General features: G+C 41.0%; 12 protein-coding genes across 13 annotated transcripts; 8 read left to right on the forward strand and 4 right to left on the reverse strand.

The window, feature by feature from the left end:
* Positions 1–5996: 5996 nt before the first annotated feature.
* On the forward strand, positions 5997–24029 carry ampd2b (adenosine monophosphate deaminase 2b). The gene is made up of 18 exons (XM_085345641.1): positions 5997–6105; positions 16849–16973; positions 17061–17191; positions 17273–17341; positions 17430–17532; positions 17628–17817; positions 19176–19317; positions 19457–19546; positions 19688–19817; positions 19933–20127; positions 20223–20354; positions 20490–20653; positions 21283–21409; positions 21502–21665; positions 22280–22400; positions 22610–22783; positions 23614–23724; positions 23814–24029. The coding sequence occupies exons 1-18, from the start codon at positions 5997–5999 to the stop codon at positions 24027–24029; spliced, it is 2493 nt and encodes an 830-aa protein (XP_085201767.1).
* Positions 24030–33093: 9064 nt separating this feature from the next.
* On the forward strand, positions 33094–37905 carry LOC146610374 (low-density lipoprotein receptor-related protein 1-like). Its single transcript, XM_085344970.1, has 6 exons — positions 33094–33266; positions 33516–33617; positions 33722–33792; positions 33883–33976; positions 34814–34958; positions 36054–37905. The coding sequence occupies exons 1-6, from the start codon at positions 33094–33096 to the stop codon at positions 36189–36191; spliced, it is 723 nt and encodes a 240-aa protein (XP_085201096.1). The 3' UTR covers positions 36192–37905.
* Positions 37906–44741: 6836 nt separating this feature from the next.
* Positions 44742–50136, forward strand: LOC146610375 (glutathione S-transferase Mu 3-like). Its single transcript, XM_085343937.1, has 8 exons — positions 44742–44852; positions 48249–48324; positions 48405–48469; positions 48561–48642; positions 48771–48868; positions 48963–49058; positions 49520–49630; positions 49779–50136. Exons 1-8 carry the CDS (start codon positions 44817–44819, stop codon positions 49866–49868), a joined length of 654 nt encoding a protein of 217 aa, XP_085200063.1. The 5' UTR covers positions 44742–44816; the 3' UTR covers positions 49869–50136.
* Positions 50137–57246: 7110 nt separating this feature from the next.
* Positions 57247–60150, forward strand: LOC146610376 (glutathione S-transferase Mu 3-like). Its single transcript, XM_085344023.1, has 8 exons — positions 57247–57282; positions 58255–58330; positions 58418–58482; positions 58580–58661; positions 58806–58903; positions 58995–59087; positions 59759–59869; positions 60064–60150. The coding sequence occupies exons 1-8, from the start codon at positions 57247–57249 to the stop codon at positions 60148–60150; spliced, it is 648 nt and encodes a 215-aa protein (XP_085200149.1).
* A 1379-nt stretch (positions 60151–61529) lies between these two features.
* eps8l3b (EPS8 signaling adaptor L3b) lies at positions 61530–70678 on the reverse strand. The gene is made up of 19 exons (XM_085345243.1): positions 70641–70678; positions 70273–70385; positions 70123–70187; positions 69863–70021; positions 67859–68008; positions 67689–67774; positions 67452–67576; positions 67134–67255; positions 66901–67033; positions 66711–66796; positions 66505–66579; positions 65523–65668; positions 64284–64455; positions 63817–63860; positions 63599–63692; positions 62876–62992; positions 61880–61980; positions 61652–61784; positions 61530–61571 (listed from the first exon to the last, which is right to left on the reverse strand). Exons 1-19 carry the CDS (start codon positions 70676–70678, stop codon positions 61530–61532), a joined length of 2001 nt encoding a protein of 666 aa, XP_085201369.1.
* Positions 70679–71874: 1196 nt separating this feature from the next.
* Positions 71875–76969, reverse strand: atp5pb (ATP synthase peripheral stalk-membrane subunit b). The gene is made up of 7 exons (XM_085344488.1): positions 76846–76969; positions 76235–76271; positions 75992–76137; positions 75297–75460; positions 74992–75117; positions 72512–72691; positions 71875–72115 (listed from the first exon to the last, which is right to left on the reverse strand). The coding sequence occupies exons 1-7, from the start codon at positions 76871–76873 to the stop codon at positions 72038–72040; spliced, it is 759 nt and encodes a 252-aa protein (XP_085200614.1). The 5' UTR covers positions 76874–76969; the 3' UTR covers positions 71875–72037.
* A 574-nt stretch (positions 76970–77543) lies between these two features.
* On the forward strand, positions 77544–82851 carry traf3ip3 (TRAF3 interacting protein 3). Its single transcript, XM_085344204.1, has 14 exons — positions 77544–77667; positions 78244–78654; positions 78762–78906; positions 78991–79108; positions 79210–79237; positions 79472–79501; positions 79996–80091; positions 80725–80796; positions 81044–81184; positions 81366–81503; positions 81594–81729; positions 81813–81958; positions 82269–82385; positions 82651–82851. The coding sequence occupies exons 2-14, from the start codon at positions 78277–78279 to the stop codon at positions 82849–82851; spliced, it is 1746 nt and encodes a 581-aa protein (XP_085200330.1). The 5' UTR covers positions 77544–77667; positions 78244–78276.
* dnase1l1l (deoxyribonuclease I-like 1-like) lies at positions 80117–87388 on the forward strand. Of its 2 annotated transcripts, XM_085344203.1 has the most exons (9): positions 80117–80136; positions 85503–85647; positions 85730–85818; positions 85899–85985; positions 86077–86198; positions 86653–86765; positions 86888–87045; positions 87125–87221; positions 87308–87388. In XM_085344203.1, the coding sequence occupies exons 2-9, from the start codon at positions 85507–85509 to the stop codon at positions 87386–87388; spliced, it is 888 nt and encodes a 295-aa protein (XP_085200329.1). In that variant the 5' UTR covers positions 80117–80136; positions 85503–85506. The 2 variants fall into 2 exon arrangements, with proteins under 2 accessions (XP_085200329.1, XP_085200328.1); XM_085344202.1 differs by lacking the exon at positions 80117–80136 and having other exon boundaries at positions 85507–85647.
* Positions 87389–87718: 330 nt separating this feature from the next.
* Positions 87719–90592, forward strand: LOC146610381 (uncharacterized). Its single transcript, XM_085345328.1, has 7 exons — positions 87719–87743; positions 87974–88013; positions 88131–89864; positions 89967–90033; positions 90110–90179; positions 90271–90390; positions 90476–90592. The coding sequence occupies exons 1-7, from the start codon at positions 87741–87743 to the stop codon at positions 90590–90592; spliced, it is 2151 nt and encodes a 716-aa protein (XP_085201454.1). The 5' UTR covers positions 87719–87740.
* Positions 90593–91729: 1137 nt separating this feature from the next.
* On the forward strand, positions 91730–98536 carry LOC146610382 (uncharacterized). Its single transcript, XM_085345026.1, has 7 exons — positions 91730–92006; positions 92142–92240; positions 92779–92810; positions 93178–93203; positions 93333–93386; positions 93478–93540; positions 97413–98536. The coding sequence occupies exons 1-7, from the start codon at positions 91925–91927 to the stop codon at positions 97621–97623; spliced, it is 567 nt and encodes a 188-aa protein (XP_085201152.1). The 5' UTR covers positions 91730–91924; the 3' UTR covers positions 97624–98536.
* A 2334-nt stretch (positions 98537–100870) lies between these two features.
* LOC146610383 (uncharacterized) lies at positions 100871–108493 on the reverse strand. The gene is made up of 8 exons (XM_085344851.1): positions 108097–108493; positions 107483–107521; positions 107093–107401; positions 106645–106953; positions 104270–104584; positions 104000–104149; positions 103826–103898; positions 100871–101731 (listed from the first exon to the last, which is right to left on the reverse strand). The coding sequence occupies exons 1-7, from the start codon at positions 108128–108130 to the stop codon at positions 103855–103857; spliced, it is 1200 nt and encodes a 399-aa protein (XP_085200977.1). The 5' UTR covers positions 108131–108493; the 3' UTR covers positions 100871–101731; positions 103826–103854.
* Positions 108494–112499: 4006 nt separating this feature from the next.
* Positions 112500–121629, reverse strand: slc25a33 (solute carrier family 25 member 33). The gene is made up of 7 exons (XM_085344455.1): positions 121447–121629; positions 119533–119706; positions 118331–118408; positions 117120–117220; positions 116857–116923; positions 114405–114685; positions 112500–114292 (listed from the first exon to the last, which is right to left on the reverse strand). The coding sequence occupies exons 1-7, from the start codon at positions 121485–121487 to the stop codon at positions 114093–114095; spliced, it is 942 nt and encodes a 313-aa protein (XP_085200581.1). The 5' UTR covers positions 121488–121629; the 3' UTR covers positions 112500–114092.
* Positions 121630–124742: the final 3113 nt, after the last annotated feature.

Genomic DNA, 124742 nt, shown 5'->3' on the forward strand with positions numbered 1-124742 from the left:
AATAGATTTGTAAGGTCTGCGTAATTTTACCTTTGAGCTGTAAAAGTTGCCAGTGCTGCCAGTATTTTTTAAATGTATATTTGCAGCTTTTTTGAGTTTCTTCTAAGTTGGGCGGGTTTAATGGAACTTGAATATGTTCTACCATCAGCGCAAGGTCCAGTTCAGTGACGTCAGGGTCAAATAGGCTCAGCAGGCAACCAAAGGATTGACAGAGAGTATTTGGAAAAGTGTGACCTGTGAGTGATGATCCTGCAGAACAGGCAGATTTCTTTGTAGAATCCTGAAAACAAACGCATCACACACAATTCCTCCTATACTTATAAAATGCTCGTGTCTTGTTTTGAGTAAGTATTTTCTAACAAGAGTCAAATTTAAGCATTAAATCCCATCTAAGAAACAAGAGACTCTATGTTGTTGTTTTGCTAATTATGCACTCTGTATCCTCAATCAGTGCATCAAAAAACAGCACATACTGCTACTCATGTCTGCACCATGTCAGCATCCAGTTTTGTCCTGCAAAATTATACTATTATTGTTCTCCTTACTGCTTGCAGTTCTGTGTTTGAGATTCAAATGGATGACTGCTTCCAAGCAGGCTAATCGCAGTGGCACATCTATCGATGGGGGCCAATCCCATTAAGCTGTAGAAGGTGTAGCCCTGCTTTGTGCTCAGTACCTTCATCTCTGATCTGTTGACGAGATTACTCGCAGAGCCTCAGATCAACCTGAGAGTAGGAGTGTGCTATGTTACATCACAGTCCAGAAAGGGTGAAATATAATGCAGCTTTGCCTCTCTTTAATTTGCCTGACTGAAACTTTGCCAACATAACAGTTGCAGATCATTTTATTATTATTTTATGGCATAGATTCTGAAGTTCTGATTCTTCTTGGTAAATCTGCAGCTTTGGATTGCAGAGCTCCAAACACAATCAAACTTGCTAAATAAGCAGGCAACTAACAGGATCAGAGACCTCTGTGAAATTGGCCATGTGCTCTTAAAACCCTGGAAAAATCCGATCGCTCTTCTGATAGGAACACACTAGCATTTCATTTGTAATGAATCGTCTTTACTCTCCTGAGTGTGAAATCCTCAGCAGGATCCATTACAGGAGGTTCCACCCACTGATGAGCTCATGAGGTTGAGTCCACAAGCTTTCTCACAAGCCTGCAAGAAAAATAAGTGAACTCCCACTCATGACACTGGGAACCGTGTCATGATGCACAAGATGGTATAGTAATCCTCACTGATGAGCAATCATGCAGCAAGCTTGATCTCTATAGAAATTGTATTAATTTATCTTTTAAGTGTGCTCTATGATATTTTACATAGAGAGATTTTTTTGCAAACTTGCATGTATAAATAAGGAATGTCATCTCCTAACTATCCCACACACACACACACACACACACACACACACACACACACACACACACACACACACACACACACACACAGCTGATCCTATGCAGTTTTTATGGCTCAGAGCTCATGTGTTTACATTTATTGTCTGAATATGTAGATAGTCTATAGTTTTGCCTTGCCTATATAGATTTTGTTTACATTTGTTTTGTATTTTTGAGATCAAATTTATTGTAAATATCTAGTGTGTCTGTGTTTATGTCATGTGATGCATTAGCAGCACACGCAGGGCGCATGCTGGGATACTGAGCCTCGCTGTGACATTAAAAACACCCTGATCCAGTTTTCTCTGCTTAAAAGCATCGATGGAGGCCAGATCAGTGCATAACAGACAGATTAGCAAATGATACAAAAAGACAGCAAAGGCTTTCTCTCTGAGTACTCTTCACAGCATTAGTAAGACACATGGTGTGACCAATAACTTCCCCTAAACTGGACAACTATAACAAATTTGGCTTGTAAGGTGGCACCTCCAACAGCTTTGTTTGGCTATAAAACATCATCGTGAACGGTCTGCTGTGGGCTGTTTTTTCAACATTACAAAAATAATGAAAGAAGAGCTGATACTAACAAGAACAAGTAAATGTTTCAGGAAAGCTTCTTGGGCTCTCATTAGAAAGCTGAATGGGAGCAGGACGTTTCTAAATACGCCAGCAAAAAGGACAAAGTGGCTTAGGGATGTGAAGCTAAATGTCCTAAGTGGCTTGTTAGAGCCCTGACTTTAAGCCAAATAAAAGACTGTCTATGTGTGCAAAGCCAGTAGACAGGGATGCCTGCAGTTAAATTTGACTGTACAAAATAATATGAAATTGGGCAACTAATTATGTCTCAATGCAGTTTTTCATTGTTTATTTCTACCCCCTTCCCACCGTGAGCAAAGTGGACAAATATAGCTGGAAGAAATATATTCTGTGGGTGTTGAGTTTGATTGATTGATTGATTGATTGAATCTTTATTTTGAACATGTTGAAAAAGTATAAAAAAAAAATAGAATTAAAAGAGACAAATGAACAAAGCAAACAAAAGGAAAACGAGCAACCACAACTCCAAATAACGTCCATGTTCAAAAAGGAGCAGGAAGAAGCATAAGCTTATTTAATCCCACCCCTTTTCCACTATAGTATCAATAGACTACAGAAATACCTCCTTGTAATTACATTATATGTTATGTGTAATTTTTTTTTTTTTTTTTTTTTAATATATACACATATATGTTTCTATCTATCCATACCTACGTATATACACACATACGCACATATACACATTTTCAATAACCCCATTAACACCTGAAGGATACACAACCTACAATTTTATATATATTTTATATATATATATATATATATATATATATATATATATATATATATATATATATATATATATATATATATACATGGAATACATGGAACGCCATAACCAAGTGGCCGGCATAGTGTACAGGAACATCTGTGCCGAGTATAACCTGGAAGTCCCGAGGTCAAAATGGGAGATGCCCCCAAGGGTGGTGGAGAATGACCGAGCTAAGATCCTGTGGGACTTCCAGATACAGACGGACAAAATGGTGGTGGCTAACCAACCGGACATAGTGGTGGTAGACAAACAGAAGAAGACGGCCGTAGTGATCGATGTAGCGGTTCCGAATGACAGCAATATCAGGAAGAAGGAACACGAGAAGCTGGAGAAATACCAAGGGCTCAGAGAAGAGCTCGAGAGGATGTGGAGGGTGAAGGTAACGGTGGTCCCCGTGGTAATCGGAGCACTAGGTGCGGTGACTCCCAAGATAGGCGAGTGGCTCCAGCAGATCCCGGGAAAAACATCGGAGATCTCTGTCCAGAAGAGCGCAGTCCTGGGAACAGCTAAGATACTGCGCAGGACCCTCAAGCTCCCAGGCCTCTGGTAGAGGACCCGAGCTTGAAGGATAAACCGCCCGCAGGGGCGTGCTGGGTGTTTTTTTTTATATATATATATATATATATATATATATATATATATATATATATATATATATATATATATATATATATATATATATACACACACATACATACACACACATACACATATATATATATACACACACATACATACACACACATACACATATATATATATACACATATATATATATATATATATATATATATATATATATATATATATATATATATATATATATATATATATATACACACATACACATACACATACACATACATACATACATATACACATATATATATATACATACATACATACATACATACATACATATATACCCATACCAACAAACCCGTGCATGCGCACACACATGAAAATATTAGACAAGAACACCCTATCAAATCTCTACCTTTTCCCTGTACCCTGTAAAAACCATATCCTTAAACCGCTTTTTAAACTGCGCCATGCTTGGACATTGCTTCATATCTTTACTTAGTCTGTTCCACAGCTTCACTCCACACACAGAGATGCAGTCTGTGTGTGGGAAAATTTTACTTTCAATTTTCGAGTTTCTGTATTAAAAACAGTCTGCTGTTTTTTTCTTGCCCTTCGAGCAGTTTCACAGTTTCACCACGGGAGGGCGCTGACTCCAAAGTGCACCTTCCTCCTCTTGCAGGCATCAATTATTGTGCGTCCAGATCAATTCAGGTCTAATTTTATACACTTACAAGTCAAGAAATGTGCATCAAATATCGGCTTGCCACAGAAAGATAAAACTAAGCTGTCTTCCGGCAACATAAAAAGAGGAAATCTTATGACACCGCTGTTTCAACCAAGGTCTTGATTATTGTCAGCAGTAGTTACACGCTCGGGGATGAAGGAGAAACAGAAAAGACTTCCAGCTGTCAGAGTTTTCCAGCTGTGTTTATAGACAGACCTCATATCCGACTGTGCTTTATAATCAGAAAACGTTCAATCCTATTATTCCAGTACCAATATGAACATTACACATTTTCTGTTTCTGTGTAATGATGTGAATTAAAATATAGTACACTGACGTCATGTAAATCCCTCTTTAATCGTACACAACGATTTTCCTCCCATGTGTTTTTTAGTATAATGCATCAAACGCGTTCACTAAATGTGGTCTTTTTAAAGCTTCCCTTGAGCAACCCAGCAAGTTGTTTTCCAAGAAAATAATTCACCCCACCTCAGGGTGCTTTGTTACTGCTGTCTCTAATCGCACCTCGCTGGCTTATAAGAGATGAAAGTTACAATAATCAAGTGATAAAAATAAATGGGGTGATAAATTTTCATACACCAAATGTTTTCCTGGCTCCAGCTTCAGTTAATGAGGATTTGCTGCTTATGTTACAGTAAATCGAATTTTTTTTGGCGAAAACGAGTCATTGCGAGCCTTACACTGGGATTCAAGCTGTTTGGTGACGTCACCATCATCAGGACATTAAGTTTTGAAGTTTTTATTCTCCTGAATGAAAGTAGGCACTTAAAATTGTTTCACAGCAAAGATATGAACTCTCATTTATTGCTTAACTTAAAACAGTCGTCCTGTGGCGAATCAACAATGGCGCAATTAATCTTTCTCATAATACCCATGTCATTGTGCTGATTGTGCTTCAGTGGCACCTGAAAAAATAGTCTGGGTTAAACTGAAATAAGAGTAAATGAAAAATGGCCGTTCTCTTTCAGAAATTACATGACAATTCACCTAAAATGAGAGATACCAACATCCTAATAATGTACTCTCACAAGTTAAATTTGGAGTGTTTTACCTAATCCGAGGATCTTTTTGACCTACGTCGAAGAGTCCATTTCCTCAAACAATTGAAGGACTGCGCGGAATCCGCGCGTCTCTCTCTCTCCCTGCAGTTTGCAAATAAGGACATAAATCCGAGCAGAGTTTTTACGGTTATGGTTACAGATGCTCTCCACGTACCTACACTAAGTGTAATAAGCATTTGTATTTTTTGTGAAAAGAAAAGAAAAATCCCAGTATTCATCATAATAATGAGTGTTTAATTCATTACTTGGTAACTGTTCAGTCTCTGTCCTAAATTGCAAAGACTGCGAAGATAACAGGTGGTTTGCAAAAACAGAGTGAGTAGAATTGACTTTTACTACTTCAGTTTCGCTATAACCACAACTTTTCTCCTCGCTTGCTTGCCCACATTTAGATTTGTGGTTGCTATGGCAACAGCAGGACTGCGCAATAGTGCTGAGCGTTGTTGTACTCAGTGTGCATGTAAATGGCGCATGGCGTGCTGGGGGTGGGCCTCTCCATCACAACCCCACCCTCCATCAGTGCTGCAGCTCAGGCACGGGAGTCTTTCTGAGGGGGCGGGGACTGTTCCGATGCAGAGGGATGCTCCGCAGCCCCACGCTGCACCAACCACTCTGGAAATCCCTGCTCACATCCACACACACTCACACACGAACACCCTGACTGGCACCTACTCCCTCAAACTCCCAGCATCTGTGCTCCATCCTTCCTCTCCTGTCTGTCCCCGGTCTCCTCTCTTGTCCTCTCTCACTGTGTCTCTTATCGCCGCTCCGTCAGCCGCAGCTCTGACTCACTCAGCTCTTCTTTTCCCAATTTGAGCCAGCGAGACCCGGGAACATGTCCTCCAACCTGACCTCCGGGAACTCAGCCGGGGGCACAGGGGCCAAAAACAAGCCCTTGTCTCCCTTCAGGAAGAGGGGAAGCCTGCAGTACACAGCCAGCACAGGTGAGTGGTGGCAGACTGGAACTGCAGAGGGAGGACGGTTTGAGCATCCTGATCTTGTAACAGAAGGAGGAACAATATGATCTGAAGCCAGGGGGATTAGCCCTGTACTATGCATATTTAGGTGAAATTAGATTATTCTATTTTAGAAAACAAGAAAAAACTCATTAAAGAAGAATCTTTGGTAATTACTTTTTCTTCGTAAGTAGTTGGGAAATGCAAACCTGTTGATTAGAGCAGTGCAGCAGAGGATGCTTTGGATGCTCTGCGGGGGATTTTGCCTTCATACCTTGCAGTTTAATGTCAGCATTCTGGCTTCTAGTTTTGCCCTTCAACTCTTATTTTCCAGCTTCATTTTAGAACACACACAACATGCATCAGCTGGATCATCCAAAGTAGATTTACAGTATGATCGGCTGCTGCTGTATGGAGCAAATTTGATGTTGCATAACTTGTTGTTGTTAGGTGAAAACTGATGTTTTGCCTGTTTTAGCCTAAAGGGTTACAGGCTGTTTGACAGGTTGGAAGTGCTTTATATTGTTGCATGCTTTCGAAACATATTGCATGCAGTGAAAAAACAATTTTAGTCCCTGTGCAGCATGTAGAATTAGTCTTCTCCTTTAAGAAACGGGATTGGATGCTTAGATAAACAGCAACAGCAGTGTTTTTCACTCAGCCCCATGGTGGTATGTAGCCTGCAGAGAATATGTAAGTTGGTACCTCAGGACTTGATCCCCCACTGAATGAGAGGATTAGCCTCCCTTCTGATGTATGCACACGCTGGTCAGGCTTTCACTGAAACTACAAAGAGTATACAATGACCAAAAGATCAAATAGCAGCTATTTCTGTTCATTAGTCTTCTTTGAAATGCAAAATGCTTTCATTCAGTTACATTTACGTCATGCAAATGGTGATATAATGAAAGATCACACTTAGACCTTATGAGTTGTTTATAAGGAATCAAACACCTCAGTGTCATTCAGAACTATTGTCAGTCTTTGTTGGTCATCTGTTTTTCAGAGAGAAAGTAAAATACGCAAATATTAAATCATTTCACCCCACCGCAGGTTTTTGATTCAAGAAAATGAACTGAGCCATAGATAACTGTATTTAAATGGAAGAAGACGCCCGAGTCTCGATGTTATTTCATTTGGAGGAAGTAATATAGTCTTTCCTCACTGGAATACATTTGAGAGTTTGGTATGACATAATGCACGCACAACATGTTCTTAAAAAATATACTGCGTCTTTAAAAAAAGCTCCTTCAGATAGGTCATGTCACCACTGGGGATAGACAGCAGCACGCTATGACGTTACGATGATTGGCGAGGTAGTTAGGGATTGATTTTCAACCCTGACAATAAATGCAACAGCAGGATGTCTGAGGGATTTGTCAGCCCCCTTCCCTTCCAGTCGAAATGTTCCCTGTAATTATCCTCATTTGCTGCTCCAAAATTGCGTTCTTGTTGGAAGAAATCATTGAAGAGAAGCAGCACTGGCAGAAACAGGAAGCGCAGGCTGTCTCTGCCCAATACAGATTCAGTACTGAAGCCTCCGGGGTTTGATTTAGAAAGTCTCCACAGAGGCGCATTAGGACAACATCACATTTTATGTTGTTAAAGCATCCAGGGAACCTTCTGAGTAAGCAAATATGACATTTAAGTGACTCATTTTTTTTGTTTTTTCAAAAGGACGCCCTCTAGTTCACACCACTACAGTACACTGCAGTCTGTATAAGATGGAGTAAAAATAAAAAGGTTGCAGGTTAGCGAGAGTGTGACTATATTAGATGTTCTATTTGAAGAATTACTAAGGTTTTTAATAATGCTCCAGCTGCTTATTAGAGATCATAAATTCAAGATTGTGTGCTCGCTGCTGTGCTGAATGATTGTTTAAGTTGATATTCCCCATGCTGGAAGAGCTTTTATCTTATTAAATCCAGCAGAGCGGAATAAACAGAACTAAATGAATCTCTCACAGCTTAAATTTCTTCAAGGGTTGTAAAACCTCTGTACACATAATACCCTGTACCATGTCCATCAGGCAGAAAGGCTGTGGTGTAGCATATGCTGTGCAGTGAAACTCTTCAAAAATGTGCAGGATTTGTGGAGCAAACCTCGGCAGAGAGAGAAGCAGTAGGTGAATCACTTCTGTGGCTGTGAAAGAGCCAGTGCCGATATTAGACCGACACCCACTCACCAGTTTGGCTAGTCCGTGCTGTGCGCTGTGTTCCACTTGTTGAACCACTTAAAACAGTGCAAATAACATGTAGCAGTGGATGTTTATTCACAGATTTGCAATAATTGATTAGCTATCGTTATCTTCAATACAGCAGCTGTCATATAAACGCAGTGAAGGGTCAGAGTTAGGGCTGGAAAAGGCATTCTAGTACTTTGGAAAGGCAGAGCAGCATAAAAAAAATAAATATCAAACACAATTTCAAGTATTACAAAATTCTAATTGGTCGTTCATACAGTAATGGATCTTTGACACACTGCACTTCGCCCACATCTCGATCACACCTCCTTCGGATGTGCCACGCCTTGTCATCATTGCATGTCACATAAGTCAGAGTCTGTGTCATAAACTGCTACAGTAATGACCCGACAGAGATCCTGTAACGATGGTGCTCAACCCAACACACCTTCAGCTGATAACCTTCAGTCAGTCACTCCTTATGTCCATCCTCAGTCTGTGCTGCTGGTTAGCTGTTGGTATATCTCTTACTTACATGAACCAACTTATCTGGCCCTATACGGGTCTCATGGACTTGTGCCCTAAGGGTGGGACCATCGTTTCAAAGGATATTTGCACGTACTTAATAATGTGGTGCTACAAGGGGTATACTGCAGAGTCCTCTGATGTCATCTGCTGTTTGCAGCACATTGATCTGTGGAGAGTTGTCTTGTTTGAAAGGTACGGTGCCGGCTACTACAGATATATTCTTCAATAGAAAGACTAGAAAGCATCTAGTTGCTAAAATATAGATAATATTTTCAGTGGTTTGTGTGACACATTTAGAGGAATCTTTGTGTATTTTAAGTATTTCCTTTTAATACAGCTTTCTACTAGAGCAGCAGTGATAAGTGAGTAATTAGAAGTAATTACGGTGCTTAATAATCTTTTCTGTAAGGAAATAGTCCTAATGTAAAAGCTTCAACATGGAAAGCAAAAATATTTTCTTGATTCTGAAAATATCCAGATCAGCTGAGTATATTTGGATTTGAACTGTTGGGATTTTCATGCCAATCATGTCAAAATAACCCCTGCAAATCATCGGTTTAATTCATGATTGAAGAATGAATGACAACACATCTTTATATAAAAATATGAGGCATTGCTATGATTGAAAATGGTGAATAGATAATTGTTACAATGTCTCATTTAATCTAGATGAATCTGTAATGAAATGTATAATTATCAAAGCATATTAACAATCAGAGAGGTACTCTTCAACATACTGATGTTTTTTTCCATATTGATCCTCGGTGCTGGTTTTTGTAGAATGACACGTTTCAGGGCTTTGATTAATCAGTGTGTGACTCTGTGTTCGACCATCAGAGGGAGCCTGGTCTGAAGAAAGTGTTGTTTCTGCGAGGCCTCAACAATTTGATTAGACCTCTTGAAAGCAATTTGGAATCTGAGTGCCTTGAAAAAAGAAACGCATCCCTTTAGCTTGAGAGGCAGAGTGATAATTTGCTGGTAGTTATATGGACTTTTCAGTGCTCTAATTTGTTTGACGGCATCATGTTTGAGTCTGGAGCTTGAAAAGAGGATACTTTTTTTGCAGTGTGGTATAATGATGGCCAGAGTGCTTTTAATCAGTAATTTGTTGTAGTCCAGTAAAGCTGCACAGTCAAACTCTATGCAAATTACCTGCATCAGCAGCATCACCTGTAATTTGTTATGAAGAAATTCTGACTGGCCCTGCGACCGGCTGGCGACCTGTCCATGGTGTACCCCGCTTCTCACCTTATGGTACCTGGGACTGTTCCAATGAATGTCTTATTTTTTCCACAGGTAGCTACAGTTTATTCCTCACATATGTTTCTGCTGCTAAAGTAAAGAAACGCACAATTTACTTCATTTCAGTCACATTTTCTGAACTCTGAAATGTGAGCTATTATTTCATTTGTTCTTTTTTAGATGTTAAATCTGTTCCAAGCGAGAATAATGGCTCCTGTATCATTTGTAATAAAAAGACAGCATAGAAAAAGAGTCTAAGATAGGGACTGAAAAGGTAGGAATTTCTTTTACTCAGCTCTGAGTTTAGACAAACTGAGCTGAATAATATTGAGCAAGAGAAGATAAGATGTTTGACGCAAGCACTCACTTTTTAACATGATACAGATTCAAGTTTCAAGCCACATAGTGTTTTGTTTATGAGCCTTAATTGTGTTTCAGACACAAAACAAAAGCATAATGCACTATATATGTATATATATATATACGTGTATATATATATATGTATAAATAAACTGGGACATTCACCACCTTCACTGCATTTTCACCACATTTTTGAGATCCACATTGTTGCTTCTGTTATCCAGCGCAAATTTACATTTATTACAAAAGTATATCAAAAAAAGTAAAGAGCTTATTCAGTGGAGGGTTTTGCAAATGTTTAATATTTTGAAATCAGGCTGTAGAAATGCGGGTCATTGTGTTACTGAAGAATAATTTCAAATAGCATATGCATAGTTCTGTGATTGGGAATGCAGTCGCAGACCTGCAGCATATTATGTTGCTGCAGCAACCGTAATGGGGACAACATTGCTGGCCCTTTAATTTCATTCATGTGAGAAGAGAAGGAGGCAGGTTGCATCTATCGGACAGGCATCTCTCTCACACTGCTACTATTCAGCGGCAAAAAAAAAAAGAGAGAGACAATGACGTCTCAAACCTTGTTGCTGAGACAGCACCGCTTTACTCACACACACTGAGGATACAAACATCCTGAACACATGGTCCCCTCAGCAAAATACAGCATGGACTATAAGGTAGACAGGAGCGGGGGGGTTCTTGTTGCAGTAACTCATAGCAGTAGTAGTGCACATCCTCTGGTAATGTGCGCCATCTCCCCCTGCCTCCTTACCCTCCCGTGGTACGTTCCAGATAGATGTCAGAGGCATTCAAATGAGGAGGATCAGCTCCAGAGGCAGCTAGTGCAACGACAGCTGGCCTGAACCAGGAGGCAGACAGAGCAGAGGGTGGGGGGTCACATACTGGGATGTGAAGGGGAGTTCATGGATCTGCTGGACCAGCTCTTTGTATGTATGACAGGGACAGATTAAGCGAGCAGAGGGTATGACTGTGTGAGTCTGTGAGTGCATTGATGTGAAAGCATATGTACGCGTGTGGGGGGTTTTCATTTATTTTGCCAGTTTTGACATTTGACTGTTTGAAGTGTTTCTTTCTTGTTTCTTGCCATCCCTCTGTCCTTGCCATCACATTTAACCCATCTTAAAAGGACAGCAGACGCCATCCTGGGCCATTTGCTGTTTGGCATGCTCCATCGCCCTGCCAGGACAGCTTCTCTCTCCCTCTCTCTGTCTCTCTTTCCTCCCTCGGCCCTGCTAGCTGCTGGTTAAGACAGGTTCTGAGGAGGCAGGTACGCTCCACTACCCTCATCCCTTGCAACAAAAAAAAAGCCCAAATAACCCTTTCGCTCTCCTCCTTTTTTCCTTTCTCTTTTTCCCAATCACTGCCACTCTCCTCTGCCTGTCCCTTGGTGGCTTTGTGTAACAGCCCTGAGCAGTGCTGTCTTTAGTGCGCTGAGAAGAAAGTGTGTCGATTGATTGTCCCAAAAACTGCTTTTCTCGCGTCTTTTGAGAGTGCTCTAAAGGTGCAACCGTGCAAAGAGAAGCAGCCAGGATCGATAAATTGAGCTACGCCTCCAACCGCAAGACCCTGCAGAAATTTTTTTTTTCAAGTCTAGTGGGCATTGAGCTTTTTATAGTTTTGGTATTGCTTTTCTTTATGGTTCAACTGAGAAGTCTGACAACAGTAAAATAAATACAGAGAGGAGATTTGTGAACATGCAGTTTGTGCAGCTGCAGAGACTAAACCATCACTTGGCATAGAAGAACTTTCAGTAATGAGAGATGGCGGCTGATTGATGCATAGCTGAACAGGATCCTTTTTTTTTTTTTTATGACCAGGAGACTGCCCATACAAGTGGTGAGTCGCCAAATTTGGTAATTTAGTTACGCTGAAGTGGTAATCTGCGCCCATCGATGAAAAACAACTGAAACAGTGGTTCCGAGACTATCCACATTTACTCCCCTGACTTATTAATCATACTTGTCCATCACCAGTAATCCTGCCATCTCAGCAGTGCTGACACATGTGCGCTGTGAGAACATACGGCTTCCACTGAGAGAGATTTGCTACAGAGGCTGTGAGTCACTGACGTTTTTTGTGAGCAGAAAGCTGCACAGTCAGTGGAAGAAGGTAGAAAGCATTTGGTGAACCATGGCCTGTGTGGTTGTAGCCAGAAAGAGGGGAGGGTGTAGAGGTAAAAGACAGTCAATATACAAATATAACCATCCTGTAATCTTAACTCTGATCGGTCAGGGAATATTAACGCTCTTTGGAAAGTTTTATTCCTGTACAAGGTTGAGAAAAAAGCAGCTCCAGGAGTAGGTTGACTTCCCAGTTATCGTTGCGTCTGTGGTGACTTTTTACACCATGCTGTAAGACTTGAGCTGGGACCTCTCCATGCTCTGTATTGCTACTGAAATATTCATGTGGTGGAAGTCTCTCTGCAAGCTGATACTATCTGACCTTGTTTTGAGGCAATATGTAGTGACGAGCTGTGAGAGAGCATGTGAGCTGCGTTGTCTCATGTTCAAAGTGTTTTTTGCTCCTACACATGTGGTAGAGCCGGGAAACACTTTAAATTGTGTTTTAATTGGACCCTCATGCACCTGCCTCATAGTGCATTAAAAGCTTCAGCCTGCCAGATTATATATAGTTTAAAGGCAAATGAATTATGGCTGACTTTAATTTTTGAGTGGTTTGCTCTTCTGTTGGGGGATGAGTTGTTATGCAACCATTGATGCTACTGATCCAAATATAGCAGCCATTAGGGGATTAGCTTGGGGTCTGGTAGGCTTGGCTAGGCTCTGCTCTATTGTGGCCCAGCATGCATGTCTTTGCCACTGGTTACCTCCCGCCCTCCGCACAAGTGTCCGCTGTAATCATGATGATTTTGATGTCTCCCAGAATAACAGCGGAGACATATCTTAGGCAACCGCTACGTTTGACAGACTTGCCCTTTCTTAATAGCAGAGAAGCGTCTATGTGTGACTTCAGTTTTCAGCTGAGATTGGAGCATCGCAGCATTTTTTTACTGACTCAACCCTGCTTTTGGAAAGAGGAAGCTGACTTATACGAGCATCAGTATAATTTCTTATTTATATAAATGATTTATTATATATTTATATTTCCATTATGACTAGAGCTGCTATTAACAGCTATTTGTATCAGCAGTTAGTGTGCACTAAAAACTGTCAAAATAGTGGGAAATGATAATTATGGCTTCCAAACTTAACCTGAAGTGAGTATAAAGTACTTAAAATATTAGCTTTCCAATATTGAAGTATAAATATTTTATGAATATTAAAATATCCAGTTCTGTGTGGCATTTTTATGTTTTCTCTGTGTCTGTGTGCGGCCTCTCTGGATATTATTCCCATAGTCCAAAGTTAAGCATGGGGTTATGTCTCTGTGTTAGCCTTGTACCAAACTGGTGACCAGTCCAGGGCGTACCCTGCCTCTTGCCCTATGGTAGTTGGGATGTGCTCCAGGCCCCCCTGACCCAATTCTTTGTGCTTAATGCAAAAAGGTGCTGGAAATACTCTTCAGAGATGAGCTTGAAGCTTCCTGCCATTCACCTCTGATTTCTGCCATCAACAAGGCATCTCACTCAGAGAACTGCAGCTCACTGGATGTTTTATCTTTTTTGAATAATTCTCTTTAAACACTTGAGATGGTTGTGTGGGAAAATTTCAATAGATCAGCAGTTTCTGTAATACCCAGGCAGTCTGGCACCATCAGCTGTGCTACCTTCATAGTCATTCCAGTCAATTAATGAAAAGAAACATTATGGTCATCACTTTCTTTCTGCTTGCATGTCTAAACGCTTTGAGTTGGCCGATTAGATATTTGCATTAACAAGCAGTTAAATCGGTGTTCCTAATAAAGTGTCTGGTGAGTTTATAGTTATGCATAGTGACTCTAACCAAACAATTGTAAATAAATATGCAAAAAAAACCAGCTTTCCAACTTTCACTTGAGGCTAATTTTGCCATGTTTGTCGACAGCACTATGATGAACACTTAAACTGGACTGATCCTGCTGAGTGTGTAAGCAGAAAAAAAATCTTCAAAATGACATAAAAAAAGAAGATTTTACAACCATTTATCTTTAGACTTTCCCAGCACTGATGTGTATTTCAGAGAGGAAGCTATACAAGATGATTCTGTGCATCTCCTAAATCAAATGAATCCGCTTTTTAGTAAATATATATCAAATATCAAAGATCATTTTTCAACACAGTTCAGTAAAAAATGATATTTTTTATAAAGGGAAATTGAGTTAAACTCATTCAACTATTACAGGGCAAAACATTATCATACTCAAATAATTAAGAAAAAAGTTTGCGTTTCTCATAATGATCTGAAAAACCTTTTAGCCAGAAATACTGTGCTTGTTTTGACTTTACTCCCTTGTAGTCCATGTGAGTGGGAGTGGGAAGTGCTGATTGGACGGTGTTAAGCAGAAGGTGATAAACTGGTGGTGAGTTGTGGTCCAGCCAATTATTTTACCACCGTCTCTCTTTATAGCAGCCATTTTGCCTACTTCACTGAGTGTTTTTTTTTTATTAAATAAATTTTAATGAAGCTTTTTGTGAAGTGCTAATCGGCCCAGTTAATTGGCCTCTCTGGTCTCCTTTGCTTTCTCCAAGGAGCAGGCATGCTCAGACATGCTGCGTTAAATAAGTCAAACTTGAGTGCAGACTTTAAGTATCAAACAGTGTGCCCTCTTTGACCTTCTTGTGTGTATGGTCTATAAATGCTGACGGACAACAGTCTCAGTGACAGCCTAGCATGCACAGGATGAAATATTTAGCAGGATGATGAATATTTCAGTGGCAGGTGCATCGTTTCAAGGGGAAGATTAATATCTGTCTAAATATACGCCGAAAGGGGAAAGTGTGATCTCTGTTTTCTTTTGTGCTATAAAAAACAGTTTCCACTCATACCTCTCATGTCCTGAGTCTTTGAATGTCAAGAACCAGCCTCCTTTATTTTCCCCTCTTCAGCTTCCCATGACAACAGGGTTTGTATAAAACTCAAGCCTTGCAGTGGCAACAATGGCTTGCATCAGTCGGTGTATGTGCTGATGGGCTCTCCACCTGAATGGCTCATTGTGTCTGAAGGCACAAACAGCCACTGAGCTCAGACCTCCACTGCTGTGTGAAGAGGAACAACAAGCTTCTGCAGATTGTTTTAGTGACTTTGAAAAAGTTTTACAAGCAATCTTATCGGTCCTAACATGTAACATTAAGAGTAAATTACACTGAATCGATACTTTTGCTGAGTGAATAAAAAGCTTTTAGCAGTGGAGCTTCCCTGACTGAGATGTGCATTTTTCAATTTGTAACAATGCATTACCTCATGCTCAAAAGCTTTTTAACGAACCACGAAAGCCACCGAAACCATTATAATTTGATAATTCTGAGGAGCCTAGAAAAAAGTAAACGTCTTAGACTCTGACAGTAAATCTTTAAATCAAAGCGAGCAACACTTTATAACAGCCCGCAACTAAGGCTAAAATTCCCCTGTAATTAAATGGACATTCAGTGTGTTTCATTTGAAGTCAAAATGTAGTTTTACAGTTTTACTGTAAAGAAAGAAATAATTATACTGTAAATAAATTTAAGTAGTGCACATGTCATTTTTAGTACTTCGTAATTTCTGGGTAATTTAGTGGAAAACCAAACATTGTTGTGCCATCTTTTTGGGGTGCAGGCTGTATTATGGAGTAGCATAACCTTGCCTAACTTTCAGGTATTTTACAGAATGGGAGACAAGAAAATGTTATGTTTCTTAGTAATTTTGAAGGAAAACAATATTTCCAATCCTACATTTACAATGCATAATGAAGTTTCTATTGCTCATTTGTTCTTTTTTACTTATGATGTACTTAAAATTACTTACATTATAATATGTGCCTCCTTTCCTGCAAAATATCCAGAAGTTGGTTAAGGTTAAGCTACTCCATAATACAGCCCGTGTGCCCAAGAGTACAGTGTACTTATGATGTAAGATGGGGAAATATTTGTTGTGTTTTCCAATAAGTTACCAGGATATTAATTATTTGTAAGTAAATATAATCACATTGCAATTTCGAATTAAATACAGTTAAATTTAATTACGCCATTAGTCACGGGCTGTATTATAAAATATTACCCTAAATGGAAGCAAGTTGCTATTATCATGCACACCAATGACAAATTATTTCCTACAGGTTATTAAAAATGCAGCACAGGCAAAGACATGATATAAAGATAAACAGCAAACATTAGCCCCCATGTGCTCCACTCAGTGGGTTGTTTCTTCTCTTCATACTGTAATTAGACCATTATTTACTGAAGTCTCGAAATAAGGCTCCTGAGAATATGTTATCACAGAAGAGAAACTGCTCAGCGCCTACTTTCTTTCCCTATTTATCTGCAGTTGATCTCCGTGGTACCCGCCACCTCCTCACTTCCCAGCATTCCTTGCCTGGGATCCCTGTGGCCTTGAAACAATCCATTGACCTACGTACTTCCATGGATGGAAAATACAAGGAGATTGCCGAAGTCAGTGTTCAGCCACTGTGCAAATAATTAACCAGTGATGTTCAAAGTTACGCCGTGGCTTTCATTTTTCTTTGTCTCTGTCTGAAGGAGCTGTTCTCACGCAGCCTGGCAGAGAGCGAGATGCGGAGCGCCCCCTATGAATTTCCAGAGGACAGCCCCATTGAACAGCTGGAGGAGAAACGTCATCGCCTTGAGCGACAGATCAGCCAGGATGTCAAGTAAGCGTGAGCGGCAAAAGAGGTACTTGACTTTGCAGTCAGACTATGAACTCAACTCGGCCTTTGTGTTTGTGATCTCAGGTTTGAACCTGACATACTCCTACGAGCCAAGCAAGAGTTCATGAAGACTGACAGTGCCACAGATCTTGAGTGAGTCAACCGTAGTCACATGAACCCCTCAATGCTCATCTTAAACTGCCAGAATGGTGATCTCATATGTTTATTTATCTATCTTAAGATACATGAAGGAGCAGAGCCAAATTCCTGACCTGCAGGAGAGAGAACCGGTCCCTGAGAGGGAGTACCAGCGAGTCACTATTTCTGGAGAAGAGAAATGTGGGGTAAGTCAGAGTGGTCACTGCAGGAAGACTGTGTGTGTGTGTTTTTTTCTCTTACAGTCAAATCTTTCATGAAGACATCTGTTTTTCTGTCCTAGGTTCCATTTACAGATCTGCTGGATGCTGCCAAATGTGTAGTGAAGGCTCTGTTCATCAGGCAAAAGTACATGGGCCTGTCGCTGCAGAGCTTCTGCAGAACCACTGCTCGTTACCTGCAGGAGCTGAGTGAGAGACCCCTAGACTTAGATATCTATGAGGAAGAGATCCCAGAAACCACAGTCACTGCAAGTATGAATGTCCTCATCTGCACCATTGCTCTTGCATCATTTTATACTGTAATCTAAATTAGTCAAAACAATATTTATTTAGTATACCCCACAGGTTCTGAGTCTGTTGTTACGGGCCATCAGGTCCTTTTACAACCGGGGTGAGAGTGTTGTCTGTGTCCTCGCCACAAAGTCAGGCACGTTTTCAGTCTGTGTTGGACTCTGCCTGGTTTTCCCCTTGTCTCAGATTCTGTAGCTGGGGTAAGGAGGGTGTCTGCTTTGGAAACCTGAGAAAAGCATCCTGCTTTTTGCGGTTGATGTGGTTTTGTTGGCTTCATTGGAGCATGACCTTCAGCGTGCACTGGAGTGGTTTTCAGCCAAGTGTGAAAGGGACAGGATGAGAGTCAGAACCTCCAAAATGCAGGGCACGGTTCTTTAGTGGAAAATAGTGCAGAGCTCAGAGTTGAGGAAGGGACTGGCCTGAAAAGGAAAAATGATTTACCAGACACCCCCCCCCCCCACCCACCCCCAAAAAAGAAAAAAAAAACATATGGTCGTGCATCCTGGGTAATTACTGGAAGAGTAAGGTCATATAGATATATAAAGATAGGGAGAGGTACTTGGACATCCAGAGGGAGTTTGGTGTTGAATTACTATTTCACAATGTTAAAATGAGCCAGTTGGGGTCATTTGGATATCTTGTTAGGGTGCCCCCCTAGATGTGGGTTTTAAGACCCAGAACCTTACCTGAAGATCATATATATCTCTGGCCTGGGACCAAATTGTGACCTAACTTCTGATAAGGAGAAGGAAGGAAGGAAGGAAGGAAGGAGGGATGGATGAACAGATCTTTTTTAAACCCATGATTAAACTAGATTTTATCAAGTAAATAAGGAACATGTTACGGTTCAAAATGTTAGGAGTCTTTGTATGTCAGTGTGTTATTTAATGTAAATGTCTGTCTTTGTAAATTTAGGTTATCTGGTTTATTAGACTAAAAAAAAGAAATGTATGTGTTTTTTTCATTTTTTTTAAATATTTCAATACAAATCAAAGCTGTTATTTATTTCATAACAAATTTGACCCAGGAGATTTAACTGCAGGATAATTTCAGCTCAGTCTTGAAGACAATAATAATTACCAACAGTTTTTTGCACCTGTGTTCTTGAGTGCTCTACTTAGGCTATTCTTGCTCAGAAATATTTGGTAATCTGTGCAATTCTCTCATATTAAAACATAACCAGGGACACCCACAGATCTCACGATCCATCAGTTGCAGGCTGTCACAGCATGTAGGCAGTTAAAGTCAGACCATAGCTGCACTTGCTTGCCCACCTTGATCAAAGTCGTGACACACTGGATCATTCTGTCTCCTCTTAGATGCCACAGTGCACCCACCTGTTTCTGAAACACACCCCTATGAGAACGTGGACCCCACCAGCATGCCCCCTGATATGGGTTACGGCTGTAAGATGGTGGATGGTGTTATGCACTTGTACACGACGAGGAACACTATGGATAAGTGAGATATCTGTCGGGAATCTTTTACTTTCTGCACACATGCTTCGTCCTCACCGTGACTAGATTTATGTCTGTTTTTAGACTTGAGTTCACACATTTTGCTTGAGGAAAGAGTGTTTTAGTTGTTATGTTGCCTACAGGACCACAGAGCTGGATCTGCCGTATCCAGACCTGCAGGAGTACATCGCTGATATGAACGTCATGATGGCTCTCATTATAAATGGGCCAGTGTAGGTTTCCCACATTTTTAATAAATTATTAATTTAACCTTATAGTTAAAAAATAGATTCTCAAAAAGGATCAACAGAAGTTTATTTTCAGACTGTCACAGAAAGAGTCCATCATTTGTCTTTCTTTTGGCTTTGCCACAGAAAGTCCTTCTGCTATAGACGTCTGCAATACCTCAGCTCCAAATTCCAAATGCACATCCTGCTCAATGAGATGAAAGAGCTGGCAGCACAGAAGAAAGTCCCACATCGAGACTTTTATAATATCCGTAAGGTGAACTTGAGAGCTTTTCTGTTTCACCCAGTCATGGTTAGTGTTGTTAAATCCAGAAGCAGACTGCAGTATCTTAGAGGGTTTATGTTCCCTGTTTGTCTGACTTGTTCCACAGGTTGACACGCACATTCATGCTTCCTCTTGTATGAACCAGAAGCACCTTCTACGTTTTATCAAAAGAGCCATGAAGAAGTATCCCAAAGAGATTGTACACGTGGAAAGAGGCAGGGGTCAGACACTGATGGAGGTGTTTGAGAGCATGCACCTTACAGCCTTTGACCTGAGTGTTGACACACTGGACATGCATGCAGTGAGTAGTGCCCATAAAGGAGATTTTAAAAAAAGGTCTTCATAGGTGCTGCCTGGTCAGAGATTGTGACTCCGTATTTCACCTTTTTATTGCAGGATCGTAACACTTTCCACCGATTTGACAAATTCAATGCCAAATATAATCCCATTGGCGAGTCCATCCTGAGAGAGATCTTCATCAAAACGGACAACTACATTGAGGGGAAATACTTTGGTCACATTATTAAGGTGCTCACTGTATGCACAAACACTTGAAGTTGCAAACACTTGTTTCTTACACAGACCAGTCGTTTCTGGTACCTGGAGGCGGACTCTCTGGGCTTTGGCGCCCTCTGGCTGACTTGGTGTGTCTCTTCTTCTCAGGAGGTGATGGCCGACTTGGAGGAGAGCAAGTACCAGAACGTGGAGCTCAGGCTGTCAATCTACGGCCGCTCCAGAAACGAGTGGGACAAACTGGCCAGATGGGCAGTCAAACATCAGGTCTACTCCGACAACGTGCGCTGGCTTGTCCAAGTGCCACGACTCTTGTGAGCTTAAAAAGAGTAGCAAACTGAATTAAATAAACAACAATGAAAAAGCAGTCCCCTCTCTCTTTAGAGCAGATTTTAAGTAAGCTAATAAAAGCTGATGATACTTGCACTCCCTTATTGCTAAGCTACTCGACGTTACGTGAGATTTGTAAATATAAATGTGGTGTTGTGATATATCATGTGACAAAAATTGAGTGATAAAAAGAAGAGTAGCAACGTAACTAAGTTGTCATGCATCTTCTCCATTAACAAAATGTTTTGTATTTTACCGCAGAACTACTGCAGAAGTAGACAGTAAAAAGAAAATAGTCCCTATATTAAACGGTTTTGGCTTCTTTTTTTTTATAACTGGAAAATGCCTGAAAAGAGACACTGTTTCGATTTTTACTGTGTTTAGTTTTTGTTGTTTGTTTTTGTGTCATTTATACAACTTATACTGAAAACTAAGCATTTCCATGTATCTAGCAACTCTGACACAAATCCAAGTCAACATTATGAATGATCCTTCTGTAAATATCTATTGAATACATGAGTAAAATAAAGATTTGATATCTATTATTTCCTCAACCCATTCGTTAGTTATCTCCCCTGTGGGCTTCTTGAATTGTTTTCTTGTTTCTTCAAAGTGACGTCTACCACACGAAGAAGCAGCTGTGCAACTTCCAAGAAATGCTGGAGAATATCTTCATGCCTCTGTTTGAGGTTACGGTCGACCCCAGCAGCCACCCAGAGCTGCACCTCTTCCTTCAGCACGTACGACATCTAAGCTTTTTTGGTCATTTGCTTTTACTGCAGTCACTTTTTGGGTAGTCGTTTTATTGATCTGCTCTTCATCCCTCAAACAGGTTGTGGGTTTCGACAGCGTGGATGATGAATCAAAACCAGAGCAACATATCTTCAACCTGGACAGTCCGCTCCCAGTCAACTGGACAGAAGAGGACAACCCGCCCTATTCCTACTACCTCTACTACATGTATGCAAACATGACTGTGCTGAATCACCTGCGCAGGTACATAAATCAGACTTTACTTGATCTGACTGCCTGAGATTTTTGATCCATGATTGTATATTTTTTGTGTTTTTAACATCAGTTAGACAAATAAATCAATCCTTAATGTGTCATTTGAGCTATTAGCGTTTTTTTTTTTTTTTTGTTATAGTTATTAGTATCTTGGTCTTTGATAGGAATAGGTGAAGATTTTTAATGCATTTGTAAAAGGAAGTGTTAAAATTTTCTTTCCTTGCAAAAAATGCCCGCTTGCAAAATTTTGTTAACCTTTTGTCAAGGTTTGTCAACCTTTGTTTTAACCACAAAAAGACAGTTTTTGTAAAGCACATGCAGCACATCAATAATAAAGATTAATAACATTATTGGATAAAAAGGCGAAAAGCCTGGATTTATCTCATGTGAATTAAGCTCGAAAAACTTTGATAACAAATGCAAATTCTGTTTCGACAGTGCTTAAGGTTACAGAGCAAATAATACACACTGGAGATTCGCACTTTGCTTTTATCTGTCATCTTCTTTGTATATGAGTCACTGGGAAGCAGCAAAGAGTGTTTGCGCTGAGCCCTAACACAGCTGAACTCAGTACTCACTATTGTGTGGCTTTATTGTTTTAGGCTGCGGGGGTTCCACACACTCGTCCTGCGTCCTCACTGTGGCGAGGCAGGGCCGATCCATCACCTGGTTTCTGGTTTCATGCTGACCGAGAATATCTCCCATGGGCTGCTGCTCAGGAAGGTGTGACCTTCAACAGCTGTTGAGCAGCTGTTTACCTCACAAACAGGGGAGCTTATTTTTCCAAGAGTTTATGAAGGCCTCAGATTATAGATTATTATTATTAGATTTTATTTATTATGTATTATGTTTCTTCCTTATAAGATTTTGGAAATTTAGACCTGATGTATTTCTGATGCGTTGGTCATCATTGTGCCATGTTTTCTTTCCAGGCTCCTGTGCTGCAGTATCTATACTACCTAGCCCAGGTAGGCATCGCCATGTCTCCTCTCAGCAATAACAGCCTGTTTCTCAGCTACCATCGTAACCCACTACCAGAGTACCTGTCCAGAGGCCTCATGGTCTCTCTGTCTACAGATGACCCTCTGCAATTTCACTTTACCAAGGTAAGTCAAACATTTAATAACATGCTTTAAACCTCCACCTTCACTAAGTCATAAATCCACTGTAAAATCCTAAGTAAGTAAAGTAACTAAGTCAAAATGTATCTCTATAGCACATTTTGAGATAAACCTCACAAGAAAATAATTTTTAAAAAAAGAGCAAGCACAAGTCTAAAAAGAAAGAGACCACTGAGTCCACAGATCTCCAGCTCGGAGGGAGAGAATCACCGAGCCTGGGAGCCACTGTTGGAAAAGCTCTGTGCTTTGCAGACACAGGAACCAATCAGAAACAAGCTGCTCATGATTGGTAGATTCATATTCAACAAATCCAGACTTGTTATTTCAGTTTGGCATAAAAAACACACCCGCTATATCACTATATCTCCCGTGTGTGTGTGTGTGTGTGTGTGTGTGTGTGTGTGTGTGTGTGTGTGTGTGTGTGTGTGTGTGTGTGTGTGTGTGTGTGTGTGTTCTTCATTCTGATGCACTTCAGCTCCAGGTTTTGCTTTTTTAAACTACTTTTAAAAAAAAGGCAATTTCAACAAGTGATGTTTATTTTAGGTACTTTTTGGGGTTTATTTATTACAATATTCAGTTTTTGGTAATTCTACCCTCCCTCAGTGTTCACTCCTTTTCTACTTCTACGTTTAACCTCGTTTACATTTTTGTGTTCTAATGTAATTGAGCTGGTTCAGCAAATTCAGCTTTGGCTATTTCAAATAAATTTTAAGCTATTCAGACAAAATCTTTCAACTAAATTAAATTTTCAAATTTAACTTTGCATTTTCACTACAAAATGCTTTTATATAATTGTCTGCGTGTATTTTTTTTAGGAGCCATTGATGGAAGAGTACAGCATTGCTGCTCAAGTGTGGAAACTGAGCTCCTGTGACATGTGTGAGCTTGCCAGAAACAGTGTACTGATGAGTGGATTTTCTCATAAGGTATACATTTTTTGTTGCATATCACAAATTCTGGTGTTCGCAGAGTGTTTAATATGACATTTGTGGGTTGTTGTTTTTTTTTAAATCAGGCAAAGCGTTACTGGCTGGGCCCAAACTACATTAAAGAGGGACAGGAAGGCAATGACATCAGGCGAACCAACGTTCCTGACATCCGTGTGGCGTACCGGTACGAGACCATGTGTGAGGAGTTAAATTTAATCACACAGGCCATTCACACAGATGAGCTGGAGACCATCAGAGAGGAGGGAAGTCTTTGTATGGGAGCTGTGCAGGCGGAGAAGTGACCGTGCTGCACAACACAAACAAAATTCTCACCACATTCCCTGTTTTTACATCAGGACATTGCACAGATTTACATGTAAACATATCACATCATGTAAAAAGAGAAAAGCTACGCTACAGGAAGATAATGAGAGCTGCTGGTAGCCAATATCAGGGAGAGAATTTATAGTCTGTGCACCCAAGGTGTTTGCTTCTTTTAGTTTTTTGAGTCCCTCTTTCTTTATTTTATCACAGTAATTAGAATTTCATAACATCTTTTGTTCTTTATTTTGTTTTGTTTTTTTAATGGTTTGTGACCATATCGTGTCATATTTACATGTTTGTACAATGTAATTCTTCCTGTATCAGATTTGAGTAGCATTCACATTCAAAACTCATAAAAAATACACTGGATCCAACAAAGAATTAAGACTCCAGCCCATGGAGAGTAAACTAAAGTTGACTATATAGACGTGGAAGGCTGCCAGAGAAATGGAGCAGATGAACTCCCAGGATTTTATAACCTGAAATAACCTGAACCTTAAACTTAAGCAAAGCAGGATACAGCAAGAATTCATATTACTTTTAGACCAACAAAATAAACTACGCCTTGCAGTCGCAGTGAAACCTGAGGAAAGAGTTAAACACTAGCGTGGACTCAAGGACAAACTGATTAGAATTCAGTGGTCAAAGATTAAAGTCATCGTGACTTCACAAATTCACTGGTCCTTGGTTCTCACTTTAAATTACTTCAAAATCCACACATCCACAGTATTAGTAAAAGCAAATTTGCATCTACAGATTGTGGTTTGTGTAACAAGTTGAGCGGCAGCAGTCATGCCCTTTTTATGAACAGCTGATTGATTTTGACTGAATGGGGTCACATGCGTTTCCAGTCACACTAACTTAATTATTATTGGGTTATTTGAGACTTAGATGTTCAAATATAATTTTAACTTGAGTGTTTCTTGGCAAATGATTATGTAGCTGCTAGTCTAGTCAGGGGGGTTTGATCTGTTTATAGCGAGTCTGTCAGACTTTATTAAAAGTTTAACCTGCTTCAGTAACATTTTTGTTTCCTTGTAGAAAAGGAATTCCCCCCGAGCAGACAGAAACTTAAAATGCTAACAGACCCATTCCTAAATTAACAGCCAAATAAATTACAAATATTACTTATTGTTTAATAGTTTCTGAAATCGTTACATTTACTAAATGGTAAATGGTAAATGGCCTGCATTTGTATAGCGCTTTTCTAGTCCATAGGACCCCAAAGCGCTTTACACTACATTCAGTCATTCACCCATTCACACACACATTCACACACTGGCGATGGCAAGCTACATTGTAGCCACAGCTGCCCTGGGGCGCACTGACAGAGGCGAGGCTGCCGGACACAGGCGCCACCGGGCCCTCTGACCACCACCAGTCATGACATTTGTAGTGAATCGGTTCAGCATCCGGTACAACAGCCTTTTAATAATGTCCGTAGTAAAAATGACGAACTTGGTTGAATTGTTGTGGGTATATGGTTGACATTTCTGCTATAATTACCCACAGGACCTTATGCAGGGTAACTAGCTTAAAAAGTCTCAGTCTTCAGATAGTTTTACTGTTATTTTAGCAGTCGTTTCAATGACTCAGTGCAGTGAAGGCACATAAGCATTTGTGTGCAGTGACGCTTCTCATTTGTATTATACTCCTAGTTTGTGACATTGTTTCTGGCAGTCTAAACTTAATTATGGTACCATCTGTCCTTTACATTAAGTTATTTCTGAGTAATAGTACAGTGAGTGGTGCATGCTGATCCCCTCCCTCGGTGTTCCCTCCTTGCACAAGTTCAACCATTGCCAAATCAACAAAAAGTCATTTTTATACAGAACTGAGAATCTGCTAACTTGACAAACTCCTGCCTTCAGTTTAGGTCCTGGTGTCATCAAACGGCTGCTTGTTGCTATTTCAAAAGCACTGTGTGTCCTCCCACAGAAACGTGTGTGTGGTTTGTGTTCAGTAAAGCTGTTTGTGTCTGTAAAAAATAAATCTTATTTGCATTGGAGTGATTTCCTCTTTTCAACAGGCAGAGCAAATGCATTTGGAAAGGTTCTCAAAAGTAACAAACATGCAGCACGTCACTTGATTAAGAACATGGGAGTAAGAAGTGCTTGCGTCAGTAGCTGATAATCATGAGTAAAAGACATGAAACAAAGAGCACTTTGTTTTCATGTCCAGCTCGTCCCCCCTCCCTGTGAGTCAGAGTGAGCACCAAGTTCAGCACAAAACTCTCTGTATCGCTATATTTTGCTTTCGGACATTTTGCATGTGAAAATCCACATGATTTGAAGATATGCAAATAGCTTGTTTGTCATACAATCAAAATATGTCTGATAATAAGGTATTTTGGTTTAACAAAGGAGTGATGTTCTGATGAAGACAACAACAGAAAGCTCTTGAAAATGTAGTTATTAGACCATAACCTTTTGAAAATGACATTTACATAAAGAAAGCTACTTTGAACTGCTTCCTTATTCATAAGGGGTGCCCACAGCAGATACAGTGCATCCTGAAAGTATTCACACCGTATCTCTTGTTCCACATTTTGTCATGTTACAGCCTTATTTTAAAATGGATTCAATTTTATTTTTCACTTTAAAATTCTGGACACAACACCCTATGATGACAAAGTGAACAAAGGCATCCAAGAAAGAGTCTCCAGTGTGACAAGTTGGACAGCATCCTTCTTTTTCCAAGTTCCATCCATGCATTCGCTTATCCTTTTCAGGGTCGTGGGGGGCGCTGGAGCCAATCCCAGCTGTCATAGGGCGAGAGGCGGGGTACACCCTGGACAGGTCGCCAGTCTGTCACAGGGCCAACACACAGGGACAGACAACCATTCGCACTCACATTCACTCGCACATTCACACCTAGTGGCAATTTGGATTATCCAATTAACCTATCCCCACAAGCTGCATGTCTTTGGACTGTGGGAGGAAGCTGGAGTACCTGGAGGGAACCCACACAAACACGGGGAGAACATGCGAACTCCACACAGAAAGACCCCGCCTGATGATGGAATTGAACTCAGGACCTTCTTGCTGTGCGGCAACAGTGCTAACCACTGTGCCACCGTCTTTTTCAAGTTGTATCATAAATTTACACTGAACTTTTCTAAAAGCAGAACATCACTGTTGCTTTATGTCCACGGTAAATTAAACGCCCACTCACATCCTGGGCCATCTGATCTCAGGAATTTGCATGATAAGGTGGGGCCAGGTTTCACAATGAACTCACCCGAAACTCTGGCTGATTGGGACCCACACCCAGTTTCACACCTCTGCTCAGGCGATTAGAGGATCATCAGGGGGTCCTTTTGTCCCTCTGTGGGGGGATACTCCCACTAGGTTTATATCTGGGACTCTCCACCATTTGACCTTAGAACTGAAGAAGCTTCTCGGATGAGAGGTGAAACGTCTTCAAGTAACTTAAAGAAGTCCAGACGCTTTTCTTTGCAAGCTCCTTTGACTACGATGACCTGGATGACTGAGAACCTTCACAGACACACGGTAAATTATGCATGAATTAGCTTTCTGATCTTCAGACTTCTCTGTATCAGAGCCGGCAAGAGGCATAAGCAGACTAAGCAGACTACAGACTAAGCCTGTATTAAAATATCTCAGGGATTAAAGTTTACACTGAGAGAAAGGGCAGTTTCACTGGTCCACAAAAGGTCAAAGTGGGCTGTTGTGTGGCCCACAACATGAAACAAAAAGTCGGTTTGACATCCCTGTGCTAGATTTATAATACAGAAATAAACAATCATGGGCAATATAATATATATATAATATAATATGGGCTTTAGCTGAGGTTGGGGGTGCTAGTTCAAATTCTGCTTAAGGCTGTAAAACCATAAAACCTTGGACTCTGCTCTGCTCTGTGCCGTTTACATCTGCGCTGTTTACATTCCACCAGATGCTAATGCTAAGCTAGCGTTAGCACAACTGAGCAGCAGCATCAATAACAGCCTGGTAGCACACCCGGACAGTGTCTTTATTGCGGCTGGGGATTTTAATCACGCGGACCTGAAATCTGTACTTCACAATTTCCACCGAAATGTGAAGTGTGCTACCAGAGGAGATAGAACTTTGGACCAGGTGTACACCAACATGGCGAACGCATACAGAGCCCAGGCCTATCCCCACCTGGGTCTGTCAGACCATCTCTCCCTTCTGCTACACCCAATATACACACAAAAGATCAAGAGCACTGGGATTACAACCAAAACCGTGAGAACATGGCCGCAGGATGCTATTCCGATGCTTCAGGACTGTTTCCACTGCACAGACTGGGAGGTATTCAAGGTGCAGGACACTGACAATCGTGTCGCATTGGACAGTTACACCTCCACTGTCTTGGACTACATCTGTTTCTGTGTGGACAATGTAACAACTTGGAAACGACTCCGTGTGTTCCCTAATAATCCACCCTGGATGACACACAGAGTTCAACAACTTACAGGAGGCATACAGTGCTGCCAGGGCTAACCTGAGAAGAGGCATCAAGACTGCCAAGCAGCAGCACAGGAGGCGTATCGAGGCCAGGTTTGAGAACATCACAAACCCAAAGCAGGTCTGGGAAGGCATCAGGGCTATCACGGACTACAAAAGGAGAACACCATCACCCTCAGCCGATAGTCCTACTCTGGCTGAGGACCTAAACCTCTTTTATGCCCGCTTTGATAGGGAGAACACCGACCCTGTCCTGTCCCCTCTCCCCTCAACCGACCCTGCTCCGGTCCTGAGCACTCATGAGCTGAGGCGTGTGTTCCGGAGCATTAACACCAGGAAGGCGGCCGGGCCGGATGGAGTGCTGGGCCGGGTGCTAAAAGACTGTGCTGCGGACCTGGCGGACGTCTTCACCTCTATATATAACACCTCGCTGTCCTGTTCACTGGTACCATCCTGTTTCAAAGCAGCAACCATCGTTCCCATCCCAAAACAGTCAAATGTCACATGTCTGAACGATTTCAGACCTGTGGCACTCACCCCCATTCCCGCCAAATGCCTGGAGAGACTGGTCATTAAAGGCAGGCGTCCCAGCAGCAGCAGAAGAGTCGGCAATTTATCTTGGCTGCCTCCCAGTTTAAATCCTGCTATGACTGCGTAACCTTCGGATATTAATGGGTTTTAGGAATGTCCACATTAAGATCCACATGCTAGCAGGCACTTGTTAGTGAAAGCACAATTCCTCCTCCAGTCCTCAGATGGCCTCACCTGTGCTCTGGTCATCCTCCCAAAGGTCAGTGCCGACAGAGCAGGGAAAGCCTTCTGCTCGCGGTGACGAAGGAGTAGTAGCGCGTTGTGCTTCTGTAATCATGCCTGCTCATTTAAAGTGGTTGTAAAAGGGCATCCATAAATAAATAAATTACCGGGCTAAAACAAGGGCTTTGTCCTGTCCTCGCTTTTCAGTCTTTGTGATCTGCAGCCTCAGGGTTGAGATGCGCCACTGGGACAAAGGGAAGGGTTACAATAGGGAGGGGACTATAAGTGACGAATAAGTGGTTTAGGGTCTCTTCCAACCGCTCCGGATCAACGCGTCCGCTCGCAGGAAAGGCTGGTTTCGGAGATCTGTGAGTAGGCATGGAGAGGGGGGGTGAGAGACAGGGGGACACACATGTTAGACGACCAAGAGGTCAATCTGGACATTTGCTTCTGTTTACATCTCAATTTCTTAAGAGTGTTTTTAAGCAAGAAGAGCAGAGGATGTACACTCAGTTCTCACTTTATTAGGTACACCTAATTTATATCAGTTGTTCCCTCATTTCTGTAAATGAGGTTAAGCTAAAAAAAGAAAAGCAAATAGGAACACCTTACTGTATAATGCAGTACATGAAAACAGCACCACAAACCATATTTCCTCTTTTTTTACAATGAAGATGAAACTATGAAAAGTTGCCTTTATTGCAGGATTGTTGTTAGTCTGCATTAGTTTGAGCTCCCTAATAAACTGACAACTGAGTGTTTATTGTTATAATTTTCAAATCCAGAAAATCTGGAAACACTTGTGCAGTTAAAACTTTGGGTTAAAGCTGAAATTGTCCATAAGAGCTACAAAATTAGCAAATGTGGCAGGAATGCCACATTCCCATAGCCTTGTATTTCAACTGCTAGAAGTTGTGCTTCAAAACGGAGAAATTCAAGGCTTTGAGACGGTGATTTTGGCAAATCAGTAACACTAAACAATGAGGACGTTACAAAGTAACCACTCTGGTTACGATACAGTGGTCAACAAGCTCTTGAGTTTGCAGATTACCAAACAGGATGGCTGTCACAGAGGAAACAAAAGTGTGGATACAGACTGTGTTCACGTAAGTTTGATTCTGTTTTCTTCTAGAGCCTGTTGACCAAATAGCTGTTGAGCACACCGCAGATGACATTTAGCACAGACAAACATGGCGGACGCTGCCGACTGGTGAGAGGTAAATAAACAATGGACAACATGCAACACGTAACAGGAAGGGGTGAGGATGCCATGGGTTACCGGTCCGTTGCCATGGTAACCGGTCCGTTGCCATGGGTTACCTGTCCGTTGCCATGCGTTTACATGTGTTGTTATGGGTTAACTGTCCGTTGCCATGCGTTTACATGCGTTGTTATGGGTTAACTGTCCGTTGCCATGGGTTATCTGTCCGTTGCCATGCGTTAACATGCGTTGTTATGGGTTAACTGTCCGTTGCCATGGGTTATCTGTCCGTTGCCATGCGTTTACATGCGTTGTTATGGGTTAACTGTCCGTTGCCATGCGTTTACATGCGTTGTTATGGGTTAACTGTCCGTTGCCATGGGTTACCGGTCCGTTGCCATGGGTTACCGATCCGTTGCCATGGTAACCGGTCCGTTGCCATGGTAACCGGTCCGTTGCCATGGGTTACCTGACCGTTGCCATGGGTTAACTGTCCGTTGCCATGGGTTATCTGTCCGTTGCCATGCGTTTACATGCGTTGTTATGGGTTAACTGTCCGTTGCCATGCGTTTACATGCGTTGTTATGGGTTAACTGTCCGTTGCCATGGGTTACCGGTCCGTTGCCATGGTAACCGGTCCGTTGCCATGGGTTACCGGTCCGTTGCCATGGTAACCGGTCCGTTGCCATGGTAACCGGTCCGTTGCCATGGGTTACCTGACCGTTGCCATGGGTTAACTGTCCGTTGCCATGCGTTAACTGTCCGTTGCCATGCGTTTACATGCGTTGTTATGGGTTAACTGTCCGTTGCCATGCGTTTACATGCGTTGTTATGGGTTAACTGTCCGTTGCCATGGGTTACCGGTCCGTTGCCATGGTAACCGGTCCGTTGCCATGGGTTACCGGTCCGTTGCCATGGTAACCGGTCCGTTGCCATGGGTTACCGGTCCGTTGCCATGGTAACTGGTCCGTTGCCATGGGTTACCGGTCCGTTGCCATGGGTTACCGGTCCGTTGCCATGGTAACCGGTCCGTTGCCATGGTAACCGGTCCGTTGCCATGGGTTACCTGACCGTTGCCATGGGTTAACTGTCCGTTGCCATGCGTTTACATGCGTTGTTATGGGTTAACTGTCCGTTGCCATGGGTTATATGACCGTTGCCATGGGTTAACTGTCCGTTGCCATGCGTTAACTGTCCGTTGCCATGGATTTACATGCGTTGTTATGGGTTATCTGTCCGTTGCCATGCGTTAACATGCGTTGTTATGGGTTAACTGTCCGTTGCCATGGGTTGTCTGTCCGTTGCCATGCGTTTACATGCGTTGTTATGGGTTACCGGTCCGTTGCCATGGGTTACCGGTCCGTTGCCATGGTAACCGGTCCGTTGCCATGGTAACCGGTCCGTTGCCATGGGTTACCTGACCGTTGCCATGGGTTAACTGTCCGTTGCCATGGGTTATCTGTCCGTTGCCATGCGTTTACATGCGTTGTTATGGGTTAACTGTCCGTTGCCATGCGTTTACATGCGTTGTTATGGGTTAACTGTCCGTTGCCATGGGTTACCGGTCCGTTGCCATGGTAACCGGTCCGTTGCCATGGGTTACCGGTCCGTTGCCATGGTAACCGGTCCGTTGCCATGGGTTACCTGACCGTTGCCATGGGTTAACTGTCCGTTGCCATGGGTTATATGACCGTTGCCATGCGTTAACATGCGTTGTTATGGGTTAACTGTCCGTTGCCATGGGTTAACATGCGTTGTTATGGGTTAACTGTCCGTTGCCATGCGTTAACTGTCCGTTGCCATGCGTTTACATGTGTTGTTATGGGTTAACTGTCCGTTGCCATGGGTTACCGGTCCGTTGCCATGGTAACCGGTCCGTTGCCATGGGTTACCGGTCCGTTGCCATGGGTTACCGGTCCGTTGCCATGGTAACCGGTCCGTTGCCATGGTAACCGGTCCGTTGCCATGCGTTAACTGTCCGTTGCCATGCATTTACATGCGTTGTTATGGGTTAACTGTCCGTTGCCATGCGTTAACTGTCCGTTGCCATGCGTTAACATGTGTTGTTATGGGTTAACTGTCCGTTGCCATGCGTTTACATGCGTTGTTATGGGTTAACTGTCCGTTGCCATGGGTTATATGACCGTTGCCATGCGTTAACATGCGTTGTTATGGGTTAACTGTCCGTTGCCATGCATTTACATGCGTTGTTATGGGTTAACTGTCCGTTGCCATGGGTTATCTGTCCGTTGCCATGCGTTAACATGCGTTGTTATGGGTTAACTGTCCGTTGCCATGGGTTATCTGTCCGTTGCCATGCGTTTACATGCGTTGTTATGGGTTAACTGTCCGTTGCCATGCGTTTACATGCGTTGTTATGGGTTAACTGTCCGTTGCCATGGGTTACCGTTCCGTTGCCATGGTAACCGGTCCGTTGCCATGGGTTACCGGTCCGTTGCCATGGTAACGGTCCGTTGCCATGGGTTACCTGACCGTTGCCATGGGTTAACTGTCCGTTGCCATGGGTTAACATGCGTTGTTATGGGTTAACTGTCCGTTGCCATGGGTTATCTGTCCGTTGCCATGCGTTTACATGCGTTGTTATGGGTTAACTGTCCGTTGCCATGCGTTTACATGCGTTGTTATGGGTTAACTGAGAATGGTGGAACCTGCTTACAGACCTCCAACGGCACCAAACTTTGTCTGTGCCCCACCAAGTACGTCGGGCACCAGTGTGAGCTGGACAAATGTCAGTTCTGCGGAACGGGCAAATGTTTGACGTCAGCCTCAGGGGAGGTTTCCTGCAGGTGAGTATCGTGTGGGACGTGGTTACTGTGCTACATCGATTAGACTTGGATTTGTAAATATTTGCTGGCTTTTATTTTGAACTGCCAGAATATTCTTCACCCAAGGTCACCCAGCAATCTCTGGATTTTGTGCTTCCTAACAGTGCACAGCATGGAATATATCATTCTGAAATCGTGGGAATCATTATTATTATTGTTATTCTGCTGCATTAGGATCTTCTTTAATATTTTTTTCCTGTATGTTTGAAGCTGTCCAAATGGTCAGATCCAACCCAGCTGCTATACCTGTTCAAACTACTGCGCACATGGACAGTGTTCAGTAGACAATCGCACACTGCTGCCACAGTGCACGTAAGATCCCAGTAGACATTAACAGGCATATATATAATATTTTATTGTTTTAATGTCCGCTTAGCACACTTACCCACATATCCACTGTGTACCTCTATAACCAGGTGTGCTGTTGGATGGAGGGGATACAGATGTGATATCACAGCTCCTATAGAGTCTCATACTTCTAGTGGTAGTAAGTCAGCCACTCCCTGACCAAATCAAAGTTTGTTCATAGAACATGCACTTTGGTCCTATTTGCTTATCATTATTTGTTCACTCATAGGTACTGCGTCAATCATCGTCCCAGTGCTGCTGCTGCTGTTGCTGGCATTGCTGGTGGTTGGTGCCATCTTGTGGTACAAGCAGAGAATGCGTGGGTGAGTACTAGTTCGGGACGCTTTTTCATCTTTAAAAAATTCAAACTCCATTTGTCATCTGGTCCTCACCGTTCTGGTCTTTCTTTCTCTCTTACCTTTTGATAACCATCTATTTCCCTGTCTCCCAGGTCTCTATGCCCGGGCAAATCTCGTTCTCAGTGCTCGCGGTAACTTGATAGGGTTACATAATTCACCTGTTGACCCCCAATTCCTCTCCTCTCCTTTCCCTAAAATACAGTCAGACTGCCTTTGCTATGCTTTTGTCTATCCTTTTGTCCATTCTGTCGTTCAGTGCCGAAATCTTTCCATTGTCCTCGCTTGCCATCTTCTGTTTGGCTTCCATGGGGTTTCCCACCCAACAACACAGGGGGCCTACTCACTCTGGAATAGCTCTGGTGATGCACGAGTAGTTGAACTTTTGACATCCTCCCATTGTCCTCCATGCCTTTCCCTGTTTACATTTGTAAATATTAGGCTCAGGCAATGTGCTTGCAGAGTAAAATGTATAACTGTGCATCTCTGAAAAATGTTTATATGCTTGCAAACAGCCGAATATTTGCAATCTAATCCAGCATTCTCCGCAATGGACATGCTGCAGTATATTCGATAGGTTTGATCAAATGGCCTTTTGACACAAAAGCTCATTTGAAAACCTTTGATATATGTTGTCTTGTTCTTGTCAATTGTACATAGCCAGTGCTGAGTGAATTTATGATATGGGTTTATGATAAGACACCTTTTAGTCACTCTAGCTTTCTTCTGAGGTTAGCACATCAATTCTTTTAAACAAGGGTCTGAATCTGCTTCTAAGATAATTGTTGATCTGTTTCTCTGCAGTGCCAAGGGCTTCCAGCACCACCGAATGACCAACGGGGCCATGAATGTTGAGATTGGAAACCCTGCCTATAAGATCTATGAAGGAGATCCTGATGATGATGCTGGGGAACTTCTGGACTCCGACTTTGCTTTAGACCCAGACAAGGTAACAAAGCTTAAAAAAGCAGTTTCATTACAAAATATCTGAAAATGCCTGGTAGTGGCTAACCATGCAGATATTTCCACATTTATGAGTCCTTTTGTGAGTTTTTTTTTTTTTTAATGAATTGGTTTTGGTTGTGGAGTCATTATAGACAGTAAATAGACCCTTCTTTGTGATCTAAAGAACACTGGATGAAAGTAGCTGGGTTTCTCAATATATTCCTGTCCTTTGGACGTCTAGTGAAAAACAGTTTTCTGTCTTGACTGATCTGTAATCACTTTTCTACATTTATATCCAGTTTTTTGCCATCGAGATCACCACAGTCCAAATGCAAAAGCTTTAAAGCAAGACTTAGGAAACCAGTGGGTGTCGTTATGGTATTTACTTCTGGCATCTGTAATGAATTTTGGAATGAATATTGTTAGAATTATGTGAATCATATACTTTAGTTCTGATGAGTGGCTCCATAGTCTCATGGTTTACACGTTGTGGCTCGAGTGGTTTGTATACAGATCAATGCTTGGGCAAGATACTGAACCCTGAGTTACCTCTGTGTGTGTGAATGCATTCAGCAGATAAAAGCACAAGGCACTATATAAATACCATTTCTTTTACATTCACCTAAGAAGTGAAAAAATCTCCAGTTTAATCCCAGCTGGAGACAAAAATCCCTTGGGGGTGTCAGGAACGGAAATCCACTGTGAATAAGGGGAGCAGCTGAATAAAGCTTTTATGCTGGAGCCCTCATGGTCACTATATTCAAACACTTTTCACCACAATCATAAAACATCAAATGAGGAATTGTCCATAAAGTCCTGAGTGCTTAAAAAGAAGTTGCAAGTTCTTCACTGGAAATACACCTACTGGTTTGTTGGGGGCAGATGATTAGTGCCCAGACTTTCAGAAACAAATAACCAAACACAGAAAACATAACAAACCACAAATGTCTGCCAGGGTTTCAGCACTGAGCTGGGAAACATCTTGTTATTTATGCGAGCTGAGCCTATTTGAATAAGAAAAATACTGCTTCTTTCACAATATACCAAATCTTTTCATTTCTTTTGCCTGAGTCACTGAGAAATTTTCTTCACTCCGCAGCCCACCAACTTCACGAACCCAGTGTATGCCACCCTGTACATGGGTGCCCACAACAGCCGCAATTCTCTGGCGAGCACTGATGAAAAGAAGGAGCTCCTCTCCCAGGTTGACGAGGACATGAGCGACCCCCTGGCATAGACCTCGGCATGGACTGAACTCTGCCAACATTGCCCTGCCTCGCCCAACCTAGAGCCAGCGAGCTCTCTCATTTTATGCCTTTACCAACTGAAAAGAAAAGCAACAAAAAAACATAAAAACGAGAACACTGTATAAAATGTATAAAATGAAGAACTACTTTTTTAAAGTGATTGCAGTATTATATTTTGTTCTTTGACAAAAAGGAAAACAAATCCTCTGGTGACGGAAAAGAAACCATTTTATAGACATTTTATCCAGTTCTTTTTCATTTTGCTCACTTCCTCACAACTTCTCTCTCTCACACACACACACACACACACACACACACACACACACACACACACACACACACACACCTTTCTCACGCATTCAGCCACTACCTCTGTGCAAATGTAAAAGATACAAATGGCAGTGGAACAATTTTAATTTTTTTATTTTTGTATAAATTGTGTAGGGGAAAAGAGAAAAAAAACATTTTTGTTCCATCCTAGAAAATGTTGCCAAGTCTTCGTTGTTCATGAAAGAGAGGAGATGCGTCAGTGCTCACCACGAATGCTTCCTGGATGCTGGTTCACATTTTGTGTATATGTATGTTTGCTACTGGAGGTCTTAGAGGGAAAGGCGAGGTGATGTTTAACTGCACGTGTATGCACAAGAGACTCGGCATCTGATCTGTTGTTGCAAAGAGCTACATTCAAGTGATTGTCTTTTACCTCCTTGCACAGACTAAAGTTACATATATATATATATTATAAATATATATATTTCCATATATATGAACCTATTAACAAAGTGTCTTGAAAATATACCCAGGAATACAAACATCAGTAACAAATAGCAGTCTGTACTTTTTAATGTTTTTCTTTTGTTTTTTTAAGTCATTGTATAATTGACATACTTTGTGTCACCGATGAATGAATCATGGCAGTGTGTTAGTGTGCGCTGGATGAAGATGATTGTAATTAAGTCCACATTCCAGGATGAAAAAGCCTGGGATGATATCCGTGGCCTTGGATTAGCCTACTGCAGGACACCCTGGACAGGAGCTGGGGCTTTGTTCTGAAACTCTTCTGGAGTAGAGACAAGCTTCTGTGAATTTCCGGTCATCCTCTAAAAAAAAAAAGAACCTGCGACCAGTAATTAGCCGAGAACGGTTGCTTTCAACTTTTGTTCCTCGTCTTTTGATTGTAAACATACTTTCAGGAAAGGCCAGGGAGACCGTCTGATGGTACGTACTTCTGTGGGAGGTTGGATTTTTTTTTTCTTTCCTTCACTGTATGTAATTACATGGACATGTAATTTAGGTTAATGCTCATTGTTAAGTGCATTCTCAGGAAGGAGACTGATCGGCTTCCTGATAAGCATTCCTTTCTCCATTCCTTTGCTTTGCTGCTAACCATCCGGATTTTTAGTCTGGGAAGTGTGGCTCTATGTCTCACTGCTCACCGTATTGCTTTTAATCACCTCAGCTTGTCAGCCATACCTACCATATCACTGCATGGTGCTCACACACACACAGACACACTTAACCAAGAGGAAACTCTGGCTTTAGTCCTCAAATGTTAACAGTATTCATCACATTTTTTCTTTAAATTCTGTTTTTTTTTTCTTGCTTATTTGCTTTTAACATCCTGCTCTGTTAAATCGCCATGTAAGTTGGAACAATCATATTTCATTTGGAGAATTTCTTTAACTGGCAAAAACCCACGTTTGTGGTTCTGATTGTTTTGTTATAATTCAATTTCTTTTTGATATAAGGAATTAAATGGATTTTTATAGTAGAAATGTACGATGGCCGTGTCTGTCATTTGGAAAGATGGAGAGGAGAAGCAGTCTACTTCATACTTCAGTACATTAGGAAATAGCCTCACTTATCATTAAAGAATGAAGAAATAAAACACAAACATGTAGAAAGCACTTGTTTGGATGTTGCTTAATCTGGAAAGGCTTCTGAATTGTAATGAAAGTCTTTGGTCTTGTTACATAAATCATCATATTTATTAAACAGGAAGTGTTGTCTTTCAGTCAACAGACAATCCCAAGAATAGCTTTTTCTTAAAAAAAAAAGTATGTTTCTTTTGATTTCAGTACACACAAGAATAGTGTTTTATACAATCTTGAGCCAAATTTAAGTAGTGTTAAGATGTATTGCTCCCTTTGTGCCAATGTCATGCAAGTCTCTAAAGCTGTTAGGAGGAATAATCTGTATTAAAACGGATAAGAAAAAGAAGCTTTAAATGCACTTCATCCTTCATCTGTTAATAATACATTTAGAGCAGGCTAACCAAACAGCAAGTGTGCCTTTGAAACAGTAGTCCACCTGGAGTCTCCTTCATGCGTCTGTCACCTCCTAACTGTCACGCACGGTGTGACAGGAAGTGTTGTCAAGGCACGTAATATTCTGTTTTTAACCACCACTTGGTCAAGGCACAAAACTCTGGGGACTCTCGTGTCAGCTGTTCTGATGTACTAGAGGTAAAAAGGAACTAACATACCGTTAAGCTTTTTTTGTGCCTTCAACTTGCATATTGTTGTCAGGATTATAAGGCTAATGTTATATTACAAGGCAGTAAAAAATACAATCTTTACCAAATGAAAGATGTAAAATAAACAAATTATGGCTGACTGACGAGAAATAACACAAAAAGGCACTTCTTAAGCGGAACATCAAACTTTGGAGTAATTTGGTTTGTCTAGCTTGACAAGAAGAACCAGTACAGTGATGGTCTTTGCTCCCAGATACAATCAAAATAAACAATATTAAGTCTGATTGAAGGCGTCTCGAAGACTTGGCGTAACGCTGCGAAACAGTCCACGAATGTCTGTTATAACATCGCACCTCCTCTGTTATTTGCAGGAGGCTTTTGCAGGTGTCTTAAACACATCAGAGCTGCTTTTCCACCATCTCTGGACTCGCACCAGTTTGCATACAGGGAGAACCGGTCAACTGAGGATGCGATCACCATAGTGCTGCACACATTATTGAAGCACTTGGAACACAGGAACACCTATGCACGGCTCCTCTTTGTAGACTACAGCTCGGCTTTTAATACCATCCGGCCATATAAACTCCGTCCCAAACTCCACCAACTGGGACTCAACTCCTCTCTGTGCAACTGGATTGTGGACTTCCTCACTAACCGCAGACAGAGTGTCAGAGTGGGTAAGAACACCTCTTCCACCCTTGTGGTCAACACCGGTGCCCCTCAGGGGTGTGTTCTGAGCCCTCTGCTATACACTCTCTTCACCCATGACTGTATTTCCTCCTGCGCGTCCAATCTCATTGTTAAGTTTGCCGATGACACCACAGTGCTCGGACTTATATCCAACAACGATGAGACAAACTACAGGACAGAGGTGCAACAACTAGAGTCATGGTGCCACGACAATAACTTGGTCTTAAACACCAAAAAGACCAAGGAGATCATTGTAGATTTCCGGAGGAAGGGTCATAACAACCATCTGCCTCTCTTCATTGGCAGTGAGGCGGTGGAGAGGGTGAGCAGTTTTAAATTCTTGGGGGTAACTGTGACCGAGGACCTGTCCTGGGGCAACCATATCACCTTAGTTGCACGGAAGGCCCAACAGCGCCTCTACTACCTGAGGAGACTACGGAGCGCACACATTCCCAGACCTCTGATGTTGAACTTCTATAACTGTGCCATCAGCAGCGTCCTGACGCATGGATTTCTAGTGTGGTTCCCCAGCTGCACCAAGGCCGACCAGCAAGCACTCCAGCGGGTGGTGAAAGAAGCTGGCAGAATTATTGGAACAATTCTGCCAGAGATTAGTAATATCTTCCCCACTCGCTGTCTGAGGAGGGTGCACAGTATCCTGCGGGACCAACATCACCCTGCGCGCCACCTTTTCCACCTGCTGCCCTCAGGGAGAAGGTACAGGTCTATACAGGCCAGAACATCCAGACTGGCCAACAGCCTGTATCCACAGGCTGTGAGGCTCCTGAATTCTGCCCCCCTCCCCTCTCTGCCCCCCTCTCACGGACAATAACCATATCCAACTTCTTAATAGCACTGAACTGGTTTGCATTGGTGCATTATATCTTTATTCTCTCTTCCCCCCCCCCCCCCCCCCCCTTTCTTAAATAGACAACCATCATATCTCACAGTACAATAATATTGAACGGGTTGCATTGTTGCATTTTGTCATGTTTCTCAGGTCTTTGTCTGAATGTCCTACGAACATTACCTGTCTTGTTCTCATGTTGTTGCTAAGGATTGTCTCATTGCACTGAAGTCACACTGGGTTAAATATTTACACTTGGGTTTTAAGGGGTATTTGTTTTGTTTTATTGTTTTTTTTGTTTGTTTGTTTTTTGTTTGTTTTTTACGGGTTGTACGGAAGCCCCAAACGCAATTTCATTGTTCTTTGACAATGACAATAAATAAATACTTGACTTGACTACTTGACTTGAGTCTGTGTAGGAGTCCAAATATGTTGTCATGGTCCAGAGTCTGTGGACTCAGTGGTTTTGGTTTTGATTATTATCTTATGTTTTAGGTTCATTCTTGTTGGGAATTTCTTAGTCTCAGGTTTTGTTTCTGTTTTGTATTTCGAGCTCCTTTTGTTCTGTGTCTCTGTGCCTGCCCTGGTCCCACGTCTTTGTGTTCCCTCCCTGTTGCCATGTCTTGTGTTAAGCTCGTGTCTGTGCATACCTGTTGTATTTCCTGTTTTACTTTGAAGGTCCTTGTTATATGTCAGTCTGTTCAGTTTACGTTTCCCCTGTCTCGTCAGCTCTGATTTCTCACAGCTGTTGCCCTCCTGTATCCCATTCCCTGATTGCCCCTGTGAGTATATAAGCCCTGTGTTTTCTGCTGCTTGTTGCTGGTCCATCTGTAGGTTTCAGGTCAGTTTTGTTAGTTTTCTCAGTTTAGGGTTTTCCTAGTTTCTCTGTATGCCATTCTCTGTTCCTCCTGTATCCTCTTTACCTCACTAGGTAAAGCTCACTCACTGCATCTGCGTCAGTGCCTGCGTTTGGGTCCTTACCACAACCCCACACGTCTGCCATCGCAGCCGTGACATATGTCGACTCACCATGACTCAGCTGTGTCTGAATAAAACGAAAAGTCTCACATACAAGATTCAAAGTTGGCTTACATGAAGTGGATTTATAAATCATAATTTAGCCCATCCATATCCATGGATGCACTGTGCCAGGCATGTGCAGAGGCGGGGGCGGAGGGGGCTTGAGCACCTATCCCTTTCCTCTTATGGTTCCAAGTGCTGTCACCGATCTTTGCAATACAGAGGAGAACTTCACCCCTGAAGTCAGTCACACTACGGTTGAAGACAGCAACACAGCTGTCACAGCTGCAGAGCTTAGTGTGAAGGTTTCGACACAAACCACAGAGGCTCCACACACACTCTTCAGACTTGAAAACCACTAGATTCAATTCAATTCAATTTCATTTATATAGCGCTAAATCACAATAAAAGTCGCCTCAAGGCGCTTCATAGATACAGAGAAAAACCCAACAATCATATGACCCCCTATGAGCAAGCACTTTGGCGACGTGGGAAGGAAAAACTCCCTTTTAACAGGAAGAAACCTCCGGCAGAACCAGGCTCAGGGAGGGGCGGGGCCATCTGCTGCGACCAGTTGGGGTGAGAGAAGGAAGACAGGATAAAGACATGCTGTGGAAGAGAGACAGAGGTTAATAACAGATATGATTCAATGCAGAGAGGTCTATTAACACATAGTGAGTGAGAAAGGTGACTGGAAAGGAAAAACTCAATGCATCATGGGAATCCCCCGGCAGCCTACGTCTATTGCAGCATAACTAAGGGAGGATTCAGGGTCACCTGGTCCAGCCCTAACTATATGCTTTAGCAAAAAGGAAAGTTTTAAGCCTAATCTTAAAAGTAGAGATAGTGTCAGTCTCCCGAATCCAAACTGGAAGCCTGGTTCCACAGAAGAGGAATATGATACCATATTTCTAAGGAACTAGAGAAGCTGATTTGGAGGTCCAATGTAAAAAACAGCAGGAGGAGATCGAACAACACCACGAGCAGCTCCTCAAAACTCAAATCTAGAAGAAGTAGTTGGAAAACACAAAAATAAGAACAAAGAGCCCACTGTGAGTTTGCAGAGCTCAAAGCAAAACTCTGCGCCAGTGAGGCTCTTTCCAAGAAAAAGGATTTGAAGGTCCAAAACCGAAAATATGAGTTGGAAAAAACCAAAGCTTCACATCGAAGCAAAACCAGGAGAACACAAACATCAAAAACCAACTCCAGAAAACAGAAAAAGAAAATATCTTACTTCAGGAGTCTTTGCAGGCTCTGCAAGACACAAGAAAGAAACAAGAAAATTAGTCCAACGTTGCCAAACAAGACAATTCTCAAGCCCGGTATGAGACAGTACAGCAGTCAAGTTCAGAAAAAGAGGCCAGTGTTAACAAACCAGATCAAAACGAGACACTCCAGGAGAATCAGCAAGATTCTCTTACCCATAAAAAATCTCACCCATAAAAAATTACCATCGACCAATCAAGTAAAACAATTCGATTACCAAAACATCTGAAGTGTGAACATTTAATTTTGTTTTATTTAAAGAGTATTTAAAATGTTCATGTCCATTACAATAAATTAACAGCAGAAATAAATATGTTTACAGCCTGGCTAAAAACTTTGTTCTGTGAATAATAGCCACTGTATCTGTATCAAGTAATATGCTTTGCTCAATGGTTCATGGCATTATAATAATCATGGATTATTCTAATTATGATATTAAAAACACACACTGTATTTTAAAGAAAATACATTAAGAAACAGATTATATTAGATTCATATTTCAAAAGAGTCAAAAGGCTGATTTTACAGCAGCAACATTATTGTATCTCTACGATTTAAACATTTAATAAGCTTTCTGCCTTGCGCAGAATGGATAGCCAAACAAATTGAATCATCATAAATACATTATTTTATATGTATTACTTTTTGTTGTTGTTGTTCTTATTACTTTGTTATTTTAGCACTAGGAATTGTCACAGCTAGCGGGGCGAGCCGTGTGTAATTTATTAAAGGACCCAAGATGCAGGCACTAGTGATGTGAGTGGGCTTTTATTGAGGAGGATGACGTACAACAAAAGGCAAAGGATGGCGAGAACAGACAAAACCTAACTGGGAAAACTAAGAATAAAACAAATCTGAAACCTAGAGACACAAACGGAGATGCAGGGAGACGTAGACAGATGCAGGGGAACCACACAGGATGACGGAAGGAGATAACGCAGACGAACAAGGAGAGGCAGGAGAACACACAGGGCTTAAATACTCACAGCAGTAATCAAGGGATGGGAGACAGGAGGGGAACACACCGGGGAGAAATCAGAGCTGACAAGGCAGGGGAAATGTAACCTGAACACACTCACATGAGGCAGAGACTTTCAGAATAAAACAATGAATTTAACAGACAGATTCACGAGCAGACACAGGGACACCATGGACAGAGGGAACACAGAGAAGTGTGAGCAGGCAGGCACAGAACAGAAACCTAACAAATGGCAAACCCTAACAAAAGACATGACCAGAATAAACAAGAACATGGAGTAATATAAGGAAACACAAAACACTGAGTCGTCAGACTCAGGACCATGACAGGAATAAATAATAATGGATCAGCACAATGGTGCAAACTTGTGTCATAGTATATACATTATGGAGAAGATGTAAATGTCATTGTGCATGTGTGTGGGCATGTTTTATGGATATATAATTATTACTCAAGTATTTAAAGAGTAATAAACACAATTGTAATGGTTTGGTTCTTTAACGTTTTTCTATCATTACTCTATTATGGATTAGGTGCCAGAGTTGTTAAGTGTGGATAATTAAATAATACATTAATGCAACAGCAAATCGTGCCTTGTTCTCAAATGGACAGCAAGTTGAGAGTGACAAATCAGATGTGGAGATGGAAGTAGGGAGAGAGGCAAAGAGTGAGTAACAGACAGAGCCTAGTTTATTTCCCACCGTTTTTAAAATCTGTTGCATTAAGGTTCCAAGCACTGTTACCGATCTTTGCATTTTATTATTATCCCATAATACTTGTTTAATCAGCCACCATGTCTACAGTCTCAGATCAACACAGCCCTGCCCTCCAGCACTATCAGGAGCAGCAGCAACCCCTCAACACCAACATTGAACCCTATCATTAAAACACAGGCTACATTCCCCCACCTGATGACAGTGATATAGTATGATGCGATTCCATATTATATTCCTGATGAATGTGCTTTGTTGGTATTCAGCCTGGTTCTATGTGCCCTTTGTTAACATTGAGCACCTACCCCTTCAAACATCTGTGCACGGCCCTGCACTGTGCAGAACTGAAGATGTTGTTTGTAAAAGAGGAAGAACCTGTTAAAGACAACAAAGAAGCTTGAGATTAGCACGAGATTCACAGAATCACATAGCGTGCAGTAGTTGTTTATGCATAAACCGAAGAACCGGATCAGAGCAGCAATGTGTGACCGCCCGGTTCGCCCCGCCCACTTGCTCCGCCTGTCCCCCTCCACCGGCTCATCTCCCGCCTTCGTGCAGACCTGCGCTCCGCTGCAGAAGCTACTGTCTCTTTCGGCTCCATTTGGTCTCAGAAAGTGATTCAAAATGCCAATGACACTGGCTTACTGGGATATTCGTGGGGTAAGTGGAGCTAACAGGGAGCTGAAAAACTCCATGTGTGCAGCCCGCAGTTGTTCGCAACGGCTGAACCTCCATCTAATCGACAAAAATACCGATTTCCCGTCTTATCATGGCCATTTTTCTGTTTTTAAACCTCGGTGGCGTCTAACCTTTAGCGGATAGCGTTAGTGTGTTTAATTTTTAAGATGTGTAACTGTTTATAGAAACTGTTTGAAGCTCGCTAAGTTATTATGTAACTGCAAAACAGCCGAGCTCGGCGTGCCTTTGCACAAACTGTTATCTTTGTCAGTGTAGCCTGATAGCTGACGTGTTACGCTATTTAGAGCCGAGATGCTAGTAACATTTGAGGTTACATTATTCAACGAGTCAGACTTTAGTGTAGGGTTAGTTGTGTGGGACATATTCATTTCTAAACCTCTTACATTGTCAAAGCACAGGGACGTGTGCACACAGTGCCAGGGCTGCTCGTGTGAGCAGAGTTCAAGTCTCTAAATGGTTTCAGCTGTCTGCAAAATCTCATGAATTTCTGCTCCTCCCATTAATCTAGACTTGCTGGCATATGAAGCCATCTGAACAAGCCACGAGAGCTTAACCTTACAGCCTCTCGTTAAAAAATAAAAATATTTATTAGTTATGTTCACGTTTTTTCATAAGGCATGGGAATTTTGTGCAGTTTGCATTACAGAAGGCTCTGCAAACTGTCTCTTTGTGGCCGCTTTAAATATTTTTCGTAATTAATCTAGAGCTAAAGCTGATGATACAGCTATAGAGCTTCTTTATTCACAGGGGGGTTGTTTGAGCAGGTAGCTGAGCACGTGTTATTCTGCAGTTTTTGCACCTGGGGCACTCCTTGGCACAACCCCAGAAGGGATTTGTGTCTCCTCCTAGGGCCGAACCAGGTATCTTTTGTTTGTTAGTAGGGCTGCCACAAACGATTATTTTGATAGTCGACTAGTCACCGATTATTTTTGCGATTAGTCGACTAATCAGATCATCATCCATTGGACGTAAAACTACAGCTTATTGCACCAGCAGCATCTGCTCTTATATAACTATCATTAGCTTACAGCTTTAAGTGTTTAAGGTCTGTGCTAACTAAAAATAAAGACAAGATGATAGTTTATTAAATTTTAATGAAATTTGCAGATTGTTTCGGTGAAGTTTAATAAACTCCTTGCTATCTAAAATATAACAGGACACTGGAGTATATTCTGGAGCATCTCACACTTCTGATAATCAGTTGTCTGCTTGACGTTTATTCAGCTGTGTAAAAACTATAACTTTAATCTCAGACAAACTGATTTACTCAGGAACAAATAAAATACAAAAAAAAGCCAAACAATAACATTTTAAGTTATCTAAGTGACTCATATATATATTTAACCTGAGTAGCGAAAGACGGCGGTGGGTTTGAAAACGATTTGCGGGGAGTCCGGTGTTCTCACGGTGCTAGTGAGCCTAGCCCCCGGCTCGCTAACGAGCTAGTGGGTAACAGATGTCTCCGAAAACGTAGGAGCGCTTTTGAAAATATGTGGTGTCCTGATAAACTGAGCAGATATTTGAGGTTTACACAGCTACATTCTCGCCTGAAAATATGTTAAACGTTTATTTTGTGACCCAGAAAGAATAATAAGAGTAACATTAAAACTAACTGCCGCCATTGTTGGAAACTGCGCTGGGCCGCGCTATGAATTCTGGGACACAGCTGCTTCTTCTTCTTCTTCAGGGTTTAACGGTAGCTGACATCCTTGTACATGCAATGCTGCCATCTTCTGTTTCAGTCCGTTATTACACTCTTAAATCCTGCCACTTATTCCTGCGTCTTTTGTGATCTTACAAAGCTTCAAACGACGCGTCGACTATTAAATCAGTCGTCGACGATTTTGATTGTCGACGTAATCGTGACTAGTCGACAAATCGTGGCAGCCCTATTTGTTAGACAAACTTGTAGCTATAATGCTGTAATTTTAAAGAGTAGAGTAAAAGTCAATGTAGCTGATTTGAAGATTTACTTCAAATGTTTTACTTTGGGTTTTGATTATTGGAATCATTTTCATGTATCATGGTTTATATTTGCAGTAGTCTTTCCTGCACCACAAGTGGAGTTCAAGAAGTCTTTTACCTGTGCTTCAATTAGCTATAATCGTCTCAATCTTGGATCAATCCAATTCTACATGCTCCATTAAAAGTTACCTCAGGACAAGGTGGTGCAGTATAGTTTAACAGCCATATATTACCTATGTATATGTGTAAAACTATTTTTTTAAAAAACCTCTTTAAAAAAGAGGGTTAATTTTATTTTGGTTTAAGCTGGACAGAACTTCCACATTTGTGCTTTGCTCTACAATCCTTATTATATCAGGTTCAGTATTCACACTTAGGAGGGCTCTGTCAGTGTCTGTGTTCAATGTTCACTTCTAGTTCAACACCAAAAGAAGCAGTTGACTTGAAAGTTTGTTATTTACAAAGTTAAGCTGTTAAGGAGGCAGACAAAATAACATAACAGAAATAATACAAACAAAATCCCAAAATTAACCCAGAAAATACCCATCTGAACATGTGCTTTTCTAATAGCCTAAACTGTCTCGGCAAGTCTTTTTGTCTTTTCTGTGAGTAACTCTAGGTGGAATTAACTAATGGCTACTAGTGTAATCATAGAGAAGTGTTGAGCCATAATGATCTCTAATTTCATATTTTTATTTTATTTCTTTTCTTTAATGTGGCAAAGAATTGAGTGAATTAGGGATCCGATTGCAGCTTTAAACCTGGGTGATGTTTTGAAGCTGGCGTGACACGAGCCAAACTGTAGTGTCCTGGGCATGTACAAGCATGTGAAGAGTTTTCACAGCGCCAGGTGCAGTACTGTAAAAGCTAAACTTCTCAAGGGTGAATGTCCCAGTAAATTCACCCCAAGGTCACACCGTACCATTCCCAGAGAAACTGCAAAAAACCTTAGAGCTACATCTCCAAGATTCTGCAGGCCTCAGTGAACATGTTGAATATTAAAGTTCATGAGAGTATAAATGGGGAAAAAGACTGAACAAATGTGTCTTGTTTGGAAGCGCTGACAGGAGAAAGTCTTTTCTCTCCAAAAGCATCATCACAGCAGGGCTTAAATCTTCCAGGTTATAGCTAAACAAACCACAAGACTTCTGAAATTATGTCCTTCATTTACGAAAATGTGCATGGAAACATTCTTGCCCTCTGTAAATTTGGCATCAGATTCATGAAACGTGTACACTGGCCCATTTTGTTTGTACCACAGTAAATCTGTAAATTACGTAAGTGAAGTCCAATGCATGTCCTCTGCCCACATTCTTATGCAGACTTTACAGTTCAGAGGTGCTAATGTACATTAAAAAAAATCTCTCAACTCTGATTTTTGGCTTTTTGCAGCTTGCCCAGCCCATACGCCTCCTGCTGAAGTATACTGGGGAAGAGTATGAGGACAAATACTATGTCTGTGGGGAAGGTAACTTATCATTTCAGCCTATTGATTTAAAGGGGGGAAAAAACTCATAACTCTCTAATTAATTAATTCATGTCTCACAGCTCCAAACTATGACAAGACCTGCTGGACTGATGTAAAAAGCAAACTTGGACTGGACTTTCCCAATGTAAGAGTTTTTTAAAGTGCGACTAAAAATTCAATTGTGAAGAATGCAACAATCAGCTAACATTATTATTGGAATTTATATCTCACTATAGCTACCCTACTTGCTGGATGGAGACAGGAAGATAACACAAAGCAATGCTATCATGAGATACATTGCTCGTAAGCACAACATGTGTAAGTACAGTAGCGTGCATTTTGTTTGAGAAGATTTTTTTTCCAAGTTATATTGTAAATCAATGTTAAACTAATATTACTGTTAGTTTCTTTATTATTTATGTGAATCTTGTAAACTTTGACAACAGGTGGAGAGACTGAGGGTGAAAAGGTTCGAGTGGACATCATTGAGAACCAGTCCATGGACTTTAGAAATGGGTTTGTGAGGCTATGCTACACCAACTTTGTGAGTGTTTAATTAAAATAAAAAATATCCATAAATATTCTTTGAATTCCCTAAAACTCCACTAACGCTAGTGTCATCTCTCTGGTTTCTTCAGGATGAGATGAAGCCTGATTACCTAAAGATGCTTCCAAATACACTAAAGCAGTTCTCCGATTTCCTCGGAGATCGGAAGTGGTTTGCCGGTGACAAGGTATACCTGTCCATAAATATGAGAGGAGTCTTGTTTTAAAGCTGCTTTTACAGATTTAAATTTAATAGACAAACTGGGGGCAGAATTTGACAATTTGAGGCCCTTTTTCTCACTCTAAATTGTACATTGTTTTTAGATGTGAACATAAATTATTTTGTTAGTTGTGCAGAGAAAAACCTGTACTTTTTATGCTGTGCTAGCTCATCAGTATTAGGCAGGATGCAGCCTAAATTTAATACTGGTTCTTAAACTGATTTATAAATAATTGGAGGAGAAGGTGAACCTGGCAGTAAGTTTGTGGATAGAAAATCAAAGTGTTGAACTTTAGTGTTCTAGGGCTTCATAAAGCTGCAGAAGTGTCCGATTCTCTGCAGGTTTAACGTGGCTGGTGACTTATTGTTTGATTTACACCACAGATTCTGTTACTTCTAACATGCTTATGCAACTTTTCTTCACAACAGATCACTTTTGTGGACTTCATTATGTACGAGCTGTTGGACCAACACAGGCTCTTTGATTCCAAATGCCTGGATGACTGCAAGAACCTCACAGACTTTTTAAACCGTTTTGAGGTGAGAACAGTCAAAGTCTTTGCATTAATGATGTAATTTAACCTTTATTTTTTTACCTTTCTTTGTGTGGTGTTGGCTCTGGAGTTTCCTTTCGTTTCTTAAAATTCCAGTGTTTTTATTTTAATCAACGGCCATTATGTCATTGCAGGCTCTGGAGAAGATCGCTGCATACATGAAGTCACCAAGATTCATGAAGGCTCCGATAAACAACAAGATGGCCAAATTTGGAAACAAATAGTAAATAACAGTGCCTTTTATGCCCTGGAAAATTCCTGAAAAATGTTAATTAATGAAACTGTCAAATTAACACCAAAGTCATGACTGGAAAAAAAAAAAGTGCCATTTTGCTCTCTGACTGGTAGATTTGATGGTGTTTAATTACGTAACATGCCGTTTGTAAAACCATTAATGATTTCAGATTTGGGGCGGTCCGGACTAATTTGTACTGAAACATTTCTAATGAAAGCACTTATTGTTAGAATTTATAACCTTTTGTTTGTTTGTTTTTTGGCACATTAAAGTGAATTTTGTTCTGACTCTTTGTTGGTGTTTCAATCTTAGCGTAATGTCCTGCACAGCAAGTCGCATCAAAATGTATCTGATGTAGTTTAATGCAGCACGAGAGCAGAAAATGCATCCGGTTCTTGATTTGAGCCATCTACTGTCCACTGAAGCCTCTTCAGAAATGGTTTCTGTGGAATGGTGGCTGTCAGGGAGCCATTTTTTAATGAAGGGGGGATTTAGAAAAAAAAATGTATGGAGGCAGTTTGAGCGGTATAACAATGAGTGCCTATAGCCATCTGTAAAACACAGTGGAAGCTCTGTCATGGTTTGGGGCTGCATCTCAGCCAGTGGTGTTGGAGATCTTGTCAAAATTTATGAGGCATTGTTTTTAACAATGTCTCAATAGAGAAGAGGACAAAAGCCAGCCAATATTGAAATAAGTGCTCTGAATGTCCTTTAAGAAGCTTGGAGAACTGTTCCTGAAGACAAGCAAAATTACAAAAAAGCTCTAAAATATTTCCAAGAATTTGATCTTTCAACATGTTTGGTCTTTTTGTGTCAAAACGGTTACCATAATTCTGACATTTCTTTTGTCGTGTGACAAATGTTGAACTAAACATTCTCTACATTTTGCATAGTAAATCCTACATCTCTGCCCAGCTCTCATTAACACCGTCATTAACATCTGAAATGATCTGAAACATCCAACGACATGAATGCTTTAAAAGCATCAACATCAGCTCTTCTCTGACAGCATGGTGGGAGTTTCTAAAATTGACGGCGTCTTCATTAATCCCATGCAAACGTACACCTATCTGGAACAACCCTGACATATTACAAAACAATAATATGATAAACTTTTCAGATTGGAGTGATAAAGGAATCAAATACTTAGAACATATACTAGAAGGAACAGAATTTATTTCATTTGACAGACTAGTTACACAATATGGGATCAACAAGAAAAGATTTTTAGAATATCAACAAATTAAATCCATAGTAAAAAAGAAATTTAAACCGGGTCAAGTTGAACTACAAACACCACCAAGTGTGGTTCAATTTCTTACTCTTAAACCCCCCAAATTACTATCCAAAATATACAGAATGCTTTCTAAAACAGATGAATCAATATCACTTCCTATTGCAAAATGGGAAGCGGATTTATCAGTTAACTTAGACCTAAACTTCTGGTCTCAGATTTGCTTAAAAACCTTTCATCTAATTAGAAATCCCAGTCTTCAATTAATTCAATACAAAATATTACATAGAGTGCACTATACAGGTCATCGGATGTTCAAGATGGGCTTTACGTCTACCAACAACTGCTCACACTGCCAAACCAATTCACCGGACAATTATATCCACGCTCTTTGGTTCTGTCCACCAGTTCAGAAGTTTTGGCGCGAGATATGTGAAGACTTATCGAAGTGTCTGAAATGTAACATTCCAACTTCCCCCTTAGTGTGTTTGTTGGGCAGCTTAGATAATGTCACTTCAGAAAAGAATATAGCCCATATGGTTTTCACTGCCCTATGCATAGCCAAGAAAACAGTCCTCATGAACTGGAAAAATAAAAATAATCTTAATTCTAACCAATATAGAAATTATCTATTAGATTACATTAGCCTTGATACAGCCTCTGCCACCACATCAGATCAATTGCTCTGGGCTCCTTTGATCGGCTCCATCACCTAGTGGGGGTGGGGGGTCATAGTTTGGTCCCGCCTTCACTGTTGTGATTGGTGTGGGGGTAGGGACAGGCTTAGGGCGTCGGGGGGTTCCCCGGAGGCATTTTCCTTGGGGGGCTCAACCCGGGGTAGCGGTCATGTCCGGTTAGGGGCTCTGTTGGCTCTCAGGTGACTGTTTCCTCGCGGCTGCGTGCAGCGGGGCTAGGGGAGGGTCTGTGCTGACGGACGTGGGTTACTGACCTGGTAGCCTGGCTGCCCCTGGGTGGGTCCGGGATGGGCGTGAGGTTCTGGGGGCGCTCCGTCTCTGGGCTGGGACCCGGACCGGGCCTCGGGGGCTTGGGTCCTGGTTGGTGTGTTGCCGGGGTTGTGGGCGGGTGGGTGCATGGGGGCCCAGCCCTGGAGCAGGGTGCCGCCGGTGCGTCGAGCCACCTGGGGGGCTCTTCAACTGGTGGGGGAGATTGTCACATCTTGCAGGAGCTTTCCTCTCCTCAGGAGCTCCCTCTGCAGGAGGGGGAGATACAGGAGAGGTGGAGGAAGATCTCAGCCTGGGTGTTTATTGTCTTATGTAGTCTGGAAGATGAGTGGATGGTGGGGTGGGTGCAGTTTTCTCTGTGGTGGGGTTGGGTGGACTGTCCCGGGCTCTGTGGGGCCGGGCGGCGCTGCTGCACTGGGCCCCGGTCTGGATGGGCCTGGGCCCCCTTTCCCTGGCGGGTCGCGGAGTATGGGGGTGCCTACTGGGGTCAGCGGGGGAGCTGGCCCCAGGGAGGGGTCACTTGCCCCTCCCTTCCTTCCCTCCCCATCTCCAGCTGCCTCCCTCTTCCCGCTCCACCACAACCACCCACACATGCAGGGCCTTGGAGTAGGGGTATGTCACCAGGGTGCAGAGGAGGCTACCCCCCCCTCTGTCCCCTTCTGGCTGCCTCTGCCTCAATTTTATCCCACAACTTAGACATTCACATTACTCACACTCTCATTACACATACATATAGGATCTTGGGGGTGGGCACGATATACGGAGTCCAAAGTACCATCAGGGTGTACACCCCACCCCTGGCATCGTTGCCCACCTCTCAATTTTAAATACACGTAGACATTGAGGGCTAGCAGGAGGGACCATGCGCTTACCTGCTGCTCTCTGGCAGGTAGCTCCATGCCCTCCTGGGTTTTAAATGCACCTTAGAACACACATGCACCAACACTACAATGAGCGGGTGGAGGGAGGTTTGGAGTCTTCTCTCACCCCCATTCTCTGCGACCTGCTGGAGCGGGGGGGCTAGGAGGAGGAGTTGGCCGTCCGGCTGCGGTCTGGAGTGTGGGGCCTCCCTGCTGCTGCGGAGTCGGGGCGGTCTGCCTCCCCCCACCACAGGGAAAAGGGAAACACCACCTGGGTCTGGGTGCAGTTCCCCCCTCCAGGGGCGGGGGCACCTAGACCCGGTTTGTAGAGTACGCTTGGGGAGTGTGATCGTGTGTACAACGTCTCTTTATGTCTGTCTCCACGTTGGTTGAGTGTGGAGTAAGTGCATATGAGAGCATGAGGGTGGGAATGGATGTTTGTATCTGTGTGTGCCTGTATGTCTGTGTCTATATGTCAGGTTGGGTGTCAGGCGCCACCTCTCTGGGGACATCTCAGGCCCTCCAAGGTTTGGAGGCCTATCTCCCCCTACCACCACTTCCCCTGCCAGTGGCGGACTCCCTCAGACATCGGTGCGTTGGTGGTTCTTTGTGTCCGGGGATGGGCGTCCAGGTACACACCGGCTCACTCCTTGGCGGCCGCTTATCGGGGCCTGGAGCCTGGGGCTCGCTCGGGCCACTTCGGAGGTGGGGTGCCCCCGGCCTCTCGGCCTGGGGCTCGGTCACTCAGGCGCAGCTGGCTGCCGGCGGAGCTCACGGGCGCGTCACTGCAACTCCCCCTGGCTTCTGCTCCGCGGCTGCTGAGTGAGCCCTCATCTGGGACTCTCCTCAGCTCTTTCCGGGACAGTGGCGCAGCTGCCCCTCTGTTGGTCTTCCTTGGTCTCTTGTGTTCTGGGGGCCTCTGGATGTCTGGAGTTTTGATCTCCTCCACACCTGCTTCACGCCCTGGAGGACGGGGCTGTGGCCCCCCCACACCCTCTAGCAGATTATTACATGAAGGAACCTTTTAAAAAACAAAAAACAAGCGCGTCCATGCTCACAGGTGTACACACGGGTGATCACACCCACAAACTACACCCTTTTTGGCTCCTACCTCAAAGCACACTGTGTTCTGTTGATCTTATGTGCTGCACAATAATGTTTAATATTTAGTATTTACTGTCATATTCCCATATATCATTGTGATGTTGTTTATTCTATTACTCTTGTTCTCTTCTGCTTGCTTTCTTTTTTCTTTCTCAGCAGGTGATCCAGGTGATTGATATATGCATTTTTTTTCTCTGCCCGTTCTGTTGGTTTTTGTCTTTTGCCCTTCTCCCCCGTCCCTCTTCTCAGCTGTTTCTCTTTCCCTCTTTCTTTCTCCCCTTCTTTCCCCCAGTCAAGTCTGTCCCGTATTCAGTAAGTGAAAATAAAATAAACAATAAAAGGTGAATCAAATGGACCATTACGGCAAGGCTGGGATGGTCAGTTTGGTAAAGTAAATCCGTTGGGCATCTTTCTTTGCCTTTAGACAACAATTCTGAGGGCAAAAGAGCCAAACGGGACAGGCCAAAAAAAAACAAAAAAAACATCTGAAATGAGTACGTCAGAGGGACAGCTCAGGTTGAGCAGTTTGGAAACAAAGTTAGAGAAGCAAGGCTGAGATGGTTTGGACATGTGCAGAGAGGGTATCGTGGGTATTTTGAACAAGGGATGTTGAAGATGGAGCACCCAGGCAGGAGGAGAAGATGAAGACTACATAGAAGATTCATGGTTGCAGTGAAGGAGGACATGAAGACGGTTTGTGTGAAACAAAAGGATACCATTGAAGAAGAGGGCGATTAGAATATTGAAGTGTCTGTTTTTCTGTATTTTCACAGTTTGTGTCATATTTCTTTTTCAAGCTTTCATAATGTTAACAGATAATAAAGTTTGCATGTACACTGGCTCCAACACTGACTGATCAAAGATGGAAGTCATCTGCATCAACTGTACAAAGAGAGAATTTCTTGCAATTTTAGCAATGTTGATTAATAATTTTGTAAAGGTAGGATGGAGGGTGGAAGTTCAAGGCACCAGGAGCGCAGGGCATATATGGATGACTGAGATGTTACATGAAAGCGTTCCATAAGAGTGCCAAGCAAATAAAGGTTGTAGAGACCATATACGAGTAGAAGGCTGCCAGAGAGATAGAGTAGACTGAGATAGCAGCCTTTTATAACTTGAAATAACATGACAGGTTTGGCCACCTATCTGAAAATAAGCAAAGGAAAGCAAGCTACAGCATGAAGCCATTAGGGTCAGCTTACTTTTAGATCAACAAAATACACACTTATGCCTCTGCACTAGCAGTAATATCTCAGTAAAGGCTTAAAAATATATATGTTCAGATTGGGCACAAACACTAACGTGGACTCAAGGACAAACTGATTAGCATGCAGCGGTCAAAGATCGAAATCATCATGACTGCGCAAAACAATTTTTTCCATGTTTATTATGAACATTAACAAAGTCTCCACTGATTGTTTGAGACAGTTTAAGATTACAATCAGATACAGCCTGACTTAGTAAATCTAAGACTAGAAAATGAGATATTCAAATATTATTTTAATGGCTTTTCTGTTTATATTATCTGTCTATAGTGAGTCTCTTCAAGTTCATTAAAAGGTTTTGATAAAGCAAGTTTAACCTGCTCCATTAACATTTTTGTTTACATGTAGCAAATAAATTTACAGCAAACAGACAAATTTAAAATGCTAACACAGCCAGTCCTGAACTTTTTAACGTAATATATTTTTGGTGCTGCAAAAAAGATGGATGAGGTGGAAAGCAGCCAAACTGGTTTAAAATGCGATATAACGGCCATTTAATAATGTCCATGGTCAAAATGGAGATCGTGGTTGAATAGTTGTGGGACCTGGAGGAGGCCCCGAAAATTCTCCATCTTCAGTATTCTTCAAATATTCTTACTCTCAAAGCAAATGCATTTAGAAGTGGTTTCTAAAGTAACAAGCATTGAGGGCATTATTGATTAAGAACACAGGGAGTAACCACTTGTGCTAGTAGCTGATAATCATTGGAGCTCTGTGGAAATATGACAGAGCGAGTAAAAAGATGTGAAACAAAGACTGCTTTGTTTTCATGTCCAGCTCATCTCCACCCCTGATGTGGGTCACATTCTGCAGAAAGCTCAAACCAATTATAAACCTCAATCTCTTCAAAATTAAAGAACTAAGAAACGCATCAAATTTTGAGTAACGTATCTCTGAGTAATAGTACAGTCAGTGACGTATGCTGATCCTCTCCCTCCGTGTTCAGTCCTTGCACAAGTTAAACCAATTTTTTTGTTTGTTTGTTTGTTTGTTTTTTAGGGAACTGAAAGTGAGCCAACTCTACAAACTCCTCCTTTCAGTTTGGGTCTTGGTGTCATCAGTATGACTGATTGTTCAAAGCATTGTGTGTCCACCCAGAGACATGTACGTGCTGTTTGTAAAAGGTTCGGTAATCCTGGTTGTGTTTGTTAAAAATACACATTACTGGGACTTCTAAGTGCCTTTTCTTATGTTTGACTTTCATTTTTAATAAGAATGAGTAGAAAAGATGACCTGACCTGTCAGCGTGTACTGGACACAATGAAGACAGGATTTATATTTAAGTTACGTTTCACGTTTAACAAAACGACCCTTTGTTTTATCGAAGGTTTTATCTGGCACGAGAAATTACATCAAGATTGCACGTAGACTAGCTTGTGCAAAGTCTGTCCTCTGATAAAGACAGTAGTGTAAATCTGGTAACTGAACTGTGACTTGGCAAAAATGAACTTCATATCGGTCTTCGTCTTGTTCTTTAGATGTCTGTGAATCCCGATTTGCAGACTCACCGTGACTCAGCTATCTCTTTGATAACAAAGACAGATTCATACATAGTCTGTGTCAATCACTGACGAGTCTCATGCAGGGCAGATTCTTAGTGGAGGATATTCGTTATCATATATTACATTATCATAAAGAATGCAGATGTGTAGATGAGACATTTACATGAAAGGAAGACATTGAGAGCAACACACACACACACACACACACACACACACACACACACACACACACACACACACACACACACACACACGCATGAATGTCTTCACAGTCCAGCATCATGCAGCAGATTTATTGTATCCATGAACCAAAAGATAAGAGAAGCACGGCCCACCTGTTGTCCCCTTTTATAGGCTGCAGACAGCAGCTCACCAACCACACTTTGCACCACCGCAGCTGCCCAGGTCTCCCTCAGCTACATTTGGAAAAGGGATTCAAAATGACAATGATACTGGGTTACTGGGATACTCGCGGGGTAAGTTCTACTTTCATTGTTGAATTAAAGAGCTCCTACTTTGAAACAAATCCAGGAAATGTTGAGTTTGTATTTACAGTGTAATAAAGTCACCCTAAGCGTACAGGGTCAAAGGAGGCTGACTGATTGTTGTAGCACTGCTGTTTAGTTATTATATCAAACAGAGCTAATAAAAAAATCTAGATTATCTTCAGCAGCTGAGGTCAATAAAGGTACTGTCAATAAAACAACTGTTCCTAATTTTGACCTTTTTAACAGGTCCAAAAGATATAATGAGGTTATTTTGTTGCCTTTTATTTTTACGCATTAAAGTAACCAACCCTTTAAGATGGTTGCAAGGCGGTTTTCTTTCATATTATTTCATGTTAGAGTTGACTCTATGAACACTTTGATGTAATCAGATGAAATTTGCAAAAATGGATTGATGTGGATCAAAAGTTTTGCAGGTGACCAACCTCCTAATTTCTCATCACAAAATTCATTTTTAATAATGAAAACTGCATTCTGCCAAGAGCAGCACAAGTTATGTCCTCCAAAACGAAGAGAACCAATGACGTATCTACACATAACACAGTGTAGGTCTTACACGCGTGTTTGGCATGGCAAACGTCTGAAGGAAAATTGATGAAACCTCCGTTAGAAGCTAGAGTAGGTTGACTGTGGTTCAGTATGTGTGATCTCTGGACCAATACAGCCCAGGTGCCTTATTCTACCTTATAAATAAGAAATTTGTCTAAAAATGGATGTGCAGAACAACGCAAATCTGTGAGTTATTGAAGTTACTGCTACTGTGCCACGTGCGTAAATGCGCAAATAATCTTTTTCCTGCGTTCCATGTGAGACTACGATTATTTAAGTCAGTACTGCAGGATTCCAGTTGCTATCCAATTGCACACTTTCAAATACTCTAGCAGTATACTAGCCTAAAAAACACAGATATGTGTGTCTCACCTGATTATTGGACATTTGCAGCTTGGCCAGCACATCCGCCTCCTGCTGGAGTACACCGGAGACAAGTATGAGGAAAAGCAATACGTCTGTGGGGAAGGTAACTAAGCATTTTAACCCAGTGATACAAATCTGTCATAATTCGGGCTGAGCATCGGGTTTACTCACGTCACGTTTTCTTACGCAGCTCCCGACTACGACAAGAGCCAATGGACTGACGTCAAATTCAAACTTGGAATGGACTTTCCCAACGTAAGAGAGTTTAACCTGTAAATATAAAATTTTTTGGAAAGTTTGCAAATTTAAACCATCGGCTAACACTAATGCTGCAATTCACATCTCACCATAGCTACCCTACTTGGTCGATGGAAACAGGAAAATACCGCAAAGCAATGCTATCATGAGATACATTGCTCGTAAGCACAACATGTGTAAGTTTTAAAAATTTATAACAAATTAATACTTTGTTCAAAAGAGGCGATTTCTTTGTAGATTTTTACATTATATTAATTGACAAACTAATACTGCCAATGCTTTTAAGTAACTCGGACCTCTAAGGTGTCGTTTGATAACAGGTGGAGAGACTGAGGATGAAAAGATCCGAGTGGACGTCCTGGAGAATCAGGCCATGGACCTCAGGCTTGCCTTTATTAAGCTGACCTACTTAAACATTGTGCGTGTTAAATTTTAAAGAAGAAAGAAAAAATATTCATTTTAATAACTGCTAATTTCTACTAAAGCCAATTTCATTTCTCTGACATCAGGATCAGAAGCCAGACTACCTGAAGAATCTGCAGTGTACACTGAAGCAGTTCTCGGATTTCCTCGGAGGAAGAAAGTGGTTTGTTGGTGACAAGGTATGCTACTCCATAAACAAGAAAGGAGAGTCTTTGTATTTGCTTTGTATTCAGTGCCCACACTAGGGGGCGGAATTTGAAAAGAAAAGAAAAGAAAAGAAAAGAAAAGAAAAGAAAAGAAAAGAAAAGAAAAGAAAAGGAATTTCTGTGTAGGCTGTTTTTTCCACTCTGAAGTGCTCATCATTGTGGATGCAAGTCTAAACTGTCACCTGTTTCTGTGGGACAGGAGTCAGGGGGGATGTTTGCATTGCAAAAATCAAACTGCTGACTCTGCAATTAGCCATTAACACATTTTATTGCCTGAGCCAAGACTACTATGGAAGCTTGTTAAAACCACTGGGGGAAAATGCCATCTATCAAAAGTCAGGTTATTATTTCAATAGTCCAAAAGTTTGAGTTAATAACCCAAAGTTTGTATTTGTAAATGGCAAAAATGTTTTTTTAAGTGGCAGAAACAAACTTCCATAAATACCGGTTCTTGATTACACCTGGGCTGTTTAGAGATGATTAGAGCGATGAAAGCGAACCAGACAGTAAGTTTGTGAATGGAAAACAAAATGTTGAACTTTGATAGGCTATAAAATTTCGCAGAGAGGACCGGCTTTCTTTAAGTTTAATGCTGCTCATGAATTATTGTTTGATTATACTATAAATTCTGCTGCCTTCAACAGATCACTTTTGTGGACTTCGTTATGTACGAGCTGTTGGATGAACACAGGGCCCTCGAGCCTAAATGCCTGGAGAACTTCAAGAACCTCAATGATCTAATGAAACGTTTTGAGGTGAGAAGATTTCAGTGTTCATCAGATACCATCAGTGCAACTTACACTTTGTATTTTCTCAAATATATACTACAAAGTTATTCAGTCACTTTGGCTTCTTTCCCGGAGCCCCCATGTCAATGACATTACTGAAACTCACCGCTAGGTAGCTTTTGCTTTGTTTTTTAACCAGATGTCTTCCTATATCATTGTAGGCTCTGGAGAGGATTGCTGCCTACATGAAGTCACCAAGATTCATGAAGTGTCCGATAAACAACAGGATGGCCCAGTGGGGAAAGTAACAAGGCCGAGAAAGTCCTGAAAAATGTTAATTAATGCAACTGCTGAAATAACATCAATGTTAACTTTGCTTGTACCCTGCTTTAATCACATTACACTGCCAAAAATATGTTCAAGCCATTAAACTCAGTTATGGTTTTAGGTTTGTGGGGGAAAAAATAATAATTTGCACTGATCACGAGGACATTTTTTTTTAAACAGATTAAAGAAACTGTTGTTCTGACTTTTCTGTTTTGGCGATTCAGTTTTTTCACAACAAAACACACGATTGTTTCTCATGTTTTTGTTGATCACACACGACACAGTCAATGAGGCAAATGCTGGATGAAGCCATTGTTTACATACGTACTCGTTTTATTTCATCAGGAAAAACTATACAAAGTCGAAATTACTGGAAGCACAAAAAAGCAAGATTACGGTATAAACTAGTATTTGAGTAACTGACAATTAATTGCTGTCATTGATACGTTTTATATATATATATATATATAGACGCTTCCTTTGAAAGTGGCAAACTCGTATACCTCAGGCAGCAGCTGTGCTTACTGGTCAGGAAATAACTGAATAAATTGGTCCATCATTTTGTAAGTAGCTGTGATCTGACTTTATGCTGCACAGTACGAGTCTGTGAACAGCAGGGTGCAGTGAAAGCAAATAGTATCCTCACTGAAGAGCTGTGCAGCTCATTTAACAGTTTGATGTGGATGAAAGTTACTTCTTGGCTTTTTTTGGTTTGTTTTTTGGGTGAATAGTAGCAGAAAATTGTTGACTGACTGTTTTACCAGTTAAATTCTTTTCATGCCAAGCTGCAGCAGTAGAAAATGCTTAATTAAAATAATAGTAATTTAATACAGCGTTCTATTAAGGAAGATAACCACCAAAAACAATGTTTTTAATCCTGCAAATATATTAATGTTGCATTGTTTTAATCAGCAGGCTCATCATGGGCTAAATTCTCCATAGCATTGTCCAGTTTCCTGAAAAGACAACTCCAAACCTCCGTTCTTCATTTGTGTCCACAAGCATTTTTTCCAGTCCACTTTGGACTTGTTGCTAGGCAAACAGTAACCACACAGATGCAGAATGATGTCACCGGTTTAGATAACAGTTATCAGATAACCCCCCCTGTCTCTGACATCCACCTTTGCGTCTGAGTACTGTTCCCACCACTCCATCAATGGACTTTTACCTTTGATGGCGAGCACTGCGCATGTTCATTGAAAATTAAAATCTTCGAGTTTGCCACTTCAAACAGCAAATCAACATTTGTTACAGTTTAATTTATGGAAAAGCAGCGAAATCAATTCAGACAGTTTAAATTCAACACCCTTAATTGCACACATGAGAAACATCTGAAGGGCCGGCGCAGTGACGCAGGTCGTTAGTAGCGGCCGTTGTACATGCCTGACGGTTCACTGGCCAGCTGCAGGAAACAGGATAAATTATTACTTACATGCTAACATTTAACTGTGAGTGTGTGCGTATTATAACAAATTTACTTACTGCAATGGCTGACTTAACAGCCTGCAGCTGGAAGAAGACTTTGCCCCCCTCCTCTGGACACACAGTCCTTATTTCTTGTTTATTCATTCCCAGAAGCTGTTGTCCACTCAGCACCCCGAGGCTCCTGACAGTGCTGTACAAGAGAAGAAATAAAATGACATTAAATGCAAGTGTTATATAGATTGCAAACATGAACTTGTCTGTTACTCCGTGGAGAATGCCACTCACATTTTGGAGAAGCCTTTGTACTCAAGCCAGGCTTGCACCTCTGCAGGTGAGGAGGACCTGTCCAAAGTGACAGGGCCGCGAGGATCTCGCTGGAAGGAAGACTGAAATATCAAATGTGAAGGCTGTTTATGAGCAAACATATTTATTTATGTACACGTTTATGAATATGCCCAATCTGAACGCAAGGCACAAAGTATTTTTGACATGAGGCTTTCTGGTTTCTGATTGGCGGGTAGTGTTTAAACAATGATGGAAAACCACATTGCTCGATTTCTAGGGAAGCTCAGATCATTTAATGTTTGCAGCAACATGTTGGAGATCCTTTCGAGTGCCATCTGTTTTGCCGTTATCTGGTGGGTGGGGCAGCATCAGTGCCAGAGATGCCAGCAGGATCAACAAACTAATCCAGAAGGCCAGAAGCATCATTGGTCAGAATGTGGAGGCGTTTGAGTCCGTTAGCGTCAGAGGTCACTGAACAAACTGCTCTCCATCATGGACAACTCATCACACCCACTCCACTCCACACTCAAGAGGCAGCAGAGCTCCTTCTCCCTCAGACCTTTTTAACTGACTTAATTTGACTTTTTTTGTTGTTTATCACTGTAGTAAATTTATTAATTCCTGCACTATCTCATAGTGTAAGGCCCTTACCAGCCGCCTGTCGCACTTTCATTTTTAACTGTGTTGTTTATTGTAGACTGTAACATTTCTACTCTTTATTATGCTGCTGTAACAAATCAGTTTCCCTTGTGGAATCAATAAAGTATCTGTCTGTCTATTTGAGCAGCTGTTTGACTGCAAGCAAGTAAACAGTGTGGAGATTCAAAGAGTAAAAGCATTTGCCAAAATCTTGAAACCACATGACATTAAACTTCTTCCACATTTAACATTCATCCCAATTCGTAAGAAAAGAAAAGCAGAACAGTTATGATAAGTCGTCCTGCTGGAAACAGATAATTGTTGATGGGTTCCCAGGTTGCTTGCGGCTCAGCTCACCGGTAGGTCGTCCACGGGTTCGGGGTTCCCTAACGACTCCAAAACATTCAGAGGAATATGTCCTTCCTGGTTACGCGCGTTACGAACAAGCCACCACTGCTTTGCTTTCTGGATCACCTGTGAAAGATCCAAATCCAAATATCTCAAATACTTTGGATTTTGGCAATGAAACTCCAAGTTTAAAGAAATATTAATCTTATCTGTCAGTCATTCTGTGCTGCAGCTGCAGTGTTTGCTAGAGTTATTTCAGATTCTAGTTTTGCATTTTAATTTCCTCTATAAGGTTCACAATAGTTACAATACTGGTTGGAAAATATGTGACAGTGGCTGAAAGGCTGGAAGGAATTGAAAAGATCTGCAGTTCCCCTTTTTCTTCTTTTGGAGCTGGAAAAAGTTATCTACAACACATTTTAAATTTAAGTTTTATTTAAGTTTGCAATGCCCCAAATTACTGTTGCATTACATTGATAATGATACCTGATAATCCAGATCCCCTCAGAGTGATGGTATATCCCTAAAACAAAATCCTCATCCAGTTCCCGGTAAATGAAGGTTTGCTTTTTACTCTGTTTTCTTAAATTTCAATGATGTAAAACAGTCTACATCAGATAAACACTACAGATCCTGCTTTTATTTAAAGCTAGAGACAATTCTTATACTGTGTTGGAAAAGGTAAGAATAAATCTTGTATTTGCAGTTGTTGAATAATATTTGTGATCTCACCTCAACCACCTCACCCTTCATAACACTCAGCTCTTGGTTGTTTCTGGCCATGAAGTTGTAAATGACACGCATGCTCTGGGGTGGTTCATTGGAGCTGAAAGAGCAGCAGACGAAATACACTTCGTATTGGCAGTGCATAAAATTGGAGGAAAAAGTGTTGGGTATACTGAAGAAATGTGATCATTAAGCCATATTTACTGCTGTGTAACAACACTTACGGTGCTGGTGGAGGTGATGGACCCCATGGATTGTTGCCCATAAACTGTAAAAGTCATAAAATACACCAGGATTAACTGAAAAACCTCTTGATGATGGCCTCATTGGCGATATTGTTTTTCTGTTGCCATGAAAATTTAGATTTAAAGGTGCTGAGTGCCAGATGGCAGCAGTGACTACAATTCATACAACCACTTAGTGGAGATTGTGCAGTTGGTTTAGGAGACAAACTCAGGTAAGCAAAACAACAGTTCAAAGCAATCTGCTAATCTACCAGGCTATAAACACATTACCAAACCAATTCCTAAAGCAGATGGAGCTACAGCATAACAATTAAGCATCAGCACGGAAACAAAAAGTTTTAAAGGGCATGACTGCTGCAATACTTTGAGTTCACACCCAGGTATGCTACACTGTTTGATGAGCTTCTTTGTTAAGGATGAACCAGGGGGTCATAATAAGTTCGTACCTCGTCTGGCTGCCGCAGCGTCGGTCGGCCTGGGAAGCGTTGGCTGTTGCTTCTGCTCATTGGACCGTTCTGAAAAGGCGACGGGGATGGTAGAGGAGGGGGCGGAGGGGGCTGCCAGCCATCATAGAACTCTGGGATGTAATCTGGGACGTTATCGTCCGGCCATCGAGACCTGCAAGTGAAACAGAGGGCAGGAATTATAAAATGCACAACTTCATCCATGAAAATAACACTTATACAACCTGGTAAAAAAAAAAAAAAAAAAGTTGCACAAGCTACTTTTTGATACAGGGCTTATTTATTTTATTTTTATTAACCATCTGTTTAAAATTTTAAATAAATCTGCTAGACAACTCTGTCATTTGTCAGCCAGTTTCAACTGAACCGGGCCTCTCAAACATGTTTGTGCTGTTGGTGCCTTTTAAATAATTTTCATTACAATTAGCTGACAAATGAATTTGATAACTTAAAAAAAAAAAGTGCAATACTTTCTTGGCCAAGTATGGTCGCTTTTAGCTCCATCAACAACTGTAAAGCTCAAATCCATGTTTTAAAATACAGCTTCATGAATGCAAGGTTCTTTTTTTATACTGTGTTCTCCTTGTTTACCATAATATAAAATTATTTATATTATTTATTACTCATTTATTCATAGTGCATAAATCAGCAGTAAATAAATAAATAATAGAGAACCTTTGGGTTGTGTGTGAGGCATTTGGCTAAGTGTAGTCAGACTAATAGTAATCTTTAAATATTTGTGAACCATTTCTCATTTGTAATAAAAGTCAAGCCTGTGGTTAAAAAACTGGTAAACAAGTTGCACAACAATCCCTCAAGTCTTTCGCTGTAAATGTTAAAGAGGTTGTTGAACTTTGAACATGATTCTCAGCTGCAGGTGTCCTTCCAGATGAGCATAAACACAGAGTCTGAGTTTATTTTCACAACTTAGCAACCGTAAAGCTCTTCTGACTAAAAATGAATCCATGAGTCATTCAGAAAACAAGGAATGGTTCTTTCTTAGTATTTCTATGTTTTACATTGATTATTCCAAATTAAACACTTTTTGCACACAGGAATCAATTTGAATACAGCACATGCAAACAGACACGGCCCACAACAAGTTAGGGCGTGCCAAGGAAGGTATAAATGTAGTTAAAGTTAAAGGGCTATATATGAGAACGTTCAAAGCTTGATAAAAAGACTAGTAAAAGTGTTAGAGGACTGTTAAAGCTGCCTCACCTGGAGATGTTCCAACACTCTCCCAGAAACATCCACAGCTGGTTCTCCTCCGGGGTGACATTTTGCTTTAGCAGGCCTATAGCGGGGTCTGTCAGCAAGGGGGAGATCACATTGGGAGGCAGGTCAAACGGATACTGATGAACTGTCTGTTGGAAAAAAGAAAGAATCTAGTTATAACCAAACAAGCACTATGACTTATCAGTGTTGGGCAAGTTACTTTGAAAAAGTAATTAATTATAGTTACTAGTTACTTCTTCAAAAAAGTAACTGAGTTAGTAACTGAGTTACAAGCTTCTAAAAGTAATTAATTACTTGAAAAGTAACTATTGCGTTACTTTAAAAAAAAAGTTTAACCCTCTGGGGTCCAGGGTATAATTGGCCATTTTTTACTACTTTTGATTTTCCCTCCACATTTCACCTTTAAAAACTATTTACTTTGCCTTGTTTGGTATCATTCTTTTCAGCGCAAACTCACGTGTCTGAATTTACAGTCATGTTTTTATTTTGACAGACTGTATTAACACAATTGATCTAAACTCAGTCAGAAAACATAAAATCTGAGTAGAAAAAGTGATTTTTTTACTGTAACAACCACAAACATGTCTATTGAATCATATTTCAAACTTTCATAACTTTAAATGCAATTGTCAATTTTAAAATCCTATGCACAGGTTTTGCAAACAACAAAGTTATTTGCAGCCATTTACCTTTTTTTAAAATAACCATTTCAAACTATTTACAGAACCATCAGCTGTTCTGCATTCAATAAGATGCCACACAAATTCTTTGTGCCACTCCAAAAAAGTAATTTCTGTCCACTATAAAGGAGAACATCACAACCTGATACCTGCAGGTCTGACAGCAGCAGGTGTATCACTCCTGTTTCTACCTGGAGACAGAAGTCGCCTCATTGTTCTGACACACGCCGTTATTCCCATCACTGTGCATAATATAGCAGCAGTCGTAGCAGTAGTGAGCTTACCATGTTTAAAATTGAGAAGAGCACGTGGACAAACTCAGGAGCAGAAGGATTGACCAGTATGCCGTCCAGTTGGGCCTGTAATATGATAACGACTCTTTCAGTCACACACCAGTGCTTTTAGTCACAACTGTAAGCATTTAGACAAGTTTGTTGTAAAACTCCTCACGTTAGTTTGTAATGTGCAGAGACTGAACTGAAGGACTTACCAGCAGATTGAATCCATATTTGACTTTCTGAAGAAAGAAGGCATATTCATCCAAAGAAGGCAGATTGAGGGGTGGTCCCGAGGGCTCTGATAAGCAGTCACATTAAGCACTTATTAAACTGCCTGTATCTGTAGGTTATCCTTCATAGGTTACTTGTTTGTGAAAAACATAGACTGATGAAGGCTATTACCATTTTTCTTGCTTTTCTTCTTCTTTGTCTTCTTCTTCTTGCCCATGTCCCCCTGCTGTCCAGGTGTGTTTACTGCAGCTGTAACTTTGCCCACGAAGATCTCCAGATCATTTAGAACATGGTTCAAAATGTCCTAAAAGAAAGCATCATATGAAACTCTCAAGATAAGACAGATAATTCCACAGGAAGATTCAATAATTCATAGAAAATACAGAAGTTTTCACAGCACTAACCGTGTTCCTCTGTGACTCTGTCTTATCACGGTCCATCTCTGGGTTGCTCTGCATGTCATACGGGTCTAAACGGTTCATTGGTTCTACTTGTGGACTATAGGGACGTGAGGAAGGCATATGATCTGCATTGCAACAAAGAGAGAAAAAAAATTTCAACAGAAGCTGGTGTGACTTAAACTCGGAATACTAAAAATACTGAGTTTATTTCTTATTTGCAGAGAAGAAATGTAAAAAGTGAATTTCAGTCGCAGTGAATTCATTAAATAAATTGAATTTCTCTTGGATAATAATGATAATTTCTTTATGTTTCTACTGTACCCGGCTCTCGCCACGATGGGGCCATGAAGTCTGGGGTTGGAGCTCTCCACTCTTCCTGCATAAAGGGGGGCGCAGTCTGACGGAAACTTCCCAGCCTATGTTGTGTCATGGGTTCAAATTCATTCCTGGAAAGAAATGATTAATGAATGTACTGTACTTTCCACATTTGTCCTTCCTGCTTCCCTGTAATTAAATCTTACCCATGTTTTAGGTTTTTCGTTTTTTTTAACACCCTACCTGACATCCGGAGGCTCTCTGTGTTGGTCCAGATTACCACCTCCTCTTTGGACTGCCTTATCTAGGTCGCTCTTGATCAGATCGGCCTGATAGAGCAAACGGGAAGAAAAATCGACATTACAATTATCATCAGATCTCTGGCGACTTTGAGGAGGTCAAAGTTAACTCACCCCAGTCTCCTCACACTGGAACATGAAGCACCGGCGGTTGCGTTTGCTGCGTTCCTGCACAGTTATCGCCAGCAGAGAGTTGAAGTCGCAGCTGTCCAGCACAGCTTTGATTTGCACGATACAGCTCAAAGGTACCAAGTCCAGTTCTGTCTGTCAAAATCAGATTGATCGAACGTTAATAGCCAACACTGAAAGTCTTTAAAAAGAGGGAAAAGGGGAATTTTAAAAATGGTCTGGCATTTTATTTTGCTCATACATATTTTACATGTTTTTCAGATGTTTCCATTTCATAATTAGAGAATTTTTCTCACACACAGCTTAGCGCTTTAAACAGTTATGGTTGTGTAACGGTTTTGCTTCACCTGGTTGCACTTTTATATACTCTTTGGTGTGGGAAATGTTACTGCTACAGCACAGAATTATATTTAGTTTTGTTGAAGAAAGTGACCTTAATCTCAAACCCATCAGGACCCTTTGGGATGAAGTGGAACAATAACATTAAATAGTGGCCTCAAATCCCAAACTTACATAATTTTACTAACAAACTGAGACAATGAAGTAACATTACTATACCATTTCACTTCCTGCACAGACAAGTTTGCATTATTGCTGCTGTATATCAATCACCACAGCAGATTTTAAATCAATAAAGTCGTGATTGAAGTGCAGACTTTCCGCTTTAATTCGAGAGGTTTAATAAAAGTGCTGCATAAAATATTTAGGAATTACAGACACACAGTGCCCCATGTGCAGAGGCCCAAAGTTAATTGGACAGCTAACAGGTGAGGCCTGCTCCCATGTTAGTTAATGACAAATGAAGCAGACTTAATATCTCAAGTTAATTCAAAGGGATGAATTTGTGTTTTATAGCTTTTCACTGTCATTTTAATTATGAGTCAATGTAAATGTGGGAAGCCATCATTAAGATCACAAAACAAAGTAAACCAATAATCAGAGACAGCAACAACTTTAGTAGTGGCCACAACGATCTGGTTTAGCATCGGTTAATTGATGTCTTAATTATTTTAGCATCCGTTCGCTTCCGCTTATCCTTTTCAGGGTCGCGGGGGGCGCTGGAGCCTATCCCAGCTGTCATAGGGCGAGAGGCGGGGTACACCCTGGACAGGTCGCCAGTCTGTCGCAGGGCCAACACACAGGGACAGACAACCATTCGCACTCACATTCACTCGCACATTCACACCTAGTGGCAATTTGGATTATCCAATTAACCTATCCCCACAAGTTAGGCATACAAAACCACTGGTTATATTTAAGAACGGGAAGGTCAGATTAAACGTTGCCAGAAAACATCTTAGAGAGCTTGCACAGCTCTGAAAAATCTTTGGAATGATGGAACAGAGAAAAACAGAGAAATAGCTCGTGATCGAAACATAACACATCTGTTAAACACAATGGAGGCAATGCTATGGCGTGAACATGTATGGATGCCAGTGGATCCCTCACCAATAGACTAGTGTTTATTGATGATGTGACTGCTGATGGAAGTATCAGGATGGACTGTGAAGTGCTTTCTGCTCAGATTCAGCCAAATGCTGCAAAACTGTTAATTGGACAGCACTTCACAGTGCAAATGGACCCAAAGCAAACCAAGAGAGGAAAATAAATAATATTCTTTACTTCAACCGACCAGCTTTTCAGTCACTAAAGACAAAACTGAAGGCAGAGACCCACAAACAAGCAGCAGCTGAAGGTGAAACACAGCGTTTGATGATGTCCATGAGTTCTACACGTTAGGGAATCACCTGTCCATATATATATATATATATATATATATATATATATATATATATATATATATATGTCAATAATATCAGTGCAATTTTTTTAAACCCCCTGAATTAAAACTGAAAATCCTCACTTCAGTCACATTTTGAGGGTTTCAAATCCACTGTGGTGGTGTGCTGACTCAAAACTCTGTCCAACAATCATACTATAATGTCCGTTCCAGACATTTCATTGTTCTTCTAGAAGTGATGAACCTACTTTGGTCTCAATGTCATTGAGCAGAAGATATGGTCCCTGAACCTCCATGATCATCTCCTGATGCCACAGACGACCTTTGGCATCCAGGTTCTTGAGCTTAGCCACGCAGTCGTCCACGGTCTTCACCTCCTGGCCATCAATCTCACAGGTGAAAAGATGCTGTGGGTTCAATTAGGAGGGTCAGTGATGATGAGAGCTAAATGTTGTGCTGTTAGTAATGTGTATGTGTCCATGATGATGTAGAGTTTATACTCATTTACCTCCACTCTGACATTGATGCTGTCAGGATTTTTGCTCAGTGTCTCCGAGTACTCCTTTCTCTGTACTGATGTAAAGAACATTCGATTTTGTGCAATATCATCATAAAATATGTATACCTAGATATGAGGTGTTGTAATGCCTGGACATACTGTAAATAGATCTTCCACTGGGTCTGGTTGAGTCACTTCTCCTCAGCGGACTCTCCCTAATTTCATCTTGTTGGAAAGCCCGCCTCGGAGGGAGGTCCTCCGATGTGAAGCCCCTGAAGAAGAAGAAATGATTCCTTAACATTCAGTTTCCTTCCACCTCCATAAAATCATCTCAGTCAAAGCTCAGCGATATGAAGATAAGCTATCCGCAGTCCACAGCTCAAGTAAGCTTCAGGGTTACTATGGCACTGTGCTGTTTTATTATGTAAGGGTGTGAACGGGTATGTATCAGAAACACCGCAAATCAGCGTCTTATAGCATATTAAACATAACTAGTGAACTTGAAAAGGAAAATTAAATCAACCAACTTTGGGAAATAGGAGAAGGGGGCACTGTTCCCAAACATCTTCAGTCTACCCCGGCTTTAAACTTTAGACTGGGAGGAATCACACAGAAACCACTTGAACCTGTAAGAAACACAAAATGATTTGTTTACGTTGGAAAGTTTTCAGATTCTCACAGCTTGGAGCAAAAGATTTCTTCTTAGCACTTAGAGTTCAAATTGATTTGATAAGCAAAGAAACACTTCCTCAGTTCAGTGTGCTTTTATTGCTTCAGCATAGAAAACTACAACAAGGCTTTTCCATACAAGTGACACCACCGAGGCCTGTTTTCTTGTTATTTATAACCATGTTATCATGGGTAGTGCTTTTTTTTCCATTAAAAATTAAACACAGATTAAATATAAATATACGCAGAGTTACTAATCAAGCAAGTAGAGGTTAATATAAAGTAAATCAATTACAAGAACTGCTTTAAGTCCAAGGACTAAATTAGCAAACAGTCTCAATAATAATTTATCTTGAAGACTCATGAATACACAAACCAGCCTCGGTGTTTGTGTTAGATATTGGTATAAGTGACAGGTTGTTATTGCGGCTACATACACATTTTCTAAACACATCGAGTGGTTAAGACTAGTTTATTTGGTTATGTATATTTAAGCTATGACTGAAGGTGATGAGCTTTCATGGCAACAAGTACACACTTTCTGTAAAAGCAACGTCACATTTCAGAGCAGGACACAGTGCTGTTCTCAGCAGCTTTTTCCTTTTTAAACCACTTCCTATATAACCTGTCACTTGACCTTCACATAACTGCTGCATGCCGTTTTACCTTGTAGCCTCAGCTCTGCTCCGGTGTCATCGTTCCCTTCTTTCAAACGAATTTGGCACCAACAGGTCTCATAGCGGGTGTGTTCCTCACAAACAGCTTCGAGAAAAATTTCCTTAACTTCCTCGTGAAAGCAGCAGGATCAAAGTGCAACTACGTGATGGGAGTGACAGATCGCAAGGGCCGGCCCAATTTGTCACTTGAGGATAAGTATTTGAAGCATGGAAAAAAGGTAGTGGCACATTATGAGGCCAAAGGTTTTGAAATTATTCATAGCAGCATTTCCTCCTCTTCCTACAGGGGGATCAAAGGTCTCAAGTGTTCCTATTCTTGTGCCACTATCCATGGATATAAAACTGTGATGTCACTCACAAAATAGAGCAAACTCTGAATAAGAAAGACACAACCAGCTGAAGATGATAAGAGAACCATTTATTTTATCATCTGCTGACGTGTAAATACTGTACACACCCATAACGCTGACAGAGACAATCTATAAAGAAAGAATAGTTTATTCTGCAAAGAAAGGTGACGTCTCGTCTTCGGGCGATGAGTCCGGGACTAGAGGAGGCTTCTGTAGAGCGATGACAGTTTAGGCTGTAGCTTTGGCCTGAGTGGCCTTGGCCAACACCTTCAGGTCTGTGATGCATTTGGCAATGCTCTCCTTCTCCTAACAAAACAAAACAAAAAAAGATATTAAAACTCTGAAACATACAAGGAGTTGGTCTAGAAGTGAATTGATTAGACAGTAAAAATACATATGCATATAACAAATTGGAGAAAAAACATTGACATTTTTTAAATCTTCCACCAAGACTTTTTCTGCCAACACGAGCTTTGCCGATATAAAACAAACACAAGCAAATCAGTAAACATGAAATATCTGACAAACTAAACCATCACGGCCCAAATATGAGACTTTTATTTTTAAATCCTTAAAGATTTCTGTTGTTTGGTTTTTTTGACATTTCATGAAAAATAAATAAAAAGGTTTTCTTTAATAACTTTTATTTATTGGATGTCAGCACCCTAAGCTAGAAAAGAAATAAGAAAAATAAAGACTGACCTGCTGGGGTGTGATGCTGCTGATGACGCTCTTCTCCACCCAGTTAATCATGTGCTCTTGCTCCAGCCTACGGTTGAGGTCCTGCAGCGCAATCTGATAGTCCAAGCGCCTCTTCACCTCATTGGTCACCATATGTAGCCTCTCCCTGTAGTTGGTCTCCAACAGCATGGCCACGTTGTTCTGAGAGGAAAACAGAAGATAGGAATGTTTAACTGTAACAGCTTTAATGTGAAATTCCAGCTCTAGGGATACTTTTTCAAAATAATTTTAAAAAAAAACTTTTAACAAAAGATATAACTGAAGTAAAAAAATGTGTTTTCAGTCAGGACATGTTCAGACATAGACTTCAATCATGTAGTGCTGTGTCCCAAACAAATTAGGGCTGTGACATTTGTAATGCATTTATATACAGACTAAAGAATTAAATTCATTCTATTGTGACATCTATACAAGATAGTTTAGCTATATATGTTAAAATGGTACTGTCAGTCCGAAATCTGGCAACATTTGTATACTGAGTTTATTTTGAGTGGAAATTCTCCATTTGTGTGAGAATGAGCACCATCATGTGGTTGGATTCAACAAGTTACACATTTTCTTTTCACAGACTACTCCTGGAGGAGGCAAACAAATAAATAAATAAATAAATATGCTGAAAAATTGTTTAAAATTAGATAAATATTAGGCTAGGCCCAGGACTAACGGTTACTGTTGATTTACCGGTCAGTCCATGTTCCTACACCCACCCGTGGCTAATAGATTTGGACAGTGACTGAAAGAATGAGCGTCCTCTGAAGGGTGGCTGGATTCTCTCAGAGATAGGGTGATGAGCTCAGTCACTCAGGAGGGAGCAGAAATGCTACTCCACTACATCATAAGGAACCAACTTAGATTCAGGCATGTGACTAGAACGCCTGCTGGACCTTCCTAAGTGAGGTGTTTCAAGCATGTCCGGCAGGGAGGAGGCTCCAGGAAAGACCCAAGACACATCGGAGAGATGTCTCTCAAAGAGTTTGGACACATCTCACCATCCTACCAGATGAGCTAGAAGAGGAAGTCTGGGCATCTCTGTCAGACTGCTGCCCCCACATCCCAAAACTGAATAAGCGGCAGAAAATGGATGGATGGAATAATAAGCCAGGAATGGCCTCAAATTATTTTTCCTTTTGTTGCCAAATTAATTACACTAAAATTGCATGAGAGAACGAGTCTAACCTACATATTATTCAGCATATTTCAAACAGTGGTATCATTAAACTGAAAAATGTCATTTTGAAAGTACCCAGTTATTATCAACACTGGTATAGCCACCCAGAGTGATGAGCAACTCACATTAACAAAAAAATAAGTCTCGCCACAGATCGTTTGGTTCCCACAGAGTACTGTGGGGTACACTACAAAGCAAGTTCAACACAGCCGGGCCGTCATTGTGTTAGCTTGCTTGATAAAACCTAAAACCCAGTCGCAGATAATTGGTATCAACTCTTTGTTAACCCAGGTTTTCAGCTTCAGGATCAACATGCGCTCACAAACGGGTGTTTACTTCAGCCACAATAAATCCATCTGAGCACTGCCTACTTCAATCAGAGAAATTATCAGAGAAACTGATGGAAAAAATTTTTTTAAACTGACATTGAAAAGAAAATGGAGCACTGTATAATAAGACGAGAGTAATGTTACAAATGACCATTAGTCATGTGTCAAGCCACGATCATCAAGTTCACCAAGGATCAAAAAATAAATAAATATTGATGTAATCATTTATTTTATCACTAGGCGTAGTCTCTGTTGTAGACACTGGCAGATTAAAGCCTCTTTACCCATTAGTACTTGTCTAGTACCACCTATATGCACCGTGTTGTTATTGCAACACGGCTAAACGTCCCGTGACATCATTTGTACGCAACACGAACGCCACAACAAAGGTGTACGTCAAAGTGATGTGATACCTGCTGCTTGGTCAGTGGCTTTTCGTCAGAGTCGGGGAACCCGGCATTGGTTTTTGTAGCCATTTCCCTTGCAGAGTTTCAAAGATGACAGTTTTGATTTTTGTAGGTACTAAGGACTAATGGTCCCGGTATCAGGTACTATGACCTAATGGAAAAACCCTAAAAAACGCACTGAGCCAAGCCGGCGTGAGTAGGTACTAATGGAAAAGTTGCTGCATGGTGTACTTGTTTATGGATTTGCCTAAGAAGCAGAATCTCCCTGGTTTGATCCCAGTAGGAGAGATTTCACTTCAAATTGTATCAGAAACGGCATCAGGTGTAAAAATATCTGCTAAATCAAACATACAGAGCTACCAGCTGTGGTGACTGCTTAGGGCTAATGTGTTAACCACTACACTACAGACCCACACAAGGTTATAATTCTTCTGCTCTTGGAGCTGAAGGTGGCAGCTGTCAAAATGATGTTAACTGGAATACTTAAGTTAAGATACTGGAATATAAAAACAGAAATGAAAGGATGGTGATGCTTACCCTCTTGGCATCAAAGAGCATCGCCCTTCCTTCTACTCGCCACTGCTCCTTCTTCTCATCCTCAGTGGCTTGAACCAAGCTGGACATGGCGACGTCCTTCACCTCCTGAGCCTTGGCCACTTTTTCCTGAAGACAAAAGCAGCAGAAAATATTGGGGTCATTGGAAAGGTCGTGCACAAGAGAAAAGTCCTTTGGTACAGTACTCTCTCCACTGTGTCCAAACAAAATAAATAAATAAAACTTGACAAAAGGGATATGAAACCACAAAAAAAAGAAAGAAAGAAAAGCAGTGGTTATCAGCCTACCTCGTTCAGTTTGTCAGCAAAAGCTCCAACACTTGGCCCAAATTTCTTCACACCATAGATGATCACAGCTCCTATGGAGGCTGCAGCGAATGTCTCATGGTTGATGACATAGATTTCCTTAGAAAGCATGTACAGGAGGAGGCCAGCACCCAGCATGTAGGGTCCTATTGAGAGAGGAGGGGAAATACAAAGTAAAAGTGAGATGTGTAACTACCATTGCACTTAAGACCTTTGGAGACTGTTGATATATTTAAACAGCATCTTAAGAACCATCTATGAAAAAAGTTTAATTGTTAGACTTATTTTTCACTTTTGTTCTTACTTGCTTTTGATTAGCTTATTCATTTCTTTTTGTAAAGGTATGAAGAAAAAAAAACATTCACGCTGCAGGTTTTTTTTTTTAAACAAATACTTATTGTGAATGCATTCACAAAAACAGGAGTTTTCAAAAGTTCTGTTTCTGTCAAATGAAGCACGTTCACCAATCATCTGGATGCTTTCAGTGGAAGCAAATTGCTGTTTGCTCATAATCACATACCAGTCTTTAAGTAGTCCTTGCAAAAAAGAGAAGTTGAAGAATCCAGTTGATTCAGAGAAAATACTGTGTCCACACAATCAATTTTCTGTGACTTTTCACTTTCTTTAAGACAACATATGAATAATATTAAATGATCATTTTTGATTAAAGACTACACCTGTTACTCCAGTTTTGGGGTACAGCAGCTGGAATAACTCCTCTGGGATGAAGCCATGGCGGACCTTCCCTCCCTTCTCTGGCAGAGGGGGCACCGGAGCAAGACTCTGGGATGATGTGTGCAGACAGCGAGATGCATGGACCACACTGAGGGAGAAAACCACGATTACTAAGCATTTCTTTCTGATATGTTATTGAATATTGGTATTAAAACACACACATTCAACACTACAATGAAACATACCCAGCTCCAATGGGGCCACTGCTTTTCAGGGCACTAGCTGAAACCCACAAAAAAGTACAAGTGTTAATTACTGTTTTCTCAATAAACACCATTAACAACAAACTTCTGAAAACATTAACGGTGTAAGCAGTCCAACACAGAACTATAACACTTAGTGTTGGTAGCTATTTGATGGGCTTCGGGCGATCAGTTTGTGAGGTCATCAAAATTAACACAAACTTTTCCATAAAACATCGCAGAAAGGGCAGAAAGCCGACCGATGCTAGCTGTCAATAAGGTGACATTTAGGCGTGCAGAGCTAACGTTAGCTAACGTAGCGTCGATTAACTTGCCTGTGACCAAATAATTAAAACAACAAAATACAGAAACACTGAAATATCCAGGATTACCTTTGATAACGTCTGATATAAATCTGCAGCCAATAAAATTGCTACCATTTCCGAGGAGCTTGAAGCTATGCTGACAGTTAGCATTAGCATGTCTCATTCAATGTGCGGCCTTCACTTTACCCTTCAGCTCACTTTAAACTTTCCTGCCTCCTGCTTGACAGTCTGCTGGCACCAGCAGTAAGTGGCCTTTATTGTCATTTTAAAAGCTGTTCTGATGCATACCTGAGACAAAAACGAGCCTGGACAGCATGTCTGAAGGATGAAGTACCAAGTTCCTACAACACCGGGGCACTCTTGTTTCGGCCTCTCTGTGCCCTTCTCTGCAAAGAGCCGTAAGGATGGCGGACACAGGAGAAATCCTCGTGAAACAACGCGAGAGTACAGCAGCGCTTGTGGAGTCAACGCCCTCTAGTGGGCACTGCGTGCAAAGACACACGCACACACTGCCCTGAAATTGAAAATGGATTAATAGAAGTGATTAAGGAGTTAATGCAGAGAATTTGGGGTCATTTTTTATGATAAGATCAAGTTTTCTGGATCAATTCATCTTGAAAGGTTGCTGACTTTAAACAAAAACGGCACCACACAGAATATGAAGCCAAACTGCTATTTAGTGTTATTGTTATGTAAGTTAACTGTTACATACACACAAGCATGCACAAGAAAACTAACTAATGAAAGTGTTCAAGCCCACATGCATCATTTGCTAATAATAAAATTACTCATCTAATAAAGGACACACACACACCAATCTCCCAAGTGTTTTATCCCAGGCTGCACACAGGGGGAATTAGTTGTGTAGTCTGTAATCTTGAGGCCCACCCGTGTATGGCATCAGTTTTGTGTGAGTGGCTGGTGAGATAGAGGAACATATGACGCTGTGGTTCTCTTCACTTCCTGTAAAAACTATGCTCAACAGAAACAGCTACATGTGAAACACAGGCACGAAAAAAAACCCGGCACTATTTCAGAAGAGTGAGAAAATGGATGACTTATCAACAACCTCATGAAGCGCTCTCCCCACTGAATGAGATGGCCCAGTAGGTAAGGCTCAACCATGGTTTCCTGCTTAATAAGCAGCAGTTTGTCCTCGCTTTATCATCTTGCAGGTGCCAGGGCCTAGTCTATCGATGAGAAGTGCTTCACCCTGTAATTAAGGGGCTTCTCCTGTAAGGTTCAGCTTCTGCATTAGTATTTCTGAGCTACTATTGCAACCGCCTCTGCTCCACACACACAGCTTTCTAAACATCAGGCACTTTTGGCAGTTTACTTTTAATGCGTATACGGCTCACATCAGTTTGCAGCATGACCTCATCATACACATAACTTTTCTTTGTTTAAGTCTCTCCAGAATAAAAATATCATAAATACTTGAAAAATTCTCATTTACACCAACCCTGGTAGGAAGCTACATTTCAGACCTTTTCTTTAAAGTAAGTAGCAGTTTGAGTTTCTTCATTTATAACCTTTAGCCATCACAATGTTTCTGCAACTTAAAAGAAAGCTGTTTTTTAGCTACTCGCAACATCACTTGATAGTACTCAGCTAATAACATGCCATGAATTTGATCTTTGTGAATGACTGTAACCAGTTTCCTGATAAGCCACGCTGTCCTCGCAGGCTTGAGGCGACATAACAGCCAGGGGAGCTGCCATGGACGCCCTGACCATCAGTGGATTCCAACTCTCGCCGGAGAAACACTTTGACCGAATATTGGACATCAGAGCAGAGAAGCGTGAGTACCTGCGAGGACGTAACAATGTGACTTCATGCCGCAGCCCTCCCAGAGACAGTACCACCTGGCAGATAAAGAAAGAACTGAAAGAGAAGAGGCAGTTGGAGTTTCTGAGGAGGAGATCGGTGAGCCCAGTGTGGCGTGAAGGCTCATCGAGAAGAAATTCTCCCTCACAGATATTTTCAATGAAGTATTACAGTTCAAGCTCAACAAACACCGAGAATGCTAAAGGATATCCGCCCATGGTTTTGACACCAAACAGCAGCATAAGCAGTGATCCAAGCACCAGCACATGGGTAAAAGATTGCATCAATTTGGCACATTTATCACCAGATCAGATTTATGTCTTCATAGGTCTGCTGTGAATAATGCCTTCCCCGTCGCTCTCCTCTCATTCCCTCAGGCCTCACTGTGGTCAGAACAGATAACAGTGATGAAGCAGGACAAAAGTCATGCAAAGAAGCAATCACCTACCTCCACGCCATCTGTGAAGGAATCAGAGCAGCACAGGGTGAAGAGTATTCATAAAAAGGACACGAGTGTAAACGGTAAAAAGAATAAATCATCGTGCCAAGCGCAAAACATCTTGACCAGGGACTGTTGAATCATGCCTTGTTTTTCTCCACATACAGCACAAAAGACAACCACAAAAACACTCATCAAAACAGAGAAGATTTACCAGAAATCATCTGTACAAACTGAAAGCATTCTTCAGAAAAAGATACTGAGAGAGACCGGCGTGCAGACAGAGTGAGTCTCATTTAATTCTAGTTTAACCTTTAAACCGCGATTTTACTGCAAAAGCATCTCTGATGTCTTCTCTCTCTGATGAGAAACTGTCCTCTGTGCAGGTCCGGACTCATCACCGTTAAAGAATCAGTAAGTTTCACAGTCCTGCTGTTTTAGAATTAGGTGACAGATTAAAAGGCGTGGGAGCACAGGCCACAGGTGAGGGCTAGGGTCGAGTCAGGTAAGCGTCACACGACATGATTAGTCGAAATAAAGTTTAGGCTAATCTGAGGGGAAATAGATGCTCTATAATCTGATGCAAAAGTTTTTTCTTTAATTATAAAGCTCTACTGTTTTTACTGTCTCTTATCTCTCTCCTAATAGGATATTCAGAAATTAGCTGACTACCTACAGGTAAGCAAACAATATTTATCCTAAAATCATCCTGTGATTCTTGAATCCTTTAAGGTTTTAAAGCCTGAACGTAGGAATAGATGCCAGAAAAGTCAAATTTTTTGTGTTTAGTGGCCCTTCTGAAATAAGAAATAATAATTAGAGGTTAAAGTTGTATCATATTAGCTACATTAGGCTTATTTTTGCAATTTATTCCTTAAAACTGTAAAGTGCAATTTATTTTATTTTTGGGGGGAAGAAAAATTATCACGTTGATGATGTAGAAGTCAAAAACTCACAAAACTCACTAATCGGATATAATACGCTTGGTTTTAAACGGTTAAGCTCTCATCACATTTGATCTGTCATCACTACTGCTTTCAATATTAAGTAATACATTTATTAATGTGCTCTGATGCTACATAAGGACCCGATGACCTGTGCAGTCCAAAGCAGATGAAAACTGTCTTTGTGCGTTAGTGTAACTCTTTCTGCTGCTGCTGGGTTTCTGGCAGGAGGCTCTGTGGAGAGAAGATGTGATGAAGAAGAAGCTGGCTGAACTCCAGGAGAGCACGACAAACCTCGTGAACTCATCCAACAAAATATGGACAGTAAGGCTCTCCCTCTGTTTACACGCATCGAATAACACACATTTCGCATTTTATAAGGCCACACTGTTTTTCTTTCTGCTCTGGTGCACTGGCTGATATTACGGCTGTGTCAGGAAGGCCTGTGCAGTCTGTGGTTTGGAGCTTCCTGCTTCCGCGCAATTCTATACTGCATAGGACGAGTGCAAGCTGTCGTTCTTATACAGGAAGGGTGTGCCACTCAGTAGCTGTTAAAGGTGCTATGCATCCTCTTTACATCTCTTTTGGCTACTCTGGTTGCAATGAATGAAAGGAAAATATTGATGTTGTTTTTAGTTTTGTTTCCTCTTTAGATTTTGTTTTAGCAGCTAACCTGATCTACAGTTTATTCAGTCTCATTTATTTAGGTCTTCCACCTGTTGTTTCTCACTGAGGTATGTTATCATGAGGGGTCTTTTTTGCACTTATAACAAAGTGCGTTGTATCACACGCAGATATTGTGATCTCCCTTGAGGCTCACTGTTGCTTCGAGTTCCCCCTATGCACCTGCGTTCGGAGAAACAACGCGCTGTCACAGCTTTTTGGCACATGAACCATTAATTTTCCATCTGCAGGTTAGAGCGTGACAGTCATTCATTTCCTCTCTAACCCACACAGTCTCGCTGCAGTGAAGATCTGCTGAGAAACAAGATCAAGGCTTTGGAGGCGCAGCTGCAAGCTTGTCTGCAGGTGAGTGTAATTTAGTCTGTAAAAACCACACTAATTTTTACAATATCTTGGTGGTGATTTGTTGCTGTTGTTATTATTTATTTACTGTCCAAGAAGTCAGACATTTACTCTTTCCAGTAACTAGCCTTGCTCTGGCATTATTCTGTCACAGGGTGATAGTGTAGCATCTTAAGTGTGAGTCTCTGTGGTTTTGATCTGGATCTCACTGGGTGTTAACAACTAACTCAGCAGTGTTGTGTCCCTGCAGAAGTTTCCAAAAGATGGTGTAAAGAAGCTGGTGGTACAGATGGAAAAGCAGAGGATGGTATATGAAGAGAAGGCCTTGATTGCCCTGCAGAAGGCCACACAGGAGAAAACTGAGGCCCTCAGCAAGGCTGAGACTCTGCAGGTCAAAAATCTTTTTTTTTCTCTGTTTTACCACACAAAAAAGAAACAAATGTCACTGAGGTTTCAGTTTGTTTGCCTTTTAGTTGATAGACTCAGCATCTGGTGACCTGGAAGCAAGTTTCCTAATTTGAGTATTTGCAGATGATTTTTCTTTTTAAAAACATTACATTTTGTGTCAACAGGAAGCGCTAATTACAGCAAAGGCAGAGGCCCTGAAGTGGCAAAGCCTTCATGAGGAGCTGAAGCTGAGCTCTGGAAAACTCAGGGAGAGCCAGCACCTCAGTAATGAACAGCTGCAACAGCTGCACAGCCAAGTGGAGGTATGTTAGGTTGTGACAACGTGCATGAGTGCGCGGTCAAAAGTTTAATTATAAATGTTAGAAATGTGAATTTATTTCTTGAATTATCAGCTGTGCAGAGCCAGAGAGCGTGAGCTGAGAGATGAGATGCTTTCATTGAGACAAGAAAAGCAGGACCTACAGTACAACATTTGTCTGCTGGAGGAAGACAACCAGACCCTAAGAGAAGAAATCCAGCAACTCAGAGGCAAGACATCACGTTTGGTGTTTTTTAGGATTATTGTTAAATAGTGCACATTCAATATGTTTATAATATTTTCGGTGCCCTAGATGGCGAAGAGGAGAGTCAAGACTTCATGATGCAGGAGTGTCTGGCGTCACAGGAACCTGAGCCTCGGCTGACGGTGAGGAGAGACTCTCAGCTGGAGGACCAGCTCCGCCACACTCAGGAGAAACTCCAGCTCAAAGAGAGAGAGGTAAAACATGGACATTACAGTAAACTGTAGCTCATTCACAAGTCTGACTCTTTAATCCAAGCTTGCCACACAAGGAATGTCCCAGCTAGGTGTTTCACAAAGTCACTAACAGGCGCAGGTAAAAATATTACCCCTATTATTTGTTTTTGTCTTATATACAAGGTAATCGTGTGCAGTATGTTTGCATTCCAACCACAGTGCTAACACACATGCAAGTACATTTTGAAAAGTGCCTGTCTGAGGATCACCAGCATTTAGAGTGCATTTTGAGCATTTCTGCATGTTCACGCTCTTTATTGTGTGCGTGCAGTGTGAGGAGCTGCAGGCAGAGCTGCACGCTATGGAGCAGGAGTGTCAGTCCAGCCAGGCCCGGCTGTCGCAGTGCAGAGACGAACTCCGGCAGCTCAGCCACCGCCGCAGGGGACCAGTGAGTAGAGTGTGTGTGAGATCATTTAAGGGAGACTTAATGCCCTTGCAGCACTCGAAAGCTCTCATTGCCTTTATATTATCAGCCAGTAATTAAACCACTACATAATTCTAACACTCTGCCCCACTATGCTTTTCAACACTATCAGTTTGCTTCAGCTGCCCTGCAGTAACCAGCTGAGCAGCTGCTCATGCACATGAGTTATCATTGCCTGCTGATGATTTAATATCCACCTGACTAAATTATTTCTTTTCTTCCTGTTTAGACACCGTGTGGATCCTGGTGGAAGCTGTGCTTGTTCTTCCTTTTACTCCTCACTGTAGCAGGGGTCGTAATGCTGTGGCTGTGGCATCCGCCTTTCAGGGAGCAAGTTGAGGACCTGTACTCAGACATAGAGACACGTATTGAAGATTATCTCATGAAAATGGCCTCTCCTCGACACTCGGGCTGCTTCAGACCAATATGACATTGCTCCAAATCTTGTTTTTTGTTGACGTTTTGTTGCTTTATGTCAAAATTAGATTTATATAGAATGTAATTTGTTGACATTTTTGTATTTAAAAACTCTTTCGACTTGGAACTCGGTGTTTGTGTGATGTTTGTGAGGCTGCGTCGGGTTGGTGTTGGGGACAAGTGAGCAAAAAGTTCCAGTGCAAGTAAAGAAACTCGGCGATGCTTATTTTAAATTTGCCCAAACTGTTGGAAAATGTTGCATTTTAAGAGACTGTGAGTTTAACTATGAGAACAGCGGAAAATAAAACGTGTCTTTTATACTGTAAATGACTGATTTATTTAGTCTTGAATTACTGAAACATGTCACAGCATATATAGCGTGAGATGCAGTGTGCCCCCAAGAAAGGGCAAATGTAAATCACGATACATTAAACTGATCTCAGGTCACGACCTTAAACAGTGTTTTACACTAGTATATATATATATATATATATATATATATATATATATATATATATATATATATATATATATATATATATATATATATATACATATAATTGTTTTTTGTTCAGAGAACACACAAGATTTTTTGTATTTGGGAGGTTTGAGAGAGAAGAGGTGGTTAACCAGAATGTAAGCTATTTTTGATGGAGTCACTGGTGCAGATTATAACCAGTTTGAGATCATAGAGGATGACAGGAGTGTGAGTTTCATACCTGTGTGTCAGTGGAATGAGCGTCATTTCTATTTTGACAGCAATGAGCTACTTTGTAGGTAAACTATAATTTTCATTAAAGTTTATTTTTTAAATTAATATATTCAGCAGGACATTTTAAGGTCCTTCAGTTTACTGAGAGTAACACCACCACATCTTACTTAAGAGCATATTCATTCATTAGTTATATACTCTCACTGGCCACTTTATTAGGTACACTTGTTCCACTGCACATTAATTCAAATATCTAATCTTCCAAGTCACATGTGGTAATACATCAGTCACATGGTAGCCACTGAACGCATTCAGGCATGCAGGCATGGTCAAGGCAACCAGCTGAAGTTCAAACCGAGCATCACAATGTCAAAGAAAGGGCATTAAGTGACTTTGTGGCATGGTTGTTGGTGCGAGATGGGCTGGTCTGAGTACTTCAGAAACCATTTATCTACTGGGATTTTTCTGCACACAACCAAGGTATACAGGAGAGCATCTCTGAACATACGAGATGTCAGCGTCACCACGCTCCACAGTCACCACTGGGACGTGGTGGAACTTGTGATTCACATCATGCGTGTACAGCCAACAAATGTAGATGTCATCATGTTTCTGAGGAATGTTTCCAGCACCTTGTTGAGTCTGTGCCATGAGGAATTACTACAGATCTAGACAGAAGAGAAGGCCCAACCCAGTATTAGCAATGTGTACCTAATAAAGTGGCCAGAGAGTGCAAGTATGTAAGTATTCACTCTGCAGCAAAATGAATCCTCCCAGTTACATTATTTATATAAAACACTGGGTCATTATTATTGATGTGTAATGCTGTAAAACTATTTCAGATTCTCAGGTTGTTTAATTTATAAAAGGCATCATATTAAGCAAAAAAAATGATTTTATAAATCTGTGGCTAATTTTCTTAGCTACTTATCCACTTAAGCTCATGGGGACGATGGGGGAGGAAAACCCTGAACAGATCCCACACATTCTCAAATCCACAGCCAATTTAGAATCACATATAACCTAATGTTCGTTAGACTGCAGGAGGAAGCCCGAGTCACTGGAACAACCTCCATGCAGAAAGGCCTCGGGCAACCAGGAGGCTTCAATCAGGAATTTAAATGGTGGGACGTAACAGTGCTAACCACTGCACTGCGCTGGCCCATTTTATACATGTAAATGTTAACTGCATCATATTAAATGCTTTGCTGTGTAATATAGAACAATTACTGGAAGGTACTAAAGCAACAACAATAAGAAAAGCCACAAAAGACAAAACAATGTTAAAATATAACAACACATACACACAAAACGTACATAAACTGTTTTCTTTGTGCTATTTTTAAGAGTGCTCATCCCATTTTAATGGCACTCTATGCGGATTTCATCTGTAGTCCCAAAAAGAAAAAGAAAACACTGTCTATTTTACACCTATAAGAGTGCTCTTGCACACTCTGCCTCACACTGGCAGAGCCATCACAGTAAAAACTGCACCAGTCATCAGAATGTTCTTTTTAACAGCACCGTGTGGTAATTACCAGCTGCCAAACTGACAGGAGGATTTGTTCTACACACATGTTCATGAAGCGGACATGACACATGACCGCATCTATTGTCTGATTACGCTCAAACTTGGAGACAAAACGCACTCAGAGCTGAGCTCTCTGAGTTGGACGGCGTCATTGTTCATTATGGTGCTTTTAACTGTTCCAGATACAGCTCCATTCTCAGTAGGCGCTGACACAGCATATCCACCACACATCTGCACCCCCTGACTCCCCCGCCCACATTTACCTGTATGTTCCCGTGGTCACTGAAGAGATGGCTCTTTGCTGGCCTGAGATCAGTCTCCCGGTGACAAACGCACTGAAGGTAAGGGGCTGAAGATTTCTGTAGCGTACTTTAAAACATGACAAGTGAGGCTCTTGCAAACTTTCTTTGTGCTTGCAGAGCACGATGAGGACCACAGGGCTGCTGTTTGTTGTTGGGCTGTGTTTGCTGGATGTCACGTCGTCCCTTAAAATCTGTGCTTTTAATATTCAGAGCTTTGGAGAATCCAAGGCAAACAACAAGAAGGTTATGGGGATTCTGCTAAAGGTACTATGTGTCTACAAAAACACCTAGATTGATAGCTGAACAAAGCTGATGGATCTTTGTTTTTTCTGCTTTTGCTCCCAAGATTCTTTCTCGGTGTGACTTGTGTCTCATTCAGGAGGTCCGAGACTCTAAAGGAGAAGTAATACAAGCTTTGGTTAAGGATCTTAACAGGTACAAGGCTTATGTGGTGAATCTTCTGTGTCATTTAATAACACTGACCAACTTTAATTTTGATGTTATTTTCTAACCAGGTTTGACAAATACAACCCCTACTCTTACGTGGAAAGCGAAAGGCTCGGGAGGAAGGCCTATAAGGAGCAATATGTCTACATTTACAGGTAATTCATGCTGTATTTCCCATTGCATTTGAGCCGTTTCCTTATATGATCAGGCTAAACCTAGTGTGCTTTCCTCTCCCATGACTTACAGGAGCAATGTGCTGAAGGTCAAAGAGCATTATCAGTACCCTAAACTCGAAGGAAAGGGGACCAATGAAACTGATGTTTTCTCCAGAGGGCCCTTCATCATCCACTTTCACTCCCCCACTACATGTAAGGTTAAAAGGGGGAAAAACATGAAACTTCAAAGAGCTTTGTGCTGGCAAAAATAAAAAATGATTCTGACTTGTCATCCAGAATCGTTTTCTCTAGGCAAATCTAAACGACTTAATGATTTATGATTAGGTTCTCTGGCTTCTAAATGATTTTTGCTTTCTAATTATTTGCTTCACAACAATGTTAACGATGAGCCACTGTTCCAGAGGTGTCACAGACTGTTAGTGTTGGGTTATAACCTTGTAGGTTAATCTTCAGTGAATCTTGTTACACTGTAAACAATTGTGCTGCTACTAAAGCTCACCTTGATCAAAGGTGAATAAAGATCCAGCAAAGTTCACGCAGCCATCAACGTCACAGAGAAATTGCACCTTTGTTGAATTTGGAGGTCTGAATGAGAGACACACAGTCAGACTGGACCGCGGCGCTTTGTGATGTTTTTTGTTTTCAGTGGTGAAGGATTTTGTCCTGATAGGGCAGCACACCAGTCCGAAAACCGCCATGAAGGAGCTCGATGAACTGTACGCTGTCTTCAAAAGGATTTACAAGAAGTGGAAGACAGATGTAGGTTGAAACACATCGTTTAATCCCTTTTGCTTTCTTTAGCAAGATCTTGGTTCCTCATCATGTTGTTTGTAAGAATTTTCATGATTTTTTTTAACTTCCCTTTAATGGCGTGCTTTCAGAATGTGATCATCTTAGGTGACTTGAACGCTGGGTGCAGCTACATCACCACCAAAGGATGGAGAGCCATGCGCCTGAGGAGTGACCCCAAATTTCACTGGCTAATCGGAGACGAGCAAGACACCACCGTCAGGGAGAAGACACACTGTGCCTACGACAGGTCGGTGTCTACAGTGACTTGGTGCACATATATTGGAGTTTCTTATGCCCAACTATAAAGTTTCCTCATTGTGAAACAGGATCATCGTGCACGGACCGGAGGTTGTTTCCAGTGTAGTCCCAGCTTCAGCTCAGCCCTTCAACTTTAAAGAGCGTTTCCATCTAACTGAGGCAGAGGTAAACCTCTCAAAAGAAACCCCTCCCTCGAGTTCATTTTCTGACTTAACTTCAACTTTTATTCTGTTCTTTTGATGACACTTCAGGCTCTTGAGGTCAGCGACCATTTTCCTGTAGAAGTTGACCTGAAGGCCAACCACCGCTACTTCCTCCGCCATGAGCTGTAAACCAATCACTAATGTTTTTGCAGTGTTTTGCTTGATTTTAATGAGTGGATGATGTGAACCAACAAAATACAGAGCTATGTTTTTGTTTTTTTGTTTTTTATAATGATCCTAAACTGGCACTGCACTCCTCTCAGTTGCACCAATAAACTCGAGTTTTTTCAGCAAGTAAGAACTGCGTGCTTCACTGCTGGAGTTTATATTCTGCCCCTGAAACCAAAACCACATCAAAGCTGACATCATTTCATGAGCTCATGAAGGTACGTTCCTGCAGCAACGCGAAAACACAAAACATCACTTTTGGACTTTGCTTTCCAGAGGAACCTGAGAAAATCATCTTAAATCTTCATCCTTGATGGTAGGTAAACATCACGTGGAGACTCTGTGTCGTGCATTTCACTGAATGTTTCAGTTTAAATATGTAACCTCTGCACGGTCTGTTTGACAGGAAGCTGCTTGTAGCTACAACAGATGAGAGTTACTTCGTGCGCTCTTCCTTTCTGAGACGAGAGATTATCTGTGCCAATGCATTAATTTTTTGTCTCGATATAACTTCTAAGATAAGTTATTGGTTTTGTCTTTGTAAAGATGGAAGATTTTACTGATCTCCTAACAGATGCATTTTCAGGTAAGATATACATATGTGGTTATTTCTGGCATTTATAGATACACATATATTACTTTTTTTGCATTTTTTTGTTTGTTTGTTTTTAAGATTACTATTCAGATTATGCTGTTTTTACAGAGACATCTGTTCCTCCATTCCCGGACGAAGATTTGGACTTTGAGAATTTAACTTTTGAAGAAAAGTCTGATGAAGACGGGACAGAAAACCTAACAACAAACAATAAAGAGGCGGCACTGCTCCAGGAAGCAACAGGTGAAGCGGCAGCTCTGTTTGAAACCAAAGAGACGGTTGAAAATGTTTACGAAGAGCAGTCGGACAATGAAACAGATGAGGAGGATTTTAAAGGTGAGGGGATCGGTGCCGTGGACGGTGGCAAAACAGCAGAGGAGGATTACATGAGCTCAGATGGAGATTCTGCGCACGAAGGCTCCGTCTCTGGAGAAGATGATGAGGGTGTGGAAGAGGACATAGGAGTGGCAGAGACATCAGGGGATTTGTTGATGTCAGTGCGCTGCAGTGATGAGTTCAACGACAGCGATAAGGAGGACGAGATCTTTGCTGAGGGACAACCTCTGGCCCCGGAGGATGCTGAAAACCCTCAAGTTAGAAACGAGGAGCGAGGTGAGGCTGAGTGCGACAGGGACGTGTCCTATTTGGAAAGATTCCCTGACCGAGGCAATGAGACTGTGATAAAAGCTGCAGAGGTAGGAGAGGACAAGGGAGAAAGCGAAGAAGAAGAAAAAGAAGAAGGAGGAGGAGAAGAAGAAGAAGAAGAAGAAGAAGAAGAAGAAGAAGAAGAAGAAGAAGAAGAAGAAGAAGAAGACACATCATCTGATTCTGAGTGTGAGGGCATGAAAATCGAACAGGAGGAAAATGTTATCGGACAGCCTCTTGAGGAGGAGGAAGAGGTGGAAAACATTTACGGGGATGATCCTGAGGAAGCTAGTTCAGAGTTTCCTTGCATATCCTTGCAAAATCTGCAGGAGCTCACTGGTGAAAGTGATAAAGGGGAATATGCAGAGAAAATGAAAGATTTCTCAGGGGATGAGCACCAAGAGGCAGGTGAGAGCTTTGCAGATTACCCCTCAGACTTTTCTTCCTGTGAATATGCAGAAGATGGGACAAAAAATCAGGAAAGCAGGCCAGATTTTGGGCCCGGTACATCTGAATGCAGTTCACACACGCAGCAGGATGCTTTCATGGAAGGACCTGTGGAAGATATTACACAGATGGACCACGCCGAGTACAGCGATGAGAAGGAAGATGGGTATCTGTACAGCAGAGATCTAGAGATGGATGCTGAGAATCTGATGAGCATGGACGTAGCAGCTGGAGACAGAGGCAGCACAGCCGCGACCAAGTCTGACGATGAAGAAGACACATCTGAGAGCGACTACAGCTCCAGTGATGACGACGGGGCTCGTAGGTGCCTTCAAGAGCTTGAAAACAACAAGCAGCCGGCCGACAGTCAGATATATGGCACGAGCAGAGCAGATCGAGCAGATATCCTCAACTGGGAATTTGATGTATTAAATACTGATAGCCTTCTGACTGAATACCTGTTAACCACAGGAGACATGACAGAAACAACTCCCACAGGTGTTAACCAGGACCACCCAGAATACATCAGCTACTCTGAGGTACAGAGTGAAGTTCTCAAAATTAAAAGCCCCTCCTACCAGGGATCCCTCGATGACAGCTTCTTCTTCGACAATGTTGAGGCCTCTGGCATCTCTCAGCAGGGAAAGCTGGAAGGGGAGGACTATGAAGAAGAAAGGAACTGGGAGCAAGAAGAGAAGAGAATCAAAGCTTTCAACGATTTTTATGGCGATGAGGAGAATGAAAGAGAAGGTGAGTGCTGAGGACAAGTCTCTAAATGTAATCAGAATAAGTTCTGTAACATTTTGAAAGCGTTTTCATAAATTAACCTGTTTTCCCCTGTGCATTTTTCAGGGAGGCAGATAAAAGTTCAGTTTTGTGCAGAGCCATTGTCTCAAGTCATTCGCTATGAAAGTGACAGGTAAGGAGAATTCCTGATGTGTAAACCTTATTTTTCCCGTCCCAACCAAAACGCTGCTTCCTCTTGTTCCCTGCAGTGATGAAGAGTCACTCAGCAGCTCCACAGACGGCGGGAGGGAGGACCTGAGCTCCACAGAGTCATCGGATGTAAGAAAATCTTCTTCTTTTTTTTGCTTGTGGAGACATGCACGCATACACATAAATGAACACATGACTTAATTGTTTCGTTTGTGGTCAGGAACCAAGGGAGCCTGACAACACCCTGCCAATGAAACCTGCTTGTGATCCTCCCAAAGCTCAGCTAGCAGAGAGTGAGCCAGACCTCAGCAACACACAAACCTGCACAGAAAAACACAAGGTGTGAAATCACAGCTCATTACTGAATGTCTGCTCTGTGTGATTTGGTTATTTTCAGTTCACGTGCTTAAACTTTGGTCCCACAGGGTGGCAGCATCATGAAGCTGATACTGAAGATGGGTGTGCTGACCGGAATGGGACTGCTGATGTTCTGGTTGGCTACGGATCAAGGAGAATGGCTCAACCAGGTTTTCTTCTTTTAGGGCTATGGAACGTCCTTGGTCATTAAAACTTGTTTGTGTGCTCGCACATGTTTGTAAAGAATGCAGTGTAAAGTTAAGTATGTGTCGTTGTGCAGATTTTTTGCTTAATAAAGAGCTGTGTTTGTTCAAAATGATGCTAAATTGCATGAATTCCAGATAAGGTATGCTCACAGTGATGTTTTCTGAGCTGAGGTTAAACAGTCCTCCATTTTTTTCGTGAAGACAACCATGCCTGGAATAAATTAAGTTTAGTAGAAAGAACTTCACTCCACAACATCTCAGAGAGAAATCCTGTGGGACCTTTTACTCCGTAACAATGGTTTCTAGTTTACAAATATAAACCAGAAAAGAACGAAGTACAAAGATATGTTAGAGGCAAAAGCTAAAGTTGGGCTCTGACTATGGTTTCCGGTTCATGTGAGTCCTGTTGGAGATTCTTATCTGTAAAGTGGTGCTGCTCAAGAACTTAAACACGATTTTGCGTTTGATAATTGTTTCATTGTTGTTTTTCACAGTGGAAGAAAGTGTTGTTTTTGTTTGTTTTTTTACACAGGTGGAAGTTATAATCCTACATGTTTATAGTTCACAAGATAAAACATTTATATATATATATATATATATATATATATATATATATATATATATTTAAGGTACCTTAAGGCACATCATATACATTATATTTTCTTTGTATTTCTTTGTAAATTGGGCTGATTCGTATTCATGAATATAGTTTCTAATTGGTGTCTGTCAGTGTTAAGATTTTAGATTTCGTTTAGATTTTCCTCAATAATTCATGTGGACATGACTAGTTTAAATATTTAAATATTATGATGTTATTTATTTATTTATCATTAGATTTTTATCATTTTCTATTTTTGTGAACTGTTTCGTGTAACAAAAAGTCGACATTTTATATCAGAAACTTCGGTCTCAGTAGTCTTATTAACATTAGCCCAGTAGTGGCGCTGTTTCGGTTCTGGAAAGAAAATCGACTAAAAGGAAGAAAAAAATAAACAAAGAAGAGTTCCTCAAACGGAAACGGAAACATGTAAAAGTTTAGTTAAGGTGCGATTTTTTTAAAACATTTGGCTCAATAAACGAGGGCGGGGTTTGAGGTGTTCCACGTTCCCACGCCAACATTCGACTCCGCACGCTCTACTGAGGCTCTTCCCGCCAAATCGTGCAACAAAACGAGCGCTCAGCCATAATCGTTGGGAGGAGGTCTATCTATTTTCTTTTTTTGGTAACTGAAACTAACTACAAGCAAAACATAACCGAAAGGAGAGCCCAGAGAGAGATAAATAACACATTTTTAAATAAGCCAAAGCGAAAATGTCTTCCCTGAGTGACAAATCTGCGCAGGAAATCAGCGACCTGCTCGATGAATACGGAATAAAGCACGGACCTGTGGTCGGTGAGTGGCACAGATACAACTGTTTCCTATGCGCCCGTTTTTGAATCAGTATCCGTGTCAGCTAACTTTACAGCTCTTTCCTAGATGAATAGTTTTACCTGTAATAAAGGTTCCCCGTGTCCTGTTTGTTCACAGAATCTACGAGAAACCTGTATGAGAAGAAACTGAAAGAGGCCATGGCTAAAGGCAAAAGAGCCAAACCATCACCTGACAAAACCTACTACAGAGAAGAGGGTGCGATTCACATTTTCATATATGTGTCAAATTTGTCTCGTGTCCTTTAAAAGGCGTGGAAACTCTATACTATCGTAATTACAAAGACTATAAATTAGTAAAGGAATTACATCGTAGTAATTTCTGTGTAATTATTAATATTATTTATTATTTAAAGGCAGGCCAGTAAGATACAATGTCCTAAGCTCGTTTAAAGCAATTGAACATATAGACATAAACAAATAAAAAGGTAATGATTGACAGTAGCTTCATAATTAATTTTAGATAGTAAGAGTGGGGTCTTTTTCAGTACAAAAATTTATTTATCTGTAGGGTTTTAGTGCATTTAATAATTCATTTTAGTATTTATATTTAAGTTGTTTTTGTTGTTGTTTTTTGTCTTCCACACAAAGAAACACCTAGCCAAGCCAAGCAGCTGGCTAGGCTTTTTACTGTTCTGTTTCAAATGAGAGGTTGTTGATCACGTCATTCACTACAGTCAGAGTTAAGAATGTGCAGGAAACAGTGTAGTGAACATGATATTTGTGTTTTCTTTCAGAGGAGGAAGTCACCTATGTTTACAGGACACCCGTAAGTATCTTTTCCGCACTCCTTCCAGAGGTCTGTACTGCAAAAGCGAGTTCAAGATATTATGCTTGTCTTCCCATTATCTGGACTTCATTTAGGCTAACATCAGCAGCCAGGAGAACCAGTCACACAAAGCTAGTTATCAGCTTGCTAAGTTAACCCTGAGGTTGGGTAGATAAGATGAAATGCTGCTTCGTAGTACAGGCCTCAGGTGGGGCCTCAATTGTTTTGCATTACTCTGGAGTGAAAAGACGCATTTTGATTCTAGCAGAAATGTGTTAGTTGTACTTACACGTAGCAAAATGCCATACCTGTCTGACCTGGAACAGTACTCATTTCATTTCATAATTTTCTTGTTTCTATTTTGCAGACCAAAAGTGAAGCCTCAGGTGACAGGTCAGTTTTCTCACAAATCCTCCACCATCCTGTGAACTCCCTTTCTCCTGCTTTTATCCCCCCTGTTGTTCAGTCATTTAAATAAACAAAACAATCTTAAGTTAGTAACTGCTGCGTGTCTCTGTCCAGGGGGGCTTACCCAAGGGCCAGACAAGAGTGGAATGAGAGAGATTATCAGCACGAGTGAGTGAAAGTCTTACAAACTGCTGTTTTTGGGAGAAACACAAAAACCCTTCATGAACAATTGTTTTTTAACCTTTTTCTCCCTCTACAGGACATCCTACTCGAACTACTCGAAGCCCAAGCCTGAATACAACAGAAGCAGTTATGGTAACGAGTAAGTATTTTTGTATCTATGGTCATACCTCTTTTTTTTTGCAGACAAACTTCAACCTCAAAATGCTAAGCCACCGGGTAAATGCAAATAGCAACGGAATGCTTTTTCATTCAAAATACATTACCTCCTTAAGAGTTAAGAGTTTAAATGAATTTCAAATCATTGCTTTTTTTCATCTTCTTTAAAAACAAGGATATGCTTTGGTTTTAGTTTTAAGAATCTGCAGCTCTGAAGTTGTGAAATCAAAATATCCATGTCACATTAAAGAATCATTTAGACTGACAGCTCTCTAGTGCAAAGTCTGTATGATGTCCCATTGCGCTTTTATGAGAATAGCACAGGTAATTGTCCCGTGGGCTCACAGGGAGTGAGTGGTTATCTCATGCTGTGCCTCCTGCATGGTCTAATATGGCAGCTCCCTTGTGAGGATGTGTCATCATTTCAATACGCTTATGCAGTCCCACAACATTTATTTCCATCCAGAGTTGCTTTAATTTTTTGCCAACATCCTGTATTGATGACAGTATTGTTGGAGCACAGCGTAAAGTCTTCTCTGCATAGCTCAAAGAGTCTCAGTGGGGTTAATGTCAGGATTCATGATGTCTTGTGCTCCCTGAACTACTCTTTTAGTTTCAGTGTGATGAACTGGAATTGTCATCAGGGGAGGGGAAATCCACTGATGGAAAAATCTGGTCATAACACTTATTCAGATAGTCAGCTGACCTCTTAATTTGGGCACATAACTGTGCTGATCCTAGACCCCAGATCATAACAATGCCCCCACAGGCTTGTACAGGAGGCACTAGGCATGATGGGTGCATTGCTTCCTCTCTTCTCTTCCTGATGAGCAATCCCTCGAGAGCAGGTTAGACCTGGAGTCATCAAACCACTTGACCTTTATCCACGATTACAAATCATGGATAAAATTATGCAAATTATGCTCCCAAGCAAAACTTCCAGGTTTAAATAATGTTCTGAATAATTTTAACCCAACTTTAATAGTTTCAGCAGTCTCTTTAGTTGTTCTCTTTGCTTGCTCCAGGGCTAATAATTTGGCCCATCAGGTCCATCTTGTTTTTTCTCACAAGCACAGGATATGTTTTCTGACATGGGTGTGCTTCAGTCAGGACTAAATAACCTGCTCCCAGCAGAAACACATTAATAACTGCAGTAATTATCTAGTGAAAGGTTTCTGCTATTCACTTAGTTAAATCCAGAGGTTGACTTGTGTTTATAAGGCCACCATAGTGTACAGTATTGAGCTGCATTTAATGCCCAACCCTCCTAGAAACTACCCATACGCATCAAAACTCTTGGATCATATATTATTATTTAGAAAGAAACTTATATTCAGGGCAAACCTTATGTCTATGATTTTGGTTATTTGTTCTTTGAGTGTTCTTGCTATTTTACGCTTTCACCTCCTCCTCGTTCAGAGGCAGATATGGTGTTTAACAGAGGTGTGGACTCGAGTCACATGACTTGGACTCGAGTCAGACTCGAGTCATTAATTTTATGACTTTAGACTTGACTTGAAAAAATGTTCTAAGACTTGTGACTTGACTTGGACTTTTACACCAATGACTTGGGACTTGAATTGGACTTGAACCGGTTTACTTGAAAAGACTTGATATTTTACCCCAAATATAAAATTTAACATGCATATTATATAGAGATTGAAAATGTGACGTCATTCACGGGTAGAACCGCAAAGGATTCTGGGAACTCGTGGCAAGCGGTACTAGCGCACGCAGGCTTTCAATTGAAATCAGTTATACAGCGATAAAAAGAAACACAAAAATGTCAAGAAGCTGTTGTATTATTAACTGCAATAGCCGGTCGCATGACAGCCACGGGAAGCCGACGGGTAAAGAGATCGGTTGTTATCGGATTACGTCGTTGAAGAGAAATTGTTCGAGCCATGTTTCCGAAGTAACAAAGACGCGACGGATGGCCTGGATTGCAGCCATTCAAAGATCAAATATAACGTCCCAGAACCCTCCAGCTCATAGGTTAGTCTGCTCCAAGCATTTACACGAAGGTCAGTCTGCTGTTGTAGTTAATACGTCATTTTCATAACATAATTAGTGATATAGGTTACAAGCAAGTCTGGCGCTGAACAGAAATTGTCGCGCTATGCTCCTTTGTTTATTGTGCATAAATAGTGAATTGTCCTGACACAATATTGCGTTTCGCTTCTGTTATTATGGTACATTGACAAAAACATATACTTTTATTCACAGGATAAAACAGGTTTTTTGTATCACTAATTGCCCAGTACGATTACAGCATACAATATTATTGTCACTGCTACATTTCTGTGATGGGTACCAGAAATTATTTCCACTACTAATTAATTACCGTTGAGCTCAAAGGTCCTATTAATAAACGGTTAAGGAATGTGTATTTATGATGACGATTTGTGAGACTGGTAAACTTATGATACGTACGATGGTCTTTCGTTCTACACCAGGGGTGTCAAACTCAAATACACAGTGGGCCAAATTTCAAAACTGGAACAAAGTCGCGGGCTAACGTTAATATTTATTGAATGAATCTTTTCTTATGGACTCAAACACGTTTTGCTGAAAAACTGAATATGGAACAAGCAAAGCTTAATACTAAACAATATATATATTAGCTGTATAATACCAGTAGGCCAGCTCTGATAGTAATTTGGTATGGCTTCGCGGGCCAAATGTAATTAGGCTGCGGGCCAAATTTGGCCCGCGGGCCAGAGTTTGACACCTATGTTCTACACGGTGCGTTTCAAGGTCCTGCACCCATCCGTCGGTAAACTGTACCTGGGCTTGTTGCAGTGACCTGAAGTTACTAAACTTCATGAGTGTATGCACTCACTCCAAGAACCGTATGATTATAAATATGCATATAAATATGCTAAGATGAGATAGCTGACTTCATCTAACTAGCAAATGTTGTCCAGGCTACGTTGGTGATACAGTTTTTTTTAATGTGTATGATATTTTTGTCATGCGATTTTAAAGCCGGTCCTACAACCGCATCCAAGAATAACATGCAGCTTATCTCAGAACTGTCGGTGAAAATTATTCTTGGAGCTAGGTTTAATTGAGCTGCATTTTAAAGAGGTGCAATTTCACAATTTGTGTATATTTTCTAAGTTCACTATTTTGTCATGTGTTGAGAAAAACACAGATTTTAAAATTACATGGTCTAATATTTACATTTAGCATATAACTGCAACATTATTTTTTCGTTTTGTTTTTTTTAAAGACTCGAAAGGACTTGAAATTCAAAGTTTCAGACTTGTGACTTGACTCGGACTTTTACACCAGTGACTTGAGACTCGACTCTGACTTGCCTGACATTACTTGAGACTTGACTTGAGACTTGAGGATAAAGACTTGAGACTTACTTGAGACTTGCAAAACAATGACTTGGTCCCACCTCTGGTGTTTAATGATGTGTTGTTAAAAGTGAACCAATTACAGTGTATAAAAGAAAGTGTAATTAGACAGGCTACAATGTAACATTTTGATGCACTGGTAATACAATTCATTTTAATTTGAAACTTTTAAGTTCACACGTTACTAAAGTTGAATTTTAATCTTTGATGCAGAGTAATAACTTGTAATGTAGTCAGAAAATTATCTAACATTTCCTTTAGCATTAATTTAGAATATGCATAGCATCTTATTCTGTCTTACCATCAGTCCAAAAGCACACCAGTAATATTTTAGGAGGCTCTAATTATTTTGCACTGACCTCTTATCAAACTGAAAGTTTGTGGGAGCAATTTTCATGCCAGATAAAAACAAGCGATATCATACTAGTTTGAGATGCAGAATTTTAACTATGTGCTGATGCATGATTTCCCCCGATTTCCTTTCCAGACCCGACATGTATGACACTCCGTCCACTTACAGAAGCACCTACGCTAAATCGCCACCCATGAAATCAGGTCAAGATGTTCCAGATGCACCAAAGTCATCACGTCTGATCCCACTGTGGGTTCAGTTTGTGTTCTTCCTGGCTGTGGCAGTCTTCCTCTACTTAGTTTTTTCCACTATGGAGACAAATGAAACCCCCAAAGGGATAAAATGATTTTTTTTTTAAAACCATTATTTCCTTATATTGAATTTTAAGGAATGCACATGATTAAATGCATGCATTTTAGACATTTTATGCAAGATTGTGTTTTTAACAGCAGTACATTCTCTGCTTATGCTTTTAGGCAAAATGTTTATTTGTCACTGAGCTTCAGTACATTATCACTACTCGAATCAACCAGCCCACCACTTTAAAACACACTAAAATCTTCCTCTTTTTTATCTGGACACAAACTGTCCCTCCATCTGCAGTTTCAAGTGATCTGTCGAGGTTTTAAGAGATGATCGTCCACAGCTTAGTCCAAATATGGCCGCAGTTGACCATAAAACATCCAAAGAGTATCACGCAAGATTTTGAAGCTCATATTTTAAAGCTTCAGCTGATTGTCTCTTTTAGCCTCTGCAGTTCACAGTGAATCTGTCTGCATGACCAAAATTTGGGTGGCAGGGTTTTGTTTTGTTTTTCTTAAATAAACATCAAACTTGTACAACATGCATACATTTCTCTCAATATTTTTTGACAGGCTATTTCCCTCAAAACAAAAACTCGTGGCACTGCGTCAACCCAACCTGCATATCCACTTAGTTATTCAGTATGTACCCTTTTCCCTCAACATACTGCTAGTAATGCAGGTGTTTTGAATTCATTGTGTATTTTTAAATATTTGTAGTTTACGGGTACAACAATGTTTCTATTTTTCAGTTATCAAGTATATTTTGGACATTTTCAAACCAGCTGTAATGCAAGTGCCTCTGTGTATTTGGAGATTTTAAAAAAAAAAGTTTGGGTGGGGTTAAAAATGTAAAAGGTGCACTAGACGAGCTGTTGCCCCCAGTGTTATGATTTGATTCAGTATAATTAAGCTGGATATCATATTTTTGTACTACATAATCCAACTTTAACATCAGCCGGGTTTGTTGTGATTTGTTTTGTATTCCTGTTTCAAAATTGTAACTATTAAAAACGAAGCTTATATATGTAAACATTTAAAGCTTTAGGTATTTTGTTTTTTATTGAAGTCACTTTATTGGGTACACCTATTCACCTGCTTGGTAAAGCAAATATCTTATTAGCCCATAACATGGTAGGTAGACGTTGACCTGCTGAAGTTCAAACTGACCATCAGAATGGGAGAAGAAAGATTATTTGAGTGACTTCTAACACTGCGTGGTTGTTGGTGCCAGATGGGCTGGTCTGAATATTTCAGAAACTGCTGATCTGGGATTTTCACACACAGCCATCTCTGGGGTTTACAGAGAATTGTGCAAAAAGAAAATATCCAGTGAGCAGCAGTTTTCTTTGTTGACGCCAGAGGTAAAAGGAGTATGGTCAGTCTGCTTTGAGCTAATAGTCGGACAAGAATAACTCAAATTGCCACTCATTACAACCAAGGTATGTAGATAAGCAACTTTGAATGCATAGCAGATGGACTGCAGCAGCAGCAGACCACACTGGGTGCCACTCCCATCAGCTAAGAACAGCAAGCTGAGACTGGGATTCACAAAGGCTCGCTAAAATTCAACAAAAGAAGACCGGAAAAGCACAAGTCTCAATTTTCTGCTTCAGTATTTGGGTGGTACGGTCAGAATTTGGCTCAAGTAACATGAGCATATAATAATCTTGTACCATGGCACAAAGCTCAGATCATCTCCAGCTGGTTTCTTGAACATGAGTTTAGTGTACTTATTTGGTTTCCACAATCACCAGCACAATACTCTAACTGGGCATCAGCCAGGCTTTTACACGTCGCTGCTCCTGCTCCTCTTTTCTAGTACTATGGCAAATTAATTTTTTGTACTATAATAAAAAACATAATCCCGAAATCCCAGTTAGGCCACTGAAAAAACCAAAAAGAAACAATGGTGTGGAAGAGTTGCTCAATCAATAGCATAGTGACCTCCATAACACTATGAAGCCACTGTGCCATTGGCTGACTGAAACCTTTAGTGTTCAGACCCCCAGGGGACACATACGCAGAGCACACTGAAAGGGACCAAGGAAAAGAAAAACAGGTGCATGAATGCTAGGGTGCAGCTGAATAGTCAGATTTGCTTAGCAGCGCTCTTGCATGAGGGAAGTGACCCAGACGTATCTGCATCTGTGAGGCAGCTTTTAATAAGAGCTACTCAAATTCTCTGAATACTAAGGAAAGGTGCTTCAGTGCTTCATGTGTTTGGCATAGGATAGATTAGACCAAGCTTCTGAGTTAATCTCATAGGGATGCATCATACGACCATCATGAAAACAGTTAAGAAAAGTGACAACCTGGCACAGATCATGTAAATATTAAAATATGTCCATTTCCATTACCAGTTTCTTTTGAATTCTCAACAACAGGCTGTTTATCACTCCCAAACTAATAGGATTGCTACTGTGATAAAATCTGCTTCTAGGTATGTTTTGGTGGGAATTACCTGACATGAAGAACAGGTTTATTTATATAAGATTGAGCTGTTTAGATCTTTAAGGAACACAACAGTTCGATTTGCATTTGCAGTGTCTGTACTGCCACACTTTTGGATCATCATGGAGCTTTATGTCAGCCGGGATAAGTGAACAGGGAGCTGGAAGGTTTGGAGTGTTGCATCTCCATCCAGCTATGAAATAAGAAAATAAGATGTAGTCTCATTTTGTTAGGCTATAAGTCCTGCATGAAACGACATGGTAAAGAACACATGCGGGTGAATTAAGAAGTGCATTTTGGATATTGTAGTTTCAGCACTGCACAGTACTGCTAGAAGCCCTCCTTCAATCTCCTTCACACCTTTCCTTGACCTCCTGACTTTTTCCAACAAACTCAAGGAAAAGTGTTCCGTGAAATAAGGTAGGAGGTAATTGTGTGGACTATTCAACCACACCCCACCCCACAAATCCACTTTGCACTAAAATTAGCACTCCCACTTACTACAAAAAATAAAAATAAAAATGCACAAATACATTTACACACACTTTCTAAGCTGCATGGTAATCATCGTGGGCTATCATTATCTAAGCAGTTGCTCAAGCGCCTGCAAGACAGTCACACACATAAACCGTCAAAATGTTCAAACAACCAGCAAATTCGTAAAAGTTGTCATGTGCAAGTTTATGATTTCTAGTGTGCAAATGTTAAAGAATGCAGTAAAAGTGCAGAGGGCTAACTAGACGTGCACAGTATTATCCAAAACAGAATACGGTTTATTCTGAAACAGCAACCTCTTCATTACATTGTTAATGACATAAGATGCATAGTAGTGTTGAACTTTACATACAAAAATGGCAATTTATTCTTTAAGGATCATTGATCTGTAGGCAAGTATGCATCGAGCCTTTAATGCCTCTCATTAGCGTCACTTTTTAAAAAAAAACTACATATACATAGATACCTACGTCACAGTTTCCCCAGTTTAGCTTTTAGTAGCAATTTCCACCTCATACATCACAGCAATAGTCATGTCTGAGTGAATCTCACAGCTACTCTGAGTCTTTATCGACTTGGATCCAGAAATAGTTTCTACAGTCCGTTAGACCGTGTCTGAAATCATTCACTACGCTTTGTTACTTTTCATTGAGTCCTGTGTAGAGGATTATGCTACTCAAATATGATGGGTAGGTGTCGACTAAATAAATACAGGCATGCATTTTTGTGATAAATATATATTACACCAAGGATTTTTTTCCCCCTAATGATTAATGCACATACTTCTGTGGCAGTTTGTTTCCTTTCTCATATTAGCCATTTTTCTTCTTCCGTGTTGGGCTTGTTTGCAGTGCATTGTGGGGTTGAATGAGTCCGCTAAATAGCATGTAGTGATCCCATACATTTTATAGTGAGGGATTTCAGACACAGTCTTCTGTGGTAGTGTCACAACGATGCAACGCTGAATGGTCACTCAGGTCTTTTGTTCTGCCACAGTAACAAAGACGAACGAAGTAACGCAGCCTTAGATTGGTCGGTGGTAATCACAAGTAAAGACTGTCTCATCCAGGATTTAGTGAAATGGTTCCAGCTGGCACCTTTTCCAAAAGGTGTGGTAGATTAGGAGCCAAGCTGGTTGGTTCTGTTTTTACATCTCCTGCCATCTAGATCCATGAAGGACACACGGAGAGCCCTGAAAATTGGCTTGAAAAGGGGAAATATATATTACTCTCCAATAAGTCAGTCAAGACACAAATTCTACAAAAGCATATAAGCAATAAATTAAACTACTAGAGTGGCTATAACGCACATGAAATTCATGTTTGTATTTTATTTACTTGATCAATAGCCTGGTTGCAATTACATTTTTTTTCAACTTTGTATTTAAGCTTGTAACTGACATTTATGCAATATAATCAAGTAAATGCAGAGTAAACACAAAGAATGTATGCTTAAATCCAAAGAGAATTTGAATAGTTTTCTTCAACATACACTAATATATAATATATATATATATATATTAGTGCTGTCAAACAATAAAAATGGTTAATCAGATTCATCACAGGGTTACTGTGGATTAATTTTGATTAATCACGATTAAATATCATTCATTTTTATTCATATTAATTGCATTTAAATTTGCATGTGCAAACCGACTCGGAAAAAAAGGGGAAATATACACACTTAACACGTTTATTGAACATCTTGAACATTCGTGTTAACAAAAAACTCCATAAACATGTATCCACTCTCTCTCTGCCACTCTTGGGGAGGCACTTCAAGTCTTTGAAACGAGGAACCAAAGATATGTAAAGCGCGTGTTCTCAATGACATTAATAGGTCTGCAGTTTGTTGCAATCCACTTGGCAATTGTGTCAGTCAATATTTCCGAGGTAGACTTACTGAGTCCCCAATGCTGCGCGAGTGTACTGTCGCAAGCTGGGTGACGCTTTAGCCAAAGTCCTAGCAGCATCCCCAGCTAATGTATGCTTCACGTCAATGAGATATTTCAAGCTGGAAGTGCTTCGGTGAAAAGAAAATTCCTTCTTGCACAATGTGCATAATACTTTATGTCGGTTGACTGTTCCGTCTTGTTTTTTTTTAATACTCAAATTTCCCATTGAGCGAGCCAATGTGCGTTTATCATTTTCAATATTGAATTGATTGGTTCAGCTGCCCGTCACTTTCAGAACAACTCCCCATTTGCACATGTGCCAGGGTACCTCCACTTGGACAAATTGCCCAAAATACATTGACAGAAAAATTTCTGATTTTTTGACATACTGCACTCCAGATGCGTTAATTGCATTAAAAATTTAATCTCGTTGACCGTAATGGCAGATTAGTTTGCGTTAACAGTTAATTTCGACAGCGCTAGTTTATATACTAAAAAACACCACATTAAACTGTTTTTTAAAACAAATAATGGCAAAAATTAATAAACTTCTATCCCTGTCAGAAGATAAATTGTTACCATATTTTTCCGCACTATAAGGCACACTTAACATCCTTTAATTTTCTCAAAAATCGACAATGCGCCTTATAACCCGGTGCGCCTTATGTATGAATTCTGGTTGTGCGTACTGACCTTGAACCGATTTTATGTGGTACACGGCGCTCAAAAATCTGTCAAAAAATGTTTTAGTATGTCTTTGGTAAGCTACGAAGCCGCACCGCTTGACGGATTGTCGGAGCATTACGGCTACCGTAGTCAGGAGCCTCGCACAGTAATCTGGGTCCAAAACTCTGTCCCTTTCAGGTCCAAAACACTGCAGCATCACTGAGAGTTAAAAACTGTCTAAATTCTTTCATCTTTAATAAAATGATCAGCGTTGCTGCTTTGAATCACCTTGTTGTTGAATTGTGCTATACAAATAAACTTGCCTTGCCTTGCCTTGCCTTTACCGGGTGTAACAATTAAGTTTAACATCCAGGCATCCATGAAAACAGAATGTATAAAATTTAATGGAGTTAGAAGTTAGCAGGAAGTTAGCTCGCTAGTTTCCTCCTAAACATCATATTGCATGTTCTGACTGAGAGATTTCTGAAAAACTTAAAACTTACAGCTCTGCTATCACTTCCAACATAAATGAAGACAGAAAACTTAACAACAGTGATATTTGTAGGGTTACTGAAGTTGGGCTAGCTGGTATATAATGATGTGCTACGTGATCGCTAGCGACACAGCTATGTTAGCATCCGGTGCGCCATATGTATGAAAACAGACCCATTCATCGACAGTGCGCTTTATAATCCAGTGCACCTTGTGGTTCGTGCAAGAATTATGTACTGAAATACCTTCAGGTATCTGCTGCCTGCATTCCAGATCACAGCTTGTTTGTCGATAAAGCAATATAAGTGTTGTCCACACCTGCCAACAGAAGCACACTTCTTACCCTTGGGTACATACACAGGATGCTTTCAGAAAAGAGAGTTATTCAAATCTCTGCTGCAGGTGAAAAAGGAACTCACAGGTTCTGGTCTCTCTCTCCAGCTCTGAGGGCTTCCTCTCCTTATTACACAGTACCTTGGCCACAATGACTATGATGATGAGAGCCACCACAAATGTCAGACCAGACACGAGCCAGCTGATACCCATTGGACTCAGGATGGGATCTGGATCTGAGAACGAGAGGACTTTTCTGTAGGTATGTGTAACTTGTATATCTAAATAAAACGAATATTTAAAAAAACAAAACAAAAAAACATGTTTTTTTATATCGACATGCAACAAAGTCTCACCTCTGACAGCTATAGGCAGGGGCTGGCTCTCTCTGGAGACGAAGGTACGCCCGCCTAGCTGGACCCGGTACAGGCAGTAATAGTAGCCCTCGTTGGAGCTCTGGGCGTTAGGAAAGGTGAAAGTGACGGACGGGGTGAGTGCGGGCAGAGTCTGGCGCACTGTGCCATTAGAGCGGATCAAACGCAGCTGGAAGGAACCCCCGGGGTACTGTTGTAGGGTGGAGCAGGTGATATTAAAACTTTGGCCTTTGATGACAGAACCAGCCGGGGCCTCAGCGGACGTGTTGTACCAGTGCTGGGGAGTCAGGAGCTCCACTGTAGACCAGCCAATAAAAATGAAACGGTGAAACTGGTTAATCAATGTCAGAATTTTAAAATAATGTCAAAAAAGATGGACAAATGGAGAAAAATCCAACATGGTTTCAGTTTTGGTCAAAATACTTTAAAAAACAAAATTCCCCAAAGAAGTCACTCACCAATTCCAATCACTGAATTTGGGTATTTCAATCACTTCAACATCCACAGGTGTGTAAAATCAAGCCCCTAGGCCAGTGGTTCTTAACCTGGGTTCGATCGAACCCTAGGGGTTCGGTGAGTCGGTCTCAAGGGTTCGGCAGAGCCTCCACCGTGACATGCATGGCTCATTTTGTGCACCAATAAAAAACATATGTCTTGAATTTGAAATAAATCATATTTTATTTTTCACTAAAGAGGGGTTCAGTGAATGCGCATATGAAACTCGTGGGGTTCAGTACCTCCAACAAGGTTAAGAACCACTGCCCTAGGCACTGCTTTTACAAACAGCTGTAAAACAATGGGTCGCTCTCAGGGGCTCAGTGAATTTCAGTGTGGTACTGGACTTTTTACCTGAGCAACAAGTCTAGTCCTGCAATTTCATCACTGCTAAATATTCCAAATTCAGCTGTTAGTGGTATTATAAAAAAAATTAAAGGAATTGGGAAAGACAGTAACTCAGCCACAAACTGGTAGGTCATGTAAAAAGTCACAGAGTGACAGCGGATGCTGAGCGCAGAGTTGGCAGAGGCCACCAATTTTCTGCAGTCATTCACTACAGACCTCCAAACTTCATGTGGCCTTCAGATTAGCTCAAGAACAGTATGTAGACAGCTTCACGGAATGGGTTTCCACGGCTGAGCAGCTGCATCGAAGCCTCACGTCACCAAGCACAATGCAAAGCGTTGGATGCAGTGGTGTTAAGCGCACCGCCACTAGCCTCTAGATCAATACAGACAAGTTCTCTGGAGTGACAAATCACGCTTCTGTCTGGCAATCTGATGGATGAGTCTGGGTTTGGCGGTTGCCAGGAGAACAGTACTTGTCTGACTGCATTGTGCTAAGTGTAAAGTTTTATGGAGGGGGATTATGGGGAACTCTTAATGCTTCAGCGTACCGAGACAAGTTGAACAATTTCATGCTCCAGCTTTGTGGGAACAGTGGCCCCCAGATGCCCCTTCCTGTTCTAACATGACTGTACACCATAGCACAAAGCAAGGTCCATAAAGACATGGAGGAGGAAGTTTGGTGTGGAAGAACTTGACTGGCCTGCACAGAGTCCTGACCTCAACCTAAAGGAATGCCTTTGGCATGAATTAGCGCAGAGACTGCGAGCCAGGGCTTCTTGTCCAACATTAGTGTCTGACCTACAAATGCCCTTCTGGAAGAATGATCAAAAATTCCCATAAACACACTCCTGGACCTTATGGAAAGCCTTGCCAGAATAGCCATTATAGCCGCAAATGGTGGGCTGATATCATATTACAACCTATAGAGGGTTTTAATGGGGTGTCACTCAATTTTTTAAGTGTGTGTAAACAGATGAGTGAATACTTTGGCAATATAGTATATTTTCCTATCTAATCTGAACATTTCTAGCCAGTTGAGGGAACTGAGGTCGAGTTCATTCTCAGTCATCAATAACATTTTAATAATCTGACACACATTAATAAACAGTCAGATGTCGTACAATGGAAACAGAAATCTGCACAGACGCTTCTAAAATGCTGTTTTTGCTGTGTGAGCACCCATCTGTTTATGGCAGACATGCTGGGTGTGACTAACCAGTCTGAACCAGTCTGCCTGCTAACACTCTGTACATCTTCAAGGTCAGTTTTCCTTATCAAGATGTCTCCCACCGAGGTGCCTCTGTGCACTCTGTGAGTGCAGAAAATATTTTGCGAGTCTGTTCATGCTGATCCTTTTGCATAGGCTCTTATGATAAAAAAAAAAGACACAAAAGACATCTGAAGTGTTCTTGAGTTTTCAGATTCACACCACAGCAGATTGCACAAAACATAATGTGCAACTGAAAAGGGCAATGGCGCAATAGTGTTACTGTCAAAGCAGCAGTGACTCACCTACAGTGATGTTGATTGCATTGCTGGGTGGGGAACTGAGAAGCCTTGTAGGAAAGCCACTCTTGATCCTGTACCCACAACTGTAGCTGCCTTGGTGGAAAGTCTCTACATCGGACAGGGTGAGCTCCATCATATTCTGGGTCTGGTCTGCTCTCTGTGTAACCAGCGGTGTGGACACTCCATTTTTGTACAGGTGAAAGTCACTGAGGTGATGGCCCAACAGAACCCTGCAGACAAAGCGAACGGACTCCCCGGGGAAGAACACAGTGTGGGGTGACATCAGGGTGAGGATGGGTGTTAAAAGAGTACCTGAGAGAATAGAAAAAAAATATAACCACAACATTACATTACATTTTTCAGTTATGACACTGACACTCAGTCCAGAGTCTTTATGTATCAACAAAGCAGAAATGACTCAGCACTGGTTCTCAGCACTGTTCGATCTCACCTGAGCACTTCACGCTTGCATCGTTCTCATGGGTGCAGTGCAGGTTGCTGTTGAGGACAACACTGCAGTGTAATAAACTGCTCTCCTGTCCAGAGCACTGGACTTGATGCAGCCAGATAGGTCCACTGGCTTTACGAAATCTTAGACCATTATGGACATTTTCAGCCAAGCCACAACCTAGCTCCAAGCACACTACATCAGCGGCCCGGAAATCCCATCCGTAGTCGCAGACAGTTCCCCATTCCTTGTGGCGAAGCACCTCAACTCTGCCAGAACAATTGTTGTCCCCATCCACTAGTCTGACCCCACCTGAGGATCAGGAGGAAACTACTTAGACATACAAAGTGCAAGCCTGTGAATGCAGGAGGTTTAAATCAGTTCTAGGCTTACCGAAAGCGGTCACTCTATCCCACAGAGCACCCAGCAGGCCTGAAAGGAAATAACAAAAACAAAAGAATAGTAGCCATTTTCTTGCTTGTTCATTATTAGAGAGTCCAGTTTTGGTGGGAGTGGGAAACTACAGCTACAACCTTGTGATCCGTTAATGGTTTGTGAAGCCGTAAAGATGTGCCTGATAGGCTTTCTACCTGATTTCAGTGGACTAGATGCCTCAGATGTCACCCAACAATTCATCAAAGTTGCAATAACTGTCCATTTTAAAATAGCACTCACTAAGACCTTCATGAAGGTCACATTGAAAAACATTTTAGCTGAGCAATTCCGATGCAATTCGCAGTAAAAGTTATACCATAGTGGTTACTGTTTATATAAGCTAACGAAACAGTTTTGTAACGTTAGAAATCAGTTTGCCCACTTATATGATTTTAAGCAGATTTTTTGTTAGTTTTTTTAGTTTCACGTGGGTGAATACATATATAATGTGTAACCAACGACAAAGTCCTACCTGGTTATCTTATAATCACCAGAATATGAGCCACCAACCTCAGAGCAACCTAATTCACATACAGCTGGAAGACAGGCCAAGCTAGGCATTTTTAGCTTACCCGTTAAAAGGATGTAAAGGAATCCCATCAGCATCTTCTCCTCAGCCTTCCATCGGCTGTGCAGGGAGCCCGTTGTCTTGCTGTTGGTGCAGACAGCCGCTGAAACACATCGGCTAAGAAGACTCGGGTGGGCTACTGAACCAAGCAGAAACTCACGAGGAAGAAAGGGCTAACGGCTAACCGAGTGTAAACAGCTAACAGTGGGGCAGCAGCGGCCGTAGATAAAAACATTATCGAGATATGAGCAGTGGCAGACAATGGAGTGGTGAACAGTGGATTCCTGCGCACAGATCAAGTGAGTCTCCTGCTGTTCATTGTGACGAATCCAGGTGTTGCAAACAGCGTTGCAACGTCCATAGCTACCTACGTGCCTTCTGGCTGCCGTACTCACGTCAACGGTGACATTAGCCAGCCAGGTGCTGAGTTCTTCGCTCGTGCTAGGCCCTGCTAGATTGGATCAGCTCTGCTGCGACCCGCCCAAACAAATTCCTAACAACCAATCCTCCAACCTATCCAGACAGTACTAACGAATCACAGCACAGCTGCTCTCCCAGCCTCGGCTCCTTCTCTCTACCACAGACAGGGGTCACCATCCAGCCGCAGTGCTACGCTGGTCTCACCTTTCGTCTTTGGAAGTGGTGGACTGCAAAAACCATTATCACCAAGTACAGATACCGATACTTTTAACTTATGCAGGCGGAATTTGTGGGGTAAAGCACGGTGTCAGGATTTATAGCATGAATGCATCACTAATATGCTAAAAATCAATACGTTTTAATGACCACTACATATTTGGATTTTTGCTTTCCCATTGATTTAACAGTCATAATGGGCATTCATCCCTGTTCTTTTTTCCAGGATGGATTGATTGTGCAGCATACACCATTACTTTACTTTAAAAACCAGAATTGAGTGCACACGTTTGATTTTATTTTGGATTTTCTTTCATCTTTAAGGGTCCAAAATGTACAAGCAGATTTTAATATGTACATTACTCACTTAAGTCTTTTAATAAGTGGTGCTGAAGGTTCTACAGTGTCTTTTGAATTGACAAGACCAAGCGTTATTATATTATTGTTAGTGATTAGGATTTACTACAAATGGTCAGTCACTGGACTGACCAATATTGAGAACAATGGCAAAGTCCAAGGAATTATAGATTTACATATGTTGGGAAGGTCTCTTGGAGTCATTTCCAAACAACTGCAGATTCTAAGGTCATCAGTTCAAAAAAACTGTGCATAAGTACAAGTTATTCAGATGTGTCACCACGTTGCCAAGTTCTGGAAGAAGGCCCTAACTGTCACCCTCAGATGAAAGGAAATTGGTTAGGATGTTCAGGAACAACCAAAGCTCAATCCTGCCATGAACTGGAAATTGCTGGAACACCAGAAGTCTCTGTCCACAGTGAAGAAAGTTTCACTTTGCTGAGAAGAAAAAAGGATCACCTGCTCCAAATTGATGCCTTCAAGCGCCACTGAAATTTGCTGACAAAAATTATTTGGCCACAATTAAAAAAAATATGTAAGGTAAAGGTGAGGCTTTCAAACATAAGAACATTGTATCATTTGTCAAGCACGGTGGTGGTAGCATCGTGCTCTGCGGCTGTTTTGCTGCCAGTGGGACTGGTAAATTGGACAATGTGGATAGAATGATGGAGGACGACTACCTCCAAATTCCCAAACACACATCAAAACTGGTTTTGGAAAGGCTGACGCAGGTTAACATGAAGCTTTTAGACTGACCTTCCCAAGCTTCGACCTCAACCTTGTTAAAAAATATATGGACTACACTTAAAAGCAGAGTCTGTTCCAGGAAACCAACCAGTTCAAATAAACTCTACCAATTCTGCCAATAAGAGCAATCAATTATCAAGCCAAAAGTATGGCAGAAGCTTGTTGGTGACTACAAAATGAATCTGGTTGAGGTGCAACATGTCAACTAAATATTAAATGGTAAAAATGGTAAATGGCCTGTATTTATATAGCGCTTTACTAGTCCCTAAGGACCCCAAAGCGCTTTACATATCCAGTCATCCACCCATTCACACACACATTCACACACTATTAGTGGGAATGTATGTATATACTTGAGCCTGTATGTATACTTTGGAGAAAATTCCAAATTAATTTGTACTTTGCACCCAGTTCATGTTTTTTAAAGTCATTAAAGATGTTTGCTGTACAATCATTCCACCCTGGAAAAAAACAGTTCAAAGAAATCATTAAAAGCCCAAAATTAACATGATATTCATGCTCATGAGAATATGCAAACTTCTGACCACAGCTATAAGTTTCCTGGATCTTCGTTTCCTCTCTGGAAGGACAGTGCCAGTGTGCTAAGGGTATTTTTCCTCCTCGTCTCTTCATTTTCTGTTTTCTGCTCCGAGTTCTTATTTTCACAGTTTTTCATGTTTGTATAAAATGTTGTCATAGCAGAAAAAATCCTTCCTGCACGCATCACTGTCTGCTGTGTTTTCATTTACAGCCACAAAATAATTCCACAGGAGTCTCCTTTTTTTCCTGCCATCATGCTCTCACTCACTGTCTGCTCAGCACTGTTGAGTCATATGATCGCACACTACAAAACACAATAGAGCACAGCAGGCATCTCCCTTCATTTTGAAATTGAAGTGTGTGTGAATGTGTAACGATCTAGTTGCAATGCCCATGTTGATATTGATACTATGGATATTTGGATCAAACCACCCACTCATAGCTGTAGAGATACCTGGAAATGCCAGGCTCTGTACTATCACAGTACATACAAAACACAAAATTTGGTTTAATGTGACAGCAGATTTTCAGGTTTCCAGTCTTCTGTTGTACCAATTTAGAGAGTCCATGCAAACTGTAGCCTTAGTTTCCTGTTAATTAGCTGACAGGAGTGGCACCCAGTGTGGTCTGCTGCTGCTGTAGCTCATCTGCGTCTAAGTTTGACATGTTGTTGACAGTCTCTTACCTCTTGTGTGTATATATAATGATGTGAAACAGTATTTGGCCTCTTGTTTCAGATCACGAAACAAATTGTAGTATTAGACAAAGATAACCAGAGTAAATCCAAAATGTAGTTTTTAGATGATGGTTTCATTTATTAAGGGGGGGGAAAAAGAAATGCAAACCTACCTGGCCCTGTGTGAAATAAAAATAATTGTTCCCTAAGTCTAATAACGGTTTGGCACCCATGGGAGCAAGAACTGCAATCAAGTATTTGTTTTTCACATCACTGTGGATCTTTGCAGTTGTTTTAATTCAGCCTCACTGGACAGTTTTCGAGCATGAAGACCTGTTTAAGGTCATTGCAAAGCAACTCAATCAGATTTTATCATTTTTATATGATATATGATATGTTGCTTTGGGAGATCTGCATCACGTTGTCAGGTTGCACACTACGTTTTCTATTTACTCTGCTTATTTTTTACTAATATTAAAATTTGTTAATTGTGAGAAAGATTTTTAAAGAAATCAGGAAGGGAGAAAATACTTTTTCATTGCTCTGTGTATTTGAGAGATAAAATGCAAAACAGAGCTAGAGCAACTCCCTCTCTCTCAAATTTAAATATTAACTTAAATAATCGTGAGTTACCAAGGGCTTTACTAGTAAATATAAAAACAGTTTTTAAAGCCTTTATAAAAGGGTGACCTATCAGGAAGTCACACCCTGTATACGTTTCCTAGAATGGGAATTCCACAAGACAGCCTTAGCCGCAGTCCTTTGGTCAGAAACCTGTTTGTGCTGGTTGGAGAGGGCCATGTGAGTGAATCAACTAAAACAAAATGCAGCAGAAAGGACAAGTTCTTGATGATTCACCACTGAGCACTCAGATGGTTTCCCAAAACGTGTGACTAACAAATACCTGCTTTTATGGCATTTTTCTTTCATTTCACGAGATGTCTTAGATGATGAGGCTGTGGTTTTGTCCCCCACACATGACAACCCCATCCCAGCACATGCAGATATAAACAGAGCTAAAGCCAAAGCAGATCCAAAACTACTTGCAGAGGCTTAAAATGACCTTGAAATGAACTTCATCCAATCAAGAATTTGCGATGGCAGTTGTCATGTAGTCCAAATGCAACATGGCAGTCAAGGCCACCTTACTCAATTATTTTTGAAGCCTGTGTGGACTCTAAAAATAAAAAGGTAAGGTAAGTCAATATTTGCTTTCATTTTGAAACAATACCCTTTGTCTATGTTGATAAAGAGATATAAAAGCCTGTTATTATTCAATAATAAACATGCCATTTTTTGGAAATGATATCTCATGATAATGGGTGATGTATGGGGAAGGAGCACACACGTTTCACACATTAAGCTGACTCTTAAAAAAGTCAATAGTTGTAAAAGCTCTGCTGGAAATGTCTGTCTCTCACATATGTAGAGGGACTGCAGCAACCACCAGCTCAGTCATTCTGGCCTTAAACTAACCCTGATGGTTATTTTTCAATTAAAAGTTGAACTCTTTTAGGCACTAGGCTTGAACTTCGCAGTCACTGATAATTCTGTGACCAGAGTGCAGTACCATCATCATACCAGCCGTAACAAGCAGGCTGCTCACAGCTGATGGCTATTAAGTATTTCACAACTTCTCTGATCTGTGTCCTGTTTACAAAAATGGTGGCCATTTCTGTTACACTGCAGTTTCCAAAATAGGTACTCGTACACCTGCAGCTAATACGTTACCCATGTTTTCTACTGGATATTTCCCATTCCCTGGAGCAGTGATCAGCCTGAACCCACAAACATCTGCTCTGCTTTTACACTGAATGTACTTTTACTAAAAATCCAATTTGAGTTCTCTGAAATTAAATAAAAGCTATAGTTTGATGACATGAATTTCTCTCTTTGGTCAATTTATTTATCCAGCCCAATGAGGCTGTGGTAAACATCTTGATGTGTACATGACTTAAATTTCACTGCCTTTAAGTAGTGCTTTATTTGTGTTTCAACATCTGTTCTGAATGTCTTTAACATGCTCGTTAAACGCTCTCATTTTTATAATATAAAAATAAATAAAACTAAACACCTTCAAAAGTGAAACAAGCAAACACACTCTGGGAACTAAACTAGAACAAAAAACCCAAAAACCACATGCATGCAGACTTCTCCTAAACTGGTGGTTCTCAAACTTGTTCTGTTCACACACTAGAATTTTTGGCAGTCAATAACAATTAAAAAAAAAACCTAAAATGTAAAAACTGCCCAGATTGAATTAAAAACAAACTTGTTTATTTCTCCCCAGGTTCTCTGTGTACCCACTCGCATTTGTTCCCCATCACAGTTTGAGAACCACTGCTTAGATCTATCATCACACAGAACAGTCTCACTGGCTGATTAGTCAACACCAACAGCCAACTGATGCATTTTATTGAGCCACTGGTCAACTAACCATCCATGTTTTCATTATATTGCAAAAGGTGCCTATTTTCTCTTTTCCACAAAAGAAAACATACAGTTAAGTCTGTATATGTGTAATATATTAATGAAAAAATATGATACATTTCTCTGTTAACTTAAACTTTAAACCCAGCAGATTGTGGCAAAGTATAACAAGAACCGAAAATAATCTAGAACTGCACTTTTCAGTGCTTCTCAATAATATTCCTTCAAACCTGTCAAATCGTGCATGCTGGTGGAATTTCCACTGATACAAGGAAACAAACACGATCCAAAAACAATAACAGAACAAAAATAATTTAATTAACTTAAAGTTAGTCCTCAGAGAAGATGACCTTTTTCCACAGGTTTGGAGGTTCAATGAGTACCATGACCTCTTGTGTATTTTTAACAAGCTAACAATATGTCAATAAAATGTTGTGTTTAGCTCTTTGGACGACAGTACAACCTGCTTTAGTTCCATCTTGAGAGTCTTTGTAGCACCACATCAAAAAAAAAAACTATGTGCTGCATTTTCAAAAGTCTATAGGCCCAGTGTGCTTTGGGTTCTGCGTGACATCCACAGTTCGTCAGGAAAATCCCCAGTTTCAAACATGTCTTTACTTGGAGTCTCCCAGCAGATGGACAATGAGTTCATATGTGGAGAGGACGATGGCTGTGTTAGGGATTTGCCTAATTAGCTGTGGAACGAGTCCTCTATAAAAAGCTGCATAGCCTTCTTCCACTGCTATTAACCTCCCTGTCTGGAAAAAATACTTGTACTTGCTGCCTTCCTCGCGCAGCCTTGTCCGAATGACCTCTGTGGGGACACACAAGAAGAATTGGAAAAGGTTAACTATTAAGTTTCCTCTTCTCTGACGTTAGTTATGTTGTAATAGGTAAACAATGGGTGTGGGTGTGTGTGTGTTTACCGTGTGGGTAGGCTATGCAGGATGCACAACCCTTTGAAAAAGCAGCTGCCATCATGAGGCTGAGGAAGTCTGACGCTCCTTTCTCCTTTTCACCGTTAGGCGAGCTGAACTGCCTCTTGGCGAGTTGTTTCTTCAGTGTCTCATAGATGAGGAAGCAGATCATTGTTTCTGAAATGCCAGCGTAGGACGCAGTCAGGCCACGGTAGAAGCCCCGGACTCCCTCTGTTTTGTAAACATATCGAGCACACTGCAGTGCATTCATCTTCTTCTCTCCTCTGGCTCTGAAAAGTTAAGACATGCTCATTAGTGACAAAAATCACATGTGGTGAAGGGGTTAATGGAACAATCATGGTTTTTTTAGTCATCCGTTACAAGTATCACAAGACACCAGAGGCCAAGAACTGGAATAAATAAAAAGTTGAAGTCATAATGTAAAGTTACAAAAGAACAATTTTCTTATTGTGTGAATGCTTAGTCAACTGTACACTGAAGCATCATCGAGTTTCCTTATTGGGATGAACAAGCAGCTGGTCTAACCTTGACTGAATGTTGTTTTAAGTTATTAAACCCTCCTTCAACAAGCTGCTCTTTGTGTTACAAGATATGAGTTTTCTCTTCAAAGACAGCCTGAACAGACCTGCTCCTGTGACCTCACATGATACTACTGCCCTGTACTTGGCAATGCAAATATGGACTCCTCTTCTGCGTGCAGGTCAGTGCGTCAGCAGTGTGTATTTATGGAGCTGGGTCACACGCTCAGCCTCGTGCACTGCAGAACCCAAGGACAGTACCAAGAAGGTAGGCTCAATTTAAAGGTTTCTGTTAAGGTCACGGTATATGGAGTACATTCATACTAGGGCTGAACGATATATCGCATTTGCGATAATATCGCGACATGATCAAGTGCAATTTTCTAACCGCAAAGGCTGCGATTATACTCTGGACATGTCCAAATTCATGGGCTGCATCCTCCTGAGGCCGCATTTGTAGACCGATTACGTCACAGCGACGCGCCGAAGGCTGTCCAAATTACTACCATATCCCAGAATTCATAGCGCGGCCCAGCCAAACTCCAGTTTCCAACAATGGCGGCCGCTACTAAGTTTTAAAATTACTCATACTAATCTTTCTGGGTCACAAAATAAACTTTTAACATATTTTCAGGCGAGAAAGTAGTTGTGTAAACATCAAATATCTGCTCGGTTTATCAAGATATCCCATATTTGCAAAAGTGCTTCGACGTTTTCAGAGGCGTCTGCTACCCACCAGCTCGACAGCTAGCCGGGAGCTCGAGGGTTACTGATGCGGCCGAGAACGGCACAACTCCCGGCACATCATTTTCAGATCACCGCGGAGTTTCGCTGCTCGGGTTAAACGTAATATATAAGTCACTTAGACAACCTAAAAATGTTATTGTTGGGCTTTTTTCAGTGTTTTGTTTGTTCGTGAGTAAATCGGTTTGGCTGAGATTAAAGTTATTAGATTAGATAAAATAAAACTTTATTAATCCCCCGGGTGGGTTCCTCCTTGGTTTTCACACAGCTGACTAAACGTCAAACAGAAAACTTATTAAACAGAAGTATGAGACAGTCGAGAATTTACACCAGTGTCTGGTTATATTTTAGATAGCAAGAAGCAGACGGCCGAGTTTATTAAACTCCACCGAGACAGCGGTGACGCTAATCAGAACTAGACCGTCCAATTTCACGCCTTTAAATTTTAAAGGCGTGTTTGTGTGTGTGTTTATACAATTGCTATTATGTTTGCACTTTGTGTAATGTTACTGACTGCAGAGATCAGTAAGCTGTGTGTATTTTTTATTTATTAGTTTTATTTATTTAATATTATTTTTTAATTGAATGACTGTCTAGTAGTTCACAGATGTCGAAAAACTGAGTGTGGTAAAGCCACTGATTTTTTTTATGTATATTTCTGCAATCTGCACATTGTACTGACTTTCATTTTAATGTTTACACCAGGGTTCCTTGTCAGCACTTTATGCTCAGATGTTTGTAAGCTAAAAATAAACTATTGTGTATGTTCAAATATACTGTTGTGATTGAAGAAGTTAAATAAAAATGTCAGTCATCAATTCATGCATCACCTCATGTCATCATAACAGAGGTCTGTCTTCCAGGAAAGAACAGTTTAAAATTAATGTAATATAGTATTGGCCATACTATATGATGTATTGCTTGTCTTTGTTTAATAATACAGAAGACAAAGACCTTAAAAAATAATCGCATATCGCATCGCAATCGCAATATTGGGGCAAAAAAAAAATCGCAATTAGATTATTTTCCATAATCGTTCAGCCCTAATTCATACCCACTGAGACTCTGGAATAGGCCAGACCGTTTTACACAGATCTGAAACTGAACACTACGGTGTCTAAAGAAAAACTAAATAAATCTTATACATACGAGATAGAAGAAATGAACTGTACACCTACTTTTTCTCCAGCTGCATCCTGGTCTTGACCATCCAGATGGGGTTCATCAGAGAGTTGGTAACAAAAGCTGAAAATAGGAGCAAAATGAGGATATTCAGTATTATCCCTGGACAATAATATATGAAAGTGATCCCATAACAGCAGCCAATGATGAAGCTGTCCACATGATATACAAATATAAGTGATAACATTTTTGCACAGAACTGAAGTGCGTTACATTTTACTAATGTTAATGACACGCATGTCAAATTTAGAAGTCTCACCTGCAACACCAGCAGATGACATGTGTACCAATCCACTATTAGGGACAAACAGCCCATTGAACAGCTCTTTAGATTTCGAGTATGCAGCAAAGTAGATGGCTCTAAAAAACACAGAAACACAGACTGTTAAGAACTCTGCACAGAGGCATCAACGTGCTTATTTATGGATGCCTTTTTTTAAGAAAAGTAAATGTGGTTTCATAACAATTATGTAATGACTCCATTCAGGCTGCTGTGAGCCTTTGACAGTGCGCATCCAGAGCAATCTGTTCCCTGCCCTCTCTGCTTGGCTTCTGGAACACACAGTCATTGCACCAGAACGAGCTGAATAAGCACTGGGCACAACATATGCCCACAGAGCTGCTCTGAATATCAGCTGGCCTGAAGAGTGGAGAGACAGTGGAACTACTGACCAAAGGATAATCCTGTGGTTACTAATTAACCAACAGGGAAAAGTACCTGTACTAATCAATAACCTTTTTCACTTTAACATAGTCCCAAAGTCTAATCGGCTTTTAGGGCATAAGTATTATGACGATTCATTTCACACTTTTATTGCTGTTGTGTAGCAAAGTTTACATTCAACACTATCAGCTCCGGGGAAACAGGAAGAAGTACTGACTCTTTGCTGACACTAAAAATAGAACAAATGGCATGTTGTTTCACAGCCAACAATATCAACATATTCTCGCCACAGCATCTGTTAATACCAAACCTCATTCACAGAAGCCCATTTATCTAGAGTTTAAACAATTACTAATGTATAGGCAGCCCGCCCAGATGAGCAAAACAGCTCAGTCACGAAACCGAGGCAGGGGGCAGACAGACTCGGAAGTTGTTGGCATGATAACGGCTTCCTGTTTATAGACAGTTTGTTTTCAACCACGAGAAGAGAAACATAAGCAGGGTCTCCTCCTTTTTGTTTTTGGTTAGAAGTTGTGGTTTAAAAACACTCTGAAGTGTCTATGCTCATTAAAAACTGCAAACTCAGAAATAATTGCTCCATTTTACTTCCTCTGCTTTGTTTATTGTTTCTGAAAAAGAAAACATCTCATTGTGCGTTTAGCTGCCAACAGGAAGTATCACTAATACAGAAACTTTTTGTTGAGACTTTAAAATAAAATAAAAAAATGGAAAGAATGTGGTGACAGATGAAAAAGAAAAAAAAAGAGCCACTAACATGTGAACGGTTAACATTGAATTCATTGTACCTTGAAGGGGCAACACCCACAAGGTTCGGACCCAGTCCACGGAAAAGAGATCTTGGTCCCTCTTTTTCAAGAATGGATCTAAAACAGAAGCAAAGGACCACCAGACATTAAAGACAGATTTATTGAATGACCTTTAAAAAAAAAACAAAAAAAAACCTTGCACTGCCACACATGTTAAACTGTCTCCATATTTGCTGCAGCAAGTGTCTGTGCAGGGTTGTTCCAGGTTCTATTAGGGGATTTAATCTGATAGCTGCAATCGTGATCCTGCAATCGCTCTGAGTGTTACACCAGCCCAGTTCACTTGAGCTGGTACTGAACCCAGTCCATCTGACAGCGTTTCACTTGTCACGTCGACGGTGTTCCCAGTGTTTTTTTTTAACTCTTTGAAGGAAATTTGATCTCTATGTGACAGTCTACTCTGTGTGGGACTGACCAAAGAGGGAGGCTACAACTTCAGTGTGGGTTATTTTCTGTAATGTAAACCTAGTCAATCAAGCAGGGTCCATGCATTCCACTCCTCTCATTAACACTCAAAACCTCTACTCAGTGAGAAGAGATGTTTATGTCTTACAGAATACGCAGTTTTTATAGCCTACTGCTGAGGCCGACACCAGTCTCGACCTGTTCAGTCCTCGGAGTGTTATATAAAGTTGATGGCACTGTGGTTAAAACCTCCCCACTGGAACTGCTTCTAGTCTTTCCCAGCCTCAAGCATATTCATTAAAGGACCACTTTAATGGACGCCATAAAGACTGGTTTTATCCATATCTTAAAGCTTCATAGAAAAGGACTGTTCTGTCTCTTCAAAAAGCTGGTAAAATGGAGTTGATAGGAGCAGGATACAGTGCCCCTAATCCCCACTTAATATAGGACAGGATTAGAGGCATCGTTTTAAGACTACGAAAGCAGAAAGCAAATGACAGCCTCCCAACCCACTTCCACAGACCACATAAGAACCTCACAGGAGTTTATACAACTATTTGACTCAAACATTACCACACAAACACTTTACATCGACAGGTCAGGCAAGCCTAAATACACAACAGTTGTGTGCCAACACAAATAATAATAAAGTACCCAACGCGTCACAAAGGAACACACTGTCCTAATTTGCAGGTAGGGAAATTCAAATGCCGCAGGGAATGGCTCAGACAGGTTGCTGCAGCTCCATTTGCCTGACAACAACACAAACATCTTACCTTAGGACCTGCAGCAGTCCAGGTGTGACACCCCCTGGTCGGATAACCCCCGTGCCACTCAGGGTGCCAAGTTGAACCTGGAAGACAGGCCGGAGGGTGAAGCCTGAGGACTGCAGCCGTGTCTTCAACACCTCCAGGGGACAGGTCACGATGGCTCCCATTGTACCACTACACCTGCACATAGAAAAATCAGGATTATTGGCCTTAGGACGTTTAATATTTTGCAGAGCAGAGAAGGTGATACTTCCTCAGTCCATCTATTAAATGACAGCCAACCTGCTTAGAGTAGTGAGAGTCTATTTTTTTTTGGCCATACTTTGACTGAGTAGAGTGTTTTTATAATAAAAACAGCTTAAGAGCTTACTGGGCCAAGTGCAATGAACATCTACGGTCAAAGAACAGGTCATTTAGTCTGCTGTGGAAACACTGTGCGTTAACCCGACACATCTGGCAAAGGAGTTTTACAGCTCAGACTGTTTAATTACACTTGGAAAAGTGCACACAGTATTCTCATTAATTTCTGCACAAACTATTTATTTAGGTCTTTATAGCATTCTCTGGTGCAGCTTTATTAAACGTGTAACCTTGTCATTGACAAGCTTAGAAGTCTAGAAGAGATTAGATTAAGCTTCTCTGTGTCTGAAGGACAGAGTCAAACATCTTAGCAAAAGTAACCCCTGACCCAGTTGTGCATTCTCTGTTCACTAATCATTCATCCTCCCCTGTTGGGGTTGCACAGAAAAATCTACTCTTGCATAGGTAGACGTTACGTAATCAACAAACACACACACATACACGCAACCCTGTTGAAATAAAGCGTTGGAGAGCTGCTTCGATCATAACCACAAAGATGAGCCACCCAGGGAAATGGATAGAACAGTGCGCACAGTTGATATTACCAGCTCGACTTTAAACAGAAAAGGCTGGCTTAAAAGCTCAGCCGGCATCCCCACTTTAATGTATAATGTCTAATGTAAATTCAATTTTCATTGTGTTTTCAAGACCACATGTGTATCACTGGGCATTTCACAAGCCAAGATCAGTAAATACCCTTAAGGCCAGCCGTAACAATTTCAAGGGGAAAATGGCGTCATTAAAAAAACAAGCCAATGATGTTACACGCGACCTTAACACTAAGCCGATGCTACACGGCTTCTCAATCTTAAATATTATCAGCCTAATTACAAAAAAATACTCAGAATTTGAACAGCTGGTGCTGGCATCGCTAGTATTGATGTATGTCCAGCTTTTCAGGATTACATAGCACAGAAGGACATGACAGAGCTAAAGGCTCTCCTCTCGTGACTGCACCACAGGCGTCACAAACGCGACGACACGCTTACATATAGCCGCAACTTCACAATATCGACACACGCTTCACAATGTTAGTTTTTACACAGTGTAAAATTTTAAACACGATGTTATCATCCTCAAAAATATTACGACATCCCACAATTCCAAACGTTTTAACATCCTAATGCTAACTAACGGTAGCTAACCGGCATTAGCAAACTTCTGCACGCTAGCTCACCCACGGGAATAAAAGCCGGGGTTTTCATTGTTCACCGCGGCGTTACCTGGATTATTAGTCTAAGATATGGATTGGTAACACAAACGTTGCTCGCCTCTTTTATGTAGTTACTAAAAGACACAAAAAGCCCCACCGCTGAAGTGAAAATAGAAACGTGTCCGACTATAATTAAATGGTCACGAAGTACAGACACGAGCTAGCTCCCGTTTCTGTTTCAGCATGTTGTGGCTGTGGGCTCTCACATATAACAAATGCCTTAAATTAATCATGTTTAAAGTAGTTATATAGCTATTAAGTAACACGTTGCCCAAGCTTCTCGTGTTGTATTAACATGTGAGCTATTAATACCGTGAATTTGAAGCGAAAGCATTAATGAGACTTACCCCCCGGCGAAGAGATGCAGCAGCGTGTCTTTTTGTGCCATATTTTTCTTTGTTTTCAGAAGTCCAACATATTTTTATCACTTTTTCGAACAAAGTCGCGCTTGTACCGAGGAGAACACACTGCTATGGTTTTATGTTCCCAGTCTGTTCCTGTTCGTCTTCCTGCGTCCCTCTACAGGCTTAGTGGAGCGACAGGGTGACCTGAAGAGCCGATCGTGCTGACGTCAGAGGGCGGGCTGGTGGGTGTTGTCCGTGACGTAGGCCCATGTGTTCGCCCTCCCTGCGCCTTTGCTTGTTTCAAGTTATTATTATTCAAATTATTATTACATAAGTACTGGTCCTACTACTGGCATCAACAGCAGAAATCGATGCCTCCTGACTCCAACAAAAACACTTTTGTGTTACTTTTGCTCTTCATTGGGGAATTATAGTTTATGACTCAAACCAACTCTTTAGTGGGTGCATAGGTGGAGGTATGCTCTGAAAAAAAGAGGAATCAAAGTCAGTATAGAAGCAAGGCATAAGACAGAAATACCGAACATGCTAATCTGTAAACATATCACAGACCAATTATCTAACATTTGCTACCTCAAGCTTCTGCACATGTGCCTGTAACGAGCCTGGAAAGAGGGATATAAAAAGTAAAAACAACAAGTCTTTATCAACAGGAAGACCTCTGAGTTAACTCAAGACAAAATATCACTTAATGGCTGTATACTATAGATATGCAGCGTTGTGGCATGAGCCATCCACCCATGTTATAGTGTGCAGTAATACTTTACTGCAGCTGTTCTTACACTGAGGACAGGTAGCAGAGAGAGTTTGTAACCTTGTTTTGCACCTTGCGGGCTGTTTGTCTGTGCAACAACATTTGTCTCTCTGCCGCAACGTCGTCAAACCAGACTCACTGGCACATTTTGTCATGTTTTAAATTGCTTTTGCAAACCTGTATTGACATGTTTTTGTTATTGACGTGAGAGCACTGACACTGGAACTTAGCTTATACTTGCTATTTCCATGTTTTTTTAGTCTTCTTATTATTATTTACTTATATGTATTATTATTTCATTTGGGTTATCAACAAATCATGCTAACTTTGATTGGAAGAAAATGAGGCAGCCTCTGGCACAAGGTGCCCTGGAGATCATGTCACTTCCTACGTCTAATTTCACAGACAAATATATTTTTACTATGCTGAATTTATTGGAAAGCCTTAGTTTTTTTAGGTCTGTTACCGTTTCACAGTTGGGGCCCAGAGAAGTTAGATTAATCAGTTTTCATTGCACAAGCATAGATTCAGTCCAAAGTGCAGGAACACAGGAACACATTTGCGTAGGAGCGTTTTGTTTTTCCTCTTTCATGTCCTATAAATCATCTTCTGGCCTACCCACTTTGACAGGTAGTTTTAAAAGGGTTGTGCAATCTGATACTTTGAATTAGAATGAGTCTCATTAGAGAAGTTTTTAAAAAAAAAAATCAAAACCACCAACTGTTTTTATGGTTAGTTAAGTACTGCGAATGCTGACATCAAGTGACCAGTTGCAATAAATGCATATTTGGTGTGGCTGTTCATAGCTATAAAACCCATGTTTGCTTTGATTTCTTTATTTCAGGTTTTTCTAATCAATTTTACTTTAATCTTTAAAACAGGTTGTTCACTATCACACTAACATTTCTAGCATTTCTAAGCATTCTAAGCACAAATCAGTCTTCTTTTGTTGCTAAAAGAGCTGCTTAATAAGGTATGTTCTGTATAAAAAAAATTAAATTAAATTAAAACCTCTTCATGCACTGGAGGGTCTCGGTTTGTGCGTCAAAGAAACGGTCACAGGCCTCGGAGACTGATGCAGTCTTGAAAGTTAAATCCCACCCACACCCATCCCACCACTGCCTGCTCCCGACTTTACTGGTTTTACCCATTACCATTTAAAGCACTCCGAGTGTGTTTGTTTACCTTTTTTTTAAACTTGTAAACCAGCACCTATATATTTCTTAATTGGTATTTATTATATGAGGAATAAAATAAAGGCTGTGAAATGTGGTAGGACATGCAGTGTCAGGAGCCACAAAATGTGGCTCTGCATCTCACTGACATTCAGAAGACCTCGTGCTATTTATGTACCTAAAAGTTGTGGGTCAAAGGATCCAGTTTGTAAAAGCTAATGTTCCCCATGGTCTTTGTATAGTATGGCTAAAATCTTTCAAGTAAATCAGCTCAGTAACTTAGCTTTAAATGCAAATTTTAGGAGAAGCTTAAGATGTCCCCCATGGTTTATCATATACAGCAGCGGTCCCAAACCCCCGGGCCTCGGACCGGTACCGGGCCGCGAGAGTTGAGGCTCAGGTGTGAAATGTATAGTTTTCAGGGTTTTTATCGGTTTTCAGCATTATTTTGTTATCGTTTTTATCGTTTACTCTGTTTTCCTGGGTCTTTTCACGTGTGTTATGAATAAATTTTCTTTTTTTCGGTACCGGTACTAGTTTTATTTTGTTATATTTATCCGCGACACCTTAAACGCTGGTCCATGAAAATATTGTCAGGAATAAACCGGTCCGTGGCGCAAAAAAGGTTGGAAACCGCTGATATACAGTATGTATGTGTGTGTGGATGAGCTGGATTCTACCAAAAGTCCAGTGTTGAGCTGTGGCAGCATTCTCACTAAAGACAGGACAGTGGATCACATGAGCCAGTGTCTCAGATCCTTATAATGGCATCCTGTTTTCTAAGAACTTAGACAATCCATGAGTCAGTTTCTGGATCTCTCAGGTTATGCAGAACAAACCTTCTTCTTCTTATCTAGCATTGGATTGTCATAGTGTACAATGTTAATTTAACTATTAATCTTCAGTTTAACTTCAAGATTAAAAACTTTTTAAACACTCTTTTTTTATCTTAGCTCATATCTTGAATTGCCTCGTTGTTGAAAGCTTACACAAGTAAACTTGTTTTTCTTGTTGTTCCACACAGGTGATTTCCATTTATCCGGCTGATAAGACTTCACATCTGGTCCAGTGAGGTCACAAAAGTCTGTTTACTTAGTACTAGAGTGCAACACTTCCTGCCACAAAAACAAAGACAAAAACAAAGAAATACACAAACAAAAATACTCTTAATCTTTAGCCTTGATGCAGTCATTTGTAATTAATATCATTAATAAAGGCTCGTGATATCCATGTCTCCCAGGAAGCCATCGCAGTGTGACATTAGCTCAACACACAACTACTTCTCTCTGAATCAGCGAAATGGAATTCAGCCATTATTAATGTCATTATATACACTCATGTTTTCCTACCTG

Source organism: Diplotaxodon limnothrissa, linkage group LG20 (assembly GCF_057381915.1).
Source record: "Diplotaxodon limnothrissa isolate DT_005_m linkage group LG20, D_limnothrissa_male_GT1.1, whole genome shotgun sequence".
In the NCBI taxonomy this organism is placed as follows: domain Eukaryota; kingdom Metazoa; phylum Chordata; class Actinopteri; order Cichliformes; family Cichlidae; genus Diplotaxodon; species Diplotaxodon limnothrissa.

Bases quoted from the DNA above. Each gene is read 5' to 3' on its own strand.
- ampd2b (XM_085345641.1), top strand. From the start codon at position 5,997: ATGTCCTCCAACCTGACCTCCGGGAACTCAGCCGGGGGCACAGGGGCC. The intron at 19,818-19,932 runs GTGAACTTGAGA...CTTGTTCCACAG, and splicing joins ACTTTTATAATATCCGTAAG to GTTGACACGCACATTCATGC. The intron at 20,355-20,489 runs GTGCTCACTGTA...TCTTCTTCTCAG, and splicing joins ACTTTGGTCACATTATTAAG to GAGGTGATGGCCGACTTGGA.
- LOC146610374 (XM_085344970.1), top strand. From the start codon at position 33,094: ATGCGTTGTTATGGGTTAACTGAGAATGGTGGAACCTGCTTACAGACC. The intron at 33,977-34,813 runs GTGAGTACTAGT...GTTTCTCTGCAG, and splicing joins TACAAGCAGAGAATGCGTGG to TGCCAAGGGCTTCCAGCACC. The intron at 34,959-36,053 runs GTAACAAAGCTT...TTCACTCCGCAG, and splicing joins TTGCTTTAGACCCAGACAAG to CCCACCAACTTCACGAACCC.
- LOC146610375 (XM_085343937.1), top strand. From the start codon at position 44,817: ATGCCAATGACACTGGCTTACTGGGATATTCGTGGG. The intron at 44,853-48,248 runs GTAAGTGGAGCT...GGCTTTTTGCAG, and splicing joins CTTACTGGGATATTCGTGGG to CTTGCCCAGCCCATACGCCT. The intron at 48,470-48,560 runs GTAAGAGTTTTT...ATCTCACTATAG, and splicing joins TTGGACTGGACTTTCCCAAT to CTACCCTACTTGCTGGATGG.
- LOC146610376 (XM_085344023.1), top strand. From the start codon at position 57,247: ATGACAATGATACTGGGTTACTGGGATACTCGCGGG. The intron at 58,331-58,417 runs GTAACTAAGCAT...TTTCTTACGCAG, and splicing joins GCAATACGTCTGTGGGGAAG to CTCCCGACTACGACAAGAGC. The intron at 59,870-60,063 runs GTGAGAAGATTT...ATATCATTGTAG, and splicing joins ATCTAATGAAACGTTTTGAG to GCTCTGGAGAGGATTGCTGC.
- eps8l3b (XM_085345243.1), bottom strand. From the start codon at position 70,678: ATGTTTGGGAACAGTGCCCCCTTCTCCTATTTCCCAAA. The intron at 67,034-67,133 runs GTTAGTGCTGTG...GCTTTCTTTTAG, and splicing joins CAGAGTCACAGAGGAACACG to GACATTTTGAACCATGTTCT. The intron at 64,456-65,522 runs GTGAGGCAGCTT...TTTCACTTGCAG, and splicing joins GAGTGTTGGAACATCTCCAG to GTCTCGATGGCCGGACGATA.
- atp5pb (XM_085344488.1), bottom strand. From the start codon at position 76,873: ATGCTGTCCAGGCTCGTTTTTGTCTCAG. The intron at 75,461-75,991 runs GTGTAGTCTTTA...CTCTCTCAATAG, and splicing joins CCCCAAAACTGGAGTAACAG to GACCCTACATGCTGGGTGCT. The intron at 72,116-72,511 runs GTCAGTCTTTAT...TTGTTTTGTTAG, and splicing joins GCAGCATCACACCCCAGCAG to GAGAAGGAGAGCATTGCCAA.
- traf3ip3 (XM_085344204.1), top strand. From the start codon at position 78,277: ATGGACGCCCTGACCATCAGTGGATTCCAACTCTCGCCGGAGAAACAC. The intron at 79,502-79,995 runs GTAAGCAAACAA...GGTTTCTGGCAG, and splicing joins AATTAGCTGACTACCTACAG to GAGGCTCTGTGGAGAGAAGA. The intron at 80,797-81,043 runs GTGAGTGTAATT...GTGTCCCTGCAG, and splicing joins AGCTGCAAGCTTGTCTGCAG to AAGTTTCCAAAAGATGGTGT.
- dnase1l1l (XM_085344203.1), top strand. From the start codon at position 85,507: ATGAGGACCACAGGGCTGCTGTTTGTTGTTGGGCTGTGTTTGCTGGAT. The intron at 86,766-86,887 runs GTAGGTTGAAAC...GCGTGCTTTCAG, and splicing joins ACAAGAAGTGGAAGACAGAT to AATGTGATCATCTTAGGTGA. The intron at 87,046-87,124 runs GTCGGTGTCTAC...ATTGTGAAACAG, and splicing joins ACACACTGTGCCTACGACAG to GATCATCGTGCACGGACCGG.
- LOC146610381 (XM_085345328.1), top strand. The intron at 89,865-89,966 runs GTGAGTGCTGAG...TGCATTTTTCAG, and splicing joins TGAGGAGAATGAAAGAGAAG to GGAGGCAGATAAAAGTTCAG. The intron at 90,180-90,270 runs GTAAGAAAATCT...GTTTGTGGTCAG, and splicing joins GCTCCACAGAGTCATCGGAT to GAACCAAGGGAGCCTGACAA.
- LOC146610382 (XM_085345026.1), top strand. From the start codon at position 91,925: ATGTCTTCCCTGAGTGACAAATCTGCGCAGGAAATCAGCGACCTGCTC. The intron at 92,007-92,141 runs GTGAGTGGCACA...GTTTGTTCACAG, and splicing joins AAAGCACGGACCTGTGGTCG to AATCTACGAGAAACCTGTAT. The intron at 92,811-93,177 runs GTAAGTATCTTT...TCTATTTTGCAG, and splicing joins CCTATGTTTACAGGACACCC to ACCAAAAGTGAAGCCTCAGG.
- LOC146610383 (XM_085344851.1), bottom strand. From the start codon at position 108,130: ATGCTGATGGGATTCCTTTACATCCTTTTAACGG. The intron at 107,522-108,096 runs GTAAGCTAAAAA...ATTTCCTTTCAG, and splicing joins CCTTTACATCCTTTTAACGG to GCCTGCTGGGTGCTCTGTGG. The intron at 104,150-104,269 runs GTGAGACTTTGT...TCTCGTTCTCAG, and splicing joins CCTGCCTATAGCTGTCAGAG to ATCCAGATCCCATCCTGAGT.
- slc25a33 (XM_085344455.1), bottom strand. From the start codon at position 121,487: ATGGCACAAAAAGACACGCTGCTGCATCTCTTCGCCGGGGG. The intron at 117,221-118,330 runs GTACAATGAATT...TGTGTTTTTTAG, and splicing joins GTGGGTGTTGCCCCTTCAAG to AGCCATCTACTTTGCTGCAT. The intron at 114,686-116,856 runs GTAGGTGTACAG...TTAACTTTTCAG, and splicing joins AGGATGCAGCTGGAGAAAAA to AGCCAGAGGAGAGAAGAAGA.